General features: G+C 43.2%; 1 protein-coding gene across 1 annotated transcript; it reads right to left on the bottom strand.

Moving 5' to 3' along the window:
- Nucleotides 1-60,873: 60,873 nt before the first annotated feature.
- Nucleotides 60,874-138,611, bottom strand: MYCT1 (MYC target 1). The gene is made up of 2 exons (XM_040350886.1): nt 138,342-138,611; nt 60,874-61,777 (listed from the first exon to the last, which is right to left on the bottom strand). Exons 1-2 carry the CDS (start codon nt 138,430-138,432, stop codon nt 61,248-61,250), a joined length of 621 nt encoding a protein of 206 aa, XP_040206820.1. The 5' UTR covers nt 138,433-138,611; the 3' UTR covers nt 60,874-61,247.
- Nucleotides 138,612-144,179: the final 5,568 nt, after the last annotated feature.

Genomic DNA, 144,179 nt, shown 5'->3' with positions numbered 1-144,179 from the left:
GTGACCTCTTTGTACCAGTAAAGTCCAAATTAGAATTTCTGGATGTAGTACACCATTTACAGCCATATTTCTTATAATAAAAAGCTTACCTGTAGGCAAAATGAATATGTCTTGAACGTGCACCGTTTAGGAGATATTTGCTCTTTTGGCAGCCAGTGACATCATGCGCTTTGAAGGAACAGCATACCTGTGCCGTTCATTCAGAGCACTATGCTGTGGCCGTGACTCCCGTGCTCATGTTGCTGGAGGCCACGAATCCGGAATGAAGACAAAGACAAGACAAATGGATGGATTGAGCCAACAACACTGTAGTCCATTTAACAATTTATTGGTGACTGGTTACAAAGGAATGACTTTATTATAACCAGTCATAAGTAAATTGTTATACGGACTACAGTGTTGTCGGCTCAATCCATCCATTTATCTTGTTCTGATGTGTACGGAAACACTGAGCCGGAGCTGTGTGTAGATCTTTTAATCAGATTGGGTGTTCCTCGTTGTGTGTGCTGCTCCTCTCAGACTTCATAATAATAACATGCGTAAGCGATCAACATTTTCTATTAAACATTCATTTGGTATTTAACATGTTCTTGCTCCTTGGCCCATATAACTTTTTTTTTTCAGACATTTCACTTGTTTTTATTGCAACACTTTCCTTCTAAGTAATAAATCACCCTTACACAAACCAGAGAGAGTTTTTTTTCTAGGAAAACTAGCCTATAAAACTGGTATTAAAGGTATGTTGATGCTTTCTAAATGGGTTGGGGGTGGAAGGGTTTATGCGTAAGAATAATTGAATTTAGTACTATTTGCAGGAACAAAAACCCACAAAACACATTACAGTAGCTTGTGAAGTATATTGCTCTCAATAGGCAGAAGCTGATATGCAAGAATGCCTTTTTTGAACAGGTCCTTTAGAAATTCAGATCAGTTTTGTGCTAAAGCTTAATTAATAAAGGGGATGTCCGCCGAAAAAAAAAAAAAATTAAAAGCCAGCAGCTACAAATACTGCAGCTGCTGACTTTTAATATCAGCACACTTACCTGTCCTGGAGTCCAGCGCCGTCCGCAGCAGAGGACGAGCGATCGCTCGTCACTCTGCTGCTCCCGCCGCCATCCTCGGTGAGGGAACCAGGAAGTGAAGCGCTCCGGGCGTAGCGTATCTCATATGCACTATGCCGACGTAACATTGAGAGGCAAAAACAGTATTCACAAAGCACTCGCTCCCAACGTTGCGCCGGCGTAATGTAAATTGTCCGGCGTAAGCCTGCCTAATTCAAAGTAGGAAGGAAGTGGGCGTGATCCATTAAAATGAAGCTTGACCCCATGCAAATGATGGGCCAAACGAACGGCGCATGCGCGCACATGCTTAGAATCACGTCGAATTTACTCCCTAAGATACGACGGCTCAATGCCTACGACGTGAACGTAACCTACGCCCAGCCCCTTTCACATACGACTTACGTAAACGACGTAAAATACGACGGCTGTTCCGTCGTCCATACCTTTGCATGGGATGCGCCTCCTATAGGTGGAATTACTTTGCGCCGGACATACGCCTTACGTAAACGGCGTATACTACTGCGACGAGCGCAAGTACGTTCGTGAATCGGCGTATCTCGGTCATTTGCATATTCGATGCGTAAATCAATGAAAGCGCCCCTTGCGGCCAGCGTAAATATGCGCACAGGCTCCGACGGCGTAGGAAACTTACGTCGGTCCGATGAAGCCACATTTCACCGCATCAGTGCACTTACGCGGCGTATATAAAGATACGTCGGCGTAAGTGCTTTAAGAATCCGGGCCAATGAATTGAATTCAATCACAAAGGTCTTGAAAAGCAGGAGCGGTGTGTTTCCAACCGTTAGGTCATGTGGGGAGAATAAAATACTCTTACCAGCAGATGAGGACCCCACTAACCTTACAGTTGTGGGTCAACCAGGCTTGTATCCACCGGTAGTGGAACTCAAGATGTAAATCCTCCAGTGGTCGCCTCCTTCTGTTAGTTTGAACACCAAGGGGGACAGTAACTCCAGGGAGCAGGAAGCTCTTGAGAGCTGAACAATCCAATGACCAGACTTCACCAAGGAATGGATGATAAAAAACAAAAAAGGAGAGAGAGCCTCCACATAGTGTAAATCCCAATAATCCCAATGCCGTTTCGTCTACAAAGACTTCGACAGGGGTACCCCTGTTGAAGTCTTTGTAGACGAAACAGCATTGGGTTTACAAGCTAGCCCAGCTGCTCCACACTGCGCTTTTTTATTATTTGATTGCAATCCTTTTTTATATATTCATTGGTTTGAATATTTTATACGTTTTTTTGATTAAATACCCATATCTTATTGGGATTTACACATGTGGAGGCTCTCTGTCTCCAGGCGTTTCATTTCACATGTGCCAAATGTATTTTAAATAGGCTATTTAGGGCAAAGTGGAGGGCGTATCACTGCAGAGAATGAAAGAAAATGATAAAAATGTCATATAGGTACAGTGTTGCATGATCACACGATTGTCATTTAAAGTGCAACAGCACTGCAACAGTGCTGAAAGCTGAAAATTGGTCTGGGCAGGAAGGGAGTGAAAGTGCCCTGTATTGACGTGTTTCATACTCTCACCATAGTTAAAACAAAATACCTAATAGCCAATAGTACTGGATGTACAAAAATTTATGTCAGGTAACATTGCATGGATAATCTATATGCAAGAACCTCAAGCAAAGGTGAGAATCTGAATAAAACATACCATTTTAGTTCCTCATTTGAGTAAAAAAAAACAGTAATAATAACCATAAAAATAATGATAATACTATTGAAAAAAATGCATCCTAATTAAATTATGAATATAATATATCAGGAAATTATATCCAAAAATTGCCAGAACAGTCACTGAGGAAGTTGGAATACCAACAAAACTGGTTAGACGCTAGTCTCTCTCTCCCATTGATCCTGAAGTGGTGCTCCCTACATCTCTCTCTGATGGACAGATTTTTGCTTTTATACCTTAAATAAATTTCCTTCAACTTGAAGCCTCATTAAAGTGAATGGACTTTATTTTCTTTTATATGGTCATCTACTTCATTGGCTCATAGCAATATGTGTAACATCCAATCGATGCAAATGTAGCGCCCCTCTGGGTCTACTGGGAGCAAAGAGGTACCTCCAGAGGCAGGGAGCGAGCTTACATTCAGCCCAGGGCTGAGTCCATGGCTATAATGGGAAGTTAGAACAGAATTTGGGCGCCAGTCACTTTATATATTTTCAATGCTTTAATGGAGAACTTGAAAGAAGTAGTAGGAGAGAGGGTTAGGGGAGGTTTTAGATACCTTTTTGCAGATCACTCACAGACTCCTTGAATCCAAAGACAAAACAGCTTTCTGTCAAGTATGTACTCGCCGAGGCCGAGATGCCGAGAGCGGCTCAACTTTGCGACTTGGTGCACTCCCCCCTTGGAGGTGAGACAGAGGGAGGATGGCGCAAAGAGGCACCGGTTACCAGCAGAGAAGCTGATGCTTGCTAGCAGATCAGGTAATGCTGGATAGAGGACCAAGTTGGTGGGAGGTCGCTAAAGACAGGTCGTGGGTCAGGTACCAGAGACAGTTCAGTAAATCAGAGAGCAGGTTCAGGGGCTAAGATTGGAGACGGATCCGGGATACAAGCAGAAGGTCAAGGGCTGGAGAAGGTAGCAGGTCCTAGGTGAAAGCCAAAGGTCAGGGACTGGAGACAGCAGCAAATCCAAAGAAGCGAGCCAAGGGTCAGGTTCAGGAGAGAGAGCAGAGTCGTCAAGTCAATCCGGGTCAAAACGAGTTCAGGCATAGGTACAGGAAGTCTGGTAGGCAGGAGCTGACAACAAATCAGCAACCCGTCATGGGACTTGGGCTGGTTTAAATAGGCTGGTCAAATTTCTGATTGGTGCGCGTGTGTGTGGCCGTGCGCGCGGCTGCCGGACCGTGCATGCGTGCGCCGTTCGCGCACGGGCATGTGCCGTTCCACCGTGCATGTGCGCCATTTGGCGGCTGGTCATGTTGATTCTCTGACACTTTCTTTTAGAAGATCTTGGATACCTGGATAGCTCTCTCACACAGACCTAGCAACCGGTATGATTTCTGGATAAACCTCTCTCACAGGACTACTCTGGGCCTACTTGCAGAGCTTGCAGCAATGTGGCCTCATGCCAGGAATGAATAATGACTACAGCACATGGCATCTGTCCCATAAATATCCTCTTCCAGAATGCATAGTGGCCAGGAACCTCCTACTGGGCTGTTCCGGGAAAAATACTATTTATTATAGCTTAACCTTGTTGTAAATCTCATACTCGCCTGTGGTACCAGTAAGCATGTAAATGCTGGTCGCATCCACCGCAAACCAACACACTGCTACTTCCTTGCATCGCTCAAGCCCTCAGAAGAAGTCGTAAGGACAAAACGTCAGGGTGACCTTGCGGTATCAGGAAGTAATTGAGCGATGCTGTGCGTTCCAGGTGCGTTCCAGTCACAAGGAAGTAGCGGTGTGTTGGTTTGCGGTGGACACAACCAGCATTTACATGCTTACATACCTGTATGGATACTATGGACGGCACATCTGTTTAACACCTATTGTATAACAAGCGGCACTGTGTTAATTCTGTGGATGTCGTGAACGTTTTTAGAAATAAACACGAGAAACAGAATTACACTATTGTGAGTTTTACTCTCATCTATAAACCTGGAACATCCGAGGAGATCCAGAGAGCCAGTCTGGGAGATCGAGTGCAGTGCTGATATGGGAGAGGAGTGAATATACTGCTTGTCAGTGCCTACTAAACTCAGCCTTGTGGTGAGTAAAAACCCGAAAGGGTGTGTGATATACGATGGAAGCTGTTTGGATTGAAGAGCACCATATAGTGTAATAGCACTTCTGGGGACACTTGGAGATATTCCTTCAATTTTACACTTCTTATGAGCCATATTATGAGAAAAGATTGGTCACACTGAGTGGAGTAATAATTAGCGCTGCTTTAGTAAACCACATGACTTGAATAGACTTGTTATTTTGTCCATCCATAAATGGAAGCCTCCACAAGGGTATTAGAAGCAAAATCCAGCAGGAGCTACAGAGTATAAAAGAGAAGAGAAGAGAGGAGCCTCTAAGTGTAGCTATATGGTTACATTTAATGAAGGTACAACATTTAGCAACTCACATGGTTGATGATTAAAAGAGGCACATCTAAGTATGCAGGCACCCGGGGTAAAGCTGTCTGCAATCGTGAACGGGAGAACTACTATGCAGTAGAGCAATCTGAAAGCGAGGCTTGAAGCACTTGTGCAGCACAGCCTGGAGGGGACGACATCAATGGCAGTGAGGAGGATGGTCTATGTGGACATCTTTACCCCGGATACCTGCATACTTATATGTGCCTGTTTTAATAATCAACCATATGAGTTTCTAAATGCTGTACCTTCATTAGACGTAACTGTATTGTTACACTTAGAGGCACCTCTCTTCTATTTTATACTCAGTTGTGACATGACACTACTCTTATATCAAGACATCGCTTGTATATCAAGTCAAAAATTATTTAAAAATGTAGCCTGTCTTGCAAAACGCTCTCAAACCAAGTTACTCTCAAACCAAGGTTTTACTTGTATCATGAAGTTAATCTAATTTAATCTGATATAACTTAGAGGGGTTGTTAAGGTAAAAAAAAAAATCCCTAAATAGCTTCCTTTACCTTAGTGCAGTCCTCCTTCACTTACCTCATCCTTCGATTTTTGCTTTTAAATGTCCTTATTTCTTCTGAGAAATCCTCACTTATAGGCTGGCAACCGTCAGTATAAAAGAAAATCATGTTTTACTATTGGGAATAGTTGATAAAGGAGGGGGGCTTCTAAAATGCATTGTGCACGACCCTTTACTTCCCCATACCTGCTATCTTGGTCTAAGGCAGTGTTTCTCAATTCCAGTCCTCAGGCCCCCCCAACAGGTCAGGTTTTCAGGATTTCCATTATTTTGCACAGGTGATTTGATCAGTTTCACTGCCTTAGTAATCACCACAGCCTTTTCAGCTGAGGGAAATCCTGAAAACCTGACCTGTTGGGGGGGCCTGAGGACTGGAATTGAGAAACACTGGTCTAAGGAGTCTGCAGATGTCATAGTTACTTAGTTATATAGTGAGTAAGGCTGAAAAAAGACAATCGTCTATAGTGTTCGTGTACATGTGTCAGTGTCTATAATTATTTCCCATGTCCCTGTATATTGTGTTATTTAGGATATACATCCAAGAGTCTTTTAAAAATATCTATACTCCCCACAGTCACCACCAATTCTGGAAGAGAGTTCCAAATCCTTATTGCCCTGACAGTGAAAAAAAACCTGCGCAGTTTAAGGTTAAACCACTTCTCCTCCAGTCTCATTGTGTGACCCCATGGCCTCTTACACTCCTTGAGACAAAATTGTTTATTTCTTATGTTGGGATCCCCATTGAGGTTTTTGTAGATCGATATCATGCCCCTCTCAAGCTTTGCTTCTCCAGCAATAATAAATTTAGTGTTTGCAGTTGTTTTTCATAATTGAGGTCGTGGAGTACCCTTATTCATTTTATTGCCTTTCTTTGGACACTCTCTAACTCCAGCACATCCCCTCTGAGGACTTGAGGACTGGTGACCAGAACTGGACAGAATACTCCAGATGTGACTGGATTATAGTTTTATCCCTGGAGTATATCCCTTTTTTTCTTTTACAAAGGTTATATTGTCATATAAACCAACAGTACAGGTTCACAACAGTGTTATAGCATACAATGTACAAAGTAGATCTGTACCCGAGAGCCCACATCAGTATACAGGAAGCAAGATCTTATGCTATACTCTATTGAAAAGAGAGATGAAAAAGTCATTAGAACAAAATGGTCTAAAGTCCAGGCATCGCCCGGCTGCCTGTAAACCTGTAGAATGAGTGTGCAATTCACAACAACAACAAAAATAATCTGAAAGGTAGCATCCTCTAGAAAAAAGTACAAAGAGATAACAGCCAAGGAGTTGACTGTAAAGGAGTGGAGAAAGAGAGAAAAGTGGAGCAGAGTGAGAGGAAGAATAGAAGGTGAAGTGTGAGAGAAAAAAGAAGAGGGTAGAAGGTCCAGGGGTGCGTGCAAAAGGAGTCCTATATTGACAGTAATGCGGTGTCAAACCTAGAAGGGTGGTAGTATGTGATTCAAGGTTGCCAAACCCTGAGAAACTTGTTGTGCATATCAGAAAGGACAGCCGTCAGTTTCTCATTAACCATTACATCATTCAGGCGGTTTTTGACTGCCTCAAAGCTAAGTGTGGGCATCTTCCAAGCTCTCGCAATTGTCAACCGAGCTTCAGTAAAGAGATGCTGGGCTAGTTGTCTCTCAGGACGCAACAATTCCACGATAGGCTTACCAAGGAGTGCTACAAAAGGGTACCTTTTAATGTTAATCTGAAATAGATTACGAAGGAGAGTGTTTACTCTAATTCACAGTCTGCACGGCTGCGGGCAGGACCACCAAATATGTGCCATGGAGCCCTCCTGGGAGCACTCCCTAAAACAGAGCGGGGAATAATTTGGGATAAAGCGAGCCAACCTCGCCAGTGTGTAGTACCACCTATACAATACTTTATAGGCATTTTCCAAAATCAACACATTACGTGAGCACTTGGACAAGGTTAGTGTCATCACCCGCCAGTCCTCGGGGTCTAGCTGCTTCCCCAACTCCTTCTCCCATTGGAGGTTGTAAGGCCTCAGTGGGGGTCTCTTTGAGGATATCACAGCCAAATATATCAACGATATTAAGCCCGGAGAATGGGGTCTGGCTCTACAGAGGCCCTCAAAGGGGGTCAAAGTGAAAGGAGTAGGTTGAGTCTTAAGAAGACCCAAAAGAAAGTGGCGAAGTTGTAAATAGTGATAGTGCTCTCACAAGGGAATAGTGTGGGAAGAGCGTAAAGCTTCAAATGTCAAAATCCCAGTAGACCTCAACAGCGAGTGAACATCTGTGAACCCGTTCGCAGTCCACCAAGAGAATTGGGAGGGATTATGACGGCCTGGAGGAAATAGTGGGCAGCGTAAAAGTCGCAGGAGTGGAAGATGAGGAGAGACCAACCCGGCAGAATACTTTACAGAGTCCCACATTCGCAAGGAGTGGGCTAAACAGGGCCCCAATGCCACCGGACGATGCACAGGAGGAAGCCAGGGCAATGAGGAGATAGGAATAGGGTCGATGTCAACCAGGTCGAGCATAGCCCAGAGCGGAAGCTGATAGGTTTCATGAAGGCGTGAAAGTGGGGCTATGTTAGCTGCTATATAGTAGGGGACCGAAAGACCACCATCAATTCGCCTGGCAAACAAAACCTGTTTGCCGATTCGAGGACGGGACGAACCCCATATAATTGCATAATTTTACGTTGATGTATACAGAGGATGGGCGAGGGAACCGGAACAGGCAAGACACGAAAAAAATATAGTAGTTTCGGGAGATAGGACATACGGATGGCCGCTATTCTGCCAAATCAAGAGAGAGGCACATGAGACCAAGACGACAACATGTCCATAAGTCGTTTGAACAAAGGCGGAAAGTTAGCCTGGTATACTCCAGAATATGTAGGGGTAAGGTGGATTCCCAAATAGGGCAGCGAGGAGACCCAGTGAAAAGAGAACGCCGACTGAAGATGCCTCAACAAACCAGGAGAAAGGTTAATTCGATAATGCTTTTGACTTGGATGGATTAACCCGGAGCCCCGAAAGGGAAGCAAAGGTATCTAAAGTTTGTAAGTTTGTAAGTTTGGAAGGGAGGTTCTGGGAGAGGTCAAAGTGAGAAGGATATCATCGGCAAATAGGGAAATTTTATGGGGACAGTCCGCCATCTCCGTGTATATCTGGATGTGAACAAATCGCCTCCGCCAGGGGCTCCAGCGCCAAAACAAAAAGAAGAGGCGATAAGGGGCCTGACCCTGATGGGTGCCTCTCCTGATATTGAGGAGAGAAGATTCAAATACATAATACTTGATTGTTGCCCGAGGGGAGTCATATAGAACTGACATCCAGCGCATAAACGAAGACCCGAAACCATAATGCCGAAGAACTGACATAAGATAAGGCCACGACAGGGTGTCAAAGGCCTTGTTTACATCCAAAGACAAACGCATGGATTCCAGCGAACGAGTGTGAGCTATGTGTCGGAGTTGCAATATACGCCGAATGGCATCACCAGCCTGTCTCTGGGGTATAAAACCAACCTGGTCTTTCCCGATCAACCGTGGAAGAAAAGTATATCCCTTTTTTTATGCATGCTAATATTCTACCGGCTTTGGTAGCTGCAGCTTGATGCTGCATGCTATTGCTCAATCTGTTATCTACTGGGACCCCCGGATCCTTCTCCATCCTTGATTCCCCCAGAGGTTCTCCCCCTAGTGAGTAGTTTTGCATTTATGTTTTTTGCCCTCAAGTGCATTACTTTACATTTCTCTACAAACTTATTCAAGGATAGATTATGTCTTTGTATCTCAAAGTGCGCTGCAATGTATTAGGGAGACCTCCATAGGTTTATTTACGATCTCAGATCACGCACCATCTAATTGTGTGATAGAATGGGGGGAACCCGTTACCCGAGAATGGCAGTGGAAGATCAACGAAACCCTCCTGAAAGAACCAGAATGGGAGACACAGTTAGTACAGGAATTAGAATTGTTTTTCTTAACAAACAAATCAGGGGACGTGTCACCTTTCTGTATATGGGAAACACATAAATTCTATATAAGAGGTATACTTATATCAGCAGGAGCATATAGAAAACGTCAACAGGAGGCCCAATTAGAATCTTTGCTCGGAGATATTAAGAGGTTAGAGACTCTGCATAAGAAATCGCAGACACTCCAGAGAGATAAGGAACTAACCAGTTTGCGAGAGGAATTGAATGCGCGGGTAACAGATAAAGCTAAAGCAGCAATGACCCGGGGTAGACAATCTTTTTATGAATTCGGGAATAAGCCTTGCAGGTAGATGGCTAATGCACTAAAAGCGACAAGGACACAAAATTATATAGAACATATTAAAACGCAGGGAGATGCATTGGTAAATTCATCTCAGGCAATTGCGAAGGCGTTCCGAGATTATTATGTTGGCCTATATCAATTGAATGCGCCAGATCAGGGAGGCAGGGCATGTAAAGAAGAAGAGGCTGGGGCATATATAGAAGCCTCGGAGATTGAAGGACAAAGAAGCAGAAGACATTGACGGCCCAATAACCATTGAGGAATTTTTGGAGGCCTTGAAAACATTAAAATCTGGTAAAGCCCCAGGCCCAGATGGATTCACCCTGCTATACTATAAAACCTTTGCGGATAAACTGGCACCAAGGTTTGTGGAGGCTTTTAACTCGATAAGAAAAGGGCAAATAATACCAGTAGAAACGTTGATGGCCCATATAAGAGTGATACACAAAGAGGGGAAAGACCCAGCTCAAATGTGGATTTAAAGGGCCATATTCACAGTGAGTGTACGCCGGCGTATCTACTGATACACCGGCGTACTTTCAAATTTGCTGCGTCGTATCTTTAGTTTGAATCCTCAAACCAAGATACGACGGCTTCTGGCTTCGATCCGACAGGCGTACGGCTTCGTACTCCTTCGGATCGTAGGTGCAATACTTCGGCGCCCTCTGGGTGGAGTTCGCATAGTTTTCCGCGTTGGGTATGCTAATTATCTTTTTCCGGCGATCCACGAAGGTACGCGCGGCCGTCGCATTTTCTTACGTCATCGCTAGTCAGCTTTTCCCGGCGTATAGTTAAAGCTACTGTTTAATGGCGTATATATAGGCTTGCCATGTTAAAGTATGGCCGTCGTTCCCGCGTCGAATTTTAATTTTTTTTTTGGCGTAAGTCGTCCGTGAATAGGAAAGGACGTAACGTAATTTCGCGCAAAGCACGCCAGGAGATTTCAAAACGGAGCATGCGCAGTTCAAGCAGCGCGGGGACGCGCTTCATTTAAATGAATCACGCCCCCTACCCGCCCAATTTCAAAAACGCCGCCAGAAAAACACTACGCCGCCGTATCTTACGGAGCGAAATCGCTGTGGATTCGAAATTCTGCCAGGTAAGATACGGCGGCGTAGCGTATCACTGATACGCTGCGCCAGGGCAAATGTATCTGAATCTGGCCCCTAGATCCTTGCGAAAATACTCTCAACCAGATTATTACCATATATACCTACTTTAATACATTCTGATCAGGTAGTATTTACGCCAGAAAGGGAAGGTAGGGAGAATACGCAAAGAGTTATAAGTGCCATACATTACGCCCAATACCATCAAAAACCACTAGTATTAGTATCCACAGACACAGAAAAAGCGTTCGACAGAGTTGACTGGTCCTTCCTGAGAGCGACTATACAACATATAGGGCTGAAAAGGGTAATGCAGAACTGGGTTATGAGTCTATACTCCTCTCCCAAAGCTAGAATTAAGATAACAAAGTGGCCGCATTTGCGGATGACCTGTTGTTTTTTATAACCCACCCAGCTCTATCTTTGCTGTCATTAATGGCTGAAATGGATAAGTATGGAAGATTGTGTAATTTTAAGGTTAACTATAACAAATCAGAAGCAATGGGCATCGAGACGAGTACAGTATTACAACAACAGCTATCAAATTGTTTTGCTTTTAGATGGACACACTCTCATATAAGTTACCTCGGAACAAAAATACCCAAAGATTAAATAGGATATTTGAATTGAACTTTGTGCCCCTGGTCCGACAGATTAAATTAGATCTACAGAAATGGGATAAGGAGGAGTTTACGTGGTTTGGTAGAATCAACATAATCAAAATGAATGTAATGCCAAGATTGCTATACCTATTACAGACCTTGCCTATTAATGGAGTTGTAAAGGAAAAACATTTTTTTGCTGAAATGACTGTTTACAGGGTATAGAGACATAATAGTTAACTGATTGCTTTTAAAAATGATTAAAAATAGATAAAAATCAATCATATAATGCACCTGTAGTTTCAGTTTCATGTATGCATCTAGTTTCATGCTTCTGTGAAGTACAGAGACACAGAGCCAATAGATGGCAGTGATGGTTTGTAAAACGAAAGTGATTGGTTCTGAGGGGTTTAAGACACACAGTAATCACACCTCCTTGATTAGTGCCACAGAGAGAAAGCTCCCATGACTTTTTTCATCAGGAAACAGACTGTTCAGAACAGAGAAAGATTACAGCAACATCATAGCAAAAACGAACAATGAGGACATGAAAACAGGACTGCAGTAAGGTAAAGGAAGCTATTTAGCTAAAAAAAAAAATTACTTTAGTGACCCTTTAAGATCCCGGTGGGATACTTGAGAGAGTTGAGAGTAAAGCCTCGTACACACGATCAGTCCATCCGTTAACCGATAAAGCTGACTGATGGTCCATCGCGCCTACACACCATTGGTTAAAAAAACGATCGTGTCAGAACGCGGTGACGTAAAACAAAACGACGTGCTGAAAAAAACAAAGTTCAATGCTTCCAAGCATGCGTCGACTTGATTCTGAGCATGCGTGGATTTTTAACCGATGGTTGTGCCTACTAACAATCGTTTTTTTCCCATCGGTTAGGAATCCATCGGTTACATTTAAAGCAAGTTGGCTTTTTTTTAACCGATGGTTAAATAACCTATGGGGCCCACACACAATCAGTTTTGACCGATGAAAATGGTCCATCAGACTGTTGTCCTCTGGTTAACCTATCGTGTGTACGAGACCTAAGACTGGCAAGGTTTGTATGGGCTGGAAAACCCGCTAGAATTCGCCGAAATATTTTGATCTTACCAAAAGAAAAAGGCGGGGTAGGGATTCAGATCAATCTCTATGCGAACAAGAGAAATAACCATACCATCTAAAAACCTATGCTTGAAAGGACAGCCGGTGAAACATGCAATATCGACACTTTATACTATGGTGATCGAGTTGAAGACCCCACAGAACCTTGGTTTTATAGAGGCATGGGAAAGAGAGATGGTGATCACTTTTTCAGAAGCACAAAAAAATAAGATATTTAGGTTTACACATAAGGTCTCAATAGCAACTAGGTACCAAGAAGGAAGTTATAAGATTCTGAGCAGGTGGTACAGAACTCCAGAAGTACTGAAGCGGATATATCCACAGACCTCGAATCTCTATTGGCGGTGTCAAGAGACTGTGGGCACTATGATACATATTTTTTGGGTATGCTCAAAAGTAAGGAATTTCTGGCAAATGGTTTCAGAAACAATAGAAGAAATGATTGATGTGTCACCTGGAGATAATCCAGCTGCCTTCCTGCTCTTTGATATCACTCTAACGGCGGAAAAATAAAAAAATTCATTGCTGAGACATTTGTTGTCAACGGCAAAAGCATGCATTCTAGCTCTCTGGAAAAATAATGTTTCTCCAAGCAAAGCACAATGAATGGCAAAAATAGCGGAAGTCCAACTAATGGAAAACCTTACTATGAGTATGAAAGAGCAGGAGGACAAGCATCGGCAGATATGGGCTCCCTATTTCGCATACAGGGAGCGGGCAGGGTGAGGAGAGGAGAGCGGGTGGAGGGAGAGACCAACAAGAAGGGAAGAGCTAAGAAAGGGAAGAGAGGGGAGGAGACAGAGAGAGAGGGGGAGGGGTGGGGGAATTGTTTTTTCTTTTTTTTTCTTCTTGCTAATCTAAAGATTAAACCGATACTCTCGGTTTATTTCTTTCTTGGGGGGAGGGAAGTATGTAGTGGAAGGGTTAGAAGCATAGCCAAATCACAAGGATATAATTAAGGATAGAGTTAAAATAATATAAGTTTAACCACTTCCTTACTGGGCACATATACCCCTTCCTGACCAGGTGAAATTTCAGCTTGTGGCACTGCGTCACTTTAACTGACAATTGCGCGGTTGTGCGACGTGGCTCCCAAACAAAATTGACGTCCGTTTTTCCCCGCAAATAGAGCTTTCTTTTGGTGGTATTTGATCGCCTCTGCGGTTTTTATTTTTTGCGCTATAAACAAAAATAGAGCGACAATTTTGAAAAAAAAACAATATGTTTTACTTGTTGCTATAATAAATAGCCCAATTTTTTTTAAAAAACATTTTTTTTCTCAGTCTAGGCGATACGTATTCTTCTACATATTTTTGGGGGGAAAAAAATCGCAAGAAGCGTCTGGTTTGCGCAAAAGTTATTGCGCTTACAAAATAGGGGACAGAATTATTATTATTTTTTATATATTTTTTTTACTACTAATGGCGGCAATCAGCATTTTTTTCGTGACTGCGATATTATGGCGGACACATCGGACACTTTTGACACATTTTTGGCGCCATTCACATTTATACAGCGATCAGTGCTATAAATATGCACTAATTACTGTATAAATGTGACTGGCATTGAAGGGGTTAAGGGGTGAGGAAGGGGTTAAATGTGTACCCTAAATTGTGTTCTAACTGTAGGTGGAGGGGGGGTGACTGGGAGAGGTGACCCAATCTATGTCCCTATGTACAAGGGACACAGATCGGTCTCCTCTCTCCCCTGACAGGACAAGGATCTCTGTGTTTACACACAGTGCTCCACGTCTTGTCCCTGTAGCCGCCGATCCCGAGTCCCTGGTGGACATCACGGCCGGCAGGCACTCGCATCGGCATCTCAGCGATGCCGCCTTCGGACGCGCGTGCGCCCGCAGGCCGTGTTTTAATGGCCTGTTAGAGATTCAGAACCACCCCGCGGCCGTATAAAGTCGTCCCACCCCGGCCGTCGGGTAGTGGTTAAAGATAAAGTAGAAACAGGAGATAGGAGAAATTATATATGATTAAGAGTAAAATAAGCAGAACGTATGCATAAGATGGTTTGTTTGTAAAGATGTATTTGTATCTTTGTGGGAAAAAAAATTTAAAATTAAGAATTGAAAAAAATAAAATAAAAGTATATTTAATGAGAACTGCTATGTGACAGCGAACAGCATAGTGTAGGATTGGCATATGAAAATGTGGACTACAGGAAAAATGTTTTGCGGTTCATAGCAAACAATAAGATGCACAAAAATCATTTGGAAGGGGATAGGCATCTATGGGCAGCAGGAAGCATTCTTGCATGTTTTTGATTTGTAATCTATTCATACTTGAAGAAGGATTCCAATCTTACTGCAAAAGCTGCTGCCTTTGTAATACAATTGGACTTCTTCTTCAAGCACATATTGTTTTATAAGGGCTGTTGAGATTGTATAAAAACAAAGAAAAACGTTCAGCCTTTTTGTGACAATAACAAGACAGCTACCTTGACGGCCACTTGCTGACAGTCGTTTTCATACATGCTCACGTGACTAGGTCATCTTGGTTGTCAACATGGCTTATATTTAATATTGCTCTAGAAGAAGCTGGATTCAGGGGATTCAAGGACACATGGCAAAATACCTGTGTAGTGTGCACAGTTAAAGATACCTATACAATCAGTATTGTGTGCTGCCTCTTCTAAATCCTTTTATGAATAGAGGTCATTGAAGCCTTGATGACCAGACCAAACGTGGCAGTATGGGTTAGTTGTTGGTGTTACCTAAATCACTTTTACATTTTTTTAAGGCTTTTATTGGCATGCTATATTTTTAGTATAGGCCGACAAATACTACCGTATTTGTCGACATATAAGGCGACCGGGCGTATAAGACGACCCCCTAATTTTACAGTTTAAGATTTTTTGCCTGTACTCACCGTATAAGACGACCCCCATTCCGATGTTTCATATTTCTTTCTTCTGGAGCCATATTCTTCTTCATTCTTCCTGGAGCTGAAGTCAATCAAACATCATCAGCCCACGCCTCTCTGACTCTTAAAGCCAATCCGAGCAGGCTACTGTATGTAGGCACTCGGATTGGCAGAGGTTGTTATCCCAATTCGAGCAGGCTCTGTATTCATTTGAATACATCGCTCACCGGCATTGGGTAAGCGGTATATTACCGCACATCCAGCAGGCATCTGAGCAGCTGAACCGGCGTATAAGACGACCCCTGCTTTTTGGCCATTTTTTTTAAGTGTAAAAGGTAGTCTTATACGCCAGCAAATACAGTATATATGAAAATATGAAAATGCATTATGTATTTTTTTTAATAATATAACACGTTTTTGATTACAATTTTTTTATTTTATGTGAGAGCTGTAGGCTGCTAGTTCATTGGCTCTTGGTGAACACATAATAAGAAAACAAGTCACCATGGTTCCCTACTCTTTGTGTGAGACTGTTTTCATGCTTTAACCTATTCTTGATCAGACACAGAGGTAATACGTTTGTCTTAGCAGCATAATATGGGCTATGGGCCCCCAGGGATACTATCCCTATTCCCTCTTGCATATGGTGATACCTGTGGGGTGAGCCATTTTGCCTTAACTGTTACCTGTTGACAGTCCCCTGGCGACCAGCTTTAAACTTTACACCAACATACCACGCTTTGCCCCTTGGGCATAAGTTTCATTTCTATGAGACATCCTAATACCCATAGAGGTTCGGAGAAGGATGAGTCCACACCTGAAAAACGTGGCATTAGAGGTGGAACAAGAGGTCTGCTATCCTGCTACTCACTGGAAGCTTGTCCCACAGTCCAATATCCCCAAATAAGGTTGTGAATAGAACCATAATTTAAAGTTCTCTGTATTCCTTCCGAAGGTATACTACTTGATATAGGCTTCCATGTATGCTGGTCTGTGCTGTTGCACCCACAGGGAAAAGCAGTGGTCACTCTCCTCATGGCAACTAACACAGCATGATCTCTGCCTTCCTAATATACCCTTACCCAGGGTGCTCTCTCTTTGCAGGGGCAGGACTGGCACTGAACCTTAAAGAGGATGTAAAAGTCAGAAGGTTTTTTATCTTAATGCATTCTATGCATTAAGATTAAAAGCCTTTTGTGTGCAGCAGCCCCCCTTGGCCCCCCTAATGGCCCCCCTAATACCTACCGGAGCCCCATCTCTGTATAACAATGTCCACAAGTGTCTCAGCCATCCGGGACTCTCCCTCCTGATTGGCTTAGGCCCCGTACACACGACCGTTTCCAGCAGAGATTCCTCCTCCGGATTTGGATCCGATGGCGTGTACACACCATTGGCTCAAAATCCCTGCGGAATTCCTCCGCGGTGACGTGTCGCGCCGTCGCCGCGACGATGACGCGGCGACGTGCGCGACGCTGGAAGGTAAGTACTTCCACGCATGCGTCAAATCATTACGACGCATGCGAGGGAGGGGAGCGGACGGATTGATCCGGTGAGTCTGTACAGACCACCTGATCAATCCGCTGGTCCCTATTCATGTATCTCGAGATACGCCACATAAGTGTAAGTATGCGTCGGCGTAAAGTTATTCCCCATATAGGAGGCGCAATCCATGCAAAGGTATGGACCAGGGAACACAAGGCGTTGTATCTTTTGTCGTTTATGTTGTACGTGAATATGACTAGGCGTAGGTTACGTTCACGTCGTAGGCAGTGATCTGGCGTATCTTAGGGAGTAGTTCCGACATGATTCTGCGCATGCGCACTGGGATGCGGCCGTGGGACATTTTAAGTACTTCTATGGCGCTTGGCCCATCATTTGCATGGGGTCACGCCTCATTAGCATGGCTCACGCCCACTTCCACCTACGCTGGCTTACGCCGAGGAAACCCAGCATATCTTTAAGAGCGAGTGGGAGCAAGTGCTTTGTGCATCCAGTGCTTGCCTCTGTGTGCTGCTCCGGCGTAGCGTAAAAGAGATACGCTACGGCGGCATAAATATTCGCCGATGTATGTGAATCCGGGCCAATGTCTTTTCAGTATGAGGCGATGTACCGTGCAATATTAATATACAAAACACAAGTAGGGATAAGGTAGGCCTCAGGATGCTTACCAGTGCCTGTGTGCTGAAGCATATAATTCCTGGTACCTTCCAGTGCCCGGGAAGCTGCACATGTAGTGTACAGCCACAATATAAGTGAATGACTGTAGTCATAGTAACATAGTAGGTGAGGTTGAAAAAAGACACAATCCCATCAAGTCCAACCTAAGTGTGTGATTATATGTCAGTTTTACTTTGTAAATCCCTGTATGTTGTGGTCATTCAGGTGCTTATCTAATAGTTTCTTGAAACCATTGATGCCCCCCCGCTGAGACCACCGCCTGTGGAAGGGAATTCCACATCTTTGCTGCTCTTACAGTAAAGAACCCTTTACGTAGTTTAAGGTTAAACCTCTTTTCTTCTAATTTTAATGAGTGGCCACGTGTCTTGTTAAACTCCCTTCCGCAAAAAAAGTGTTATCACTCATCTTCAGTTTACGTGCACTTCTTTCTGGAAGCACCACTTTTGCATTTGGGGAGAAGGGCCATATACCAGCGCTCCCTGACCTTTTTGGTAAAAGGGACTGGTTTCCATGGGACCAGATGGGTTGTTTGGGGGAGGGGTAAATTCTCTCCTCAGCCCCCCCCCCCCTTACAGCACAGTCCCCCTTTACATTACAGTGCAATCCTCTTTTCATCACAGTGCCCCTATACATTATTGTAATGAGGACTGCTCTGTAAAGGGGGTACTGTAATGTAAAAGGGGGCTTGATGTAAAGTGAGTACTGTAATATGCCCCTAGCAATAACAGCCTCCTCCGTCAAAGTGCCCTTGCAGTCTGCCCCCCCCCCCCCTTTCCACTCTAACATGACACTTCACCACTCTAAACTCTGCCTCAACTGCACAGCACTCCGACCTTTGGCAGGGCAAAGGCTGTGCTTAGTCTGTGTGTCCTCTTTTGGCTCCCCTGCCCACCCGATGATGTCATCCTATCAGCGAATCAGGGGGTGGGAGGAGCTCTCCATTTGGATCTGGATGATATTTTCAGCCGGGTGGGCAGAGGATCCAGGAAAAGACACACAGGCATGGCCGCACACCAGGATATGAGCGACAACCGCGGTCTATGATAATTCTGAGCGGACTGCGAGCGCCACTCATCTCCTGCTGTGCGACCTGGTAATCAACAGGCCACGGACCCGCACCGGTCCATTGCCCGGGGGTTGGGGACTCCTACCGGACACACATGTGTGGGTCAACACTGATACAGAACTCATTATCATTTACCTGAGTACAGCCACATACAGTCATTCACTTGTTTTGGCAGATGTATCCGGAATGTGTGGATTCCCAGGTGCCAAGAAATATTGTGAATTTTACACCTTGGCACACAGCAGTTGGTAAATTTCTGTATGCATGAAGCCTTACACTTAATAATAAAGGTACAAGCATAGCTCCCAACTATCCCTGATTTCAAGGGACTGTCCCTGATTTGGAGCAATGTCCCTCTGTCCCTCATTCCTCCTCATTCCCCCTCATTTTGGCCTGATCAATATAGATGTATATAAAATACACTTTTCATCTTTCAAAAAGTGTTTTTCAGTGCTAAACCTTTCATCTAATTTCTAAATTGCTGCATTTGTAAATTCCAATAGCCAATATAAAGGAATAGTAGTGGTAAAAAAAAAAGCACTTGTGGGTTTAACCAATCTTGTTTTTTTGTACAATTGTCCCTTAAGGGGGCATGGCAAGGGGTGTGTCCTTGGCCTGCATACTTTTGCTGGTAGGTGTCTCAAAAAGTTGGGAGGTATGGGTACAAGTGATTTTTATAATTGAAAAAAACACAAATACAGTTTAATTTTCGATAGAATAGAAACAATCCCTTTGTAAACATTTATAAATTAGGCCTACTGTTCATTATCCATCCAAGATAGAGTATTTTATCATGAAAAGTATATGCTTATTAAAACTAGTAGGTTAGAGCTAGTTATTTGTCCTTTACTTGACCAGATTCTACAATGCACATACCGGTATATCTTACCTCACAAAAACTTGATGGGTAAAACCTACGTCACGCTATCATTCACTCAGTCAGCTTTACACACTTCAAGCAATTATTCCTGAGTCCACTGCTGCTGCTGATTTATAGAAAAGGATTAGGATGTAATGCCATGAACATCTAGTATAATGAGAACATTTGTTTCACCTTCTTGTATCTCAATTACTAAACCTGTACACATTATGACATCTAGACTGTTAAAGTCTGGCTAGCCAAAAGATGGTACTTCTAGCCATACAGTATAGATATACTTCAATTCAGAAGCAAGCTCTAGTGTTTGATGTGCCTAGTAGATAATGACAAAGCAGTATGCCTAGGTGCACCGATAAATCCTAGAGAAATTCCTATTTTTTTCTTTTAATTTAAAGATACGTGTACCTGTCTTCATTCGTTTTTGTTCAAGGTATAAATATCTGTAAACACTAATCATATTAAATTGTTAATTCATTTCTTGACCTGATGTCACCTTGCACAAGTATCTATCCCTTGTAAATTAACTGTTGTAAAATAGTCATCGGAGGAAATTTATTTTAAAACTAATCTTCAGGCAGATATATTTATTGCAGTTATGTAGTCACTAAAAAATCATTAAGGCTAGCTTTACACTTATATTGTCGTGCTTTTTTTTTATTGTGTTGGGTGGGTGCCTTTTGAAATAGACGTTCCCTGGCTCAATTCCAGGGCATATCCTAATCTGCCCCTGCATCAAATTCATGACAAAGTAAGTCTGTAGACTATAGACAATATTTTTCAGACCACAGACCTCCATGCCTTCCAACCCACAAAGAGGCCAAAATTTATTGGTATCACAGTTTTTTAGACAAAGTGACATAAGCAAGCATCATCATATGGGTGCATCTGATTGGCTCATTCATATAGTCTTCTCTCGTTACATCTCCTCCTTGCCACGAGGCTTTACACTCAGTCTCCATATTGCTTTGGTCGGTGGAAAGAGGGAGGAGGGGGTTGAACATCTGCTTTCAGTTTTCAATTCCGGGCTGAGATTTAACTCTATAATGACTTCATTCAAGGAAAACAATGTTTTCTCACAGAATACTGAAACACGCATACACATACATGTGTATATATATATATATATATACACACATTATATATATATATATATTGTGTAAGGGGTTAGCTCGGTAGCGGGGTGTGTGACCCCTTGGATGGGTTCACCACACACTGAATTTATACAGACTGGCAGTCGAAGACGGTTGAAAACAAAGTTTTTTGTTTATTTTTCCATCTTGCTGGAAAACAATTGCAAGCATCCAAACAGCATAAACAAAATCAAACATAAAACAAACCCTAGCCACTCTGGGCGTCTACCTTCCACACAGGAACCTATCTATGGAGTCTAGCTTAGCCTAGCGCTGGGCACACAGTGCTGGTCATACAGCACAAAACAATAGTCTTTTGATTTTTATCACACAGACAAATCACTCCTCCCCTCACCTACTCAGAAGACTTTCAGTGCTGCTCTTCTACTTACAAAGCCTTAGGAATGATGCAGCAAATTAGTGGTAATCCTTTGGACTACTTATAGAGGCCTTAATTGCCTCATTCTGAACAGCTGAAGTTTTTCAATGGCCTCAAACCTTTCCTGGCTACATTTTTCAGCCGACGCCTAATAACAATTAGTGTATTGTCTAACAAGGCAGAAATGTATGTCCATCTGTGACAACACCCACAGATTTACCTGACTTCCTGTCACAATACATACACATATATCAAGAAATAAAAGAAACAAAACAATATAAAAAAGGAAAGCAATATTTGAGTGGATAGGAGAAAGAGAACATAAACACAAAATAATCATTTTATCAACTCCATCACAGTCCCCCCTTAAAATGACTATTTTATCAGTACTGTCCCTATGCTGTTTGTCCCTATGCCTGGCCCCCTATCAGGATATTTTTTGCATTTCGTTTAGCGCTCAGACAGGGCTTATCCGTAGTCTTCACTAACGAAAAAGTCAGGGGGCAGTCAAGCACTATTCTTTCCCTCATCATTTGAGAATGTTGTATGTGTTTTTAACAGGTAAGGACTGTAATGGAGGATACGGTCCCTCTTCTTCCTCCTTCATTGGATCTCTAATATCACTCAAATTCAAAAAAGTAGGAGTTACCTCTTCAGCTGCCTTTCCTAACAGCTTCTTTATGCAGGGCAGAATACAGCAAACCATTATCGTAAATAATATAAGCAGAAACAAAACTGCTATACCTGAGTACAAATGTGTTATCACCAAAAATACTGGTCCCAAGTAACATTTTACATACACCCCCCTTCTTAGCCAAAATCATGTCTAGGGCCATACAATTTTATAAATTCATTTGTGAAGGGGCCTCTAGTTGTTCAGCTAAACCTTGGAGTGCATCCCTGTTTATAGTTAACGAACTTCTGTTGGTTATAGTATATATAATTAATCCAATCTACATTCTTATTTGAACCCTCTTTATCCCATGACTAAATACAATTTTGTAAAAGCAACGATCTTACCAGATTACTGTATTTCTTTCTTTTACTATACTTTCAATTATAACTGTTTTAACGGGAAACGAGCGGGGAGGACGCGAGGACGCCGCAGAAGGACGCCGGACCCGCCGAAGAGGACACCGGACCCGCCGCAGAAGGACACCCGAAGCCGCAGAAGGACACCCAAAGCCACAGAAGGACGCCGGACCCGCCGAAGAGGACACCCGAAGCCGCAGAAGGACGCCGGACCCGACGAGGCCGCCGATGGACGCCGCGCAAGACACCAAAACTGTAAGTACAAAAATAACTTTTTTTCCACAGGATTGTGGGCCACTTAAGGGGTGCACGTTATACGCGGGAGCGCGTTTTACCGCGATAAATACGGTAACTTGTGAGGAAGGGTACTGGAGGACCCAAACTTCAGCCTCAATTAAACACCATAATCACATGGACTCCATATACATTTGTGGGTACATTATGCTGGAAAATTTCACTGAAGTCTTCCATTATGCTGGAAGACAGACGCCTTGAAAAAGTATTCATACCCCTTAACATTTTCCACATTTTGTCATGTTGCAACCAAAAACGTAAATGTATTTTATTGGGATTGTATGTGATAGACCAGCACAAAGTGGCACATAATTGTGAAATGGAAGGAAAATTATAAATAGTTTTCATTTTTTTTTTACAAATAAATATGTGAAAAGTGTGGCGTGCATTTGTATTCAGCCCCCTGAGTCAATACTTTATAGAAACACTTTACACTGCAATTACAGCTGCAAGTCCTTTTGGGGATGTCTCTACCAGCTTTGCACATCTAGAGAGTGACTATTTTACCCATTGTTCTTTGCAAAATAGCTCAAGCTCAAGCTTGTCAAATTGGATGGAGAGCGTCTGAGAACAGCAATTCTTAAGTCTTGCCACAGATTCTCAATTGGATTTAGGTCTGACTTTGACTTGACCATTCTAACACATGAATATGCTTTGCTCTAAACCATTCCATTGTAGCTCTGTCTGTATGTTTAGAGTCATTGGGGCAGATTCATGTACAATGGCGCAGATTTGGACCGGCGTATCGCATCATTTTTAGACTACGCCGGCCCAGCGCGGAGAGGCAGTTAGGTCATTCATGAAATTTTTGCTGTGTAAGATGCCCCAGCGGGGCAGATTTTAGACGGCGTAAGGCGGGGTAAGGCCAAATGGGAGTCACCCTATGCAAATGAAGTGCCGACCGTGGTGCAGGGGTCATGCCGGGGTGCATCTTAGACCGCGCATGCGCAGTGACCTCCAGGGGGTAAATGCCCCAATCTGCACATGCTCAGAACTGCGCCCCGGCGTGAACCCTGAGCTCCGCCGGCCCACTGCCAACGCCCAGTCCATAAATCAGCCCAGACTTCCGCCCTACAGGTGCAAATGTACCCAAGCTTTTTTTTTCCTGCTAGGTCGTTTGCTAGTGTGTGCTGGGGCAGTTATGGCTGATGAAGATTCCTCAGGTGGGCGGATGACCAATTTCAGCCCAGAGGAGAGGGCTGTAATTATCGAGGGCCTCTCCCAACATGGGGACTGCCTCTATGGGCCACAGAGTGCCTACACTGGAAAGGCTGACAAAGCCAGAATTATTGCGGATATTACAACCCAGGTCAATGCTTTGGGGGTGTGCGGAGAGGGAGCCCAAGCACATTCGCAAGAAGATCAATGATCTGTGTAGATTAGTGAAAGAAAAATTGGTGGCCCAAAAAAAGCATGCCAGTGGAACAGGAGGAGGACCAGCCAGAAGGATCACCCTGACACCGGAGGACCTTGTCGTGGCCAGGTTCCTGGCTAGGGAGCTGGTGGAGGGCCTGGAAGGCTTTGATTCTGGGGATCAGCCCTTGAGGAGAGGTAAGTGTGTTTTATCTTCTTTCGAGTGTGTTGCATGTGTGTGTGTGTGTGGGGGGGGAGGGAACAAGTGTCAAGTGTGTGGGTCCACCAACATCTGAATGTTTTGTGTCCTCCACAGATGTGCAGGATGGAGCTGGGCCATCATCGGCTGCAGACCGACCCACCACATCCAGGGTGGAGACTTCCCCTACGTCTGTGCTGGAGGAAGTGGAGGAGGAGCAGGTCGTGGTAGAGGAGGAGACTCTTTATTTGTTGTTGGAGACCCCCATTCCTGGCCCCTCCCAGGGAGTTACCCCCTCAGGGCTCTCAATCCCTATCAGGGATTCCCCATCTAGGGACCCCAGCCCCTCACGGGACACCACCCCCTTTAGGGCCAGCCCCTCACGGGACACCAGCCCCTCCAGGGCCAGCCCCTCACGGGACACCAGCCCCTCCAGGGCCAGCCCCTCCAGCCGGCCTCAAGCCGCTCCTGCCCCGAGGAAGGCTTTAAAAAAAATGAGGGGAGTCCCTGCAGAGCTGGAGTTCAGTCTGGCAAGGGACCAAACCAGACAGACCCGCCACATTGGGACTGTTGCGGGGGATCTGACACAGGTCGCAGCTAGCCTGGCGTCCTCTGCCGAGAGCCAGGCTGCCTGCACTGTGGCAGTGAAGGAGGCCGTTACGCAGCAGGCTGGGCAGAGTCAGCTCCTAAACGAGAGCCTGCAGGACGTTGTGGGTAACGGGGCAGCCCTTCTGTCATGTCTGGGGGACCTGCAGGACACCACATCTGAGCTGGTTGCTGAGGTCCGGAGCCTGGCAGGTGCTGTCAGAGAGGAGGGGAGGCTGACACGGCGCCAGCAGCGCAGCACTACCATCCGCCGGCTGCGGATGCAGGCTGCCACCAATAGCTACCTCCACCGGCTAGCCGTGGCAATGGAGGGCAGGCAGGCAGCTATGGAGAGACTGGGGGAGGTTCCACCACCAGCCCCCCAGCTCCACCAGCCCCCCCAGCCCCGGCTCGCACCAGGCAACAGCGCCCCAAAACCCTAGGGACAAGAAAGAGCCCAAGACAGGGCCGTTGATTTTTTGGCCTATTTATTTTATACTCAGGTTATGAGTATTTTTTATTTATTTTATACTCAGGTTATGAGTATTTTTTATTTATTTTATACTCAGGTTATGAGTATTTTTTATTTATTTTATACTCAGATTATGATTATTTTTTTGGATATCCCTGCACACGGGGAGTAGTGCAGGCTTCAGTGTGAATGGTGTGTGAATGTGGGGGGGTGACACTCCTGCCATTAAGGTGTGTCACCCTCAGTCGTTGGGGAGAAGTGATCCCCACGACCCGTGTGAAAGGTGTATGAATGTACAGCAACATAATTGGAGCCTTGGCGGCAGCGTTGCTGCTCCCTAGTACCATGGGGGGTAGTTCGGTCTAATCCAATTCAATGTGGATGTGGGGTGTATGTGCTAGGGACCACAGTGGTGTGCATGCATGCATTCTCATTGTGCCATGTTTCATGTGTGTGTTTAATGTGAAAAGAAGCGTTCCACGAGGCATCTCCTGACTGCTCTTCCATCAGCAGACGGGGTAGCCCCTGGCAGGGGGGGATTGTGTGGTTGGGGGGTCAGGTCATCACGTATGTCAATCTCCAGGCCCCTTCTCACTGCGAAGTTGTGCAGCATGCAACATGCACCGATGATCTGGCACACAAAGTTTGGGGAATACAACAGGGTACCCCCAGACTTATCCAGGCATCGGAAATGTGACTTCAGGAGGCCAAATGTGCGTTCCACCACTCCACGGGTACGTGCGTGTGCTTCATTGTATCTTCTCTCTCCTGGGGTTTGGGGGTTCCGGAATGGAGTCAGGAGATGGGGTCCCAGTGCATATGCCGCGTCACCTGGAAGGGAAAAGACAGGAGGATGTTAGTCATGCATGTGCCCCTCGTGATGTCTGCATCATGGGGGGGGACAGTCATACCTGACACCCATGTCACTCACCAACCAGCCAGCTGTCCCCATACACGTTTTGTTCTAATTCTGTTGGGATGTTGCTTTGACGGTATATGAAGCTGTCATGGCAGGATCCTGGGTGTTTGGCACGGACGTGCCATATGAGGCATTGGGTATCGGCTATCACCTGTACATTGATGGAATGCCAATGCTTCCTATTGCAGTATATGTGCTCCATGTCACGGGGGGGCTGTAGTGCCACATGGGTGCAATCAATGGCCCCCACTGTGCGTGGGAATCTTGCAATTTGGTAGAAATCTGTAATTGTCTTCATCCGATGGACCTCCTGGGTGGGTTTTATGATTTGGTTGGCCATGCGTCTCAGGATTGCAGGGACAACCTGGTGCACACATCTGCTCATGGTGGATTGTGACATCCCAGCCACAGCTCCACTTGTTCTTTGAAAAGATCCAGTGGCCAGGAAATGCAGTGTTGCCAGTACCTTGACGAGTGGCTGCACTGCATGTGTGCGGTGTGTCTTGCTGGTGATGTCATCCTGCAGGATTCTGGTTAATTCCAGGATTGCCTCACGCCTGAATCTTTAGGTTCGATACACCTCCAATTCCCCCATGGCAAATTCGTCAATGCGCGTGCGGAATATCCTCTCCCGTACCCTCCTACGTGCCCGTCGACGCAATAGTGCAAGGACCACGGCTGCCCCTGGCGTGTTGGCACACAGATGTGTTGTCCAGCAAGTGTTGTTGCTCAGGTCGTCTGTAACGCTGCTGCTTTAGCTGCTCTCCAGCTGACCTGTGCAAGTCTGGTGCAAAGTTACCCCTGCTTTATGAGGGGTAACTTGGCGCCGGAATTTCCAGTTCCGCGCACCGGGAGTAGCCTGCGCCGGTCATTCGTAATTTGGTGAATTGGCCCAACAACCTAATTTGCATATTTAAAACACAAAAACCATGGCCGCGCCAGATCCGGCCAGCGTAAATCTGCGCCAACGCCGCGCCGGCGAAGAATGTTATATGTTACACCGAGGCGAAGAAGTCTATTTGGAGGCGTAATCTGGTTCTCTGGGTACGGCAAATCTGCACTTACGCCGCGCATCTAAAAAAAAAACGGTGTAAGTGCTACATGAATCTGGCCCATTGTCCTGCTGGAAGGTGAACCTTCACCTCAGTCTCAAGTCTTTTGCAGACTCTAAAGCCCCATACACAGAAGTTTTCTCTTCAGGTTTACCAAAACCATCTAATATAAGGTCAACCCTCAAGAGTTTCAATTTGTATGCAATCCGGCAGGCCCTTGCACTACATGGTTTTGGTAAACCTGAAGAGAAAACCTGCAGGAAAACTGATAGTGTGTATGGGGCTTAAGGCCTTGTACACACGACCAGACATGTCCGATGAAAACGGTCCGTGGACCGTTTTCATCGGACATGTCTGCTGGCAGAATTTGGTCTGATGTGTGTACACACCATCAGACCAAATTCCTCGCGGACATAATACGCGGTGACGTGGCAGCGACGATGACGCGGCGACGTGCGCGAACCCGGAAGTTCAATGCTTCCATGCATGCGTCAAATCACTTCAACGCCATGCTCGGGTTCTCGGGCCAGCGGACATGTCCGATGAGTCGTACTGACCATCGGACATGTCCGATGGACAGGCTTCCGGCGGACAAGTTTCTTAGCATGCTAAGAAACTTTTGTCCGCTGGAAACCTGTCCGCTAGGCCGGAAAATTGTCCGGTCGGCCCTACACACGGTCGGACAGCAGACATGTTCGGTCGTGTGTACAAGGCCTAACAGGTTTTCTTCTAAGATTGCCCTGTATTTGGCTTCATCCATCTTCCCATCAACTCTGACCAGCTCCCTTGTTCCTGCTGAAGAAAAGCATCCCCACAACATGATGCTGCCACCACCATGTTTCACGATGGGGATGGTGTGTTCAGAGTGATGTGGAGTGTTAGTTTTCTGCCACACATAGCATTTTGCTTTTAGGCCAAAAAGTTCATTTTGATTTCATCTGACCAGAGCACCTTCATCCACGTTTGCTGTGTACCCCACATGGCTGAAAACTAGACTTCTAATGGCTTTCTTTCAACAATTGCTTTCTTCTTGCCACTCTTCCATAAAGGCCAGATTTGTAGAGTTCACAACTAAGGCCCCATACACACCATAGAATCAATCCGCAGATAAATCCCAGCAAATGGGTTTCAGCGGATAGATCCTATGGTGTGTACACGCCAGCGGATCTTTTTCCGCGGATAAATCTCCCCTGGGATGGATTTCCAGCAGATGAATATTTGCTGACATGCACAACATATCCATCTGCTGAAGTCCATCCCAACGGATGGATCCGCTGGTCTGTACAGACTCACCGAATCCATCCATCCGAAGGGATCCCCCGCATGCGTCGCAATGATTCAACGCATGCGTGGAATTCCTTATATGACAGCGTCGCGCCCGTCGCCGCGTCATAATCGCGGCGACGGCGCGACACGTCATCGCCAGAGGATTTCGGCGCGGATTTCAATGCGATGGTGAGTACACTCCATCGCATTAAAATCTGCTGAAATCCTCGAGAGGATTTATCCGCGGAAACGGTCCGCTGGACCGTATCCGCGCATAAATCCTCCCGTGTGTATGGGGCCTAATAGTTGTCCTGTGGACAGATTCTCCCACCTGAGTTGTGGATCTCTGCAGCTCCTCCAGAGTTACCATGGGCCTCTTGGCCGCTTCTCTGATTAATGCTCTCCTTGCCCTGCCTGTCAGTTTAGATGGACAGCCATGTCTTGGTAGGTTTGCAGTTGAGCAATACGCTTTCCATTTTCCGATGATGGATTGAACAGTGCTTTGTGAGATGTTCAAAGCTTGGGATATTTTTTTTATAACCTAACCCTGCTTTAAACTTCTACACAACTTTATCCCTGACCTGTCTGGTGTGTTCCTTGGCCTTTATGATGCTGTTTGTTCACTAAGGTTCTCTAACAAAACTCTGAGGGCTTCACAAAACAGCTATATTTATACTGAGATTAAATTAAACACAGGTGGAATCTATTTACTAATTAGGCGATTCAGAAGGCAATTGGCCCCACTCAATTTTAGTTAAGGTATCAGTGTATATGGGGCTGAATACAAATGTTTGCCACACTTTTCACATATTTATTTGTAAAAAAAAAAATGAAAACCATTTTTAATTTTCCTTCCACTTCACAATAATGTGCCAATTTGTGTTGGTCTACCGCATAAAATCCCAATAAAATACATTTACGTTTTTTGAAATTTTTGACAAAATGTGGAAAATTTCAAGGGGTATGAATACATTTTTAGGGCACTGTATATAATAAGCAGTTGTAAATAAAGTTGTGCTAAACCACAAATGGAAAATTGTGAAAAAATTGACCAGCCAATTCGTGAAAATAACAGTCCCAATATGAAACATTAGATGATGAAAGTTGAATATTACTCCAACAGTGCAAATCATGAAAGTAAATATAAAAGAGTCCAAAGACTAAAAGGTCCTTTCAGTGGTAACGACATCATCCAACACCGCAAATGAAGTGACACCTACACTATAAGGAATGCCGGCTTACCAGCTGGTGTGGACCCCCTATCATGGGAGCTTTATTGCGCTTGTGGGTAATACCCAGCCAGGGCCGTTACTTTCACAAGGAGAAAGTGGCGATTCCACCATGTATCGACTTCTAGGGTAGCAGGTACAGCAACAATTGTGGCTCAATCACAGTGGGAAGCCCTTACGGATATCCTCCTGGTGGTCATGGAAGTTCCAATAAAAGATAAAGGCTTGGCATTTCTCCGTCGGAATTTCATACAGATGAACGGAATTTCCGAAATGTTCCGGAATGTTCTCTTTCTAAGTTCGTCAGAAATTTTCGACGGAAAAAGTCCGATGGGGCATACACACGTCAGACTTTTTTCATCGGAAATTCCGACCGTGTCTACGCGGCATAACATCATATTCACATAAACACACATTGAACCGAAAAGGGCTCAAAAAGAGAAGAACCAAGAACACCCTGTGTCCATGTTTTCAAACAAGACACAGGATTGTTCTGTGATCGACTACAGCTGATCAGCAGGTCCCAGTTGTCAATCATTCGCCAGGACCCGCTGACAAACTTGTGCCGTAGCCAATGACAGCGCAAGTCAGCAGGTGGCACGTGCATATGCCCCCGTAAGCGTGAAAATACCCGGTGACATACAGGTACGTTGCCAATCAGGGCTGTGCCACTCGTCCGCAGTAAAACTACCGTGAGCGGGCAACAACTACTTTGGATAAACCAAAAGTTATTTCCAGTTTTAAAACTATGAAAAAGGCATTCGTACTTTTATATTTTCTTCTTTTGCTTTATCTCATGATTGTACGATGCTACAAAGCAACAAGTGACCTGTCAGAGGGTTGTCATAATTTCTCAACTGAATATTGATTTCTATAGAATTTGAAAGTAGTTTTTTTAATTTGTGTTGCATTGATTTTACTGGTACCCTGTTAGCTTGAAGAAGTTTGCTATTTTCTCAGGTAAACTGCAGATGTGACATTGTGTAAGAAGAGCAGGTGGCAAAAAAATGAGCCTGCATATCAGCTTCGCTTTGTCGTGATCACTACTAGTCATACACTCTACTTCACTGACATTTTATTTCTATGACCTTTCATACTTTACTGCACTCAATTTACTTCTCTCACTGTTGATACTGTACTTTGATGGCAACTTGCATTCAAGTAATTGACCTTTCACTCCATAAGAAGATTACACTTGCACACTACACATTGATGAAACTGATTATCAGGGTTGTCATTTACACTTGTGCAAATTAATAGCCTGACATGAATAAAGTGTCTATAATATGTACTGAAAACATCGGAATTGTGTTGTATAGAAATTCCAGGTAGGCATAGTAACAGCACTAATTTATTGATTTTAAATGTGTTTAATCGCTTGTGGACCATATAATGTACATATACGGCAAGGTGGATCTCCTGTGCAGAATCACGCACCTGTACATGATTCTGCACTTCTGGGTCTGGCACATGCACGGCAGCCCCCTCTCGATGTGATTGGACACAGCGTGAGCCAATCAGCGGGTACCACGGACCTGATGTCCGCTGGAACCTGCCGATTGTTCCTAAGAGAAGCAGAATGGCGGTCTGCCTATGTAAACAAGGCAGACCGCTGTTCTCTGAGAAGAGGAGGTAGTGATCCTGTGTTTCTGCTAAGCAGGAACACAGATATCTGCCTTCTCACAGTACAAGCACATCCCCCACAGTTAGTAATCATCCCAAAAAAGTGTCACTTAGTGTCCAATTTGTCCTTTGCAATGTCACAGTCCTGCTATAAGCCACTGATTGCTGCAATTACTAGTACAATTAAACCTATCCCATAGTTTGTAGATGCTATAACATTTGTGCAAACCAATCAATATATGCTTATTGGGATTTTTTAACCAAAAATATGTAGCAGAATACATATTTGCCTAAATTCAATTTTTTTTATTGGATTTGTTTTATAGCAGAAAATAAAAAACATTGTTTATTTTTATTTTATTTTCAAAATTGACGGTCTTTTTTGGTTTACAGCGTAAAAAATTTAAATGCAGAAGGGATCAAATACCACCAAAAGAAAGCTCTATTTGTGGGGAAAAAAAGGACAAAGTATTTTTTTTTGGGCACAGAGTCGCACAACCATACAATTGTCAGTTAATTTTGCGCAGTGCCGTATCGCAAAAAAATTACCTGGTCGTGAAGGTGGGTAAACCTTCTGGAGCTCTAGGGCCAGATTCACAAAGAGATACGACGGTGTATCTCCAGATACACCGTCGTATCTCTGACTTACATTGGTCCTATCTATGCGTCTGATTCATAGAATCAGGTACGCATAGATATGGCTAAGATCCGACAGTGTTACACTGTGTTACACTGTCGGATCTTATTTTCAATTTAAAAATGGCGCCGGGGGCTTTCCCGCTGATTTACGTAGAATAATATGTAAATCAGCGAGATACGCAAATTCACGAACGTACGCGGACCCGACTCAGTCTTCTTACGACGTTTCCGTAGCGGCTTTCCCGACGTATACTTACCCCTGCTTCTATGAGGCGCAGCCGATGGTAAGTATAGCCGTCGTTCCCGCGTCGAGTTTGAATTTTCTTACGTCGTTTGCGTATGCCGATTCACAAACACGCGCGTCGCAAGTCATGCTCACGTCGAAACCACTGATGTCCTAGCGACGTCAGTGGGAGCAATGCACGCTGGGAAATCCCCCGGACGGCGCATGCGCATTTAAATCGGCGCGGGAACGCGCCTGATTTAAATAGTACACTCCCCCTAGCCGCGGAATTTGAATTCCGCTGGGGGTTTTACGATCCGCCGCCGCAAGTTTGGAGGTAAGTGGTTTGTGAATTAGCCACTTGCCTCCCAAACTTGCGGGAGCGGATCTTAAATCACGTAGATCGAGCGGATCTATAGATCCGCTGATCTACGTGAATCTGGCCCCTAGTGTTTAATCTGAAACAGTACAGTGGGTGTACTAATGCCTCGTACACATGGTTGGACTTTCCGAGAAAAAAAGTCAGACAGTGTGTAGTCTCCATGTGACTTTTTTTGTCGGAAGTCCAACGGACCTAAGATAGAGAACCTGTTCTCTTTCTTTCCGTCAGACTTCCGATGGACTCACGGCAGACTTTTGCACGGTCAACCCTTACTTTTTGTCACAATGGCAATGTTAGGCTGGCCATACATGGATGACCAGCAGGCTGATCAAAACAAAATGAACAGATTCTCCATGCGCTCAAGCAAGGTGGATGAAGGAATCCTCCTCACTGTGTCACTGTATTCTGACAGTGGGACTCCTCCACTATCAGAATACACTAATCAGCAGCGGAAGCAGGCTGGCTGCAAGCCGCTGATTGGCTGTAAGCTGCTGATTGGCTGCAAGCCGCTGATTGACAGAAGTATTCCAACATTTCTATTCAACAGAAGTACATTTTCTGTTAAGCAGGAATGGCCATAGATGGAACAAAATGTAGCTGGTCCCTGCTGAACCAGCTGAACTTTGATCTATCTATGGCCAACTTTACTCTGTTGGTGGGATTTCCCAGGATAGAATAAACTTGCTGTAATTGGCCTACAGTCTCACCCAAAACAGGCACTATTGCCACAATGTCTTCTGATTTTACTACTCTGAAAAAATGTACTGGTAAAAATGTATCTAGGATATGTTTTGGTGGCATTCCCCAGTTATATTCAAAGCATGCCATGAATGATAACTGTTAAAATTGCTTGTGCTCTCAACCAAACTGTTAATATAAAATACCTGCTTTCATAACTGATCACATGAGCAGCACCATTGCAGCTCATCGATTTCAAGAGTTTCCTAAAGATCCTGGTCCCATTGAAGCATATAGCTCAGTTTTGTCGAGACATATGTCAGGATAGTGTATATAGTGGAAATGTGACCTCTGACTTTATCATATTGCCTGCACAAACGCTCCATGGGAGTCATAGTTGCTAGATCACATTTACGAGCTACGGTTTGTAGAAAATGGTATGATTGAGTATACCTGAAGCGTTCTGTGACTGGCATTTGATATTTCTCTACTAAAGTTCGTTCCGATAACATCCATTTATGGTCACAAAGATCAGCTATTCGTATTAGGCCCTTGTTAGTCCACCATTCAAACACAGGGGGAGTGAGGCCTGGGGTGAAATCCCTATTTTTGTTTTAATAGAGGAGCTAGCGGACTGTGGGGGGATTTAAATTTCCGGGACCTTGAAAGTCTGTCCCAAATTTCCAGTGAAAAGGACAGAGTAAGGCAGAGTATGATCGGTCTCTCTTTCATAGGGAGCCACATAATATGAGAAATAGGTTCAGGACGACAGGAATATGATTCCATAGTCATCCAAATGGCGGTGGGTTTTTGGGAATGGAACCTTGTGAGTTGGGCCAGCTGGGCCGCATGGAAGTATTTTATCAGATTAGGCGGTCCCAAACCCCCTCTTTGCTTTGGAGTGTACAGTGTTCCCCTATTCCCCCTAGGCCTCTTATCACCCCATATAAACTGAAGAATTTTGTTTTGGAATGTTTGGAGGTCAGATCGAACTAGTGACACAGGCAAGGTACGAAATAAGTATAAAACCTTTGGTAAAATATTCATTTTTATTGAGTGCAATCTGCCGAACCACAACGGGGGGTGAATCTGCCACCTAGCTAGGTCTTCAGTCAGGCATTTGAACAAGGCAGGGTAGTTCCTTCTATATATTTTTTAAATAGATGAGGTCAAACTTATTCCAAGATAGAAAAGAGCTTCTGGCTCCAACCAAAATTGGTACGTTCGCTCAAGAGTCTCCTGGGTAGATTTCAGTAATGAGAGATTTAGTGCCCTGGACTTGTTATGATTAATTTGTAGACCCAAGATCTCAGAGAATGGACGTAAGATTGCGTATAAGTTGGGCAGAGAAGTAATAGGTGATGACAGTGCCAGTAAAAGGTCGTCAGCGAAGAGTAAGCACTTATGCTCGCCGTCTCCACAGACGATGCCCCTGACATCTGGGCTCATGCGGATCCTGATTGCCAACGGCTCTATTGCCAGAGCGAATAGCAGCGGGGATAATGGGCAACCCTGCCTAGTCCTCCTCCTAATAGCAAAAGGTGGGGATGAATATCCTCTAAACCTTAACGACGCTGAAGGAGAATCATACAGCATCCGTAGGAGAACCAGAAAGCGCTCGCCAAAACCAAAGCAACGTAGTACATCAAATAAATACTCCCAGGAGAGGGAATCGAACGCCTTCTGGATGTCCAGTGAAAGCAGCATTCCCTTACAGTCCCAGTCTGACTGGATTGCCGAAATTAAATTTATAATCCAGCAAGTCTGGTCAGAGGCCTGACGATTTGGAATGAAACCTGCCTGATCTGGATGAATGTAATTTGGAAGGAAGGTATTCAATCTAAAGGCCAACACTTTCGTCAATATTTTTAGATCTGTATTGATCAAGGAGATCAGGTGGTAGTTAGCACAATCTCCATGATCTTTTCCCGGTTTTGATATAACATGCAGATACGCCGCGTTTTTGTGGTCGGGAATTGCATTTCCCCTTCTCAGGTCGTTAAAATAGGAACATAAATGAGGTGCAAGAATCTCAGTGTATTTCCTATAATAATGGCCGGTGAAGCCATCTGTTCCCGGAGCTTTAGATGAATGGATAGTTTTTATGGTCATCTGAATTTCCAATTCCGTAAATTTCTTATCCATTAGTTCCATATGAGCCTGGGTAAGTTGGGGCAGTTGTATATCATGGAAAAACTGTTCCGCTTTAGACATTGCATAATTAGTTGGTGAGCTATAAAGTTTAGCGTAGAATTTTTGAAATTCCCAGAGAAAGGATCCAGGATTCTGAGTGGGGTGTCCAGTAGGCAGTCTCAATTTGGGTAGCGGTGATATGTATTGTCAGGGTACTAGTTTTCTAGCCAGCATAGTGGTGGGTTTGTCGCCCATTGTGTAGTATTTATGCTTGGACCAGCTAATATGCTTCTCCGCTTGGGTGGTCAGACTAAGATTTAGTGCCAGTCTCGCCTCATCAAAATTATATCAAATGTCGGTCTGGGGAGTTCTACTTTGTTCCTCAATTAGTTTGTCCAAGTCTGCCTCCAATTGCTTAACTGTTTGCTCACTACTCCTTTTTACTCTGGCAGCCAGTTGAATTAATTTACCCCATATCGTGACTTTGTGAGCCACCCAATTAATGGCCTGAGAGGTTTCTGAGGATTTGTTAGTCCTAAAGTATTCCTGTATATCCTTTTCAATCTCAGCATAGAGTAAAGGGTCATTCAATAAGCTTGCATTAAGTCTCCATGGAGAGGGGCTAGGTTTAGACCAAATTCCCTTTACAGATAGTTTAATCGGAGAATGGTCTGACCACGGGGTGGACAGTATTTTAACCAACGTTATGTACGGAAGTAAGGGGGCACGCACTAAGATGTGATCTATCCGGGAATAAGTGTGATGTACCTGTGAAAAATGTGTGTAGTCTCTGGCGGTGGGATTACTTTCCCTCCAGGCATCTATTAACCACTTAAGCCCCGGACCTTTAGGCAGCTAAATGCCCAGGCCAGGTTTTGCGATTCGGCACTGCGTCGCTTTAACAGACAATTGCGCGGTCGTGCGACGTGGCTCCCAAACAAAATTGATGTCCTTTTTTTACCACAAATAGAGCTTTCTTTTGGTGGTATTTGATCACCTCTGCGGTTTTTATTTTTTGCGCTATAAACAAAAATAGAGCGACAATTTTGAAAAAAATGCAATATTTTTTACTTTTTGCTATAATAAATATCCCCCAAAACATATATAAAAAAAATGTTTTTCTCAGTTTAGGCCGATACGTATTCTTCTACCTATTTTTGGTAAAAAAAATCGCAATAAGCGTTTATCGATTGGTTTGCGCAAAATTTATAGCGTTTACGAAATAGGACATAGTTTTATTATTTATTTATTTTTACTACTAATGATTTTTTTCGTGACTGCGACATTATGGCGGACACTTTGGACAATTTTGACACATTTTTGGGACCATTGTCATTTTCACAGCAAAAAATGCCTTTCAATTGCATTGTTTATTGTGAAAATGACAGTTGCAGTTTGGGAGTTAACCACAGGGGGCGCTGAAGGAGTTAGGGTTCACCTAGTGTGTGTTTACAACTGTAGGAGGGGTGGCTGTAGGTCTGACGTCATTGATCCAGTCTCCCTATAAAAGGGATGATTTGTCCATAACCCTATCTAATGGGATATTGCTATCTCCACCCAGGATCACCTGTCCCTGTACCTTGGGCATCAACACTCTAAGCATTTTGCTAAAGAATTCAATCTGTCCCGTATTTGGGGTATAGTATGATATAAAGGTATCTAAGGGCCGATGGCTTAGAAAAATGGGTCTCCTGTAATAGGAGGACATCTGCTTTTTGTTTTTGGTAAAATTGGAAAGCTTTGGTTCTTTTAATGGTTGAATTAAAACCATGCACATTATGAGTGATGATCGAATAGTCTGTGGGATAACCGCTAGCCATCATGGTAGGGCAGAGCACTCTTACCTTTTGTCAACCAGGGCGAGCATGAAGCAGCTGAAGCAAGCGACCTCAGCGTCATCGAGAACCAGGACCAGACAATCATAGTGGAGCACAGAGCCAAAACTCAGGGGCAGGGTGAAATCAGGAAGAAAAGGAAAAGAAAAAAACAGATAAACAAGAGAAAAATAAACATTCGGCCATAGGCCTGTAACACTACTCATAATTAACCTGAGACAGTTAGCAACATTGTGGGGAATGGCCCCAACCGGATACAATGCCCGGATTCGTATTTGCAAATGTACCCTCCTCTGTAGAGGAGAAGAAGTCTCGCAACTGGGTGGCATGAATAGCCGCCCGACCCAAATTATTAAAACCTCTAATGCAGGTCAGAAAGGAATAAACTTTACGGAATATAGTCCAATTTAAAAAACAAAAATATATATATAAAGGGGGCTAACACAGCATTATGCTTTCAGAGTTTTCCAGCCAGTCATGGGCAAGGACTAGCCTGAGAAGAATATAGGAAATATGTAAAAATAAAAAAATAAAAACGAAACCCAAAAAAAAAAACAAAGGCCTAGTAAACACGAGAGGAAACGGATAAATCCTCTGGGGGATTTTGATCTCATGGTTGTACTAACCATGAGATCAAAATCCCAGCGGAATTCCGTCCGCGGTGACGTGTCGCGCCGTCGCCGCGATGATGACGCGGCGACGTACGCGACGCTGTGATATAAGGACTTCCACGCATGCGTCGAATCATTACGACGCATGCAGGGGATGGATTCGGACGGATTGATCCGGTGAGTCTGTACAGACCAGCGGATCAATCCGTTGAAATGGATTCCAGAGGATAGATTTCTTAGCATGTTAAGAAATTTTGATCCGCTGGAAATCCATCCCCGGGGAAAAAAATCAGCGGAAAAATATCCGCTGGATTGTACACACCAGGGGATCTATCCGCTGAAACCGGTCCGCGGATCAATTTCAGCGGATCGATCGTCTCGTGTGTACGGGGCCTAAGGAACAACTATCGTTCAACTGATCTGGATGCGGTCAATCTCCATGTGGTGCATCTTAATGTCAGGAATCAGTTCCTTCATCAAGTCTCTCATGGCCCCCTCCAAATCAGTGTGGTTTTCAGGGAGGCCGCGTATGCGCACGTTATATCTGCGAGAGCGGTTCTCCAAATCCTCTATTTTAGTATAAGCTTCCTCCAACCTGACTTGAAGGTCAGTATTCATCTTAGAGTTTTGATTGACCTTTTTAACTGTACTGTCCACTTTTGTTTCAATCAGCTCAAATCTCTCACCCAAGCTGTGGATGTCCCTCCTAAGGTCAGTGGTGATTAACCTCCCTGGCGGTATGATTCTGTCAGAAAAAACATGCTAAAAGCGGTACCATTATTTGCAAGGAAATTTGGTGTTTTATATTGTAGGTCTGTAATTTTTAGAAATAACTCACTTAAATCTGACCAAACAAGATTCTAATAGGCATCCCAGGTATGACATTTTTTTAAAAACAAAATTATAAATTATAATATAATAAATAATTATAAATAATTATAACAAATAATAATATAATTATAATAAAAATTATTCAATAATGTAATCAAATCAAAATCACTGAAATTTGCTCAGTTGCAGAATTGTTGCTGTCATTATTTTTTTTTTTTTATGACGAATTTCCCCACAAATCGCTATCGCACAATTCTGCAAGTGATTATAATTTATTATCGCTGTTTTTTAGCTGATCTAAAACTATTTTTGACATAAAGGGACACTTTTGGTTGCTATGGACAATCTACAGTTTGCAGGGAGAAAGAAACGTTTTTATTATATAAAATGACATGCATGACACAGGACAGACCACTAGGGACAAGGGGGGTGTGTTTTTTTTACATACAGTACTGTAATCTATAAGATTACAGTATACTGTATGTAATGTGTTTGTTTACTTTTTTTAATTTGGCGCCGTTCTCCGTCCCCGTGCGTCGTAACGTCGCAGGGAACGGAGATCGGCGTCACACGGAGGCACTGTGTGAATCGAGCGAGGTCCCACTCGCTCACACAGCGCGGTGGCATCGCTGGATCCAGGGACAAGGTAAGTAACTTGTGCCTGTGGATCTAGCGAGGCAAGCCCGAGTCTGACTCGGGGTTTCCGCTCGCAGCAGGAAAATCTAACCCCGAGTCAGACTCGGGAAGACCGCCAGGCAGGTTAAGGTACAGGCTTTAGAAAGCTCTTGCTGCAACATAGCTGAGAAGAGGGCTAGCAACACTGCATCACCAGAGTAAGATGTTGGCTGAGGTGTTGTGACATCTGGACTGGGTTGGCTATACATGGCTTCGGTAAGCTCAGCCATATTCCTATCCATAGATGACATAGGAGAATCCCCTGCCTCCTACATGCCTCTGTATGTGGCAGGTGATGTGGGCTGTGAGAGAGACTCACCCTGCAGCTCTGCCTCTAAGTCTCCTGATGACTGCGAGGAAAAGGGATCTCGAGATGATCAGGCTGATCCTGCTCCTTGTCCCTCCGCTGGTGTTTTTGCGCCTTCGAGGCCCGGCTGTCTCGTAAATCCACACATCCCAGCCCCATCTTTAAATTCGGCCTGTGTCTGGGGGAGGGTCCCGCTCCTCCATGGGATTTAGCCTGTTGTTTCTGACCCTATTTAGGTTGGCCCCTCGCCCTCCTGTTCATACCCGCCTCGGGCTGTCAACCGGACGTTTCTCAGAAGCCGGATTCCCGCTGCCTGCGCTGTAGGTAGCTATATTTGGTCGGGGGCTGCGGAGCTTCTTCAGAGCATGTCTGACTCCAGGATCCCACACATGTGCACTGTTCACTTCTTAGGTTTAGTAAGTTGAACCACTTTGCCCCAGATAGACAATGTAAAGCATTTTTGCTGCAAGGGTCATGTGTAGATCTGGAATAGTTTTTTGTTGAGAGTGCGATAGTCAATGCACATTCTTAAAGACCCATTCTTCTTTTTTACCACCATGATAGGAGAGACATAAGGACCTCTAAACTCTCATATTATTCCTGCCCTTTTCAGCTCCACAATGTGTTCCCTGAGATCAGCAAAGTCTGCCAATGGGACCTTTCTTGAAAGGGCTTGTCATCTTGCAGACAGATGTGATGCTGAGCACATTTTTTTCACATCCCGTGTTGAATTAATTTCTAGAGAAAGCAGGGGCTTGGCCCATTCTCTCCATTCTGGTGGCAGAGAGGGGTTATCTGGGTAGAACCTATCTTCAGACAACTCTTCGGTTGTTTCTGGATTCACTTGCCCTATCTTCAGCTGAGGCCAAACTTTAGTGGGGAACTAATAGCGTTTCGTACACTGACTGGGATTTTGCCATAAGTCCTCTGTAGCGCCTTTAGAAAAACAATTTCTGGTATCAACTCCAATCCTGCATCTTTCTTTTGTGGATCACTCTCAAGATTGCTGTAAGGGCTAGGTTGGGTCTCATTCAACTTGACCGAGGCCCACAGGCACATCACTTTGCCTAGCTATAGAACTTTGTACATTGTATCTAGCTACTATACCTTCCTCAGCCTTCAGCTGGGGATTTCTGTTCTAGAGCCATGCACTGGTAAACTGTCCACAACATGGTATGTATGCTCTTAGGGCTGGCACTCACTCTCTGAGACGTGGGAGGTGCAGAGCCGTCAAACTAGATCTGTGTTGGTCTGCACTATCATGGAAGATTGATTGAATCTTGGAGGTTGGACACACAGAATTGCCGGAGGTTTGGAAGCTTCAGGTTTTCCTACCACTGATGGGCCAAATTCAAGTTAGACTCAGAGGTATTCGCCATAGGGGAGTTTCTCAGTCCTTATTCCTCAGATTTCTAAATCTTCCATTTTCTGTAAAGGCAAATGCTTTAGGTGCTTATCATAAATGTCATGGTGTATTAGGGTCACCTGAGACTCAGTGTCCACAAGGACTTTCATATAAACAACTACCACCTGCACAGACACTATCAGAGATCGGCCTATATACTTGGTGGGAAAGTTGCTTGGAGAAACAGCAGTGGTTTGTATAGTAGTTTGAACTAGAGCCCCTCTTTTGGTCGAGGGTTGTTTTTGTTGTGTTTGGGCTGACGATTGAAGCTTGGTGTGCATTGATTTCCTTTGAGCTGGGGTCTGAGTCTGATGGTAATTTGGGCAGCTTAATTGAGGCTTTAGACGTGGCTTGGTGTGAAGGGGGTATATGAAATAAACCATACTCTCAGCTTAATAGCATTGAATGAGTGATAAAGAAAATCTATGTGGTAAAGCATCCCATAACACGGCACTCCAACATTTTAAACCTCCTAATGATATAAATAAAATGCATATGTAAGAGGGACCGCAGATGGATGCTTACAAAAGAATGCTCTTATAAAAATGTAATAATTATAAATGCATACTAATAGGTCCTTTGATTAATGTTTGCTCATAATCTTGAGCATGCCAATTAAGCAATTTATACACATTTAGATTATATCAGTGGTCTCAGTTTGAGTTTTGTAAGCATATAGGGCCAGATTCAGAGAGATCGGCGTATCTTTAGAGCGGCGTAGTGCATCTGATATGCGCTACGCCGACGTAACATAGAGAGGCTCGTACTGTATTCACAAAGCACTTGCTCCCTTTCTTGCACCGGCGTAACGTAAAATGGTTGGCGTAAGCCCGTCTAATTCAAAGTAGCAAGGCAGTGGGCGTGTAGTATTATAATGAAGCGTGACCCCATGTAAATGCATGGCCGAACGAACGGCGCATGCGCGCGCATGCTCAGAATCACGTCGCAAATACTCCATAAGATACGACGGCTCAATGCGTATGACGTGAACGTAACTTACGCCCAGCCCCATTCACGTACGACTTTCGTAAACAACGTAAAATCCGACAGCAGTTCCGACGTCCATACCCTAAACGACTTAGACCAGCTTTTTGGTGGTTTAACTTTACGCCGGAAAAACGCCTTACGTAAACAACGTAGATTACAGCGACGAGCGTAAGTACGTTTGTGAATCTGCGTATCTTGCTCATTTACATATTCGACGTGTAAATCAACGAAAGTGACCCTAGCGGCAAGCGTAAATATGCACCCAAGATACGACAGCGTAGGAGACTTACGTTGGTCGTATCTTGGCAAAATTCAGGTGTATCTCATTTAAAGAATCAGCGCATAGATACAACGGTGCTCATTTGGACTTACAACGGCGTATCAGTAGATACGTTTGCGTAAGTTTTTGTGAATCCGGGCCATAGTTTGTATAAGCAAGAAGCAAATGTCTTTGGTAAGTTTTCTTTATAATTTTTTTGACCCTATAGAGATAGTGCTCCTTTTACTGAAATGGAATGGTGGACTAAAGCAATGGTAGTTTATTGCCTACTAAATATTATACTATAATATTATTGTTAATTGTGACATGTGACAGCAGAGTTATCAACAGGAAATCTGTTTGGATCCTATAGGCAACAGATTAGTCTTACCTTTTAGTCTTACCTTTGCCAGTTCCTTTTATATACTTTGCAGCAAAATCAATTGTAAATCTACGGTGGCCTCTAGTGGCAAAGGGAAATACTGGACACAGCAATGCTCTAACTAAATGATATCATAATAATTTTAGTAAAAAAAATAAAAAATTATCTTACATTTTGAATTATTCACACATCAAACCAAAGAAATAAATCGAAAGGCTTCCTAAAAGTGTCGAGACTAATGCCGCATACACACGGTCGGAATTTCCAACAACAAATGTTCGATGTGATCTTTTGGTCAGATATTACGCCTGTGTGTAGGCTCCATCGGACATTAGCTGTCGGAATTTCCGACAAGAAAAATTTGAGAGCTGGTTCTCAATTTTTCCGACAGCAAAAGTTCTTGATGGAATTTTCGATCATCTGTATGCAATTCTGACGCACAAAAATCCTACGCATGCTCGAAATCAATTTGACGCATGCTCGGAATCATTACAGTTCATTCGTCGTAGTGTTGCACGTCACTGCGTTCTTGACGTTCGGAATTTCCGACAAGATTTGTATGACCGTGTGTATGCAAGGTTTGAGCCAAAATACAGTCGGAAAAAATCCACAGTTTTGTTGTCGGAATTTGCGATCGTGTGTACGCGGAATTTGAGGGACATTTTGATGAATTTTTATTTAAATTAGAAGCTGTCAGAAATAATATAATTGTGTTTTTGCTATCTCAAGTGATTTTCTGTTATTCTTATTAACTTTCTAGTGTCTTTTACAAAAAATTTAAAATGTGTAATGTAAACATTTTATAGTAAAAATTATATTACCACATTGTAATAAAGTTAAACATTTACAGAATCTTCTGGCATATTTTCAACTTTATCAAATACCTAAATTAAAACAGTAATAAACTCAAAAGTAAACATGTATTGTATTGCAGCTTACCAGTCCTAATGCCGCGTAGAGACGGTCGTTTTTTGTGATGAAAAAAAATTTTGTTTTTAAAAACGTCATTTAAAATGACTGTGTGTGGGGAAAACGTAGTTTTATGTCTTCTGAAAAACGACAAAAAAAAAATTCGAGCATGCTTCAATTTTTTATGTCGTTTTTCAAAACGTCGTTTTTTGTGTCATAAAAAATCACTGAGGTAGATTCAAGTAGGGGAGCGCACTACTACGGCGGCGCAGCGTACTGTTTTTGCGCTATGCCTCTGTAAATTACTTGAGCTACGCTTTATTCACGAAGCATTTGCTCCGTAATTTGCAGCGGCGTTTCGTAAAAGTGGCCGACGTCTATACTTACCATTGGCTGCGCCTCCTAATAGCAGCCTTACGCTGAAAGCGATGAACGCAAACGACGTAAAACATGACCGCCGGGCGCGCGTACGTTTGTGAATCAGCGTGAGTATGCAATTTGCATACTCTACGCTGACAACTACGGGAACGCCACCTATCGGCCAGCGTCAGAATGCAGCTTAAGATACGACGGCATAAGAGCCTTATGCCAGTGGTATCTTAGGCTACAGTCGGCGTATCGAGCTTTCTGAATACAGAAAGTCGATACGCCGGCACTACTTAGCAATTACGCTGCGTATCTATGGATACGCAGGCGTAATTGCTTGCTGAATCCACCCCACTGTGTGTAGCTAAAACGATGTTTAAAACAACGTTTTTAAACCTGCGCATGCTCAGAAGCTATGATGCTAGCTTCAATGGAAAAGAGTACTGCTGAACGTAACCGCGCTCTGCTAGAGCATTTTGAAAAAACGATGGTGTGTAGGCAACGTTGTTTTTTAAAATGAAGTTTCAAAAACGTTGTTTTTTTTTCATTACAAAAAACAACGTTTTATTTCATCACAAAAAACTACCGTCTGTACACGGCATTAGATGTGATGGCTGCATCAGTTTTATTTTTTAGGCTTTCTTTCCTTTGTTTTCATTGGTTGATCTGGCCAGTAGGTATGTTGTTTTTTTCAACACAACAAGTCGCCCTGCAGATGTAGCAGTTGGAGGGTTCAGACAAACCATTTATTGCTAACATGGGTGCTTACAATAACCAGTTTTTATTTATTTATTTAAAAATAATGCAATAATGGATTATATTACATTTTTGGTTTGGGGTTTTATACCACATTGATTGCTGATTTGTGCATTTTTTGGAATGTTAAAGAAGGGTTTACTAAATGTATTTTCTATTCCTACATTGTTCACAAGATCAGTCTCTAGTCTATGCAGATCTCAGGCCCTGATTCTGAATGGATGTGGTCAGGTTTACTATGGGCTGTAAACAGGGCTGGTGCAAGGATTTTTGACACCCTAGGTTAAACCTCATTTTGCCTCCCCCTTGGCTCCACCCACTTTGCCCTGCCCATGTATACCCCACCTCACCAGTGCCCATCAAGTGCAACTTCACCAGCCCCCATCAAATGCAGCCTCACCAGTACCCATCAATGAATGTTTTATTGCTTCCATTCATTTGAGAGTTGGGACACACGCACAGTCCTCCGCCGCCGTTGCACCTCTGACACTATGTGCAAACGGGCGGTGGCTGCCTGTTGATGCGGAGACTTAGTTGCTTGCTGTAGAGAGAAGAGAGTAGGAACACCAGTGGCTGGGTGCACTAGGCGGCTGCCTAGTTTGCCTAGTGGTAGCAGCGGCCCTGGCTGTAAAGGTACATGAGATTAAAGAATGCTTCCTCCCACAACATAAAATGTCATTATGAGTGAAATGACTTACCTAAAATTCTAAATATTACCCATATTAGAGGCTGAAAAAGTCCTAAAAGAACTGTATATTGGATAAAGTGTAAAAGGTCTAGAAACTCTGCATACTTTACTGATGTCTTCATCTCCATTTGTTACAGGAGCAGTAGTTAGTAGGTAATTGAAAAAAACAGACTTTTGAGCTACCCAAACTAGGCAAAACTGTAATTTATAAGATCGGAAGTTTAATAATAACATCTACAACCACTTTAAAAGCACTTGTTCACAGTTCATGATATACAGCTTCAAATTATTCTTATCCCCACCCAACACCTACTGGTTACCAATACATATTTGCTCTATCCAGGGCTTTTTTTCAGCGGGAACGCGGGGGAACGCAGTTCCGGCACCTTCTGGACTGACTGTATGTAATGGCAAGGGGTGCTGGGGTGTGCTGCAGGGTATTGATGCTCACTGCTGGGGATCTATTTTTGCAGGGGGGTCTATTGTTGCTGGTGGGGGGTTTATGTTGCTGGTTGACAGTTGTTGCTGAAAGAGATCTACTGTTGGGGGAGGCGTCTATTGTTGATGGCAGCCAGAGAGTCTATTAATGCTGGCTGTTATTCCACTAAATGTGAGTGAAACTGACATTTTTTTATTAAATTAGCTTTGTTTGCAATACTGCTCTATGTCGATTCTTTTTTCCTTTTGGATATCTACATGGTGACTTGCTGAAGAGCGGTAATGTGAACATAAGGGGAAAGCTAGATTGCAAACTAAGAAGTGAGGACCCTTTGCTTGCTGGATCGATTGATTGCCATCTGGGCTGTAGAGCCACAAGCACATTTGATTCCTTATTATAGGGATCCATCCCATCCGGTAAGCAGGATATAGATAGGAGGTGGTGGCTTTCTCATCTATCCTGCTACTTGGACACTACTTTCAGCACCTTTCTTTCTGGCATTCATGTCCGCACAGAATATTGGAGTTTTGTTGAAATTTCTTTGGGACTTTGTTCAATACTGATTGCACTTTATTGTGTGCACTAAGTCACTTTATTTTCATTATTTGTACTTATATATGGTTATATCTCTAATTTTGTGTTACAATTGGGATAGAAACTGTATTTAAGCCATACTTTAGCAGCGCAGCTTAATTTTATTTTTATTTGCACTTGATGTTTATCCAACATTTTTTTGCTGCAGCAGCAATTATATATATTTGTTTATTTACATTGTGGTATTATTTAAATCAATTTAATTTCCACAAAATTTTTTAGACCAGCGCAGTATCACTTGAACACAGGTCATGTTTTCAGGCTTTCCATTATTTTGCACAGGTGATTTAATCAGTTACACTTCCTTGTAATTACCACAGCTGTTTCATTGGTGGGAAATCCTGAAAACATGACCTGTTGGGGCGCCTTGAGGACTGGAGTTGAGAAACACTGGGCTATAGGATAGAGCATTTTCTGTATGCATTTCAAGAATATGGATACTGCTTCATAAGGTATGTAATCAAGGTTATTCTGTGATGAACATATAACAAAACAGGTAAATAACATTCAAATTGTCCATATCTAAATGACATACAGTATACTGTTGTTTATATACAGTATCTCACAAAGTGAGTACACCCCTCACATTTTTGTAAATATTTTATTATATCTTTTCATGTGGCAACACTGAAGTAATGAAACTTTGCTACAATGTGAAGTAGTGAGTGTACAGCTTGTATAACAGGGTAAATTTGCTGTCCCCTCAAAATAACTCAACACACAGCCATTAATGTCTAAGCCTCTGGCAACAAAATTGAGTACACCCCTAAGTGAAAATGTCCAAATTGGACCCAAAATGTCAATATTTTGTGTGGGGAAAATATTCTGTCTAGCAGAATTAATAGCACGCACCTATGCCATTTAGGCCGGGTTCACACCGTCCCCGCATGCGGCTCACAGCAGGGGTCCAGTGTGTGCTGGTTCACCGGTTCAGGTCCGATTTCAGCCCATATTTTTGGCTGAAATAAAACCTGAAACGCACCAAAAAAGACACAAGTTTTTCCAGCACACCGCAGTGGACCCACTGCGGAGATATGTGAACTGTCTCCATAGAGCGCCAGTCACATTGTCCTGCTATGCAAATTGAATGCGCGCATTCAATTCGCATGGTTGTGAACCCGGCCTAAACGTTTACTTTATACCACTACTACTCAGATTAAACCCTCCAAAGCAGGTTTGAATTGAATTGGTGACTTCAAGCTACAAATATTTTGATACATCACACCTCTATGTGAATTATAGTAATACACATGCAGTAGTTGTGTTTTAGGCTGGGTTCACACATGTCTGGCTGCGGTTTGCAGTCCAAATTGTTGCCTGAATTCGCACCTGAAACAGATCCAAAAAAGCGCACCATGGCCACCCTGTACATGTGTGAACCGAAAGCTGGTTACATTCACATATTATGCAAATTGGTGCAGTGAAAAACGCATCCAATTTGCATAAATGTGAAGCCAGCTTGAGAGTCTATTTCCTGTATTAGAAACTTTTATAACAGGGGTTCTCAGGTAGTGAGGTGAACTGGTGTGCTGTGTGAGTGTTTCCTTTCAAAACTGAACCCTGTTTGTAGGCTACAGTGTAATAGCTGCCATAGATTGGTATATTGTTGGGTATCATAGGCATGCGCAGGGGGTGTGCCAGGTGTGCCTGGGCACACCCTAATCACTGGTGCCCATAAGCATATGGCTCTGTGAGCAGGTTCTCTTTCAGTACCCCCAAATTCACAGTCTGTGTTTGAGTGTCTAAAGATTTTTTTAATCACTTGTCCAAAATAATCAGTGTGGTATATGTAAGGCAGGGAACTTTTCCTTTGATTTGTGGAGGGATACAGCAGCTCAGAGCCGCAGAATTCGATAGTGCTTTCATAGTTCCGGCTGCAGGGGTCAGGGTTGCTACTTACATTGAATTGAGAAGTGTTCCTTCGTTCTTCTGCCACCATACCCATACACACACGTGTGTTTGAGTTTTGGGGTGCACACCCTAATGCAATAGACTACGCACACCTATGCTGGGTATGTGAGGGCAACGCTCAGTACAGTTTGTGAACTGATTGCACTTGGGGTCCAAATATAAGTTGATATTAATACCAATACATTGCCATTATTGCCCCACTAGGCTGCACAAAGTTTAATCACAGTACAAAAGACTGAGACTGGTCTTGTTTTTACTTTCAATGATGCTCTACATGCCACAGGAGCTGCATTTTCTATTATAACAAAACAACATAATGAAAGTTCTTGGCAATCTAAAGAAATTATGAGATTAAAATAAAATATGGTTATTATAATATATGAACACCAACATCAGATTTCAGAAACATAATGTCCTTATGCATAATTATATTAGTATATTATGACTTAAGCTCATTTTAATACATGTGTTAATTTCCAGATCTGTTTGTATTGCCTCATGTTTATTTTACTTATTTAATTTCCTTGTTAATAAGTTTTTTATTCTGTAACTTTGTTGATCTCAGTACAGGTCTGAGAGAAAACGTGAGTCCTTCAGAATGCATGTTTTATACAAAGTTCTCCACCTACATGCAGCTCCAAGGGCATGGCTGATGTATATACGGTATGTTACCTTGTTGGTAATTGACTTCCAATTCTATAATGCTCAACGTGACAAAAAAAAGTCAAGGTTAAATGGAGGAGGGTGTCCACAGGAACCTTTTTATAGAAAAATACTAATATAATACATACAATATAATATAATATATAGACACTGTATATATATAATATAATTCCACTCATTATTGCCCCTCAGCTCTTAAATAATGGGAGAGATAAATAACATTTGATGAAAGAGAAAGAGAAAGACAAATGGAGAGACAGTTGAGAGAGAAATGAAATGATGAAAGACAGAAGGACTAACAAAATAATTAACTATATGGGGAACAAGTAAACCAGCAGACCAGATTTGTCACCAAACTCAACAGAACTCTTCCAAGTAACTGATCCCAGTAAACTGTCCACAAACACGGTGTAAAAGCTGTAACTTTATGCAAAATGGTACCTTCTAACATATGGGCTTGCGTTGAGTATCAATTCAGAATGGCCTGAATACTGGACAAAGCAACATGAGAGGTTTCATGTGATTATAGTCTATGGGGCCTGAACAGAGAGGGTTGTATTTGTATAGAGAGCATGGTCCACATATGTGTCCGGCTCCCTTGAATTGGAAGCTGTTGAGGGAATACCATCATCAAAATACCAGGAGACCATTATGTGGCACTGCTCTCTGCACCATAACAGCCATTTTTTGTGCATGTTCAGGAAAGCCATAAATGCGCACATGTGCAAGAAAGCCATTTGGGACCCAAACTCATGTGGCACATCAGGGTGGGAGAAAGCTTGGGGGGTCTAGGCTAGGGTTGCCACCTGTCCAGGATTCACCCGAGCAGTCCGGGTATTAAATCATGTGTCCAGGTTTAGTCTTCCATTATTCAGACTGGGCTGTGGCTCCCCAAGTAAGCACAATCTGTTGCTGTCTGGGAGCTGTGGGCGGCTGTCTAGGGGCAGGTTGGGTATCACTGGGGGGCAGGGCGAGGATGTCAGCAAGAGCAATTTGGTCACACCCACTGTTCACTGTGGTATGCTATGCGTACCACATTACTATTCTCCTTGGGGCATCCAAAAGTTTCCAGGTCGCTAAACTGTTTGGGTTTCCCCTGAAGAAGTCACGTGGTGTGACGACACGCGTAGGGACCAATGAGCACTAGAGCGTACACGTCCAGACAGAGGGAGACAAGCTCGCTGCTCATATCGTATCTGATCTTGTGCCGGTTTTAAATGTGAGTTTACTTATTTTTATTAAAGCATCCCTGTTTTAACATTGCGGTACTGTGCTATGTGGTTTCCTTTCTCCTCTCATATCCATATCCACTGAGGTATACGTCCGTCCACGTTCGTTCACCAGGAGGAGGAGGGGATTTTAGGAACCCATACATGTGATTCATCAACTGTACTCATAGCATCCCACAGTATTATGCCATTATTGTTTTACTATTTTCCTCTATATGTCAATGAGATGCGGAGCCACTCAGCTTCAAGTTCTGCTGCATCTGCCTGAATATATACCTATGGTGTTTTGTTTTGGCTGTCCGTGCTATAGCCGTGAGGTGAGCAGATAAGAATCACAAGAGGTGTTTGCACTGAAGCTTGTTTTCATCAGCACTGGATTTTGGACTTTTTTTGGGAGCACTTTTGTAAAGACTTTTTTGTTACAATTTTAGTTATATTTTTTCTTTCATTTTTATCATTTTTGTCATATTTTATTTATTCGTCACTTTATCTATGGCTCTGCCATTTTGCTATTTCACTATTGCATTGTATTCTTTGGGAGTATTTACTTATTGGTGTACACTGTATTTTATACGCTTGTTTGAGCCCCTCTTTGCACGATCAGTTCATGTTGTATGTTAGTACATCTGTTTTCACCCATTTCACCATTTAGGCTTTGTAGACCCAGTGGTTTACTCACTGATTCTGTGAGTTTTTTTAACCTCTTTAGTTCACACAGCGCATATACCACAACCTTTATCATTATTCAGACTGGGCTGTGGCTCCCCAAGTAACCACAATCTATTGCTGTCTTGGAGCTGCGGGCGGCTGTCTAGGGGCAGGTTGGGTATCACTGGGGGGCAGGGCGAGGATGTCAGCAAGAGCAATTTGGTCACACCCACTGTTCACTGTGGTATGCTATGCGTACCGTATTACTATTCTCCTTGGGGCATCCAAAAGTTTCCAGGTCGCTAAACTGTTTGGGTTTGGCTTGAAGAAAAAATGGCATCCCTAGTCTAGGCTATAAATGTGGAAATGTTGTTAAAGCTGGCAGCGGTAATTATTGAATTCTGATGGCAGGGAAGCCTCCCGCTTTTTAGAATACCTTAGAGCAGCGGGAGAGATTCCCCCAACAGCACTGACTGTATTGATGGGGGAGTTGAGAAATTTTATTTTCTTCAACTCATGGCTGAAGTAAAGAAATTGCATAATCTATGGACAGCCGTAGTTTAGGGTGAATGTCTGCTTTAACTACTGAAATGTCATACTTATACTATTAGCTAACAGACTCATCTGTGGGTAAAGTGCACATTGCTGCATTTTCACATCTTGGCACCTGATGTTACTAAACCCAGGACCCTGCATTCAGTATATATAATGCAATTATTTTAGTAAATATAAACCGCTAAATACCTTTTCTCATCAGCAGTATACAGCAGTCTAGTTCCTTTTAAGCAGTGAGTCAGTACAAAGCATATTGCCCCGTGCATACTTACTTCACTGAAAATTCCCAAAATGGAATAGGTATGCCATGTAATTAGCAAATATGTAATATTAGAGAACAGAAGCAGGCTAATGTGCTGAACGGTATTATGTAACATGCCATTCTGGATTCCACTTTGGTATAACACTTTTATTGCATAGTGAGACAAAGCTTTAACCTGTTTTCAGGCAGTTTTAAATTTACTGTACTGGTCATCATCCTGTTGACCAAGAAGTTAAACTCAAAGACTGGCAAGAAATCATTTCCTAATTTGAACTGAAAACAGGAAACCTTTCTTCCTGAATGTAAGATAAAAAAAATGTCCTTATACTGCAATACGATATGAACACTGAAATCATTTGGTGACTGTCTACTCAATATCTGTGCTACATACAACGACCACAACATACAGGGATATACAAGGTAATACTGACATATAATCACACACATAGGTTGGACTTGATGGACTTGTGTCTTTTTTCAAACTCGCCTACTATGTAACTATGTATGTAATACACTACTATGTTTATCTCTATTATATTTACTTACTGTAGATTTCTTACCGTTGTAATAGGAGGCTCAAAGACTGTAACTACTATGCACTTTTTTATACAGTTGGGCTTATCAGATAAAGCAGTACAATGAACACACTTGAGAGTCATAACCCATAGCAACTAATGCCAAGTACATAAAATGAGAATGTCGGATAAAAAAAAAAAAGCATTCGGAGTGATATTCCTAACTATTCATTAGTACACAGCTTTTGAGAGCCGATCATGACAGTTCATGTGAAAATATCCAAAGAGACAAGCACGAAAACTTTTCTCGTAAGATAACAAACCAAACAATTTTTGTGTAATTAGTATAGTATTTGTATGAAAAAAATTGAGTGACCAAGACCACGCATGCGTTGAAAGGAATAAATACATTACAATACAATACATTACATTACATCACTTCCGAAGTTGTATTCTGTCTTATGAGAACTTTCATAACTTTAGTAACCTCTTCGTTTTCGATATGAGACTAGCATGCAAAATAAAAAACAGATCATACTTTCAATATTTTCTCATTGTGTGTACTAGGGTTATGCATCGTACAAACAATCGGAATTTCCGATGGAAAAAGTCACACAGACTTTTTCCATCGGAAATTCCGACCGTGTGTATGCCCCATCAGATTATTTTCAATCGGAAATTTATAGGAATTCCGTCGGAGTTTAGATAGAGAACATGTTCTCTTTTACTCAGATGGAATTTCGTTGTAATTCCGATGTGATTTTGGTCGGACAAAGGTCTGACCGTGTGTACGGGGCTTTAGGGATAGTAAACTGGGATATATCCCAGATCAAAAAAAATCTTATCAAAGAGATCAGTGAACTTTTAAGAGGCTTTTACATCAGAAATATGTCATTTAGCGCTGGTGTGCTTTGATAGACTTTTCCATGCTATCATTCATGCCCTCACATTTTTCTGTGTGCCTGCCTATCCACAGTCAATCAAGATGGGTTCCGTGAATGTATTTATTGCCAAATCACAGTACTTTTTAATACCTCTACTTAGTTAAAAAGGGATATTGCCATTTACATTGCCAGACACAAGCAAAGAAGCAAAAGGCTCTATGGCTGATTCTAAAGTCGCGTACACACGACCGTTTTTCATGTCATGGAACAAAACTATGTTTTTCTCGACGTGATTCTTGTCAAGCCTGCCTTGCATACACACGATCGTGAAAAAAAATGCTCAAGCAAAGCGCGGTGACATATAACGTGTACGACGGCACTATAAAGGGGAAGTTTTATTTGAATGGCGCCACCCTTTGGGCTGACTATGCAAATTTCCCTTCTCATAACTTTCTCCTGAGCATGTGCATTGTTTTCCCTGTCGTTAAAGCCTACACACGACCGTTTTTCACGACAATAAAAACAACAACAAAAAATAGAGCAGGTTCTAAATTTTTAATGCCCATTTTCACGTTGAGAAAAATGCTCTGGAGCCTACACACGATCGTTTTTAATGGTCAATTAAAAAAATTGCATTTTTCTCATCATGTAAAACGGTCGTGTGTACGCGGCATAAGAATTTCTGGAAAGTCTCAAGTGTCTATGTCAGTGAGGGACAGTCTGAACTATTCCTCATTAACATACAATTTTTAACAGTTTGTGAAGACAGACCGGGGTTGATCTACTAAAACTGTAGAGTGTAAAATCTGGTGCAGCTCTGCATAGAAAGCAATCAGCTTCCATTTTTTTCCCCGTCAAAGCTTAATTGAATAAGCTGAATTTACAAACTGATTAGCTGCCATGCACAACTGCATCAGATTTTGCACAGTTTTACTAAATCAACCCCACAGTGTTCAAGTGTAGTTTACAACTTATAATGAAGAGCTGTAAACATAGTACAGACAGAGCATTTAAGGATTTTTTAAGCAAGTAAAAGACCTTTAAAAAGGTAATCAGCAAGTTTTAAATATCCTTTTTAAGGTATGCTATGTTAACAGGAAACTATAACAAATATAAAGTAGGTGTTATCCCAATTTGGTTGCAAAAGTGGAAATTTAAACCACTTCTCTACTTTGGGTGTTTTTCAGATTTGGTGTTTACAAGACTAAAACAGTTTTTTTTGCTAGAAAATTACTCAAAACCCCCAAACATTATATATTTATTTTTTTCTAATACCCTAGAGAATAAAATGGCGATCATTGCAATACATTTTGTCACACCATATTTGCGCAGCGGTCCTACAAGCGCACTTTTTTGGAAAAAAAAACACTTTTTTGAATTAAAAAATAAGACCGCAATAAATTTGGCCCAATTTTTTTATGTATTGTGAAAGATAATGTTACGCCGAGTAAAATGATACCCAACATGTCACGCTTACAAATTGCGCCCGCTCGTGGCATGGCGTCAAACTTTTACCCTTAAAAATCTCGATAGGCGACGTTTAAAAAATTCTACAGGTTGCATTTTTTGAGTTAGGGCTAGAATTATTGCTCTCGCTCTAATGATCGCGGCGATACCTCACTTGTGTGATTTGAACACCGTTTTCATATGAAAAAATTAATAAAAAATTTGAAAATGTCATTTTTTCAAATGACAAAAAAAAAAAATGTTTCTTTAAGAGGCTGGGCGGGACTGACGTTTTGACTTCACTTCCGCCCAGCAGAGCTATGGGGACGGGCGAAGGAGATTTTTCCTTCACTCGTAACCCCGCTCAGCTGCCGAGCGGTCCCGATCTCCTCCGCCGCTACCGACGGCTCCGGTAAGCGGCGGAGGGCGCGGGAGAGCGGCGGGAGGGGGGGGCCCTCTCCCGCTGCCAAAAACGGCGATCTCGCGGCGAATCCGCCGCGGAGACCGCCGTTATCGTTAACAGAACCGCTGACACTAAAGATTGATACCCCGGTTGTGGCAGCAGCTGCTGCCGTTACCGAGATATCAATCTTTAAAGTGTGGACGCATATATGCGTACAGCGGTCTGGAAGTGGTTAAGGTTTCATTGATAAAAAATATTTCCCTAAGAATCTGGTTACAAACTTGTGATGCGCTGGTGTCATACCATTAAATCTTTACAATCTATTTACCCCTCAGTACCCGGTACCTGCTGGCGATGTAACTCTAGGACAGGTGATCTACTCCATTTTTTTCAGCTCATGCCCTGCACTCCAGACCTTTTGGACTGATGTGCATCGAATTATTCAGAAATGTACTGACCGATCTGTACCTAAAGATCCAACGTACTTCCTCCTGGATCATAACTAGCTCCACCCAAAATGCTATAATAAAAATGCCATAAAAGGTCATTATCTATCTAGTTCAACTAGTAAAATCATACAATCAGATGTACACAATCCTATACCCACAGTTGATTCAGAGGAAGGTAAAAAAAACAGCAAAGTATGAACCAATTTGATCCAGCAGGGGAGAACATCCTTCCTCATCCCCTGAGAGGCAATCAGATATTCCCTGGATCAATTTTACCTATGAATATTAATATCTAGTTATATTATGTAAATTTGGGGAAGACTCCAGGCCTTTTTAAAGCAATCTACTGAGCTGGCCAGATCCACCTCTGGAAGGAGTTTATTCCACATTTTCACGGCTCTTACTGTGAAGAAACTTTTCTGTATTTTTCTCTAGACGTAAAGAGTGCCCCCTTGTACTCTGTGATGATATTAAAGTGAATAACTCAATGCCAAGTTCACTATGTAACACCTGCCCCCCCCCCCCTTATTCTCCTCTTCTCAAGAGAGAATACATTAATTTCCTCTAATATTTCCTCATAGCTGAGCTCCTCCATGTCTCTTATCAGTTTGGTTGCCCTTCTCTGCACTTTCTCCAGTTCCCCCCGATATATTTTTTGAGAATTGATGCCCAAAACTGAACTGCATATTCCAGATGAGGTCTTACTAATTATTTGGACAGAATACTTTTTCCTACAAGTACATGGTACAACAGGCACATATCAGGAATATGAAATTCTGGACTAACAAGAAGCACTTTAACACAAGAAAGGACTTGTTTTGGAAACTGCAGCTTGGCATTGCATGCTATTATTAAGCCCATGATCTATCAAAATACCCAGAACCCTCTCCACCATTGATTCCCCCAGTTGTACTCCTAGTATGTAAGATGCATGCATTTTCTTAGCCCCCAAGTGCATAACTTTAAATTTTTCAACATTAAAGGGGTTGTAAAGACAAAAATATTTTCCTCTTAAATTAAAGTCTGTCAGTAGCTGATAAAGTAAAAAGTAAAGTTTTGCATTATAACTAGTTTGATACCTGTTGAAATCGAGATTTTTTATTCACCTCCGTCACTCCTGAATCATTATTCTCACTGACTTCCTGGTTTGCGGTGCGCATTCATTCTTGCTACATCACAGCCTAATGAGAACTACAGTTCCCATTAGGCTTAGCCTCCATGCCTGTGAGGGATAAGAGAGCATCTTCACGCAGGGCTGTAGTCATAGGGAGGGGGTGAGCACATCCTGCTTTCCACCATGCAAAACGGCTCAGATGCTGGTAGAAAGCAAGAAGAGGAGTGACAGGAAATGGTATTTTCAAACCTGGATTACTGTATTTTGGAGGTCAAAAGGAAAAACAAAGTAAGTGATATTTAAATGCTCTAGCTTACAGCAATCAATTGATCTAATAAAAAACGAACATCTAGTGTTCCTTTAAACCTCATCTGCCACATAGTTGCCCAATTAGACAGTGCATTGAGGTTGGCTTGTAAGTTGGAGACATCCTGTAAGAATGTTATTCCACTGCATAGCTTGGTGTCATCTGCAAAGACTGAAATTTTACTTTTAATCCCAGACTCTGTATCATTCCTATGGCTAAGGTTTTACTTACCTCCTCATAAAAAGAAATCAGATTTGTTTGACAACTTCTGTCTTTCATGAATCCATGCTGTCTGTTGCTTAAAATATCCACCTACCTAACAAATAATGCAATGGCTGCACCGAGATGATGGACAAGGTTAACATTTAGGAACACTTGGTAATATTGGTTGGAGTTTTCCTGTACTGACGATTTTGAACAGCTGCTTTCTGAGTTAGGATTGTCACCCATCGAGTAACTCCCCATTATGACAGAAGCAGACTGAACCGAGAATAGAGCATGTTTTCTTTGCTTTTCCCCAAAAAAATAAACTAAGGTTGATATTCCTGTTGCAAAAAATAAAAATACAGAGAAAAATTAGGTAAATTGTAAGATCGGTGTGTTCCAAGGAAGTACATTTATCCTTCCATATTAGCATCAGAATAATTATTATATCAAATATATTATGTCTTATTTATAAAACTGCCCAAAGAAAAAGCTGTCTCAAACAACTTAGATTCCAATCGTCACAGGAAAATTAGAAAAGCATTTTATTTCTCATCCATACGTTTACATAACAAAATACATTTCCATTACTCTTATACATTTATATAACAAAAAATATACACTTGTTTTTAAAAAATCTGATCATTCATATAAGGGTATTTGTCATTCTTTTTTTCCCACAAAATTCCACTATAATTATGGCATTACATAAAAAATGTACATACATGCACCCAAAATTTTTGTACTGGTTATTGGTCTGCCAATTTTCTATAGCTGAAAACATATTCAGTATAACAAAGTTTTAACATATAAAAGTAGACAGAATGTTTGTATTAATGAAAACAACTTCTATAAAACATATAATTGTAATCAAAAGTTTGTTTACTCTTTTATTCTTTAGTAAGAAGAGCATGTGGAATAAAACCCAATATATTTATCAAAGCAAGAGACCACTATAGAGGAACACCGGGCAACAATGAAAAATAAATTAGCAAGCATACTAAGTCCAAAAAATAGCTATGCTAAAAATCACATACTTTAGTATAGCCACATTTATATGGTGCTAGCCCAGCACTGCTGTACAAACCTTTACATCACACTGCATGTGGGTTCCACTGCACAAATCACTGGCTAATAGCACAGGTGGCTGGGAAATCCACACAGTAGGGTGGGTTTTAGAGAAGTCCAAAGGATGTGCATGCAGAAGCAGTGTCCAAAATGCAAATAAAGAGCAGAATGGAACTAGGCTGTCTGTGGAATGTATCAGGGATAGCATCATTGGTTTAACAGTGCACTGTCAAGATCAACCATTCTCAACCAGGATTCTATGGAACCCTCGGGTTCCCCCCAAGTATGGCTAGTAGTTATTTGAGCTGTGGCTAACTGACCTGTTGATGCCTGCATGGTTCTGGGTCTAACGTCACTTGGTAGAGTCAGAGGCATGACTGCAAGGGTGTAATTTTGGCCAACCCTGTAAAGATGGGGGTATACTTCCCACTTACCAACACCGATGTAAGGGGCATTTTTCCAATGAACCACAATGGACCAGAATTTTTTTTTTAGAGTTCCTCTGGAGTAAGGGTTGAGAAAGGCTGGTCTCAATTTTTTTATATAATGTAGGGAAGGGTTAGAAACGTTTCAGAATATTTTTCTGCAGGCTGTATATCATTGGGGAGAGTTCCCTTCATTTTCTGTGCCAGGGACACGAGAAGAAGTGAGAGTAAATCCCTCCAAAGTAAGGAGAAGTCTCTTCTTAGAATACAGATTTGTAACATTTACCTTAAAGTGGTTGTAAGCCCTTAAATAAAACCAGTGAGGAGATTGTCCCCAAGTGATGAACAGAGATTAAACATATCTTCCTATATAAGTTGCAACTGTTTAGCTCAGGTCTTCTCTTCTCCATATCCATCAGGGGTGGCCCCTCCATTAAAGGCTCACGGGTGCCGCCCCCCCATCCATGGCTGCCCCTATCCATGGGTCCAGCCCCTTTCAGGACACCTGATGCATGCATTGCAATGGGTGGTGGGTGTTTTTTTTTTAAGCACCTGATTAGAGCCAGAAAATAGGCTGAGCTTAGGGCGCAGAGAATGCAAACGAAGCCCATCTAGGTGTGTTACAATAGCGAATGAATATTCACAATTGTAACACTGATCCTCCTCATGGCCAATCAGGAAGTGGGTTTTGAGACCTGCCACCCAATTGGCTGAAAGGATAGGTAATCCTATTGGACGCCTAGGAGGAGGGGAGGAGATGCACGGCTGCCGTAATGGAGGAAAGGGCACAGGAGCCGCTGCCCACTTCCGATGCCTGCTGCCGATTGCCAATGCCCACTGCCAATGCCCAAAGCTGATGCCGGATGCCTGCTGACAATCACCTGCCTAGATGGGGTAAGTGCCAGACTGACTGGCAGGCAGTGAGCAGGCGGGGGGGGGGGGGGGGTTGTGTGCCCCACCCAAAAAAAACACCAGCCGCCACTGAAATCTGTTAAAAGTGTAAAATGTATAAATCGTGTCGAGTGGAGAGCTGAAATTACACTCTACAGAGTTTAGTGTGGAGAGTTCGGAGACCTGTTTGGAGGGAAGGAACAACCCACCCCCCTTTTTTAACAGAGCACACAGGAACAGAGCCAAGACTGTCAATGAGTTGGAGATCACTCTCCCGTCACCATTTTTCTCTTGGCATCAGGAAAACTTGTCAGGGGTGATTCAAGCTGATATACAACTATAACATTTTGTATTTACCATTACTTTGTGTCCCAGTGGCACAACAAATTGAGAGCACAAATCTATCTAGCTGGGACATTAACAGCAATAAAAACTTGCCAGGGGTACCAATCCTCCCCTACTCTACCCAAAACTGAAAACAAAGGGCCAGATTCACAGAAAAAGTACCTGTATCTGCTGATACTCCGGCGTACTTTCAAATTTGCCGCGTTGTATCTTTATTTTGAATTCTCAAACAAAGATACAACGGCATTTGGCTAAGATCCGACAGGCGTATGGCTTCGTACGCCTTCGGATCTTAGGATGCAATACTTCGGTCGCCCGCTGGGTGGAGTTTGCGCCGTTTTCCGCGTTGGGTATGCTAATTAGCTGTTTACAGCGATCCACGACGGTACGCGCGGTCATCGCATTCTCTTACGTCGTCGCTAGTCGGCTTTTCCCGTCGTAAAGTTGCGAGTGCTATTTCAAAGGCTTATATTTAGACTAGCCATGTTAAAGTATGTCCGTCGTTCCCGGGTCGAATTTTAATTTTTTTTTTTTTGCGTAAGTTGTCCGGGAATAGGAAAGGACGTAACGCACGTCGACGTTCAAAAAATTACGTCGCAAAGCACGGCGGGAAATTTCAAAACGGAGCATGCGCAGTACGTTCGGCGCGGGAACGCGCCTAATTTAAGTGATACATGTCCCATTTGAATTAGGCGGGCTTGCGCCTGACGGCTTTACGCTACGCCGCCGCAAGTTTACAGACAAGTGCTTTGTGAATCAAGCACTTGCGCTGAAAACTTGCGGCGGTGTAACGTAAATGGGATACGTTACGCCGCCGGATTTGTACATGAATCTGGCCCAAAGTTTTTTCTTTACATACACTTCACATTAAAATGATGGGCACTTAAGTATATATATGTTTATCATTTAACCCCCAAAAAAATGCAAAAAAGCATTCATTACCACACAAACATAAGAAACATTTAGCTAATACAATATGCAGGAGCAGGAGTAGAATCTAGCATATCAGTGAATATTTGACATAGTAAGTATACACTGAATAATTGCTATAGAGAATAAAATATTGACAACAATTCTAATGCAAGCACAAAGACTCAAAGGCATCTGAACTAAAGAAGTAATTTTCCTTGTTTATTTGGAACACTAATCATATTTAGAGGAATAAAAAAATGGGAGCTTCCCCTGTACAGGACGGTCTATATGAACACAGGCTAAGGATATTACCCCTTTATTAAATTAGTCAGGATTTTAAAAGTTATTGACCTTTGGATGTTTCCACTTGTCCTAGTGCCAGGAAATCAAAAGACTGGATACACAATTATATTTAGAAAATTAATAGCTCCCTCAATGCAGCTATAGTCAGATAGTTCTTCTTTAAGAAAGCACAAAAGTAGTCAACTGGCACCCTTTTGTATGCTCCATCAATGTTGCAATTTCCACTGGATAATAAGCTGTTCAATCCAACAATTCAGACATTGTTTTCAAGAATCCGGGAAAGCCTTAATAATGCTTTCATAGGCAGGTGGAGGAGTATGAGTGGAGTGGCCAAGACGCAAGCTGTTGTTTGACCAATGGAATTCAGGACGGCCAAGATTACTAGAATTGTTAAGTGTTGGTGATGTGCTGTTGGATCTGGGAAGTGTAACCATTTGACATTCGGCTTCAACAGGTAGTGGAGGTGACTGTAGGAATGGATGGAATGTGGATGCTCTGAAGCTAGGTTTCCGATTAAATTGGTCATTTTGCTCTTGTGATGTCTGTCTTTGAAAAGTCAGACTAGCCAAACTAAGGTTGCTCCTGCGTTCACAGCCACTGTTGCGGTAAAACCCAGATCTATTTAAAGCATGGTTTTGAGATGAGGTTCTAGGACGGCGACTAGCTGAATTTGTCATTCTTGGGGATATAGCTGCACTGGCTCGACGACGGGACATGCATGTCACTAGAAGCCATATTATACCACCAATTATCAATCCAATGACAACAGAGACGGTGAACGATAATATCAAACCATCTACAAGGGGAAAAAAACAAGTTTGAATTAGAAATGCATTTGAAAATAAAATAAAACATTTATTAAAAAATAAATGAAAAAAAAAGTTTCCTTTTAGCAATTTGGTATTGTGACTTTTCACTGGGCAAGAGACCTAATATTTTTTTCCGACAGCAAAAGGCATTTTCTTATTACACCTCTCATGATGTAAATTGGTGCAAGATTCTTTATGACTTTAAATGCTTGTATTTTGGGCCCAACAATTGTGAGAATTACCTGAACTCCCTACAAAGAAAATTTGGGGTTTTCAGAGACTTCTGTTAGCATAGTCTGTACTAAATTTGTCGAATTTGCTAGTCCTGGATGAATTAGAAGTAGAAGTTGGTTGAAATCTATGCAACTAGTTATTTTCTCATACAGTGGAATGATTAATTATTAGTCAGTTAGTGATCTTTTTAAAATCCCCTACCAGACTAGGAATCAACGACTATTTTTCTGAGAGCATTAGAGAGCTCAACTGATCTTAGTATAATAACACCACACATATCAATAGCAAAAAGACCACCAGACCCTAGATCTCTGAGGTCTAAAGTGGTTATAAAGCCTAAACATTTTTTACCTTAATGTATGCCTAGCACCTAGCAAAAGTATCCCCCTCACCCAGTGGCGTACTAAGTGGGGGGCGGGCCGCACCAGGGTGCCACACACTGGGGATGTCAGGCCGGCACCCCCCCCCCCCCTCTGTGACTGAAGCGGTGACATCGTCGCGGAGTGACTTTAGGCAGCTGCAGGGAGACTGGAGGCAGCTACTGTGGTGATCCCGCGATACAAAGAGGGGGGGGGTTGCGGGGTGACATCCCCTCCTCTCACGGCCGTGGGCTGTCTGAGCATCTCGGTCAGCTGTGTTCGGAATCTGCACTTCTCATACAACAGGTGATGTGAGTGTGACACAGGCACATCCGACCGAGTGAAGCCTCCTCCCCCTCCTATCTGTTTATGTGTACAGAGGGGGAGGGGACCTTCCATGCCTGTGCCATCACTGCACTGATTTGCAGCATCTGAGGTACTGAATGGGGAGGGGGTCTCTGCACTGAGGGGGTGTCTGAACTGGGGGGGTTCTCTGCACTTGGGGGGGGTTCTCTGCACTGGGGGTGTCTCTGCATTAAGGGGGGTGTCTGCACTGGGGGGGTTTCTGCACTGGGGGGGTCTCTGCACTGAGGGGGGTCTCTGCACTGAGGGGGGTCTCTGCACTGGGGGGTCTCTGCACTGGGGGTGTCTCTGCACTGGGGGGGTGTCTCTGCACTGGGGAGGGTTATGCACTGGGGGGGGTTTCTGTACTGAGGGGGGTCTCTGCACTGAGTGGGGTCTCTGCACTGAAGGGGGTCTCTGCACTGAGGCGGGTCGCTGCACTGAGGTTCTGTAAAAGAGGCAGGGGATGGGAGTGGCATGGAGTGTATGTGGGAGTTCTGGGATCAGTATTCTACCAAGTTTCAGTTAGTACAAATGTCCTTCTGCATCGCAAAGTGATCTCAAGTAGTGTGCTGGAGGAGTGTGGAGCCTTAGAGGCTGTCAATATAGTTTCAACCATCTTTGTTCATACAAGCAAGATTCATTATTTGCGTATCTCATGTCCCTTTTCCCCATCTAAGTTTAATCCCCTAATACAAACAACAAAAACAAACTAAAGGACTGTTTATTGACTGACAAAGTGTGTCTGAAGTGAATGCCTGGCCAAGCAGGGTAACGTGTGGAACTACTACACGCAGCAACCCCACAGAGGCACTGATATATATATATATATATATATATATATATATATACAATATATATATATATATATATATATATATATATATATATATATATTTATATATATATATATATATATATACAGTATATACCGGTATATATTAAAAAAAAAAAAATATATATATATATATATACACACAGGTGAAACTCGAAAATATTTATATATGAGATAGACTCATTACATGCAAAGCAAGATAGTTCAAGCCACGATTTGTCATCATTGTGATGATTTACAGCTCATGCAAACCCCAAATCCACAATCTCAGAAAATTAGACTTTTGTAAAAAGGTATATTCTAGGCTCAAAGGGCCAAATCTTCAAAGGAGATACGCAGGCGGAACTGCTGTTCAGCCTGCGTATCCCTGGACCAAATCTTCAAAGGAGATACGCAGGCGGAACTGCTGTTCAGCCTGCGTATCCCTGTGCCTATCTTTGGAAACGATCCTCAGAAGGATTTTTCCAAAGATAGGCATAAGATCCGACATCTGTAATAGACTTACACTGTCGGATCTTAGGATGCAGTACCGCATCCGCCGCTGGGGGCATTTCGAGTCGAAATGCCGCTTTGCGTATGCAAATGAGTACTTAGGCAGATCCACAAAGCTTTTTAGCTTTGTGTTTTCTGCGTAAGTTACGTTTTGCATGCGTAAAATTAGGGATGCTTTTACAAGGCCTAAACTGTTTAGACCTTGTAAAAACAAACTTTTTTTTCGATCGCCGCGTTTTTTTTTAAATTTCGAATTTTTTTTCCCGGCGCGTATTTTTTTTTTTACCCGACGCAACTTTATTGTCCCGTCGCGATCCACAAAGCCCGGCGTAAAGTACGTTCGCGCGATGCACGTCAGGAAAAATGACGTCACACGCATGCGCCGAACGTCCGGCGCGGGAGCGCGTCTCATTTAAATAGGAATCGCCCCCTCGATCAGACGACCGCCTTGCGACGGAGGCACTTAAGTTACACGGCGTGTAATTTCTAGGTAAGTGCTTTGTGGATCAGGCACTTAGGTAGAAATTTAACGCCTGTGTAACTTAACTGCTGAAAGTTAAGTTAGGCAGGTTTTTTGAGGATTTGGCCCAAAGTGTCCCACTCTAATCGGCTAATTAAGCCATAACACCTGCAAAGGGTTCCTGAGCCTTTAAATGGTCTCTCAGTCTGGTTCAGTAGGAATCACAATCATGGGAAAGACTGCTCATCTGACAGTTGTGCAGAAAACCATTATTGACACCTTCCATAAGGAGGAAAATCCTTAACCACTTGCTTACTGGGCACATAAACCCCCTTCGTTCCCAGGCGAAATCTCAGCGTCCGGCACTGCGTCGCTTTAACTGACAATTGCGCGGTCGTGCGACGTGGCTCCCAAACAAAATTGGCGTCCTTTTTTCCCCACAAATAGAGCTTTCTTTTGGTGGTATTTGATCACCTCTGCGGTTTTTATTTTTTGCGCTATAAACAAAAAAAGAGCAACAATTTAAAAAAAATATATATTTTTTTTACTTGTTGCTATAATAAATATCCCAATTTTTTTTTAAAAAACTATTTTTTTTCTCAGTTAAGGCCGATACGTATTTTTCGACGTATTTTTGTAAAAAAAAAAAAAATCACAATAAGCGACTGGTTTGCGCAAAAGTTATAGCGCCTACAAAATGGGGAACAGAATTATGATTTTTTTTATTATTTTTTTTTTTACTAGTAATGGCGGCGATCTGCGATTTTTATTGGGACTGCGATATTGCGGCGGACGTATCGGACACTTTTGACACAAATTTGGCGCCATTCACATTTATACGGCGATCAGTGATATAAAAATGCACTAATTACTGTATAAATGTGACTGGCAGTGAAGGGGTTAACACTAGGGGGTGAGGAAGGGGTTAACTGTGTAGCCTGGGTGTGTTATAACTGTGTGGGGGGAGGGGGGTGACTGGGGGAGGGGACCGATGCTGTGTCCCTATGTACAAGAGACACAGATCGGTCTCCTCTCCTCTCACAGCACGTGGAGCTCTGTGTTTACACACAGAGCTCCACGTTCCTGCTGTCACCTACCGTGTCACCGACGATCGCGTGTACCCGGCGGACATCGCGGCCGCCAGGTACACGCATCGGGTCTTCGGCGATGCGTCGGGACAGTTTTTACCCGCCGCGCGCCACCCAGTGGCGCGCGCGGGTAATGCACATAAAGGCCGTTTTTAAACGGCCACTTGGCACTTGAGAGCCGCGCTGCGGACGTATTTCGTCTATAGCGCGGATCTCAAGTGGTTAAAAGGTAATTGCAAAAGAAGTTGGATGTTCCCAAATTGCTGTATCAAAGTACATTATTAGAAAGTTATGTGGAAGGTAAAAGCATGGAAGAAAGCACAAGCAGCAGGGATGACCGCAGCCTGGAGAAGATTTTCAGGAAAAGGCCATTCAAAAGTGTTGGGGACTTTTACAAGGAGTGGACTGAAGCTGGAGTCAGTGCATCAAGAGCTACCACACACAGACGGATCCTGGACATGGGCTTCAAATGTTGTATTCCTCTTGTCAAGCCACTCCTGAACAACAAACAACATCAGAAGCGTCTTACCTGGGCTAAAGAAAAACAGACCTGGTTCAGTAGTCCAAAGTCCTCTTTTCTGATGAGAGCAAATTTTGCATCTCATTTGGAAACCAAGGACCCAGAGTATGGAGGAAGAATGGAGAGGCACAGACTGCAAGATGCTTGAAGTCCAGTGTGAAGTTTCCACAGTCTGTGTTGATTTGGGGAGCCATGTCATCTGCTGGTGTTGGTCCACTGTGCTTCATTAAGTCCAGGGTCAACGCAGCCGTCTACCAGGAGATTTTGGAGCACTTCATGCTTCCTTCCACAGACAAGCTCTATGGGGAAGCTGACTTAATTTTCCAGCAGAACTTGGCACCTGCCCACACTGCCAAAAGCACCATAACCTGGTTCAATGACCGTGGGATTACTGTGCTTGATTGGCCAGCAAACTCGCCTGACCTGAACCCCATAGAGAATCTATGGGGCATTGACAAGAGAAAGATGAGAGACATGAGACCGAACAATGCAGAAAAGCTGAAGGCCGCTATTGAAGTATCCTGGTCTTCCATAACACCTCAGCAGTGCCACAGGCTGATAGCTGAAAAAGAGGCCCAAACCAAGTACTGAGTACATATGCATGCTTCTACTTTTTTAGAGGTCCGATATTGTTCTATGTACAATCCTTGTTTTATTGATTACATGTAATATTCAAATTTTCTGAGATTGTGGATTTGGGGTTTTCATGAGCTGTAAGACATATTCATCACAATTATGACAAATCACAGCTTGAACTATCTCGATTTGCATGTAATGAGTCTATCTCATATATCAGTTTCACCTTTTAAGTTGCATTAGTGAAATAAATGAACTTTTGCACGATATTCACATTTTTGGAGTTTCACCTGTATAGTGGGGATCAAAAGTTTGGGCACCCCAGGTAAAAATTTGTATTAATGTGCATAACGAAGCCAAGGAAAGATGGAAAAATCTCCAAAAGGCATCAAATTACAGATTAGACATTCTTATAATATGTCAAAAAAAGATAGATTTTATTTCCATCATTTACACTTTCAAAATTACAGAAAACAAAAAAATGGCGTCTGCAAAAGTTTGGGCACCCTGCAGAATTTATAGCATGCACTGCCCTCTTTGCAAAGCTGAGACCTGCCAGTGTCATGGATTGATCTCAATCACTGTCTGGGAAGACCAGGTGATGTCAATCTCAAAGGTTTTAAATGCTCAGACTCATCTGACCTTGCCCCAACAATCAGCACCATGGGTTCTTCTAAGCAGTTGTCTAGAAAACTGAAACTGAAAATAGTTGACGCTCACAAAGCTGGAGAAGGCTATAAGAAGATAGCAATGCGTTTTCAGATGTAATTAAGAAACGGCAGTCATCAGGAACAGTGGAAGTTAAAGCAAGATCTGGAAGACCAAGAAAAATATCAGACAGAACCGCTTGCATGATTGTGAGAAAAGCAATTCAAAACCCACGTTTGACTGCACGATGCCTCCAGAAAGATCTGGCAGACACTGGAGTTGTGGTACACTATTCCACTATAAAGAGATACTTGTACAAATATGGTCTTCATGGAAGAGTCTTCAGAAGAAAACCTCTTCTACGTCCTCACCACAAAAATCAGTGTTTGAACTTTACAAATGAACATATAGACAAGCCTGATGTATTTTGGAAACAAGTTCTGTGGGCCGATGAGTTTAAAATATAACTTTTTGGCCGGAATGAGCAAAGGTACGTTTGGAGAAGAAAGGGCACAGAATTTAATGAAAAGAACCTCTGTCCAACTGTTAAGCATGGGGGTGGATCAATCATGCTTTGGGGTTGTATTGCAGCCATTGGCACAGGGAACATTTCACAAGTAGAAGGAAAAATGGATTCAATAAAATTTCAGCAAATTTTGGATGGTAACTTGATGCCATCTGTGAAAAAGCTGAAGTTAAAGAGAGGATGGCTTCTACAAATAGATAATGATCCTAAACACACCTCAAAATCCACGGGGGATTACATCAAGAGGCGTAAACTGAAGGTTTTGCCATGGCCTTCACAATCTCCTGACCTCAACATAATTGAAAATCTATGGATAGACCTTAAAAGAGCAGTGCGTGATATACAGCCCAGAAATCTCAAAGAACTGGAAGACTTTTGTAAGGAAGAATGGGCAAAGATACCTCAAACAAGAATTGAAAGACTCATGGCTGGCTACAAAAAGCGTTTACAAGCTGTGATACTTGCCAAAGGGGGCAGTACAAGATATTAACTGTGCAGGGTGCCCCAACTTTCTGTAATTTTGAAAGTGTAAATGATGGAAATAAAATCTAACTTTTTTTGACATATTATAAGAGTGTCTAATCTGTAATTTGATGCCTTTTGGAGATTTTTCCATCTTTCCTTGGCTTCATTATGCACATTAATAAAATTTTTACCTGGGGTGCCAAAACTTTTGATCCCCACTGTATATATATATATATATATACATACATTCATTTGTGTCTTTTTATCAACACAGAGTTCTGCAGCATATACTTATCCTTCTGTTGCTAACCTTTTTTTTTAATTATGGCGCAGGGTTCCCCTTAAAATCCATACCAGACCTGAAGGGTCTGGTATGGATTTTTGGGGGGAACCCCATGCCATTTTTTTTATTTTGGTGTAGGGTTATCCTTAATACCCATACCAGACCTGAAGGGCCTTTTATAACCGAGGGCGGGGGCCACCCGTGATGTGGACAGGTGACCCAGCCCCTCTGATGCAACGGGGGTTTCCCGTGATGCACCAGAGGGGGCAGGGTCACACGTCATGGATGGCCCTGCCCTCGGTTATAAAATGAGCTGTCAAAGAGCTTGAACGTCATTCGGCCGGGTGCCTCCGGTCAAGGCGGTATTGTGCTTCGTTCCTCTCTGGAGAGAGCTTCATTGGAAAATTAATCATCGCTGGACATCGAGACTGACATCACTAAAATCGTTTTTCTTTTATTATCATTTTTTTTAATAAAGAATTTGTTCCAAGCCTTCTCCTGTCGTTTTAAAAATGTTCACACTTTTTTTGTGAAATGGTAGGGGTACAATGTACCCCTTACCAATTCACATAGGGGGGGCCGGGATCTAGAGTTCCCCTTTGTTTAAGGGGCCTTCCAGATTCCGATAAGCCCCCGCCTACAGACCCCCACAACATCCAGACAAGGGTTGTTGGGATGAGGCCCTTGTCCCCATCAACATGGGGACATCCTCCCCATGTTGAGGGCATGTGGCCTGGTACGGTTAAGGAGGGGGGGCGCTCTCTCGCCCCCCCTCTTTTCCTGTGGCCTGCCAGGTTGTGTGCTTGGATAAGGGTCTGGTATGGATTTTTGGGGGGGACCCCACACCATTTTTTTTTATTATGGTGCAGGGCTCCCCTTAAAATCCATACCAGACCTGAAGGGTGCAGTACTTTACAGGCATACTATAGACACCCACCAGGTACGAAATTTAAAGAAAAAATATTTTGCTTTTATTGTTTCACTTTAAGCATTATCAAAATCACTGCTCCTGAAAAAACTTTAGTTTTTAAAACTTTTTTTGCATTGATACATGTCCCTTGGGGCAGGACCCAGGTCCCCAAATATTTTTTCTGACAATAACTTGCATATTAACCTTTAAAATTAGCACTTTTTCATGTTTGTGTCCCATAGACTTTAACGGTGTTCGCGTGTTCAAACAAATGTTTTTGCCTGTTCGCATGTTCTGCTGCGAACCGAACAGGGGGGTGTTCGGCTCATTCCTACCTGTAGGTAAAAATGTGAAAGTTGGGTATACAACCGCTTTAATATGTCCTAAATCTTTTTCTTTAGAGTAGTATTAAATACTTTTTATTGGTGTCTTCTCCCCAACCAGGCCCGGACTGCCCATAGGGCACAGCGGGCATGTGCCTGGGATGACCCGGGACGGCCCTTCTAGAATTTATCCATAGGCCTAAAGCTTATGTCCAGTCAAAACCTTTATTTTTATTTTTGGATAGAGTTTGGAATGATCAGAACAGTTCTGTTAAGGACAGGCCCGGACTGGGACAAAAAATAGGCCTGGGCATTTTAGACTGAGCAGCCCGGTTACATTACATAGCACCGCACCTCTGGACCCCTTTACATTACACAGACACCACCCTAACAGTTCTGGACCCCCTGAACTGGGGGGAGACATGACCTGCGGATGTTATGTCTCCCCCCAGTGCAGGGGGTCCAGAACTGTTAGGGTGGTGTCTGTGTAATATAAAGGGGTCCAGAGGTGCGGTGCTATGTAATGTAACCGGGCTGCTCAGTCTAAAATGCCCAGGCCTATTTTTTGTCCCAGTCCGGGCCTGTCCTTAACAGAACTGTTCTGATCATTCCAAACTATCTATCCAAAAATAAAAATAAAGGTTTTGACTGGACATACGCTTTAGGCCTATGGATAAATTCTAGAAGGCTTTTAACAAAACACAAAGTCAAATTTTTTGTTTTGTTTCAGACTTGTTTGACTAACAAGTCAGCTTCTTGTGTAGGTTTTTTAAGCATAAACACTGCAAGAAAATTGAATTTAATTCTATTTAGCAAGTCATTGAACCCAAGACTGCACAGCGCTATCACAGACTGTTCTGCCTATGAAATGTACTTTGTTCTGTGACATGCAATAAGCTTTTTATGTTTCTGAAAGAAATGTGCAGTGCAAACACAAGACAAGCTTTGAGTTTCTTCTGCATGCATAATGCATAATTAGTCTACTGCTGTTTCTGGGCTTAACGTCAAGTAGGGGACTTAAGAGAAAATACAGAATAATATTTTCAAGTTTTTTTTTCAAACACATTTTGATCTTTTTAGCAAATACGTGTAAAGAGAAGATAATGTACTGTACATCATACTACAACTTTTGTAAATGTTTCTTAAAGTCACAAGACACAAATAGGAGCTACAATCCCTGACCAGTCCTAAAATTACTAGTTGCCCGGCAGTCATGGGGATTTTCCGACTTCAATACTTTCAGTCAATGACCCAGAACAAAGATTTAGATAAGGGCATTTGACTCTACAATAATTTTCTACATATTTGTACACAGTGATGAAAACCTAGTAAAGCTTGGAGGTCACCTGGTATTGCTTGGTTAGCAATTGTAGCCCCCAGATTTTGTAATAACAAATTTCCTTTTTCTTTATTTTTTTTTACTTTATATATATATTTTTTTACTTTTGTATATTCTTTGTTGCATAGTCCTTTATATGTTATTACATTTTGATTATCTATCCTTGGTGTAAAGGCTGGACTGGGACAAAAATGCACTTTATCCAGACTTTATCCAGACTGGCCCACTTTAATTTTGCAAACACGCACAAAACAGTAGATAAATTAGACACGGTACAGGAGATGGCCAGGGACTGCGGACATAATACAGAAGAAGATCAGAGACTGTGGACATACTACAGGAGATGATCCGACTGTGGACATACTACAGGAGATGATCAGACTGTGGACATACTACAGGAGATGATCAGAGACTGTGGACATACTTAAGGAGATGATCAGACTGTGGACATACTACAGGAGATGATCAGAGACTGCGGACATTCTACAGGAGATGACACAAGACAGCATCCAATTTCCAAAATACAAATTGTCTTACGAACAGTGAACTGGTCCGGATTAGTGGAGGACAAATCACATAAACCATGCAATTAAATTAAATAGAAGAGGAAAGTGGCACTGCCTTCCAGCTAACATAAATAAATAAAAATCTCTGTCCAACTATTGGTATAGTGCAAGTGCCAGTGGCATATGTGTGTGTCCAAAGACTCCTATGCCAAGCCTACAAGTGTTAATAAACTTGAAATTAGTGTGAAAATAAAAAAGTATTTACAGACTATGGCCAGTACATTGGTCCCTTAGGTTACTTGCTATGTGGCCCTTTAAGACCCTGATAGTGGGACTGGGAGCATTGATTTGCAAAAGATGCATAAATGGCAATGATCTCTAGCAGTCTCGTCCTTTGGTGCTTTCAGGGGCCACAGTTAAGGCATCCTACGCCTCATATGTTGAAAACCTATGATCTAACGAATGTGTCTAACCTATGCGGCTAGTTCAACCATCACTGTCTGCAGGATTTATGGATGTTTAAAGTGGTTGTAAACCCTTACAGACCACTTATACCTACAGGTAAGCCTAGATTAAGGCTTACCTATAGGTGCAACAAATATCTCCTAAACCTACACGGTTTAGGAGATATTTCCAAAAAAGTCAGCACCAATGTCTATGGAGCTTGCGTGCCATAGACAACGGCGCAGGCGCACTGAGCGTGCTGTCAGTGAATGGGGTCATACAGTTAGGGGCGGCTCCCACGCGCATGCGCGGCAGTGACGTCATCGCGGCTCCAGCCAGTCACAGCGCTGAAGCCGTGATACCCAGAAGTCCCTGCAGGAGACATGGCTGCGACGGAGGAGGCGAACAAGGGCGGCTGAGGGACTTCAATCTCAGGTAAGTACTTCATAATGAGCTAGTATGCTATGCATACTAGCTCATTATGCCTTTGTCTTACAGGGTGTATTTTTTTTTTTTAAGAAGGCTTTACTTCCTTTTTAAAGGTACACATATAGAATTATTGTCAAGGAAATATGTCTATTGATCTTGTTTAATGATAAGTGGCATGCGTACAGTTGTTTGTTTTGTTTGATTTTTGAAAAAGTGTTTGTGCAAGTCTTTCAACTGGTTCAGTTGTTTTACAGCCCGCATACTATATTTGTATATATGTATACTTTTTTTTATTTAAAACTCTTTAACCACTTCTCGCCCAGCCTAATCGTTCTGGGTCAAAATCATATGACGTCCTCCCTGAATGTGTCTTGCCTGCCCCATGGGCTACGCTGTGGTGCAAGCTGTTACCGGCTGTGTCCACCCACTTGTACTGCCGGTACCATATGATCGCTGTGACCAATCACAGGAGATCACATGACAATTGTGCACAATGGCTGGATTCTTTCATGTCAATCATTGTGTACCATTAGGTTGCTAGCTGTGATTGGTCACATAGCAGAGAAGAAGGTGCTTCTAAGTGCAGTAATAAAACACTTTAATGACAAGAAAGGGTTAAAAAAACTTACAAGATGGAAGTGAAAAACAGGCATATCAATGAATCTATAACAGGATGGTTCCTGGGAGTAAACACAGCTGCAGGTGGAAGTTCCAGCTGACCATCTGTGGTAAACACTGTGGGGCAGATTCACAGACAATTGGACAGGCGCAGCGTATCAGAGATATGCTAAGCCGCCGTATCTTACCTGGCGTAAATTCGTATCCAGGAAGAATTTGCGCCGTAAGTTACGGCGGCGTAGTGTTTTTCTGGCGGCGTATTTGAAATTGGGCGGGTTGGGGGCGGGTTTCATTTAAATGAAGCGCGTCCCCGCGCCGAATGAAATGCGCATGCGTCGTTCCTAAATTTCCCGCCATGCATTGCGCTAAATGACGTCGCAACAACGTCATTTTTTTAACTTAGACGTGACTTATCTTACCTTCATCTCTTTTTGACCGACACTTTTTTGCAGTTCATTGTCGACCAGACAAATTTGTATGCCCAGCAGTATATTGCGAACAACCTCCAATCATCTTATGCCCATCCATTTGAGTGGAGAGATCTAAATTTGGAGGAGTTTAAATTGTTTATTGGCCTCACCATAAACATGGGGCTTAACAAAAAAAATCTAGGACATTCCTATTGGTCCACCAAACCCATCTACCACATGCCCATTTATTCTGCCACAATGCCCAGGTCCCGATATGAGATGATAATGAGATTCTTTCATTTTAATGACAACACCCAGTGCCCTCCCCTTAATCATCCAGATTCCGATAAGCTGTACAAGATTCGCCCACTGATAAATTTCCTTTCCAATCCATTTGCAGAACTCTATGTCCCGGAGAAGCATATTTGTGTGGATGAGTCCCTGGTACCCTTTTCAGGCCGTCTAGGAATAAAACAATATATTCCTAGTAAAAAAGCCAAATATGGAGTAAAATTTTACAAGCTCTGTGAGAGAGTCACGGGATACCTTTATGCGTTCTGCATATATGAAGGAAGAGATTCCCAGCTCCAGCCCCCTGAGTGCCCGGCCTACATAGGCACAGCTGGAAAAATTGTATGAGACCTGGCTTACCCACTCCTGAAAAAAGGATATCAACTATACCTTGATAACTTTTATACCAGCCTGCCCCTTTTCCGACACTTATATATCGAAAAAACCCTGGCCTGCGGAACCTCCACAAAAAATAGGAAGGGCTTCCCACAATTTATAGTCCACAAAAAGCTGCGAAGGGGGGAAAGAGCAACACTGAGATGCAATAAAGTACTGGCCTTGAGGTGGAAGGATAACAGAGATGTGCACATGATGTCCACCATTCACAACGACACTGCAGTTGTAGTTCAGCGAAGACGAGGTCCCCCTTGAAAAGCCGACATGTGTCCAAGATTATAATCTGTACATGGGGGGGGGGGGGTGGATTTCAATGACCAAATGATTCAGCCCTATTTGTCAATAAGGAGGTCCCAATTCTGGTATAAGAAGGTAGCAGTTTATCTCATCCATTTGGCCATTTATAATTCCTACGTAGTCTACTCCTAATCCACAGAAAACCCTGCCCCCTTCCTACAATTCACAGAAGAAATAGTCACGACCCTCATCTATCCACAAAGACCCCACTCAGAAACACTTCGCTCTGATGCCGTTAGCCGACTTCATGAACGCCACTTCCCGTACAACATCCCACCATCCGAAGGAGGCCGAAGACGGCAAAAAAGATGTTGCGTGTGCAGCAAAGGAGGATGTCGAAAAGATACCAGCTACCATTGTCCCCGGGGGTCCCTCCCAACCTGGCCTTTGCATTGGTGAATGCTTCAAATTTTATCATACATCCCTAAAATATTAGCCCATATTTTTAACCATTTCCCCATCTGACCATTTTCTGACCATTTTCATGCTACTGCCTTCCACGTGAACTGACCCTGGCCTGCTTTTTCACTATGCCTCTGCCTACCGTTTGGACTACTTCCACGTAAATTGACCCTGGACTGTTTTATGGACTATGCTTTTGCCTACTGTTTGGACTGCTTCCACATGAACTGACCCTGGCCTGTTTTATGGACTATGCTTTTGCCTACCGCTTGGACTGATCTGTTGCCCTGCTATTGTAGTACACAGGGGTCTCACATAAGTGAGGGGCTCCAGAATAGTTTATCCGGATGGAGAAAACATTTTTTTTGTTTTCTCCGGGTTTCGTAATTTCCGGATTAGGATCTGGAGTCCGGTGGCTTCATAGAGATTTGGGTGGGTCGAAGCCTCTACCCCTGTGCCCCTGTGCACAGGTCTTACCCAGGAGCGGACTGACCATTCAAGCTCTCGGGCACTGCCCGAGGGCCCCATTCCACTAGGGGGCCCCATCAGGGCTGCCAGGCTCAGTAAAACCAGGGACAGTATGTAAAAATCTGTGTTGCTTTTTTTACATCTGTCCCTGATATGTCTGATACTGACATGCTTTTGATGTGAAAATCTCAAGATTTTAGTTGCCCCTCCTCTGCACTGCCTCCTGGCGTGGTGGCCATCTGTATGCCGGGGGGCCCCATAATCTTCTATTGCCCGGGGGCCCTATAAGTTGTCAGTCTGCCCCTGGTCTTACCCGATTGTGGCCCTTGGCCTGCTGTTGACTTACTGCCATCATGCCTGCTATCATCTTTGCCTGCCGCATGAACAGGCCACACCACTGCCTGCTACCTGGACTATGCAAATATGCTGCCTGGAGAATTACTATTGCTGTCGCTAAGCACATCCCTGACTGCTGCCTGGACCAGTGCCCTCTTCTGTGGACACTACTAAAAGCACAGGTAATACTTTTTTTTACCTTTTCCGTAATAGAATTTATTTTGGATTGTAATTCTTGGTATGTACTGTACGTGCTATGTGTTAGAAATATGAAGGGCCTTCAAAAATGATAGGTTGCCAGGAAATTATATATGTAATGTATGCTCCTAGAACGCCTGATGGTGCTACTTGGATGTTGGACCTCTGTATGTGGCCAAGCTGTGTAAAAGTCTCACACATGTGGTATCCCCATACTCAGGAGGAGTAGCAGAATGTATTTTGGGGTGTCATTTTTGCTATGTGCATGCTATGTGTTGGAAATATCTTATAAATGGACAACTTTGTGTAAAAAAAATGCGGTTTCATTTTTTTTCCACATTTTTTAAAAACGTCTGGAAAAAAAATAACCGCTCAAAAGATTCACTATGCCTCATAGATTATACGTTGGGGTGTTTGCTTTCCAAAATGGGGTAATTTTGTGGGCAATTCCATTGTCCTGGTGCTCCAGGGCCTTTGTATGTGGCCAGGCTGTGTAAAAGTCCCACACATGTGGTATCCCCATACTCAGGTGGAGTAGCAGAATGTATTTTGGGGTCAAATTTTTGCTACGTATTTGCTATGTGTTCGAAATATTTTATAAATGGACAACTTTGTGTAAATAAATGTGTTTTAATTTTTTTTCCACGTTTTTTTAAAAGATTATACGTTGGGGTGTTTGCTTTCCAAAATGGGGTCATTTTGTGGGCAATTCCATTGTCCTGGTGCTTCAGGGCCTTCAAAAGTGTAATAGGTGGTTGAGAAATTAGGGCCCAGATTCTCATACAATTACGTTGCTCCTTGGCAGCGTAACGTATGTGATTTACGTTACACCGCCGCAGGTTTACAGCGTTAGTGCCTGATTCTCAGAACACTTACCTGTAAACTTGCGGCGGTGTATCGTAAAAGCGCTCGGCGCAAGCCCGCCCAATTCAAATGGGGCGGGCACCATTTAAATTAGGCGCGCTCCCGCGCCGAGTGTACTGCGCATGCTCCGTCGGGTAAATTACCCGACGTGCATTGCGCTAAATGACGTCGCCCCGACGTCATTTGCTTAGACGTTAACGTAAATGGCGTCCAGCGCCATTCACGGATTCACGGACATCTTACACAAACTACGTAATTGTTTTAAATTTCGACGCGGGAACGACGGCCATACTTAACATTGGTTGCCCCTCATAATAGCAGGGGCAACTTTACGCATCGCTTAAGCTACGGAAACGTCGTAAATTCTCAGCGTCAACCGCGCGTATGTTCGGGAATCTCGCGTAATTACCTAATTTGCATAGACGACGGGGAAAACGACGATGCGACACCTAGCAGCGGGAAAAAAAATTCCAGTTAAGATCTGACAGCGTAAGAGCCTTACGCCTGTCAGATCTAATGGGTATCTATGCGTAACCGATTCTAAGAATCAGTCGCATAGGTACCCGGGGCCAGATTAGGACTTACGACGGCGCAAATGGTGTTGCGGCATCGTAACGCCATTGAGAATCTGGGCCCCTATGTGCAATTTATGTTCGTAGATGGCCTATGGTGCTACTTCAATGCTGGGCCTTTGTATGTGGCCAGGCTGTATAAAAGTCCCACACATTTGGTATCCCCATACTCAGGAGCAGTAGCAGAATGTATTCTGGGGTGTAATTTGTTGTATGCATATGCTCTGTGAGAGAAATAACCAGTTAATATGACAATTTTGTAAAAAAAAAAATATATAAATTTTGCAAAGAATTGTGGGAAAAAATTACAACTTAAAAAAAAACTCGCCATGCTACTTATTTAATACATTGGAATGTCTACTTTCTAAAAAGGGGTCATTTGGGGGGTATTTGTACCTTTCTGACTTGTTAGAATCTCAAGAAATTAGATAGGCCGTCAGTACTTCAAGTGTGATCAGATTGATCAATTTTCATTGATTGGCACCATAGTTTTTAGACTCTATAACTTTCACAAAGACCTCTTAATATACACCAATTTGGGTTATTTTTACAAAAGATATGTAGCAGTATGAATTTTGGCCAAAATCTATGAAGAAAAATTACTAATTTGCTAAATTTTATGACAGAAACAAAGAAAAGGGCAATTTTTCACGAAATTGACGGTCTTTTTTTATTTATAGCGGAAAAAAAAAAAAAACATGAGTGATTAAATACCACCAAAAGAAAGCTCTATTTGTGTGAAAAAAGGATGAAAATTTTATTTGGGTACAGTGTTGCATGACTGAGTAATTGTCATTTAAATTGTGAGAGCACCGAAAGCTGAAAATTGGTCTGGGGGTTTAAGTGCCCTGTATTGAAGTGGTTAAAGGAATCTGAAATAACTAAACAAAATACATCAGTGGTGCAAACCAGTGCCAATCAATTCTCTCAATCAGTGCCTAACAGTGCCACCTTTCAGTGCTGCCTATCGGTGCCCGTCAGTGCCGCCTCATTGCCCTTTAGCGCCACCTATCAGTGCTCCCTTTTACTGCTCATCAGTGCCACTTATCAGTGCCCATCAGTGCTGCCTATCAGTGCCACATATCGGTGCAGTCTCATTAAGGCCTCCTCATCAGTGCCAATCATTGCAGCCTATCAGGAATGCCTATCAGTGCCCATCAGTGCTGTTTCATTAGTGCTGTCTCATCAATGCTGCCTCATCAGTGTCCATCACTGCTGCCTATTAGTGCCCATCAGTGCAGCCTCATCAGCACATATCAATTTTTTTGTCTACTTTCATTTGTTTAGGCGGAAAAAAACAGTGGTGATTAAATACCACCAAAAGCTCTAATTGTGTGAAAAAAATTATAAAAATGTCATTTGGGTACAGTGTTGCATGACTGCGCAATCGTCATTCAAGGTGCAACAGCGCTGAAAGCTGAAAACTGTTCTGGGCAGGAAGGGGGTAAAAGTGCCCAATAGGCAAGTGGTTAAAGGTGATTGTGGCTATAGTAGCACACTATTGCAGCAACATAGTTGAGTACACTCTGTGATAAAAAAAATTATTTGCACTAACAGATTGATTTTTGAGGACAAGTTTTCAGGTCCTACCTCCTTCTCCTAAGGCAGTGGTTCTCAACCTGGGGGTCGGGACCCCCTCGGGGGTCAAATGGCAATTTGCCAGGGGTCACCGAATCCTAAATGTCAATTGGTTATCGGCGCAAATTACTTGGCCTGCCTTGGGTGCTGACAACCCACGGTACGATTTTTTTTTTTGCTGTTAGGGGTCCCCACAACTTTGGAAAATGTATCAAGGGGTCACGGCACTAGCACGGTTGAGAACCACTGTCCTAAGGTCTTAGCAGGACTAATACACAAAGGTTTTAAAAAAACGTTAGGAAGAAATCTGCAAAACAACAATCTCTGAGAAAATAATAGATGCAAGCAAAAGTAATATATTGAAAAAAGTTGGTCAGATATAGTTTAGATTTCTGTTTTATGTCTATTGATAACCTCAGCTATCACGGGTGGGAGTATTTTTCACCTTGGAATTTGATATGTAAAAGCAAACTTCTATGGCTGTATATGACCACAGGTCAGGTTAGCTCATATACTGTACAGTGCACAACATGTATTGATGGCATCATGCATCTCTAAACTCTGAAGTTTGATATACTAAAAGCAAATGCAAGGGAAGTTGCACTTTGGTGAGGATCTGTTGATTTCAATCATCCAATAATTTGCATACAAAATGTTTTGAAACGCAACAAATTCTCTGAAACGCCTTTGGAGGTGGCTTATGGTAGTGAAATGAACAATCAATTCAAGGGCAACAGCTCTGGTGGACATTCCTGCAGTCAGCATGCAAATTGCATGCTCCCTCATACCTTGCGTCAGCCAATCAGGTTCACCGGGTCTGGTTACTGGTAACCTGATTGGCTGAAGAGAAATCGGGGGCGGGACTCGGGAGAAGACATCGAGGGAGAATGGCTGACCCGAGAAAGGTAAGTGCTGGGGGATGGGGGCAGCAATCTGGTGGTTTTTGAGGGGGCAAACTGGCGGCAATTGATGGGCACAGTGGTGACAATTGATGGGCACAGTGGCGACAATTGATGAGCACAGTGGCGACAATTGATGGGCACAGTGGTGACAATTAATGGCACCGTGGCTGCGTTTGATGGCATGGCACAGTGGCGACAATTGATGGCACAGTGGCGACAATTGATGGCATGACACAGTGGCGACAGTTGATGGCACAGTGGTGACAATTGATGGGCACAGTGGTGACAATTGATGGCACTGTGGCTACGTTTGATCGCATGGCACAGTGGCTGCGTTTTTTGAGCACCAGCCGCCACTGGCCAGCACTAATTATTTTCATGTAATTACATGGTCTTTTTATCTTTTATCTTGATTTCACTTTTAAAACTCAGCTGCTTTGTATTCACTAGATATGTGCACACTGAAATATTTAGTTTCAGAATTTCGGTTTCGTCCGAAAAATAAATGTTTTTTAGTTACTCCCGAAATTCGTTTTTATTAATTTTGTTAAAAAATGAATTCGTCCAAAAATCCGAACTTAATTAAGGTCGAATCTGTCAATTGAAGGCTTATAGTGTCTGTCGGATGTTCTAAGAAGATTCGACGAAGCCGCTAAACTGTACGACACCGCGATCGTACATTTCCAGTCGAATGCTCCGCCCACAAGCTATGGTAGAATTATAATGTTGTTTGACTAGTAATAATTATTCATTATTATTAATTATTATTGCTAGTCAAACAACATTAGAATTCTTCTATAGCCTATGGGCGGAGCATTTGACCATAAATGACCACTCGTATGTTTTTAGCTGCTTCATCGAATCTTCATGTCTCTATAATGTTGAATCTTTTCTCTCTATGTCGAATAATCTTGAACTTTTAGGCCCCGTACACACGGCCGAGGAACTCGACGTGCCAAACACATCGAGTTCCTCGGCCAGTTCAGCCCTGAAGCCGCCGAGGAGCTCGGCGGGCCGAGAGCTCCCATAGAACAACGAGGAAATAGAGAACATGTTCTCTATTTCCTCGTCGAGCTCCTCGTCGGCTTCCTCGGCGAAATTGTACACACGGCCGGGTTTCTCGGCAGAATTCAGCCAGAAACTCGGTCGGAAGCTGAATTCTGCCGAGGAAACTGGTCGTGTGTACGGGGCCTCAGAGTTCGATAGGCACAGATCACTATTGTCACCATCATGTCAAATCTTCTATCTATCTATATCGAATTGTTGTCGCAACAATACAAAAATATAATGAAAATGAAAATAAAGCATTTTTTATTTCGGATCTTTCAGATTTCGGATTCTGCACGTTCGTTATTGTTTGTTAAAACAAACACAAAAATCCACGAAATTTGGACAAAAATACATTCAGACGATAACAAATGCATATGTCTAGTAATCACAGAGGTATTTCAAGAGATCACAGACAGCCCTCCTTCTTCTACTGAAATCTTAGATGTTCTCAGAGGAAAATGTTCTCCTCTGTTCTCCTTCTGACAACAAATGTTCTCCACTTCATAAACAGGGTGCCAGAGGAGAAGATTTTCCTCTGAGAACTGAAATGGGATAAAGTTTGATAAACGTACACCGTAGTGAACAGCTCATTTGTCGAAAGTAATTCAACCCCAATGACTCACAGTATATATTTAAACTACACTACTAGATAAAATAAATGATCTATAAATATACAATAATTGCAACACAAGTCATTTCGAAATGTAAGGTTATTAAAAAATATGGGCCATATTCAGAGAAGAAGTACGCCGGAGTATCTGCTGATCCTCCGGCGTACTTTCAAATTTGCCGCGTCGTATCTTTATTTGTAATTCACAAACAAAGATACAACGGCATTTGGCTAAGATCCGACAGGCGTACGGCTTCGTACGCCTTCGGATCTTAGGATGCAATACTTTGGCGGCCGCTGGGTGGAGATTGCGTCGTTTTCCGCGTCGGGTATGCTAATTAGCTGTTTACGGCGATCCACGAAGGTACGCGCGTTCGTCGCAATCTCTTACGTCGTCGCTAGTCGGCTTTTCGCGTCGCAAAGTTACGGCTGCTATTTAGGTGGTGTAACAATAGACAGCCCGTGTTAAAGTATGGCCGTCGTTCACGCGTTGAATTTCAAATTTTTTTTTTTTGCGTAAGTCGTCCGGGAATACGAAAGTACGTAACGCACGTAACCGTTCAAAACATTACGTCGGGGCGACGTCATTTCGCGCAAAGCACGGCGGGAAATTTCAAAACGGGGCATGCGCAGTACGTCCGGCGCGGGAACGCGCCTAATTTAAATGGTACACGCCCCATTTGAATTAGGCGGGCTTGTGCCGGACGGCTTTACGATACGCCGCCGCAAGTTTACACGCAAGTGCTTTGTGAATCAAGCACTTACGATGAAAACTTGCGGCGGTGTAACGTAAAGGGGATACGTTACGCCGCAGCGCAAGTACGTGAATCTGGCCCTATTTTTCCATTTCAACTGCAGTCAGCTGTGATTTACTAAAACTGCCAAATATGTAAATGTTGCTCCTTTGTAGTAATGGCAGCCTTATAAACACTGTGCGTTTTAACTCTCCCTAAAATGTTATATGATTTGTTCACCTATTGTGTATGTTTAACTGGGACCGGTTATGTATTTAACCGCTTGCTGACCGCCGCACGACTATTTACGTCAACAGAATGGCACGGGCAGGCAGATTGGCGTACAGATACGTCCCTTTAAATCTTCCGCCCAGCAGGCGCACGCCTGCCGCGTGCCTTGTGAGTGCAGCCGCGGGTCACCGGGAGTCCCACGATTGTGGTCGGCAAGGGCAGAACAGGGGAAGGCCTTTGTAAACAAGGCATTCCCCTATTCTGCCTAGTGACACTGTCACTGATGACCGTTCCCCGTTATCGGGAACGGTCATCAGTGACATGTCACGTGTAGCCACGCCCCCTAACAGTAAGAATCACTTCCTAGGGAACACTTAGCCCCTGCAGTACCACCTAATGGTTAACCCCTTCACTGCCAGTGTCATTTTTACAGTAATCAGTGCATTTTTATAGCACTGAGCGCTTTACAATGGTCCCAAAATGGTGTCAAAAGTGTCCGATGTGTCTGCCATAATGTTGCAGTCCTGATAAAAATCGCTGATCGTTGTCATAACTAGTAAAAAAAAATATTAATAAAAATGCCATAAAGCAGTCCCTTATTTTGTAGACGCTATAACTTTTGCGCAAACCAATCAATAAACGCTTATTGCGTTTTTTTTTTACCAAAAATATGTAGAAGAGTACGTATTGACCTAAACTGTGGAAAAAATATGTTTTTTTAATATATTTTTGGGGGATATTTATTATAGCAAAAATATTTTTGTTCATAGCGCAAAAAAATTTAATTGCAGAGGTGATCAAATACCACCAAAAGAAAGCTCTATTTGTGGGGAAAAAGGGACGTAAATTTTGTTTGGGAGACACGTCGCACAACTGCGCAATTGTCAGTTAAAGCGACGCAGTGCCGAATCGCAAAAAGTGGCCTATTCTTTGACCACCAAAAAAAAACCGGGGCTGAAGCGGTTAAAGTAGGCAGACCCTTTCATTGAGCACTAGGGAAGCAGGTATGTGGTTGTGGTTTTCCCAGCAATTGTGAAGTTATACTGTAAGTAATATCTTAAAGCGGATGTGCCACTAAAACAATATATTAAAAGCTAGCAGCTACAAATACTGCAGCTGCTGACTTTTAATATAAGGACACTTACCTGTCCTGGAGTCCAGCGGTGATCGCAGCAGAGGATGAGCCGATCGCTCGTCACCCTGCTGCTCCCCCCTCCATCCACGGTGAGGGAACCAGGAAGTGAAGCGCTGCGGCTTCACTGCCCGGTTCCCTACGGCGCATGCGCGAGTCGCGCTGCGCCCGCCGATTGGCTCACACGCTGTGTGCTGGGAGCCGAGTGTTCCCAGCACACAACGGGCGACAGACGGGATGTGACGGAATGCCCGTCTTTCGCCCGTAGCGTGTGGCCGGAAGTGGGTGCAAATACCTGTCTTTAGACAGGTGTCTGCACCCCCCTCCCCCCTGAAAGGTGTCAAATGTGACACCGGAGGGGGGGAGGGTTCCGATCAGCGGGACTCCACTTTAGGGTGGAGGACCGCTTTAAATGCTCTGGCATGTTGTCCAAACAAATGGGTGTATTGTAAGATGTAAAGGAAATACTTGTTGATGTAATCTTGGCAAACCTGAAAAGAAGTTTAGAACAACTTAGTAAACAGGAAAATCTCTTAAAATGGGATTGTATGAAATGGAAAAACTGTGAGCTGTGAGACAGCTGAAAAGGAAAGGACATTTACTAACATCTGGATAGGTAATATTAAAGTCCTAGGCAACAACTAGTTGTTACATACTTACATAGTAGGTGAAGTTGAAAAAGTCCATCAATTTGCTATGTGTGTGGTTATATGTCAGTATTACATTGTATATCCCTGTATGTTGTGGTCGTTCAGGTGCTTATGTAATAGTTTTTTTAAACTATCTAAGACCACCTACTGTGGAAGGGAATTCCACATCCATGCCGCTTTTACAGTAAAGAACCCTCTACATAGTTTAAGGTTAAACCTCTTTTCCTCTCTTTTTAATGAGTAGCCATGTGTCTTGTTAACCACTTAAGCCCCGCACCATTATGCAGGTTAAGGACCTTGCCCCTTTTTGCGATTCCGCACTGCGCCGCTTTAACCAACAATTGTGCGGTCGTCCGATCGCACCCCGTGAATTATAAATATGTCCAGCGATCTGCTAATGCTGGAAATAGTGACTTTATGCTTCAAACGTGATAAAAATAAACCATTAACACTTCTATTTCTGAAAGCATTCTTAATTTACAAAATGTTTTCATACATGCCTAAACTTTTGTTAGTAGTGTATAGATATCACAGTAGGGTGTATCACTCTTTACAAGACCCCTAATATATATATAGTAATAACAAAAATGGGATTGCAGCACTTAGTCTTCTTTTTGCATTATGATATCGGGTTGTAAAGACAAAAATATTTTCCTCTTAAATTAAAGTCTGACAGTAGCTGATAAAGTAAAAAGTAATGTTTGGCATTGTAACTAGTTTGATACCTGTTGAAATCAAGCTGTTTTATTCAACTCCGTCACTCCTGAATCATTATTCTCACTGACTTCCTGGTTTGCGGTACGCATTCATTCTTGCTACATAACGGCCTAATGGGAACTACAGTTCCCATTAGGCTTAGCCTCCATGCCTGTGAGGGATAAGAGAGCATCTTCACGCAGGGCTGTAGTCATAGGGAGGGGGTGAGCACATTCTGCTTTCCACCATGCAAAACGGCTCAGATGCTGGTGGAAAGCAAGAAGAGGAGAGACAGGAAATGGAATTTTCAAACCTGGATTACTGTATTTTGGAGGTCAAAAGGAAAAACGAGGTAAGTGATATTTAAATGCTCTTGCTTACAGCAATCAATTGATCTAATAAAAAACGAACCTTTAGTGTTCCAATGTATCCACAAAATGGATACAAGTTATATAGAGTTGACAGTCTTTCACAGATACAAGATTTGTCCAGAGCATACATTTCTGTATGACCCACAACTTTTTCACCCACAATTTGCCAATTAGACTGAAGAGGTGCTCAATAAGAAGAAAGCTTCAGTCAGGTCACATACATGTTTTCCAACAGACCCTCAATTAAATATAACATATTAAAAAAATGATAGATAAAGTTTTGAAACCTTTATGGTCTGTTCAAGCCATAGTGTATTGTTGTAATTCTCACCCCTGACGAAGTATGATTATGTATGAAACGGATGAGGTTTATCTGCATTTTCTTGCTTTATTTGCTGTTTCTAATAAATAATGAATTTACAGTGCATCAATTCTCTGATTTGTGAAATTCTTAGCTGTATAATAAGTTCTGGTTTCCTTTTTATGCCTTATTGTTGGCACTCTCTTAGACTGGCACACGTACAAGAAATATAAAAACGTACTCTCAATTTCTCAGTTTCAATTAGCGAAAGTACTGTATCACTGTACTGTTTATATTATTAAATTTAACATAGTGCTTATCATTCATTGAGATGAGTGAACTGTTAGGAATAAAAGTCCATGAAAGAACTAAAAACAGAATAAGTGACTATGGTGGTAAAAGAAAGAATGTAAACCCTTTCAGTGCCCAAAAGAAATAAATAATCTAATACAACTTAGAATAAACTATCATGTTTCGGCTCTGTAGAAAGGCTGGAACCTTAAGTATCTTTATCAAAATAATTAAAAAATTCATTATATCTGAAATCTGTATCTGTAAGACAGAATCTGTAAGATCAGAAAGTTTTATGGCAAAAGGGGATTTATCATAGATATCTAAATAATTTTTTAGTAATTATTACTCAATTAAAGAGGTTATAAAAAAAATAGAAAAAACATGTAAGGCAAAGGCATATTGAGCTATTATCAGGGGCGGACTGACCATTGGCACTCTCGGGCACTGCCCGAGGGCCCCATGCCACTAGGGGGCCCCATCAGGGTTGCCAGGCTCAATAAAACCAGGGACAGTATGTCAAAATCTGTGGGTTTTTTTTGCATCTGTCCCTGATATGTCCAAAATCAACATGCTTTTGATGTGAAAATCCTGAGATTTTAGCTGCCCTGCCTATGCAATGCCTCCTGGCGTGGTGGCCATCTGTAAGCCCGGGGGCCCCATAATCTTCTATTGACCGGGGGCCCCATGAGTTGTCAGTCCACCCCTGGCTATTATGCATTGCATACTAGCTCATAATGTAATACCTTAGAACAAAGACTTCCAGCGGAGACAGCTGACATCTTTTCTGGAGTTACTTCCCAGTTCGTGAGCTCTGGTGCTGTGAGTGGTCGGAGCTGCGATGACATCACTCCCGTGCATGGGCGGAGCTGAAGTTCACGGCACAGGGCTTGTGGAATGAACAGCACCTGTGGCAGTTCCTTCAGAGCGCATGCACCACTGATGTCTGCCTGCATGTAATGCACATATCTCCTAAACAGGAGATATTTACACTACCTATAGGTAAGCCTTATCATAGGCCTACCTAGAGGTAAATGTCAGCAGAGGAAGTTTACTTCCTCTTAAAACATTTGTATTTAAGAAGTTCTGCAACTACATTTTGGTTCATATATTAAAGCTAACTCCAATCAAATAGTTAAAGTGCAATTCTAGTCAAATTCTAAACCCAAATCTACTCCTATCTCCATTCTAAGACTATTCTATCTTCCCCAGTAAAATGAAAAGATGCCTATACTTACCTATTCTGAAGCCACTCTGGTCCAATCACATGATCGGGTGCCAGCGCAGGCTTCATTTTAGAGAAGCGGCAGTGAACATGGCTGCAGAGCCTGTGTGATGACATCACCCTTAGACTTACCATTGGACATCCATTGTCGGCTGTCCCTCTTCTACACTGAAGCTGGTGCTGAGACCAATCATGTGACTGGACTGAAGCAGCTTCAGAATAGGTAAGTATAGTCAGCTTTTCTTTTACAGTGTAGATAGAATGGTATATATATATATATATATATATATATATATATATATATATATATATATATATATATATATAATGCTTTATTGTGCAATAAGTTTGTATTTCTGTTGTGATCCAGTCCTCATATTTACACACAACATCCAAGAGGTACGGGGACTTTGATGTGAGTCTATACAAAGTAGTGAAAGGACAAGAACTCACTAGCTCAGATTAGGCTGCTCACAAAAAACATTCATCAATGAAAGGAGCACTAGACCGATTAATAAAAAAAGTTAAATTAATTTGTAGATTTACACAAAAAAATTGTCAACTCATTTTAGGGGCTATAAGAAATAATTGTATTATCCTGACGGCTCATACAGATTCTGATGGCTAGAAATTTCCTAATCCAACAATTAGCCTTTGCAGTTCCCCATGTCCAACAGTGGGTGTCTCCCAGCAGCCAGTAATCTCCAGTAATCAGTGTCAACTTGTTGCTGGTTGCTGGGAAAGTATTTAGGTCCTCCCCTTTGGTGCCTGTTGCTTCAGTGTTTTGCTGCTGCCAGATCTGCTTGCCAGTAATCCTGATCATGTTCCTGCTCTGTTTGTGTTCTGCTACCTGCACCCACAGTTTTCCCAGCTTTTCTGCATTCTCTATATATTGTATATTGTTAGTTATTAACTAAGGCTTCTGTTTGTTAGGTTTAATAGTCAGGTATTCTGTCTGTTTTTTTGGTTTACTTACATTTTTATGTTAGCTGTGTGTTGGGATGTGTTTGGATTTTCTTTCACTGTAAATAAAGCTCCCTTAACCACTTGCCATCCGAGCCAATTCTATCACTCCGCTCCTACAGTACATGTAAAAATCATAATTTTCTTTGCTAGCAAATTACTCAGAACCCCCAAACATAATATATATATATTTTTTAGCAGAGACCCTAGGGAATAAAATGGTGGTCATTGCAACTTTTTATGTCACATGTTATTTGCGCAGCAATTTTTCAAACAGGTTTTCTTTGGAAAAAAAAAACAAAGCACTAAAGTTAGCCCAATTTTTCTATATAATGTGAAAGATAATGTTACACCTAGTAAATAGATACCTAACATGTCAAATGGCGCCAAACTTTGGTACTTAAAAATCTCCATAGGCAAATCTCCATAGGCAACACTTAGGTTACCTGTTTAGCGTTACAGACAATGCCTTGGGATAGAATTGTTGGTCTCACTCTAACATTCATGGCAATACCTTACAAGTGTGGATTGAATGCCGTTTACATATGTGGGCTTGACGTATGTATGCGTTTGCTTCTCCGTTCGAGAATGCGGGGATGGGGGCACTTTAAGGGAAAAAAAATTATTGTTTATTTTATTTTTAAACTTTCCCACTTTTTTTAATTACTTTTATTCCTTTTACAAGGAGTGTAAACATCCCTTGTAATAGGAATAGGGCATGACAGGTCCTCACGCCGTCTGTAAGAACAATCAAGTCTCTGATTGTTCTTACAGTGCAGGGAATCGCTGGCTGAAAAGAACAATACTTGGATGATGCCTGTAAGTGCAGACACCATCCCGGTATAAGCACAGAAACAGGGGGACGTCCATGTATGCCCTCCTGGTGGGAAGTGGTTAAGCATATATAGTATGGTTTCAGTTTCAGTGTAGCAACAGAGAACTGGTCATCTCTACTGCCGAATCCTGACAAATTAGCTTATCTGTTTGTCACTCTGCTTTTCCTTCTTGTCAGAATATTCCTTGTTAGCACATAAGCACTGACAAACTAAAGGTTCCTAACTCGAATTCATACACATACTAGGGTCAATTTAGACAGAAGCCAATTAACCTACCACCATGTCTTTGGAGAGTGGGAGGAAACCAGAGTACCCGGAGGAAACCCACAAAGGCACAGGGAGAACATGCAGACTCCAGGCAGGTAGTGCCACGGTTGGGATATAAACTGATGACCCTAGCCACTTAGCCACTGTGCTACCCAGCTGTAAACAGACTAGAGGAGCTCCATAGACCTGTGTACTGGCTGCATTGAAATGTGGAAGTTGAAGTCCTGAAATAGATCCATGATGTGAAAACTTATGGACCATTGAACTGTGATACATTCAAGTAGACAGTGAGAGGGAGGAGAAAAGAGTCTATTTCCCAAGCTGCAAAAATCGGAAGTGCTTTAAGAATATATTAAATAATGGCATTAGCCAGTGTATTCCAATGGGCAACACATACAAAAGAGCTAAGGTTATATCTGTGTGGCTAAACTTTAGCGTAAAAAGGTAAATAAAAAATAAAAATAATGCAAGGCTGAGGGTTCATTGTCTGCATTCCAGCACTAAAAGGAATGCAATAAGAAATGTAGGAGTGCAATCAGGGCAGCTAAATTAGAGACACATAGTGAAGGAGAGTAAAACATTTTTTTTAAATATATTAATAGTAAGAAAGCAAAGTCAATGTATATTGGCCCCATAAAAGATGCTCAGAGGGAGTTGGTAAAATAACAAGGAGAAAGCAACTGTAATAAATGCAGAATGTACCCTAACAGAAGCCAATGTCCAAAAAAAGACTCAAAATAAATAAATAACGTAAATCACCAAGATCCAGATGGCTTACATCCTCAAAAAACTTAGCCAGGTTATAGCCAGACCATTATTCCCAATTTTTAAAAAGGGCCAAGGTATATTTGGAAACTACAGTCCACTCAGTCTAACATCAATAGTATGTAAATAGTAATAGTTAGTATGTATTGGAGGGGGTGATAAGGGGCTATATACAAGACATTTCTTATTAAAACATTATTGTTAGTGGTAATCAGCATGGATTTATAAAATATTGTTCTTACAAGACCAATCTGTTAACATTCTATAAGGAAATGAGCTGTCATCTAGCAAGAGAAAGGCCTGTGGACATGGATTTTGCCAAAGCATTTGATACAGTTGTCAATAAACGCTTAATTGAAAAATGTAGGTCTGTTGGCATGGACCTAGATAGAAAACTGGCAACAGGAGTGGTGATGAATAGTGTGTACTCAGAATGGCCTTGAGTTGTAATTGGGCACCCAATTCATAAATGATATATAGATTGGTATAAATAGCTCAATCTCAGTGTTTGTTGATAATACAAAGCTAAGCAGGACTTACAAACTTTACAAGAAGATCTCAAAAAAGTAAAGTGATGAGCTACTACATGGCAACTAAGGTTTATTGTTTATTGTTGAAAAATGTAAAGTAATGCACTTGGGGGCTAAAAATATGAATGCAAGTTATTTGCTAGGGGTTGAACCTTTGGGGGACTTCAGAATGGAAAAAGATCTGGAAATCCTAGTTGAACGCTGGTTTAGCAACAGCATGCGATGCCAAGCTGAGACAAGCAAATCTAGCAGAATATAAGCATTTATTAAAAAGGGTATTTACACAAGATATAAGACTATAATTCTACCACTTTACAAAAGTATGGTCTGGTCATATCTTGAGTATGCTGTTCATATCTGGTCACCAGTCCTCATGGACTAAGTGCTGGAGCTGGAGAGAGTCCAGAGAAGTTCAACAAAGCTAATAAGAGGGCTGGTGGGCCTGGGTTACAAAGAACTAGTACAAGCAATAAATGTATTCTCCATGAACACACACACACACACACACACCCAGTTTGAACTGGATGGACTGGTGTCTTTATTCAACCTTACCAACTATATAACCATGACTGGACATTTGACTAGCAGCCTTTACCACTACATGGAGACTTTACTGGGACTGTATATATGTGCACCACTGTAAAGATTTAGGCCCCAATGCTAGACGGCTGAAGAACCATGGCAAAGGACTGTCTCTTTAGATAAGCTGCTCTGCAGGGACTTCATTTTCTTTCTATAGATAGGGGTGCCATTGCAGTAGACCTGGGTCTTGGCATAGTCAGTCCTAGAGTGCACTCTAGTAGTATAGTACATTGGTTGTAGAAAAGTTATATTACCCATTACTGCAGTTAATGTTACCTGTGCCTTTGCTGATTAGTAGGTAACTAGGTATAGAGCAATTTGAATATATTGCGTTCCACACCAAACTCGTGACCATACTGTCTAGTAGACTTGTGCATTCGTTTTCATCCAAATGCATTTTCGTTTGAATTCCAGGTATTTTCGTTATCGTTTTAACAAACGAAAACGAACGCACAGAATACGAAAACCGAAAGATCCGACATAAACAAATGCTTTATTTTCGTTTTTGTTGGTCGAATGTGCCTAACCTTAACTCTATTAGTCCAAGATTATTCTACATAGAGAGGAAAGATTCGACATTATAGAGAGAAAAGATTCGACATAGAGAGAAAAGATTCGATATAGAGAGAAAAGATCACTGCTGGAATTGGGAGGGGGAAGTAAAATAAAAATAATGATGATGAATGTTATTGGCTGATTGTAACCAAAGAGGAGGAGCAGTAAAATAGCTAGAACTAACTTGATAATTCAACGTGAACGACGAAGATTCGACGAAGCATCGAAAAACATACAAACGTCGAATCTGTCATTGAAGGCTTATGGGGCCAAATCCTCAAAAATCCGATGACAATTTAAATGAGGCGCGCTCTCGCGCCGGCCGTACTGCGCATGCTCGTGACGTCATTTTCCCGACAGGCAGCGCGCAAAATTACGTTACGTCGGGCTTTGTGGATTGCGACGGGACAATAAAGTTGCGTCGGGTAAAAAAAAAGTTACGCGGCGAAAAAAAAAAATCAAAATGTAAAAAAAAATGCGGCGATCGAAAAAAAGATCTGTTTTTACAAGGTGTTACTAGTTTACACTTTGTAAAAGCAGAACTAATTTTACGTATGCAAATGTAAACTTACGCAGAAAACACAAAGCTGAAAAGCTTTGTGGATCTCCGTAAGTCCTCATTTGCATACGCAAAGCGGCATTTCAATGAAAAATGCCCCCAGCGACGGATGCGGTACTGCATCCTAAGATCTGACAGTGTAAGTGTCTTACAGATGTCAGATCTTCTGCCTATCTTTGGAAAACTGCTTCTGAGGATCAGTTCCAAAGATAGGCACAGGGATACGCAGGCTGAACAGCAGTTCCGCCTGCGTATCCCTTTTGAGGATTTGGCCCATGGTGTCTGTTTATAGTTCTAAGATTCGACAGAGCAGCTAAACTGTACAACGCCGCAATCATACATTTCCGGTCAAATGCTCGGCCCATAGGCTATAGAAAAATTCTATTGTTGGTTGACTAGTAATAATAATAAATATAATTATTACTAGTCATACAACATTAGAATTCTACTATAGCTTGTAGGCGGAACATTCGACCGGAAAAGTATGATTACAGTGTCGTACAGTTTCGCTGCTCTGTCAAATATTCTGTGAACATTCGTCAGACACCATGAGCTTTCAATGACAGATTCAACCTTAATTAGTTCATATTTTCGGACGAATGCAATTTCCAACGAAAAACAAAATAAATAAAAACGAATTTCGAGAATAACTAAATAAAATAAAAATTCGGACGAAAATGAAATTCCGAAACAAAATATTTCAGGGTGCAAATGTCTACTGTCTAGTGAATTGTGGTTGATATAATTCTCAATTTGCTCATATTTGAATATTTTGCTATTGACTTTAACCTTGACAGAGTACTAAGTTCTGTTTTCATTAATCAGTTTGGGGTCTTATTCCTGATTTTGAGTTATAGTTGTATGCAAAGCATCTATCTTTATACTCTTAACAGAATTGCAAACTCTATCTGCTTAAAGCGGGAGTTCACCCATAAAACAATTTTTTCAAACAATCCCCTTAGATGGATGCTCATTTTGTCTAGGGGAATCGGCTAGTTGTTTTAAAATATGATCCGTACTTACCGTTTTTGAGATGCATCTTCTTCCGTCGCTTCCGGGTATGGGTCTTCGGGAGCGGGCGTTCCTTCTTGATTGACAGTCTTCCGAGAGGCTTCCGACGGTCGCATACATCGCGTCACTAGTAGCCGAAAGAAGCCGAACGTCGGTGCGGCTCTATACTGCGCCTGCGCACCGACATTCGGCTTCTTTCGGAAAATCGTGACGCGATGGATGTGACCGTCGGAAGCCTCTCGGAAGACTGTCAATCAAAATAGGAACGCCCAGTCCCGCAGCCCATACCCAAAGATGCATCTCGTAAACGGTAAGTACAGCTCATTTTTTAAAACAACTAGCCGATTCCCCTAGACAAAATGAGCATCCATCTAAGGGGAAAAAGTGTCATGTACGGGTGAACCCCCGCTTAAAGCTATTGTGTCAGTGAGGCCGAGGTTGTCTACAGAGTCAAGGTAAAAGAACAGAGAACTCAAACCATCAAATAACACCTGCGGAGGTAGCATTACATATCTTTTATCTTAGAGGATTAACATAAGGTACATAGTAAATGTACAATGCATAATGTACAGAGTAAGTTTGTGGACTGGTTCATTTGGTCTGTTTTGTAGTTGCTGGGTGCTATTTAATTGAAAGCTCTAATTTTGAACCATCTTTGGGGTTAAAATTTCAAACACACACAGTGACATATAGGCCTTGTTTTGCTTTGCCTGCCAGGTGCTTCCTTTCTAAATCTGCTGATCCAACTCTTGCTCTAAAATGTTGTCACCAGGTGCATGAGTAGTACAGTTAAAGTGGAACAGCAGTCTTTTTAATAGATTTTAGATGTGCCTTCGAAGGTGATTAGCTCTAAGTGAAAGAGACCAGTTGTATATAAATAAACATATTACTAAGTTTGTATGAAGACCTTCCATAGTTAAATAGTTAGCCAGGTTGAAAAAACACAAGTCCATCTAGTTCAATCAAAAAACAAAATATCATACGATCCCATATACACAATACTTCAGCCACAGTTGATCCAGAGTGTGGATATCGAGTTCTGTCCTTACAAAGACAAAAAACCTTAGCAAAGCATGATCCAATTTTCTACAGCAGGGGAAAAAAATATCCTTCTGATCCCCCGAGAGGCAATTGGATTTTCCCTGGATGCACACTGGGTGTTATAATAACGTTTATTAGTGCTGGATTTGGGCAATGTAAAGGAGTATAACAGACACTCAGAGCTTAAACAATTACAGCCAGCAACCCTGCTGGGAAGCCATAGTCCATTCTGAATAATATGTCCGGGTTTCAGGCAGTCTGAAACCTGGACCCATGATTCCAAACCCAAACTGTCCGGGTGAATCCCGGACAGGTGGCAACCCTAGGTGGGACCAGTATCGGGACAAGGTCATCCGATGCCCAAAGCGAAGTTGGCAAACGGTGCCCCCTCCCTGGGTGCAAAGAAAGTCAGTTTCATTTCAAAACAAGAAAATACTTAAAGCAATACAAATTAAATTAGGATTAATTCGATTGGAAAAAACATGAACATTTTGATAAAAATATATATTTTTTTAACTTTTTTACTTTCTGCTATAAAACATATCCAATGAAATAATAATAAAAATAAATACAGTTTTCATAAATATTGAACAAAATGTATTCTGATACATGTCTTTATTAAAAAAAATAAGTGTATATTAACCACTTAAGGACCCCTCACTGTATATATACATAATTTTTTTAAAGATGGATATCTCTGTAACGGCAGCAGCTGCTGCCACAACCGAGATATCCATCTTTTCAGTGAGCAGTCCTTTCAACGATAACCGTGGTCTCCGCGGCGGATTCCCTGCAAGATCACCGTTATCGGCGCTTACCGGAGCCATCGGCAGCGGTGGAGGCGATCGGGTCCTCTCTTTTGCTCGGCTGGGATACGAGTGAGGGCAAGATGGCCCCCACCCATCCCCATAGCATAGCAGGGCGGAAGCGACGTCAAAACGTCACTTCCGCCTATGCTTCTTACAGCAATATTTTCTTGTTGTCATTTTTTCAAATGACAATTTTTTTTTTTTTGCATTTTAGTCTAAATATGAGATCTGAGGTCTTTTTGACCCCAGATCTCATATTTAAGAGGACCTTTCATGCTTTTTTCTATTACAAGGGAACGATTCCAGCTGAGCAAGCGGAGGTTCATGGGGCGGATCATCACTTATCCGCCCCGTGTGAAAGGGCCCTAAGTTGGAGCGACTTGCGTCGCTCCTATTAGAACAGTTCCATTAAATAGAGCGGACCGGGATTGTCAGGCGGCTGAGTCGCCTGACAGGTCGCCCCTGTGTGAACCAGGCTCTAAATGTGCTTTATTATACCAAATCAAAAATAATTACATGAGCACATAAAAACAATTGAATAAGCACACCAAATGTTACAACAGAATAGGAAGAAACAGGAAGAAACAAGGATTTTGTTTGTTATCTAATAAGTGTTCCATTTCAGAATTTATCAATTTTATTTTTAGATGCTGAGCTAACTACTGTAGGTGCATTATTTAAATTCAAATTTGGTGACTTAATTTTATTTTATCCGTGTTTTTTCAACAATAGAAAAAAAAGTCCTGTCACTAATAGGAAAATCAAAGCAGAATATAGATAAGGTGTTGGAAACTGTTGGGAATTTTCAGTAATCTTACTTTTAAGTAGGCAACTTTTTTCTGTAGATAGTTTAATCAGCAAAATTTGGGTGTTTGTTTTCCAAACAGGAAATGATTAAAAAAACATGATTCGATTATGTAAAGGAATTCAGATGTGATATCACTGTTCACCAAATATAGCATGGGTTTCCAGACATGCCCTTTCCTGCAGCTTACAACTACTAAACAGCTGAAATATCTATACTATATATAGCACAGACACACAGAGCCATATTACAGCATTAACTAATTACAATCTTGCCTATTCACATATGCTTACAGTGGTCTGAATTTTATTATTTTACATAGCAATATACTGAATCAATGATAGAATTTGGAAGTGACATTTGACTTTTAGACTATCTCATTAAATAGTATCTACTTTACTTATCCAAGGTGAGCATTCAATTCTAGGCAGATGCCATAAATGTTGTCCTAGACCAGGGGTCTCCAAACATTCTAAACAAAGGGCCGGTTTATTGTCCTTCAGACTCTTGGAGGGCCGGACTTTGGCCAGCGTGAGTGGAAATTTTCCTGGCATTATTGTTAGTAAACATCTGGTATTAGGGGGAGGAATAGTGCCCCATTGCTGGTATCATAGGGAGGAATAGTGCTCTTTTAGTTGTGTCAGTGGGAGAAATGGTGGTCCATTGTCGGTGTCAGATGGCAGAATAGTGTCTCGTATCAGTGGGAGGGATAGTGCCCCAAGCGCCGGATAAAGGCAAGCAAAGGGCCACATCCAGCCCTCGGGCCGCAGTTTGGAGACCACTGTCCTAGACCAAGGCAGCAGGCAGAGTGTGGGAGGACAACAATCGGTAAGATTAAGCTCAACAAAAACCAAAACTTTTTAAAGACGAGTGGTTTGGCAAATGCGTGTCATGATTAAATAAACATTATACTGTGTTGGCATGCTCAATAGAAATGGGTACCAAAGGTTTGGAGAAGGATACTTTGATGGAAATCCATGTGTAGTACCCCCTTACTTTCAGTATGGGCACTACGCTAAAGTTAGTAGGGAATGGGAGAGTTAGTTTGCTCCCATTCACAATTTACTAAATTGGGACTTTCTGTCATTCCAGAAATGTCCACTGGGTCAGCCTGTACGTCAGGGATGTGGTGCCATCCCTGGCCAGAGGGGTTCTGGCAGAGCAAGTTTTCCCCAGCAGCCAATTAGAGGAGTTTTTTCCTAGCGGGGCATGCTGGGGTCATGTGCTAAAAAGTCTTCGTGGGGTCCCGGTTCCAGGTGCGGCATCCACCTTCAGGGTGCGCACATCCATGGACCCCGCCAGCGCGGCCCACCTGGCCAAAATTGCAAGCTACACAGAACCTCATTCGGAGGTAAAAGGGGACTCCAGTGACTTACTTGATCCCCAGTTCTATTGAACTGGGGATCGCCTGGGGGAACTGGGGTCGCCTTGAGGAGAACCCGGAGGCAGGTTGTCCAACAGGGCTTGAACGAACCAATCGGGGATCTGGTGACCGGAATGCTGACAGGTACGTTTTGCTGTCATCCGGTGACTTTTGTTGAAATCTACTGGGAGGATTCCCTCCATTCATCTATTCAGTTCACTTAAAATAATAGGCCTGTGGCAGAGGCCCTAGAGCCAGGCCTGTGAGAGAGATCTGTTCCTCCCAGTAATCTAAAGTAACACCTTGGCTGCCAGGCTTACAATAGGGGTCTGTCCAGGGGCACTTCACCCATTCTGGCTAGAGTGGCGACAAACAATAATTTGATACTACTGCAAGCAGGATTGCTTGGTTCATATCCAGGCCTGATACTGCAAAGTTTTCTCCCTCTCTTCATTAACCTTTCTCTTCCAATTGAAGTTGATGTTGGCCGTGTTGGCCTGGAAATAAAGCATTGGAAAACCTCTATTCACTGTCTGAACCTTCGCTCACTACTTTGTTCTCCAACTACACCCCTAGACCACACCAAGGTAACTTAATATGCCGATCCCAACAACAAATCAGCGGCTCCTTCGGGGGTAGCGCTACACATGTATGGATTAAAGGGACACTAAAGGTTCAGGCTTAAAAAAATAAAAACATATCATACTTACTTCCACTGTGCAGTTAGTTTTGCACAGAGTGGCCCCGAATGTCCTCTACTGGGGTCCCATGGCAGCTGTCTCGGCTGCTCCCCACAAGAGCTAACCCCTCTGGGATGCTCTCTTCCGAGGGGGTTACCTTGCAGGTGTGCTCCTGTGTTATACACTCGGTGTGCATAGCCGCCGAGTGTATGACTCTGCCCCGCCCCCCCGGCGGCCACGTCACTGGATTTGATTGACAGAAGCGGGAGCCAATGGCTGCACTGCTATCAATCTATGAGGAGCCAATCAGCCATAGAGAGAACAACGCGTGATCACGCCCACGGAGATTCAGGGCTCAAGTATGTAAAATGGGGGCTCAAGGGGGCCAGAGAGTGCAAGGTGTTTTTTCACCTAATGCATAAGGATGCATTAAGGTAAAAAAACAAGAAGCTTTACAACCCCTTTTAACTCTATGAGGTACCAGGGATAGAAAACCAAAAAGCAAATCACATGCTGAGTGTTACTCATAAGACTATCAACCCTATGGCAAAAAGATATGTTAAAGATCTAAAAAACAAAGAAGGAGACTTATAGTGAAGGGAAGAAAAAAGGCCAACATGACTGATACAATATATATATATATATATATATATATATATATATATATATATATAACATGGGAGGATCTTTCCCTCTGTGATAGATGCTATTTTCCAGCGAGTCCATGGGGCGGTCAGTTATCAGTTTTAAGAGCGTGGCAACCCGTTTTTATTAAAAGGAACAAACAAAGGTTTATACACAGGATTTCCTGCAAAGGGGTTTTTCTCCAGCAAATCCAACAATGAAAAAATGCCAAGCCGCCTGGCTCTTAAGCTTACTCTGCCTCAGTTTGCAACTTCTTGCTGTCCAGGCCTACTCCTGGCCTTAACTGGATTTGCCAGCCCCCTGGCTTTGCTCACTGTCTTCAAGACTTCAGGACTTCCTTTAGCCCCCTTGGACTAGCTAGCTGCCTCAGCTATCCCAGTCTCCCAGACCCTCCTCTGGTCTCCTAGGCCCTTGCAGCCGTCCCGACCTTCCCAGTCCTTCAGACAAGAAGTCCCCCCTCACGGGGGCAGACAGTTTTCATGACAGGGGTCTGTCTTTGCACAGCAGCAACAAGCTGCTCACACTCCACCTTCTACCTCCTACTGCTCTCACCAAACATTTGTTATATGGGCTGTGTGCACCAGGACACACACCCTGCTGGCTGTCCACAACACCCGGACACAGGGTTTGAGATCCCGTCTCACCCAAGACTCTTAAGCCTCGTACAAGCGGTACGATTGTTGGCCAACTGAGCGTCTGATTTTTGTCAAAAGGGCGTGTGCCAAAATCTTGTCTTGCATACTAACACGAACGTAGTGACGTACTACTAGGAATTTCAGCTCTTGAGCGCCACCCTTTGGGCCCCTTCTGCTAATTTTGTGTCTGGTGAGCATCGATTCTGTGCATGCGTGTATGTGCTTTTGACTTTGTGTAACGGATTTGTGTACTGACCATACGAAAATCTGACGTCAAACCGTTGTCCGTCGAAAATTTACTAGCCTGTCATTTGTTAGCCGAAAGTTGGACAACAATTGTCAAAAGGAGCGCACTAACGGTAAGATTTTAGGACAACAGTCTGTCAACAGACAATCCCCTGCCAACAATCATACCGTGTGTACAAGGCTTTAGGCTGCTTTCACACTGGGGCAGGCATTGACGGTAAAACACCGCTAGTTCTAGCGGCGCTATTCGGCTGCTAGCGGGGAGCTTTTAACCCCCGCTAGCGGTGAATAAAGGGTTAAATGCGCCCATGTAGCACCGCTGCTGAAGCGCTTTGCAGGCGCTTCGGCAGCGGTGCCCATTCATTTCAATGGGCAGGAGCGATGGATACTCCGCTCCTCCACCGCCTGAAAGATGCTGCTTGCAGGACTTTTTTTAACTCGGGATTCCACATTGGGGATGCAGGGGAGGCATTTTCAGGCGCTTTACAGGTGCTATTTTTACCCCAGAAGCGCATGAAAAATGCACCAGTGTGAAAAGGGTCTTAACCACTTGGTAACCGCCCTATAGCCAAAATACGGCTACAGAGCGGTTCCTTAACTCTAGGAGGGCGTCAATGTACGTCCTCCCAGAGAGTGAGTTGTGCGCGCCCGAGCGGGCGCGCACACGCGATCGCCGGTGCTCGCCGGGTCTACGGGACCCGCAGCAACAGCAGTCGCAGTAAGGAGCCAATGGAATTGTAAACAAACCCTGCGGCTGGGTCACCTGCAGGTCATCTCTCTCCTCTCCTCACACCGTTGCAGCGTGAGAGAAGAGGAGAGAGATTTTTGTGAATAAAAGTAAGTGCCAGCAGTGCCCAGCAGTGCCCAGCAGTGCCCCATATGTTCCCCAGCAGTGCCATCTGTACCCCAGGCAGTGCCATCTGTACCCCACTAGTGCCATCTGTACCCCACTAGTGCCATCTGTGCCCCACTAGTGCCATCTGTGCCCCACTAGTGCCATCTGTGCCACCTGTGCCCCACCAGTGCCACCTGTCCTACACCAGTGCACACCAGTGCCACAACAGTGCCACAACACTGCCACATCAGTGCCACAACACTGCCACATCAGTGCCACCTGTGCCCATAAGTGCCACCTGTGCCCATAAGTGCCACCTGTGCCCATAAGTGCCAATCAGTGCCGCCTGTGCCCACGAGTGCCGCCTGTGCCCACGAGTGCTGCCTGTGCCCACGAGTGCCGCCTGTACCAAACCAGTGCCGCCTGTACCAAACCAGTGCCGCACCAGTGTCATCTGAGCCACACCAGTGCCACACCAGTGTCATCTGAGCCACATCATTGCCGCCTGTGCCCATCAGTGCCACCTGTGCCCATCAGTGCCGCCTGTGCCCATCAGTGCCACCTGTGCCACACCAGTGCCGCCTGTACCAAACCAGTGCCGCCTGTACCAAACCAGTGCCGCACCAGTGTCATCTGAGCCACACCAGTGCCACACCAGTGTCATCTGAGCCACATCAGTGCCGCCTGTGCCCATCAGTGCCACCTGTGCCCATCAGTGCCGCCTGTGCCCATCAGTGCCACCTGTGCCCATCAGTGCTCATCTGCACCCCACCAGTGCTGCCTGTGCCCCACCAGTGCCATCTGTGTCCCACCAGTGCCATCTGTGCCCCACCAGTGCCATCTGTGCCCCACCAGTGCCATCTGTGCCCACCAGTGCCACACCAGTTCCACTTGCACCACTGCAGTGACGCCTGTGCCCACCAGTGCCGCCTGCTAATCAGTGACCCCAGAGCCACAGCAGTGCAACCAGAGCCACACCAGTGCCACATTTGCCCATCAGTTACACCTGCGCCACTGCAGTGCCACTAGTGCCCACCAGTGTTCTGCAGTCCAGCCTCACTAGCCACCAGTATGGCAAAAAAAAATTACCACCGAGCAGGCCTTCCAGAAACTATGGGCGTCTGATGACAGCTGCGAGGAGTCTCTGTCCGATTCCGATTCGGCCTATGAGCCCGTAACAGGAAGCGGGTCTGATACGGATTCAGAGGAGGAACCTGTGCCCGTTAAAAGAAGGCGTTCTGGCGTGGAGCAGCCTACTACTAGTGCAGTGCCGTCCACCTCGCGAGCAGTGCCGTCCACCTCGCGAGCAGTGCCGTCCACCCCGCAAGCAGTGCCGTCCACCCCGCAAGCAGTGCCGTCCACCCCGCAAGCAGTGCCGTCCACCCCGCAAGCAGTGCAACAAAGGTCAGGCACCAGTAGGGTGTCCTCTCTGCCCCAAAGGGATAGGGGCCATGGCAGCCTTCCCTATGGCCTTCAAAACCCCCTGTGGCTGCCTTCGAATTCTGGAGCATCAAGTATCCCCCCTTTCACCGCCCAACCAGGTGTACAAGTGAACACCGATAATTTTGACATGATTGATTTTTTTCATTTAGTTTTTACAGAAGAATTATTGTCATCTATTGTGGCCCAGTGCAACCTCTACGCTCAGCAATTTATTGTAAGCAACCCCGATTCCAGCTATGCCCGCCCCTTTGCGTGGAGAGACCTGACCGTAGAGGAGTTTAAAATATTCTTAGGCCTGACCTTCAATATGGGTCTCTCAAAACAAAACAAAGGGTACTCCTATTGGTCTACCAAAGCCATCCACCACATGCCAGTCTTCTCATCCCGTATGCCCAGATCCCGATACTTTATTATTCTACGATTCCTCCACTTTAATGACAACACCCAGTGCCCTCCCCGAAATGACCCTGCTTTTGACAAATTATTTAAAATTCGGCCACTTCTAAAAAAAAATTCTGAAAAATTCCCCCAGTTATATACCCCTCAACAAAATATATCAATAGATGAGTCCCTTGTGAAATTCCACGGCAGGCTGGGCATCAAACAATTCATCCCCAGCAAAAGGGCCCGATATGGGGTGAAGATGTACAAACTGTGTGACCGAGACACAGGGTACATCTACTCCTTCATTGTATACGAAGGGAAGGACTCCCAACTACATCCCCCCGAATGCCCCGAATACATCGGAACAAGTGGAAAAGTCGTCTGGGAGCTCATCTATCCACTACTTGGAAAGGGATACCACCTTTACGTAGACAATTTTTATACCAGCTTGCCCCTGTTTAGAAATCTTTACCGGAGAGACACCCCAGCATGTGGCACAGTGAGAATAAACAGAAAGGGCTTCCCCCAAAAATTGTTGAATCAGAAGCTGAGACGAGGAGAGACGACGTCTTTACGGAACCAGGAGCTATTGGCTGTCAAGTGGAGGGACAGACGAGATGTCCACATGCTCACCACCATCCACAATGACACCTACGTGGAAGTCCCCAAAAGAAGCGGCCCAGTGCAGAAACCATCTTGTGTCTACGACTACAATTTATTTATGGGTGGCGTAGACTTCAATGACCAGAAGATAGCTTCCCTCCCGAAAATCCCGTCATTGGTATAAAAAAGTGTCCATTTACTTTTTCAGTTTGGCCTTCTATAACTCTTATGTTATCTACAAAAAAGCAACACAGAATCCCGTTCCATATCTACTCTACCAAGAAGACGTTATCACCGCCCTTTTGTTCCTTGAAATGCCACCAGACATTCTTCGCACTGATTGCGTGAGCAGACTTCACGAACGGCACTTTCCTGACAAAATCCCCCCCCGTCGAACAGGTGCAGCCCGTCAGAAGAAATACCGGGTGTGCGCCAGAGGAGGAGTCAGAAGAGACACAACAGTTTATTGTCCCGATTGTCCCTCCCAACCAGGCCTCTGTTTAGGTGCATGTTTCCGCCGTTACCACACTACTGAAAATTATTAGGTAAACAAAATTCAAATTCCCTGTCATTTTCCTCCACACCCCTTATGCCACTGCACTCTACATACCTCTGCCTTCTCCGGAACCGACCCTGGACTGTTATACGACCACGATTTTGCCTAATGCTAAAAATACCTCTGCTTTCTCTGGAACTGACCCTGGCTTGTTATACGACCACGCTTCTGCCTAACGCTTAACTGTACCTACCTCTGCCTGCTCTGGAATTGACCCTGGACTGTTTGACCACGTTTTTTGCCTGCCCCTTGGATTGATCTTTTACCCTGCTATGCTAGTGGGAACACAGGGGTCTCACACATGTGAGGGGCTCCAGAATTGTTTTTCTGGATGAAAAAAATAATTTTTTAGTTTTCTCATTCCCAGATTAGGGTCTGGTTGCCCGGAGGCTTCAAAGAGATTTGGGTGGGAGAAGCCTCTACCCCTGTCCCCATTCTTTCCTGGCCTTACTACCAGGACCAATATTTTGGCACTGCTGGATATGTACCGACTATGAACAATATTCCTGCCTGCTGCCTGGACAATTCCATTCATTGTCGCTGACCACGTCCCTGCCTGCTGCCTGGATCAGGGCTCTCCTCCTGTGGACAATTGCACTACTAAAAACACAGGTAATCCTTTTTTTTTTTTACCCATTACTCAGCAGAATGTATTTTAGGGTGTAACTCTTGGTATGTACATGCTGTGTTAGAAATATGAAGGGCCTTCAAAAATGTGATAGATTGTAAGGAAATTGGATGTGTAATTTGTGTCCCTACAACACCTGATGGTGCTTCTTGGATGTTGGGTCTCTATGTGGCCAGGCTGTGTAAAAGTCTCACACATGTGGTATCGCCATACTCAGGAGGAGCAGCAGAATATATTTTGGGGTGTAATTTTTGCTATGTACATGCTATGTGTTGGAAATATCCTATAAATGGACAACTTTGTGTAAAAAAAATGCGTTTTCATTTTTTTTCCACATTTTCCAAAAACATCTGCAAAAAAATGAACTGTTCAAAAGACTCATTATGCCTCATAGATTATACGTTGGGGTGTTAGCTTTCCAAAATGGGGTCACTTTGTGGGCGTTTCCATTGTCCTGGTGCTCCAGGGCCTTCAAAAGTGTAATAGGTGGTTGAGAGATTAGATGTGTAATTTATGCTCCTAGAATGCTTGAAGTTGCTACTTCGGTGTTGGGCCTCTGTATGTGGCCACGCTGTGTACAAGTCTCACACATGTGGTATCGCCATACTCAGGAGGAGCAGCAGAATATATTTTGGGGTGTAATTTTTGCTATGTACATGCTATGTGTTGTAAATATCCTATAAATGGACAACTTTGTGTAAAAATAATGCGTTTTAATTTTTTTTCCACATTTTCCAAAAACATCTGCAAAAAAATGAACTGTTCAAAAGACTCATTATGCCTCATAGATTATACGTTGGGGTGTTAGCTTTCCAAAATGGGGTCACTTTGTGGGCGTTTCCATTGTCCTGGTGCTCCAGGGCCTTCAAAAGTGTAATAGGTGGTTGAGAGATTAGATGTGTAATTTATGCTCCTAGAATGCTTGAAGTTGCTACTTCGGTGTTGGGCCTCTGTATGTGGCCACGCTGTGTAAAAGTCTCACACATGTGGTATCGCCATACTCAGGAGGAGCAGCAGAATATATTTTGGGGTGTAATTTTTGCTATGTACATGCTATGTGTTGGAAATATCCTATAAATGGACAACTTTGTGTAAAAAAAATGCGTTTTCATTTTTTTTCCACATTTTCCAAAAACATCTGCAAAAAAATGAACTGTTCAAAAGACTCATTATGCCTCATAGATTATACGTTGGGGTGTTAGCTTTCCAAAATGGGGTCACTTTGTGGGCGTTTCCATTGTCCTGGTGCTCCAGGGCCTTCAAAAGTGTAATAGGTGGTTGAGAGATTAGATGTGTAATTTATGCTCCTAGAATGCTTGATTAAGAAAAATCTTAATTTTGCAAAGAATTGTGGGAACAAATGACAACTTCAAAAAACTAACTATGACTCTTACTAACTACCTTGGAATATCTACTTTCCAAAAAGGGGTCATTTGGGGGGTATTTGTACTTTATTGGCTTGTTAGGGTCTCAAGAAATGAGAGAAGCTGTCAGTACTTCAGGTGTGATCAAATTGTTAAATTTTCAGAAATTGGTACCATAGCTTGTAGACCCTATAACTTTCACCCAGACTAAATAATATCCAAATTTTTATTTATTTTTTACCAAAAATATGTAGCAGTATGCATTTTAGGTCAAATGTATGAGGAAAATTACTTTTTTACAAAATGATATGATAGAAATGAAGAAAAATTCATTTTTTTTACAAAATTTTCGTTCTTTTTTCATTAATAGCGGGGAAAAAAAAACGCAGAGGTGATCAAATACCACCAAAAGAAAGCTCTATTTGTGGGAAAAAAAGGAAAAAAATTTCATTTGGTTACAGTGTTGTATGACTGAGTTATTGTCATTCAAAACGTGAGAGCACCGAAAGCTGAAAATTGGTCTGGTTATTAAGGGTGTTTAAGTGCCCAGTTGTCAAGTGGTTAAGGATCTAGGAGATAGTAAAATCCAGAGAAAGCTGCCAGAGCAGATTTTTCTTTTTAAAATAATTGCTCTGTAGCCCTGCAGTCAGCCTCGTTCTGTCACATTATATAGTGCCATACATTGAGAGAAAACTCTTCAAGATATGTGCTCATTCCCAGATACAGTACAGTGATTGAGCATTTTCATCCTAAGGCAGAATCTGTTCCTGCAAGTGAAAATAAAGGAAAATAAAAATCTGAGCAAGAAAACCAATGCAGTCGTCATTCATATCTAAGGACTAGTGTAGCGCTTACCCCCGAAGGAGCGGCTAATTGTTTTGGGCCTGCACTCTGCTTTATTACCCCCCCCAGTATTCTGGGTCTCACTCCCCTGGTCACAGCTGTGGTGCAAACTGACACAATAGTTTATGAGCGACAAAGGAACCGTTTAGACACAAGTTAAACTTAAATAATCATTGACTTTACTAAAACAGTTGTTGTAATACACAATCGGAACATAAGTGGTGCACATTCAGTATTGCGAATTTCTTTACACCCCCCCTACGGCCGCAGGTATTTTGGTGTCTCCAAGTGGGACTAGCGCGCAGGCCTTACTTCAAGCTGCGCGCCTTCCCACTTCCAGTACACAACCACACAGTATGCGCCACGCAACACCCAACAGAATAAAACACAACCGTAACGGGTAATCACTCAGTAACTTCCCTATGACAGTATCTGTCTAACAGTAACAGCGCTGCAAGGCCTTGCCAATAAAATGTAGTAGTATTAGTCCTTGATCTTCTTTCTTCGCTAGCAATGTGAACTCAATTTGTAATCCACAGGTATTTTAATAGTAGTTTGATGCAAACAGGGACTGCGGATTAAACGTGGAGGGTGACTGCGCACTCTTTCCTGGTTAATACACAATATTCAATGGCCGGCCATCAAGCAGTTGATTAAGGCTTTCAGGTCCTGGCACATGTGGCTTAGGGAAACACACTGGCAGCGTGGAACTAACGGTCCCAGCAGCACTCCCCGGCAGTCTAAGTGTGTGTGTGTGTAAACAGTACAAAGCTTTGGGCCCGAGCCCTCTCACCACACGAGGCCCAGATGACTGGATGCTCTCACCACACACGGCCTCCACCTGGTCTCTGCACTCGTCTGGTTGTCCAGTTCCCACTTTCAAAGACGATCGGGAACCCTCCAACACTTGCCTGGATACCGATGGCTTGCTTCCGCACGAGGTAGGCCAGAACTCCACCAAACACACTGTGAAAGGGTTCCTCCAGGATGTGGGTCCCGAGGCCGAGAGAGCTAAAAATGGCCACACAAGGTCTTTTATCTCTTCCCAGCATGCCTTGCAGCCCTGAGTGTCCCTGGGTAATTATTCATATCCCTTCTGGATGTTCTGAAAAAAACAAACCTTGAACACGCCGTTCCATTTCTTCGCCAGTAGATGGCATCAGACGCTTATTTACATTATAAGACTATCAATTCTACCACTTCAGATCTGAGCATTCTTAATAGCAAAAATTGCCCCCGCTACATACTCCCCCCACTTTGAATCTTTGGTCCCCAAAGACATTTTTAACTCTACTGCACATTTTTGCCTCTATGCGGCTGCTCAATACAGACAGAGGAGCCTCCCACCACTTTTCATAAGATGGGAGGCTGTTCTGTGCACTCTCAGGTGACACCGCAGTGTCTGGTACAGATGTGTCCAGGGGTGAGTTGGGGTTCTCTCCTTCTAGGTTTACAGTAAGGAGACCAGGCATATCAGGAATTCTTTTGGGGGCAAGCCAGGCCTGTTCAGAACATTCGCCCAGAATATCATAAGTCAGTTTCTTAGGCGCATGAACTTCCCTCTTGACTCTTTGTCTTTTAGGAGTAGGCGCTGTCTCTTCTTCTGCCTCACACTCTTGCACCTCAGTGTCAGCGGGTGAGTGATCCTCAGAATGCCCACTTTGCGGCACAAATTCCGGGGCCTCAGGTCTCAAAGTCACAGTGTCTGTCTCCTGCTCATGAGGTAAGCAATTAGTATCAGTTTCCGGCATCTCAGGCGACCACAACCAGCTTATCTCCATCCCATCCTCTTTCTCACTACCTTCTGTGGCCAGGGATCCCGACTGAGACCTAGTTACAGGTCGAGGCTCAGCCATAGGCGATAGTTCCCGTCGTGGAGTTTTCCTGACTGCTTCTGTTAAGGGCAGAAGGTGATTCCGATGCCATACCTTCAGTGGTCCAGTACTCCCTTCTGGTCTGATTTCGTATACCGGTAATCCCGGGAGGCGCCTGCATATGATGAATGGCTGTGACTTCCAGCGATCAGCCAACTTGTGTTTTCCTGGTACACCCAGATTTCTCAATAGCACTCGGTCTCCAGGCTGCAGGTCTTGGATCCGCACTCTGAGGTCAAAGTTCCTCTTATTCCTGCGTCCCCTCGCATTTGAGGTGGCCCGAACTTTCTCATATGCGGCCTTCAAACTCTTCCGTAATCTGCCCACATATCCTCGATGAGAGGCCTCCGAAGTGTGGTCTAAAGAAGTACCAAACGCCAGATCCACCGGCAAACGAGCTTCCCGACCAAACATTAGGCGATAGGGTGAATATCCTGTGGCATCACTCACGGTGCTGTTATAAGCATGTACCATGGCTGCAATGTGTTTACTCCACTGTTGTTTCTGCTCCGAGGCCAGTGTTCCTAACATGTTGAGGAGAGTTCTATTGAATCTTTCGGGTTGTGGATCCCCTTGTGGGTGATAGGGGGTAGTCCTAGATTTTTTTATATCCAGCAAGTCCAGTAGCTGCCTAATGAGGGTGCTCTCAAAATCCCTTCCTTGATCTGAATGGATCCGCTGAGGCAGGCCGTAATGGATGAAGAATTTCTCCACCAAGATCTTTGCCACAGTAGGCGCTTGTTGATCCCTGGCTGGAAAGGCCTGAGCATATCTGGTGAAATGGTCCGTGACTACCAAAATATTTCCTTGCCCACTGAGATCGGATTCCACACACAAGAAGTCTATACATACTAGATCCATGGGTCCGTGGCTTTCCATATGGCCCATTGGGGCGGCTCTCTGAGGTAAAGACTTCCTTTGTATGCACCTGAGACAAGAGCGACAGTAATTCTCCACTTCAGATCGCATGTATGGCCAGTAAAACCTGTCTCTCACTAATTGAAGGGTCCTTTCCGATCCCAAGTGGCCATGGTGGTCATGCAGAGCAATCAGAACTCTTTCCCTATGTTTCTCCGGCAGGAACAACTGCCACTTCTCCTCAAGATCTTCAGAGGGGGCCCTCCTGTACACCACTCCTTGTTTCAGCTGTAACCGACTCCACTCCTTGCATAACAGGCGAGCTTCCTTCTTGGCGCTCTGTAGGAGTAGATCAGAATGTTGAGTCTCCAAGGCCTCCGACACAAGGCTACAGAGGGGATCTTCTTGCTGATCTCTTCGGAGGTCCTTCCTGGACAGTTTAGGCAAACCCTCATCCACCACTTGAGTGACATTACAGTAGCCCCTAGGCACTCCCACAGCGGACACTCCTACCTCCTCAGCCCTGGCTCCACCCTTCGCTGGTTGTTCTGCTCCTTCACAAAGAGCCCTCACACCTTCAGGGGTAAGTTGGGTCCAACCTTCCGGCGAGTTCCAATCGTAGTGGGGCCTTCTGGATAATGCATCAGCGTCCCGATTTCCGACCCCTGGACGGTATTTTAGACTGAAGGTGAATCCAGAGAGTGCAGCCAGCCACCTATGCCCTGTAGCATCTAATTTTGCTGTGGTGAGTAGGTAGGTGAGAGGATTGTTATCTGTCTTGATCACAAATTCTGCGCCATATAGGTAGTCTCTCAGTTTGTCCACTACTGCCCACTTCAAAGCCAGGAACTCAAGTTTGTGAGTTGGGTAATTCCTTTTAGCGGGTGTCAAACTTCGGCTCACATAGGCAATGGGTCGTAGGTGCCCGTCATACTCCTGGTAGAGTACTCCACCCAGTCCATCTCGACTGGCGTCCACATGCAGTTCATAAGGCCTGGCAGGGTCTGCGTAGGCCAAAACCGGGGCAGTAGTGAGGCTCCGCTTCAACTGTACAAAGGCCTCTTCACACTGAGTGGTCCATTGGTCTTCAATCGACTCTTTCTTCTTCCTGGGACCCTCCTTAGGCTTCCCAGGTCCATCAGGGTCCGACCCAGCCCCCTCTTGGTTCTTTAATAGTTCAGTGAGTGGGTGAGCTATCTTGGCGAACCCTTCAACAAATCTGCGATAGTAGGAGCAGAATCCCAGAAAAGACCTGAGTTCAGTCACATTTGTTGGCCGGGGCCATGAGGTGACAGCATCCAGCTTCTGCGGGTCCGTGGCCACTCCTTCCACGGACACTATGTGACCCAGATAACTCACTGATGACTGGTAAAATTTGCACTTTTCCATCGAAAGCTTCAGGCCCTCTTCATGGAGTCTACTCAAGACTTTCTCCAGGCGCTCTTCGTGCTCTTCCAGTGTTCTGCCGAACACTATCACATCATCCAGGTATACCAGCACTTCAATTAAATTCATATCACCTACAGTCTTCTCCATCAACCTCTGGAAGGTGGCCGGGGCCCCCGACAAGCCTTGTGGCATGCGGTTAAATTCAAAAAACCCCACCGGGGTAATGAAAGCTGTCTTCTCCCTATCTTCAGGGTGCATGGGAATCTGGTAGTACCCACTCTTCAGGTCCAGCACACTGAACCACTTCGCCCCCGACAAGCTCTGTAAGGCATCTTCTATTCTGGGGGTGGTGTATTGGTCGGGAATAGTCCTCCGATTCAGTGTCCTGTAGTCAATGCACAGCCGTAACGACCCATTCTTCTTTCTCACTACCACTATCGGGGAGGCATAGGGGCTCCGAGACTCCCGGATGATGCCTGTTCTCTTCAGCTCAGCCAGTTGCTCTCGCAAATCTTCCAGGTCTCCCAGTGGAATCCGCCTGACCCTTTCCCGGAAAGGTTTGTCCTCTTCCAGCCGGATCTTGTGTTCAGCACTTTTGGCCAGCCCCACATCGAACTCGTTTTTTGAGAAAGCCATCCTCCATTTTAGTAGCTGGGTCTTTGCTCTCTCCATCCATTCGGGTGACAGGGGGGTGTTTTTTGGGAAGAATTCTCCCAGAGGGATCTCCTCTCCTTGTTCTTTCAGCATTTCATACGGAGGAACTGGGGTTGCTGGCTGCACTTCCCCTAACAACACTCTAGCCGGCATCTTCACTGGGGATGTTGTGGTGTTCCGGACGCTGACGGAGACTTTCCCTCTTTTTCTCTTCAGTAATTTAGTTGGTAGCAATTCGGGGACTATCTCCAACTCGTTGTTCCCCTGTTTTCTGTCCGTCTCAAGGACGATGAAAGGTCCTGGTTGTTCCCAAGTGAGCTTGACAGAAGCTCGCAGGCAGACCACTTCACCAGGCTGTATCACCTTTTCTCGTCTATCCAAACGCCAGACTCTTCCCACTCCTTCGGCTGGGGCCCTCTGCTCATGCAGTAAGTTCTGATACACCTGGGTCAGTATGGGTTGTATTTTTATGGCTGAAGTGTCCTGCTTCTGCATAAGTGGTGTCAAGAGTCTCCGGACTAGGTTGGTGTTGGTCCCAATAATGATGGAACTCTTGTCCGCCCCTGGTGGGCGGGGGCATACTACTGCCAGAGCATCGAAGACTTCAGCCTCCCCGGCCACGCTTGGGTCGAAGGTGAGCTTAATAGGCAGGAAACCGTCATATGGGAAATTCTGAGTTCCTAGACCCCATATCTCCAGTTCCTCCAGCTTCTGGAGAGACAGGTGCCTGAGGTGCTTCTCATAGAAGTCCCTGTAAAGGAGAGTTACTTGAGCTCCAGTATCCAGCAGGGCTTTGGTATAGATTCCTTCCACTTGGATAGGGACAATGGGAGAGGGCCCCACTAATTCAGGGGGGAATCCACGTGGGGTGGCAAGGTTAGTCTGTTTGGTGGTTCGTACCTTTACACCCTTCTTCCGGGGGTGTTTTTCCAACTTCGACCCCCGGGGGTCACTAGGGACCGGGACGGTGTATGGTTGTTTGGAGTTTACTATTGTGACCGGGCGCCCAGCTGACTCCTTCACTGGGGCCCTCTGGAGTTTTCCGCCGGCTTCTGGGCCCTTGCTTCTGTCTTCGGCGGGCTTGGACACACTTGGCGGTAATGTCCCACTCCTCCACAGTTGAAACAGGTCTTTGACCTCACCGGTCTCTCAATTTGAGTGACTGCGGGGTACGGTGGGGCCTTCTGCCTCTGTGGGCCCTCTGGCCTAGCGGTCAACAAAGTCATCATCTCCAGTATTTCCTTCTGCACTTGAAATAGCTTTCCTAGTTCAGAACGGGGCATATCATCAGCGGTTGCTGTCAAAACACTAGTCTCCGGGGAGCTCTGTGAGACATCAGCGTTATGCCATCTGATCCTTGCGGTGATACTGGACTGAGCTTTCCCTTGCTTCTTCTCTCCCTCTGTTTCCATCCGGGCCGCCTCATTGGTCTCTTCAATGAGCACCTCATCTGAGGTGGAAGGATCATCCAGGTACTGTCGCAACTGGAATTTAACATAGTCACTCCTCAGTCCTGTAGCCACAGACCTCAAGAACTTCTTCTGGATGACTTCTGGCCCAAGATGTCCATCCGAGTCTTCTTCTCGGGAGGCGGACAACAAGCGATCCTTCAGAGCGATGGCCCTGAACAGGAAATTCTGCGGGGTCTCCTGGGTGTCTTGTGCCATATTTATTAGTTGATGATACAATTCCGCAGCATCTTCCTCCTTATAGTAACTTTTTAATATCCTCCTGAGCTGTGTCAGAGTTAACCCATTCTTCATCTCCAACATCCTTCTGATGCTCAGATCCGGGCTAATGGCGTTGACTACGGCCTCTGTGATCTCAGATTCATGATAGCCCTTCTGAAGTCCCAGCTCCACCTGATGTAAGAGATTTGTATAGGACAGGCTTCCCCCTTGGTCTTTTTCCCCTATCCGTCCTTCGATTTTAAAATCCTTCCGGATCGTCACTTCAGGTAGGCGATTTTTGGTACGTCTCGAGGGAACTGAGGCAGACCTCGAGCTTAGCTTACTGTTATTTGAATCTTTGCACGAGACACTTAGCTCTTCAATGTGTCCTGCGATCACACCAGAGGCCTCCTTGAACCTTTCCTGTATGGTGCGGCACTGCCGTTTCAGGTCAGATAGCTGCTGCTCTGACTGAGAACCTCCCCTGTACTTTCCATATACAGGTTTTACCTTCCCTTGAGGGGGTCTTGAACTGGTATGGGCTGGGGTTGTTTTCTGATCAAATCCCAGCGCCGTTGGCTTTACAAGGCTAGAGTTGGCAGTGCTCTGACCAGACCCTTCTGAATGTGTCAGGTATAACTTGGTTCCTCCAGCTAGCTGTACACTCGGACCCCTGAAGTTCTCCGGAACTTCCGTCCTCCACTCCAATAGGGCATAGGTGTGGGAGGTTTCACAGTCTGGTCTGATGGCGATCACCCAGGCCTTTCTATTTGGGGACAGTGCCTTCACAATCTTTTTGATCTGCTCACTATCCCAGGTTTCTCCCGGGAGGGCGATGGCTACGCTCGCTTCGGAACGGGCGCCTTCAGTTCCACACCACCGAGCCACTGTAATAGGATCCATGCTGATACCAGGGATGGGTTTTATTTGCAGAGGTACAGGATCCCGGACGAGCCCCCACGTGTAGCGCTTACCCCCGAAGGAGCGGCTAATTGTTTTGGGCCTGCACTCTGCTTTATTACCCCCCCCAGTATTCTGGGTCTCACTCCCCTGGTCACAGCTGTGGTGCAAACTGACACAATAGTTTATGAGCGACAAAGGAACCGTTTAGACACAAGTTAAACTTAAATAATCATTGACTTTACTAAAACAGTTGTTGTAATACACAATCGGAACATAAGTGGTGCACATTCAGTATTGCGAAAGGCTGTGCGCAACAATTTCTTTACACCCCCCCTACGGCCGCAGGTATTTTGGTGTCTCCAAGTGGGACTAGCGCGCAGGCCTTACTTCAAGCTGCGCGCCTTCCCACTTCCAGTACACAACCACACAGTATGCGCCACGCAACACCCAACAGAATAAAACACAACCGTAACGGGTAATCACTCAGTAACTTCCCTATGACAGTATCTGTCTAACAGTAACAGCGCTGCAAGGCCTTGCCAATAAAATGTAGTAGTATTAGTCCTTGATCTTCTTTCTTCGCTAGCAATGTGAACTCAATTTGTAATCCACAGGTATTTTAATAGTAGTTTGATGCAAACAGGGACTGCGGATTAAACGTGGAGGGTGACTGCGCACTCTTTCCTGGTTAATACACAATATTCAATGGCCGGCCATCAAGCAGTTGATTAAGGCTTTCAGGTCCTGGCACATGTGGCTTAGGGAAACACACTGGCAGCGTGGAACTAACGGTCCCAGCAGCACTCCCCGGCAGTCTAAGTGTGTGTGTGTGTAAACAGTACAAAGCTTTGGGCCCGAGCCCTCTCACCACACGAGGCCCAGATGACTGGATGCTCTCACCACACACGGCCTCCACCTGGTCTCTGCACTCGTCTGGTTGTCCAGTTCCCACTTTCAAAGACGATCGGGAACCCTCCAACACTTGCCTGGATACCGATGGCTTGCTTCCGCACGAGGTAGGCCAGAACTCCACCAAACACACTGTGAAAGGGTTCCTCCAGGATGTGGGTCCCGAGGCCGAGAGAGCTAAAAATGGCCACACAAGGTCTTTTATCTCTTCGCAGCATGCCTTGCAGCCCTGAGTGTCCCTGGGTAATTATTCATATCCCTTCTGGATGTTCTGAAAAAAACAAACCTTGAACACGCCGTTCCATTTCTTCGCCAGTAGATGGCATCAGACGCTTATTTACATTATAAGACTATCAATTCTACCACTTCAGATCTGAGCATTCTTAATAGCAAAAATTGCCCCTGCTACACTAGTAATCGCCATTATTATTACAGTTTATCTTGGGTTTTTATTAAATCAAATAAATAAAAGCTACACTGTGATTGGTTGTTAATGGACTTGATTGTTTCTTATTTGTAAAAGCTGGTTAACTTGAGGTTTGTGAAAAAAAAATGAACTGTTTTTCCAAACGAATTATGTATAGAGCTGTTGATCCTCTCAGCTAGAAGTGCATATATAAATAGATATTGCATCTTACCTACTGTATATATTGTTAGCCCGCAGTACCAACAAGCATTCACATGATGTACAGTAGATTGCTTATTTAAATGCATGCAAATACCCCTCCTATCATGAGTTTATGTACTGAATTGTTCTGCCTGTTGTTGTATATTTAAATGGCCTCCAGCTAAACGTCAGCATGGAGCCAGTAGATGATAATGGTAATAGATGCAGGCTCATGCAGGTTGCATGTCAATGCAAATGATGTAATGCTAAATATGAATGAGGGAGTAACATGATTTTACTCATACCAGTAGTTAAATATGGGCACAGCTGTATGTCCTTCCTTTAAACTGAATTATGTGGTTGGTATAATACATATGAATAGAAATTACTTTTAAATACTTGCAAACATGTAGGAGTATTGAAAAGGCAGCACAGAGAGTAAAGACAAAGTGTAATATGAAGTAAACAAAAAATCCCCAAAAACATCATGTAGCTCCTAGGTTATGTGTAAGCTCCAGGACCCAAGCAGGGCTGCATTAGCCAACAACAAAATGCTTAGAATGTGCTTAGGGCCAGGGTCTCAAACTGGTGGCCCTCCAGCTGTTGCAAAATTCCCATCATGCCTCTGCCTGTGGGAGTCATGCTTGTGTAGCACTACCTATGTAGGAGCTGCTGGTTAGTTTTGGGTCTGCACGTTACCTCGTTCCTCGTAGTCTAGGGGTTGAGAGTCTGTGAAAAAGTTCAATGTCCACAAGTTATAGCTCCTTTTCTTTCTCTTTTTTCTCAAACAACTTGTAGAAGTAGAGGGATGAAGGATCAGGGGAAGGTTCAGGCGCACAAGGCAGATCACTGCGGAATTGCTAAACTTCAAAGTCACACTCACCACTTTCCCTCAAGTGGGTATTGCTCATTGGGATAGGCCCCTCTCATCTGGCCTAGCATCCAGGATAATGCACAGACAAGAATAATCTCAGTCTCTGCCACAGACTGGTTGCAAGTTCAGATGAGGGATTCCGGAATCCTCTGACACAGGATTTGGTACCCGGAGAGCCTTTAAGCCAACCCAGCACACTGTAAGGTATTGTAGGCTATGGTGCATCCTTCAAGTTATCAGGCCTCTCCCAAAGTACCAGCCTTCAGCTCGGTCCTTTACGGGACAGGTCCTCCCCTGGTTTCCTCCATTGAGGGGGTTCCTCCCGCAGGACAGGCAGCACAGGATCACCTCCAAAGCGTAGGCCCCAGTCAGGACAACTGGGCCTACCAGGCAGAAATTCAGCCTCGGGTCAGCATAGTCCCGAGGCTAAAAATCACACAACACATTCCTCGCGCCAGGAGGGCAATGAGGCGAAAGGGCCACGTAAAATGGTGTCTGCCCCTTAAGTATCCTTCCCCAGCATGCCCAGCGGGGAGACCACTCCCACTGGGCTGTTCCTGAGGAAAGACACTCAATATACCATGGCTTGCCTTAGTTCCAACATTGGCATGTGGTGATATCGCCACCTACAGGAAAACAAAGGGAAATCCCTCCAGCACAGCCATAGCCGGAACAGAGGCTGATTTAGCCTTAATTAACAAAGTCTGAGCCAAACTATCGACAAAGAGGGAGAGATTTTCCGCGACAAAAATTGATTAATGAGTTAATTAGTGTTGTGAAAAAAACTTGTGATTAAACTTAAATATAAATAAATACCAAATTAAGTGTATTTACTTTTTACGCTGCTCCCCTGGGAAAATGGAGTGTATACCTCCTATTTAGTGAATGGTTGGATGAAATAAAAAGTGACTTTAAAGTGGTAAGTATAACATATGTTCGCTGGTTCTCAAACAAATATATGGCAAAAACAATAGGTGAATTAAAATAATAATAACAATTATTAAAAATAAATACTATTGATAAAGTGAATCGTTGACAGATGCACAATCACTATGCAGACAATACCATGTCTACAAAGAAAAGTCCAAAAGAAAAGTGATGACTTGTAGCCGTGATGAAACAACATAAAGGTATTATGTCACAATTCTATTAGTTGAATGCCAATGTGAATATTCCAAGATAATACAGACAAAATCTTCTCATTCAATATGTGCCTCTGAGTGCTCCTTCACCATAGACAATGATCAACACCCAAAACGTGCTCATTAGTGGTAATGCAATTACGAGAATTGTTGGACCTTTTTACTAAAAAAGATGGTCAAATTCGCTTATGCAGGATAATGCCTGCATACATATCGTGCGTCACAAATTAGTACGCAAACACCTTGTCCTCCAGAAGTTTACAGATGAGACATGGAACAGAAAAAAACTTCCAAAGTGCAACCGGTTTTTATTTTAAAAAGAAAAGTTAAAAGCATGGGCCAAGTGGCCACTTACATTAAAAAGTGCCCATCCCGGCACTGGGTCTGCAGGCCTGTCAGTATAGCACGGACTCCTTCACCTCCGCGTCGGCGTGGTTGCGTGCGTTCCACCGTCAGCTGCTCACCTGCTACAGGAAGCCGGATGGTTGGGCAATCGAAACAGCGTGACCAGGCTACGCCGCCGACGTACGTTTCGTAATGATTACGTCTTTAGGGGGCGTGCCTGGTCACAATGGTCACATGTTTCTAGCTGTAGAAAGACGGAAGTGTACTTTTGATTGTCAGCAGTCTCGGCCAATTGCAGCGCAGTCCCAGTGATGGGTTGAGCATTACATCAGACGGGCTTACAACTAAATGCAGGATAATTAAATCTCGCATAATTGCAGTACACCAATACCCTAGTTCGGGCAATCAAAAAGTATATTCCCTTTGGAAAAAAATATAAAATCTAAATCGCTATCACACCCGGGGGAGGTTTTAGAATGGGATACTAAATACTTGGGAAAAATATCTAATTTGGTCACTAGATGGCGTAATGAGCTGAATCGAACTGAGAACTATATATAGAACTATACCATGCTTGCCCTTCTTGAAGGAAAGCACAAGGGTATTTAAAATGTGTTTAAAAAAATTATGTTACCATAACTTTAATAAAATAATACTAGCATTAAAGATAGCATTAGTGTCTCATCCTTCCAATGGTAAACTAGGTAAAATTGGATAGTTTATGGAAAAAATATTTCTCCCTTCCATGCGAAAAGAAAAAAATGTATTTAAATTTGGAGGCTTATTCTATACATCCTATGCCTCACTAGGTTTGGGAAGGGGAAAACCATATAAGATATATTAAATGACTCCAAGTGGAAGAAGGAATAATATATTGTTAGGTGGAAATGTAAATGTGTATTAAACATATATGAAGCTGACCATATACTGGATGAGATTTCTCATAATTTGAACTCTCAGTAACGGTAACCCAGGAATTTATTTAATCGTTGGACAAATAGCAGTTGAGGTCTAACTCTATGTTTAGGCCATGCGGCTGCATGCTTTTAAGTTTGTACAGCCACATGGTCTCATTTTGGGAGATGGCTCTTCTCATGTGGGTACCTCTCCAATGGTTTGAAATGTTGTCTATCCCATAAAAATTGCACAAGCTTGGATCACTTTGATGGAATTTTTTAAAGTGTCTCGACACAATATGGTTTGAAAACCCTTTTTTAATATTTGCAAGGTTTTCATTAATTCTCACTCTAAGTTTTCTTGTGATTCGACCCACGTATTGGAGTGAGCAAGGACACTCCAAGACGTAGGTCACATGGTCAGAATTACATGGGATCAAAGGTTTAATCTTGAATTGTTCCTTAGTCACATTAGACTGAAAATGTATATACACTAAACTTGGTGATTAGGAATTGCAGAGTCTTCTTATCATTTACAGCATTTTAGTCCCTTTTGTTGTTTGAGAATTCCAAAAAACAAAGCCTCTGTGCTGCATAAAACTCTCCATATTAGAAACACTTTCTTTATAAGATATTTATCAACTTTACTAATTTCTGGAGTCCCAGTAGAGGAACTTGCATTAAAATAAAAAAACAGTTTTGCAGTTTTAAATCACTGGCACTAACCCTTCCAAGTATATGCTTGAGCATATATATACAAAGCTTCGCTATGTTGGTTTCCATACTTCCTTCAATAGAAATCCACTTCAAATAAAACATCCTGTCAATGCTGAGTTGAGAATGGCTATTTTAAAGGTTAAGAATGTTATATAAGAATACAAACAATGCAAGGGTACACAAAGGTAGAATATTTTATAATTACATGCCGCTACACATTTAGGTGATGCACTTTTGCTGACTCCTAAGGCCAAAGGCATCCCAACTTAGACTTTTTAAAAAGTCAGTGCAAACTGAAAAAATCATGGTGTATTTAAGGCCTCGTACACACGACCGAGGAACTTGTCGGAAAAGACACATCGTTTTCCTCGACGAGTTCCTTGTTAGCCTTGTCAAGAAACTCGACAGGCTTTCTTTGCGTGCACACGGTCAAGACCAAATCTCCTCGTTCTCAAACGCGGTGATGTAAAACACGTACGACGGCACTATAAAGGGAAGGTTTGATTCCACTGGCACTACCCTTCTGAGCATGTGCGGGTTTCTAAGCATACACACGATCGTGTTTCTCGTCGAAAACCACCCGACGAGGAACACGACGAGGAAATTGAGACTCCCGTCGAGGAAAAAGAGAACTTGTTTTCTTTTTTTCTCATCGAGTTCCTCGACAGTTTTCTCGATGAAAACCATACACACGATCATTTTCTTTGGCAAAAAAGCTCTGCCACCAAGTTTCTTGATGGATTCTGTCGAAGAAAACGGTTGTGTGTACGAGGCCGAAGCCATTACATTTTTAGGCATTACTAAATACTTACATTGGCTTAATGCACTGTATTGAATTGCCATATTAAATAAACAAGTTTTAGTCTACAAAATATACATTGAATAAGAAATGATGGCAATTGTTTTTTTTTTTTACACATACAAGTCGGCTAATGAGTGCTTTGTTACACATAATGCTTATCATGTAGTTGTATTTATGGGAGTATTTTCTTTGTGAAATAGGTATATTTGGCTACATTAAAGTGACACCAGACAGTACTTTTTAAATTTGGGATGGTAAAAAGTTAGAATCTTGTACCTGTCAATGTTGAATTTATTAAGAAGTGGGGCATGTTCCTTTTCCAAAATAAATCTTCAAGAGGCTTAAATGAGGAGGTAATATCCACATTTTTGATTTTTTGCTCACCTGTGATTGGATAACTGAAGTCAGCGTAGCATTAACTCATTTTTTTTAGAAGTAAAAATATACTCAGCTTAGTGAATAAAGTGAAACTGTACTGACTTCAATCTTCCAATCACCTGCAAACACAAATCCCTTTTATTATTTTGTGCGTTGTGGAGTGTTCTTTGCAAAGTAAATTTTCACTTTGCTTAAAGTGAAAACTCAATTTACAAATAGAACATGTTTTAATCTTTCAATAAATCAAACCTACTGTCTCTCTTGGATAAGCAATGAGCACCCACAAGCACACAAAGAATAACAAAAAACACCTTTCTAAGGCCCGGTACACACGACCGAGTTTCTCGGCAGAATTCAGCCAGAAACTCGATCGGAGCCGTATTCTGCCGAGAAACCCGGCCGTGTGTACACTTTCGGCCGAGGAAGCCGACGAGGAACTCGTCGAGCCAAATAGAGAACATGAGGAACAATGAGGAAAGTTGGCTCGCCAAGTTCCTCGGCGGCTTCACAAGGAACTCGATGAGCAAAATGATGAGTTTTGCCCGTCGAGTTCCTCGGACATGTGTACGAGGCCTAACGCTATCAAGAGCTATAAGTTTTGGCTAGAATTTTACATTGATGGGCATTTTCATTACAGCACTGATATTGGTGTGTATTTGTCATATGGCAATGTTGTATGTTAACTTTTGATTATTTTTTTTTGGCATATTCCAAAACAAATGTTATCATAAAGATGCATCAAGCTTTTCCACAAAGGCTATAGCTGCTTAAAAAGAAAACCAAGACTTTAAACACCTATTGTTTTAATACACCAGGAATGTATTTAGCTTATTTAAACTAAGAGGTCAATTGGATTGTAATGGTTCTGAACTTTTGATTCCTTTCCACATCACTGGCAGCCCTTGTACCAACATTTCTCTAGCTGAATTTACCCAGAGATGTCCACAGTTGACCAGAGGAAGAAACATAAGTTAAAATGTATCACAATTTGTATATTTTGAGGCTTAGTGCCATTTCAAATCTATTTTAATACTACCAGCAGTGGTGGTATGTTCATAGAGGGCGCAGGAGCGCCGCCCCCTCTCGCTCCCGCACCGCCACTGAATACAATACACAGATTCATGCATTGCATGAATATATGTATTGTTGCTGCCCCCCACTATTCAGATGGCTGGCCCCCTGGTGAGCGTCGGCCATCTGAATAACGGCAGCTGGTTGGCTTTGGAAGTGCCTATAAGCTCTGATAGGCTCTGATAGGCTTTCTGATTACAGCCTGAGGGCTGTAATCAGCTTCCAAATAGTTAACCAGGGAACGCACAGGGGGTGCGTTCCCTGGCTAACACTGACAGGCGTCTCAGCCAATCAGGTTCACCGGTAACCTGATTGGCTGAATCATCATCGAGGGCGGGAGAAGACATCGAGGGACCATGGAAGGAGGATGGCTGACCCCAGAAAGGTAAGTGCCGGGCGGGGGGGGGGGCAATCTGGCAGCATTTACAGGGCACAGTGGCTACAAATGATAGGCACAGTGGCGACAATTGATAGGCACAGTGGTGACAGTTGATGGGCACAGTGGTGACAGATGTTGCGCACAGTAGCGACAATTGATGGACACAGTGGTGACAATTGATGGACACAGTGGTGACAATTGATGGGCACAGTGGCGACAATTGATGGGCACAGTGGCGACAATTTATGGGCACAGTGGCGACAATTGATGGGCACAGTGGTGACAATTGATGGCACAGTGGTAACAACTGATGGCACAGTGGCTGCGTTTGATGGCATGGCACAGTGGCTGCTTTTGTTTTAAATTTGTTTTAAATTATTTGCGCCCCCCCCAAAAAATTTGAAGCACCAGCCGCCACTGACTACTAGGAACTGGTACCATTGTGGAACTACAACCCTGCCTTCATGTAATGTATTTTCATAATTTTCAATAAAGTGCTGTGTATGTATGACAACCTCTACCCACTATAATGAGTCAATCAGAGCACTGAGCACATCAAGTTGCATCAGGTGATGTGTCGCATTTTAAACACTTAACCCCCGGACCATATTGCTGGTCAAAGACCAGGCCACTTTTTGAGCACTGCGTAGCTTTAACTGACAATTGCACGGTCGTGCAACGTGGCTCCCAAACATATTTTTTTCCCCACAAATAGAGCTTTCTTTTAGTGGTATTTGATTCCCTCTGCGGTTTTTGCGCTATAAACAAAAATAGAGCGACAATTTTGAAAAAAATAAATATTTTTTACTTTTTGCTGTAATAAATATCCCCCAAAAATATATAAAAAAAATATTTTCCTCAGTTTAGGCCGATATGTATTCTTCTACATATTTTTCGGAAAAAAAATCGCAATGAGCGTTTATTGATTGGTTTGCGCAAAAATTATAGCGTTTACAAAATAGGGCATAGTTTTATGGCATTTTTTATTAATAATTTTTTTTTTAATAGTAATGGCGGCAATCAGCGATTTTTATCGGTACTGCGACATTATGGCTGACACTTCGGACACTTTTGACACATTTTTGGGACCATTGGCATTTTTATAGCGATCGATGCTATAAAAATGCATCGATTACTATAAAAATGCCACTGGCAGGGAAGGGGTTAACACTAGGGTGCGAGGAAGGGGTTAAGTATGTTCCCTGGGTGTGTTCTAACTGAAGGGGGGTGGACTGACTTGGGGAAATGACAAATCGCTGTTCATACATTGTACGAACAGGCGATAGGTCATTTCCCCCCCCCCCCCCCTGACAGGACCCGGAGCGCCCCTATTGGCTGCTTGGCGTGATGACGTAATATTACGTGATCTCGCCCAGCAGAGTCAACCTGCCGCCGTAAAACTGTGGCGGCTGGTCGGCAAGCGGTTAAATATGCTCACTCAGCCAGTATATTTTTCGACGAGTAATCTACACCAATGTTTCTCAACCTCAGTGCTCAAGTACCCCCAACAAGCCATGTTTTGGGAACTTTCCTTAGATAAAATAGCTTTTATCATTACTATATCATTGATGTATAGCAGCTGTGCAAAGTAAAGGAAAACCTGAAAATATGGCCCATGGGGGGTACTTGAGGACTGATGTTGAGTACCACTGATCTAAACATTCATTCCCAGATCACAGTGTGCCCTATTTTTGGGTGTCATCAAAGCCAGCAGTACGTTTTAAGTCATTTATTGTAGCCAAATTGTTTTTACACTTTTATTTATTTTTTGCTTCAAAGTGCTAGTAAACCGCAAAAAAAAAAACTGGGACCCTACAACATAATGTCATAGGCCCGGATTCAGAAAGACTTACGACGGGCGTATCTGTAGATACGCCGTCGTAAGTCCGAATCCGCGCCGTCGCAACTTTAAGCGTATGCTCAAACTGAGATACGCTTAAATGTTGCTAAGATACAACCGGCGTAAGTCTCCTACGCCGTCGTATCTTAACTGCATATTTACGCTAGGGGCGTGTATGCTGATTTACGCCTAGAATATGTAAATCAGCTATATACGCCTATTCACGAACGTACGCCCGGCCGTCGCAGTACAGATACGCCGTTTACGTATGGCTTTTTCCGGCGTAAAGTTACCCCTGCTATATGAGGCGCAGCCAATGTTAAGTATGGACGTCGGGCCAGCGTTGAATTTTCCGTCCATTACGCTGTTTGCGTAAGTCGTTCGCGAATAGGGCTGGGCGTAATTTACGTTCACGTCGAAAGCATTGGCTTTTTGCGGGTTAATTTGGAGCATGCGCACTGGGATACTTTCACGGACGGCACATGCGCCGTTCGTAAAAAGCATAATTTACGCGGGGTCACGATGATTTTGAATACAACACGCCCACATCTTACAGATTTGAATTAGGCGGGCTTACTGCACTTGCCTGTCAAAGTTGCGGAGGCTTAGCGTAAATAGGATACGTTACGCCCGCACACAAATACGCGCTCCCTACCTGAATCTACCCCATAATGTGTAAGTAATGCAAATAAGACTTACATTAAAACAAAGCCCTCCAGTGGCACGTTGTTACCGCTAACAGGGCTTTTATATTAATTCAGTCTTCCTTCTTGGCGGGTTTGAATAGCTGAGACACAGTGACCTCACTCTCGTGCATGTGCGGGATTCAGGGCCACGGCACCACTGTCTCAATGTACAGCATGCCATCCATTGAGTGCACAGTCTGTTGCTGCCAGTGATATCATCGACTGCTACTAAAATAAATATCTCCTAAATGGTGCATGTTTAATAGATATTTATTATACCTACGTGTAAGCCTTATTATAGGCTTGCCTGTAGGTTTAGATCACAATCTGTACTTAGTACCACTTGAAGTGCAATTACATTTTTTTAATATTACCATTTAACATAAAAATATTAACTCCTATGGCAAATATCAACCATGAATTTGTATTCAAAATGTGTTTAACCACTTAAGCCCCGGACCAATATGCAGCTAAATGCCCAGGGGTGTTTTTACAATTTGGCACTGCGCTGCTTTAACTGGTAATTGCGCGGTCATGCAATGTTGTACCGAAACGAAATTTGCGTCCTTTTCTTCCCACAAATAGAGCTTTCTTTTGGTGGTATTTGATCACCTCTGCGGTTTTTATTTTTTGTGCTATAAACAAAAATAGAGCGACCATTTTGAAAAAAATTCTATATTTTTTACTTTTTTCTATAATAAGTATCCCCCAAAAATATATTAAAAAAAACATTTTTTTTCCTCAGTTTAGGCCGATACGTATTCTTCTACATATTTTTGGTAAAAAAAAATCGCAATAAGCATTTATCGGTTCGTTTGCGCAAAATTGATAGCGTTTACAAAATAGGGGATAGTTTTATTGCATTTTTATTAATTTTTTTACTACTAATGGCGGCGATCAGCGATTTTTTTCGTGACTGCGACATTATGGCGGACACTTCGGACAATTTTGACACATTTTTGGGACCATTGTCATTTTCACAGCAAAAAATGCATTTAAATTGCATTGTTTATTGTGAAAATGACAGTTGCAGTTTGGGAGTTAACCACAGGGGGCGCTGAAGGAGTTATGTTTCACCTAGTGTGTGTTTACAACTGTAGGGGGGTGTGGCTGTAGGTCTGACATCATCGATTGTGTCTCCCTATAAAAGGGATGACACAATTGATGCAGCCGCCACAGTGAAGCACGGGGAAGCCGTGTTTACATATGGCTCTCCCCGTTCTTCAGCTCCGGGGAGCGCTCGCGAGGGGGTGGCTAGAAACAAATAGCCGCGCCCTCATCCCGGATCGCTCCCAGAGGCTTACCAACCGCCGTATGTACCGGGGGGGGTCCCGATCGGACCCCCGACCCACATCTAGGCAGCGACCTGCGGGCACGTCGTTCTGCCTGTCCGTGCCATTCTGCCGACGTGTATGTACATGCGTCGGTCTTTAAAGCGGAGGTTCACCCATAGCGAACACATTTTCCCCTTAGCTTAATGCTCGTTTTGTCTAGGGAAATCGGCTATTTGTTTTAAAATATGACCCGTACTTACCCGTTTACGAGATGCATCTTCTCCGCCGCTTCCGGGTATGGGCTGCGGGACTGGGCGTTCCTTCTTGATTGACAGTCTTCCGAGAGGCTTCCGACGGTCGCATCCATCGCGTCACGATTTTCCGAAAGAAGCCGAACGTCGGTGCGCAGGCGCAGTATAGAGCCGCACCGACGTTCGGCTTCTTTCGGCTACGAGTGACGCGATGGATGCGACCGTCGGAAGCCTCTCGGAAGACTGTCAATCAAGAAGGAACGCCCGCTCCCGAAGACCCATACCCGGAAGCGACGGAGAAGATGCATCTCGAAAACGGGTAAGTACGGCTCATATTTTAAAACAAATAACCGATTCCCCTAGACAAAACGAGCATGAAGCTAAGGGGAAAATAGAAAAAAAAAACGAATTGGGTGAACTCCCGCTTTAAGCGGTTAAAATGAAATATATTCTACAGTACTCATGTCTGCAGAAGACTGAAATGTTCTTGCGGTGTCATAAACATCTCATCCAACAGAAAACATGTTGGAATATATTTTTTAGCCATGAAAGCTCCTATTCAACTACTGATGAGTGGAGTTCTCCTCAGATTACGCTAAATAAAAGAAGCCTGTCACAAGAGACACATAGGGGATGATTTACTCAACCTGGAAAGTGCAAAATTTGGTCCTCTCTCTGCATGGTAGCCAATCAGGTTCTAACTTCATCTTGTTCAATTGAGCCAGAAGCTGATTGGTTTCTATGCAGAGCTGCACCAAATTTTGCACTCTTCACTTTTAGTAAATCAGTCCCATGGAGGCAGACAACTAGACGCCTGGCTGTCATGCTTATCCTCTTGTTTCTGGAATCGCTGCCCTGAAACAAGTATGCAGATAATGGACTTTCCTGGTCTTCATACTTCCTGTACTTCCATGGTTGAACTGTTCTAATGTTAGTGTAAAAAAAAACAGTGAGTCAGCATAACAACCAGACAACTGAGATTGTCAGTAATGGTAAACCTCCATATTTCCCTCATGGCAAGCATACTTTAAATTATTTAATTAAATGTTATAATTTTATTTACAAAAGTAAAGCTGATGCAGCATCTGACAGGGCTGTGTTATCTGGAATTGTAACCCCTTTACATGTCAATAACTTATTTATTCCTTTGATTTAATAAGGTCCCATAAATTAATTAAGTGGTCCCAACAGGCCACAAGGGTTTTTATGAAGTAGCCTAGTGTAGATTTATTTTCCTATCTAGGTTTGATTTAGTGAAAATGAGGGGAAGTGCAGCGTGAAGTGCAGTACATCCAGTCATATGCAAGATTAATTAATTAAAAAAATCTTATTTAAAATGATTGAATGTTTAATAAAGTCAAACTTTCATCAGCCAGTGCACTCCACTTGAGCGCCTTTCAATCTGGTTTGCAGAGGTTATTACAGGCATACCCCACTTTTAAGTACACAATGGGGTTTATTTACTAAAGCTGGAAAGCTCGAAATCAGGGTCACTTCTGCATAAAAACCAATGAGCTTCCAGGTTTTATTACCAAAGCTTAATGCCGCATACACACGATCGGTCAAACCGATGAGAACGGTCTGATGGACCGTTTTCATCGGACCAAACAGATCGTGTGTGGGCCCCATCGGTTATTTATCCATAGGTTAAAAAAAAGCAATCTTGTTTTAAATTTAACCGATGGATTCCTAACCGATAGAAAAAAAAACGATCGTTTGTAGGCACGTCCATCGGTTAAAAATCCACGCATGCTCAGAATCAAGTCGACGCATGCTTGGAAGCATTGAACTTCGTTTTTTTCAGCACGTCGTTGTGTTTTATGTCACCGTGTTCTGACACGATCGTTTTTTTAACCTATGGTGTGTAGGCACGACTGACCATCAGTCAGCTTCATCGGTTAACTGATGAAAACGGTCCATCAGGCCGTTCTCATCGGTTTGACCGATCGTGTGTACGCGGCATAATTGAACAAGCTGGGGTTAGAAGCAAGCCTGATTTTGTGCTTTCCAGCTTTAGTAAATAAACCCCACTGTGTACTTAAAAGTGGGGTATGCCTGTACTGACTAGTGGTCATTACAAATCCAAATTTTGCTATGTCAGCTCTTGAAAAAGAGTCTTTACTCACTATATATATATATATAGAGAGAGAGAGAGATATATATATATAGATATATAGATAGATAGATAGATAGATAGATAGATAGATAGATAGATAGATAGATAGATAGATAGATAGGTTTGGGAAGGGGAAAACCATATAAGATATATTAAATGACTCCAAGTGGAAGAAGGAATAATATATTGTTAGGTGGAAATGTAAATGTGTATTAAACATATATGAAGCTGACCATATACTGGATGAGATTTCTCATAATTTGAACTCTCAGTAACGGTAACCCAGGAATTTATTTAATCGTTGGACAAATAGCAGTTGAGGTCTAACTCTATGTTTAGGCCATGCGGCTGCATGCTTTTAAGTTTGTACAGCCACATGGTCTCATTTTGGGAGATGGCTCTTCTCATGTGGGTACCTCTCCAATGGTTTGAAATGTTGTCTATCCCATAAAAATTGCACAAGCTTGGATCACTTTGATGGAATTTTTTAAAGTGTCTCGACACAATATGGTTTGAAAACCCTTTTTTAATATTTGCAAGGTTTTCATTAATTCTCACTCTAAGTTTTCTTGTGATTCGACCCACGTATTGGAGTGAGCAAGGACACTCCAAGACGTAGGTCACATGGTCAGAATTACATGGGATCAAAGGTTTAATCTTGAATTGTTCCTTAGTCACATTAGACTGAAAATGTATATACACTAAACTTGGTGATTAGGAATTGCAGAGTCTTCTTATCATTTACAGCATTTTAGTCCCTTTTGTTGTTTGAGAATTCCAAAAAACAAAGCCTCTGTGCTGCATAAAACTCTCCATATTAGAAACACTTTCTTTATAAGATATTTATCAACTTTACTCATTTCTGGAGTCCCAGTAGAGGAACTTGCATTAAAATAAAAAAACAGTTTTGCAGTTTTAAATCACTGGCACTAACCCTTCCAAGTATATGCTTGAGCATATATATACAAAGCTTCGCTATGTTGGTTTCCATACTTCCTTCAATAGAAATCCACTTCAAATAAAACATCCTGTCAATGCTGAGTTGAGAATGGCTATTTTAAAGGTTAAGAATGTTATATAAGAATACAAACAATGCAAGGGTACACAAAGGTAGAATATTTTATAATTACATGCCGCTACACATTTAGGTGATGCACTTTTGCTGACTCCTAAGGCCAAAGGCATCCCAACTTAGACTTTTTAAAAAGTCAGTGCAAACTGAAAAAATCATGGTGTATTTAAGGCCTCGTACACACGACCGAGGAACTTGTCGGAAAAGACACATCGTTTTCCTCGACGAGTTCCTTGTTAGCCTTGTCAAGAAACTCGACAGGCTTTCTTTGCGTGCACACGGTCAAGACCAAATCTCCTCGTTCTCAAACGCGGTGATGTAAAACACGTACGACGGCACTATAAAGGGAAGGTTTGATTCCACTGGCACTACCCTTCTGAGCATGTGCGGGTTTCTAAGCATACACACGATCGTGTTTCTCGTCGAAAACCACCCGACGAGGAACACGACGAGGAAATTGAGACTCCCGTCGAGGAAAAAGAGAACTTGTTTTCTTTTTTTCTCATCGAGTTCCTCGACAGTTTTCTCGATGAAAACCATACACACGATCATTTTCTTTGGCAAAAAAGCTCTGCCACCAAGTTTCTTGATGGATTCTGTCGAAGAAAACGGTTGTGTGTACGAGGCCGAAGCCATTACATTTTTAGGCATTACTAAATACTTACATTGGCTTAATGCACTGTATTGAATTGCCATATTAAATAAACAAGTTTTAGTCTACAAAATATACATTGAATAAGAAATGATGGCAATTGTTTTTTTTTTTTACACATACAAGTCGGCTAATGAGTGCTTTGTTACACATAATGCTTATCATGTAGTTGTATTTATGGGAGTATTTTCTTTGTGAAATAGGTATATTTGGCTACATTAAAGTGACACCAGACAGTACTTTTTAAATTTGGGATGGTAAAAAGTTAGAATCTTGTACCTGTCAATGTTGAATTTATTAAGAAGTGGGGCATGTTCCTTTTCCAAAATAAATCTTCAAGAGGCTTAAATGAGGAGGTAATATCCACATTTTTGATTTTTTGCTCACCTGTGATTGGATAACTGAAGTCAGCGTAGCATTAACTCATTTTTTTTAGAAGTAAAAATATACTCAGCTTAGTGAATAAAGTGAAACTGTACTGACTTCAATCTTCCAATCACCTGCAAACACAAATCCCTTTTATTATTTTGTGCGTTGTGGAGTGTTCTTTGCAAAGTAAATTTTCACTTTGCTTAAAGTGAAAACTCAATTTACAAATAGAACATGTTTTAATCTTTCAATAAATCAAACCTACTGTCTCTCTTGGATAAGCAATGAGCACCCACAAGCACACAAAGAATAACAAAAAACACCTTTCTAAGGCCCGGTACACACGACCGAGTTTCTCGGCAGAATTCAGCCAGAAACTCGATCGGAGCCGTATTCTGCCGAGAAACCCGGCCGTGTGTACACTTTCGGCCGAGGAAGCCGACGAGGAACTCGTCGAGCCAAATAGAGAACATGAGGAACAATGAGGAAAGTTGGCTCGCCAAGTTCCTCGGCGGCTTCACAAGGAACTCGATGAGCAAAATGATGAGTTTTGCCCGTCGAGTTCCTCGGACATGTGTACGAGGCCTAACGCTATCAAGAGCTATAAGTTTTGGCTAGAATTTTACATTGATGGGCATTTTCATTACAGCACTGATATTGGTGTGTATTTGTCATATGGCAATGTTGTATGTTAACTTTTGATTATTTTTTTTTGGCATATTCCAAAACAAATGTTATCATAAAGATGCATCAAGCTTTTCCACAAAGGCTATAGCTGCTTAAAAAGAAAACCAAGACTTTAAACACCTATTGTTTTAATACACCAGGAATGTATTTAGCTTATTTAAACTAAGAGGTCAATTGGATTGTAATGGTTCTGAACTTTTGATTCCTTTCCACATCACTGGCAGCCCTTGTACCAACATTTCTCTAGCTGAATTTACCCAGAGATGTCCACAGTTGACCAGAGGAAGAAACATAAGTTAAAATGTATCACAATTTGTATATTTTGAGGCTTAGTGCCATTTCAAATCTATTTTAATACTACCAGCAGTGGTGGTATGTTCATAGAGGGCGCAGGAGCGCCGCCCCCTCTCGCTCCCGCACCGCCACTGAATACAATACACAGATTCATGCATTGCATGAATATATGTATTGTTGCTGCCCCCCACTATTCAGATGGCTGGCCCCCTGGTGAGCGTCGGCCATCTGAATAACGGCAGCTGGTTGGCTTTGGAAGTGCCTATAAGCTCTGATAGGCTCTGATAGGCTTTCTGATTACAGCCTGAGGGCTGTAATCAGCTTCCAAATAGTTAACCAGGGAACGCACAGGGGGTGCGTTCCCTGGCTAACACTGACAGGCGTCTCAGCCAATCAGGTTCACCGGTAACCTGATTGGCTGAATCATCATCGAGGGCGGGAGAAGACATCGAGGGACCATGGAAGGAGGATGGCTGACCCCAGAAAGGTAAGTGCCGGGCGGGGGGGGGGGCAATCTGGCAGCATTTACAGGGCACAGTGGCTACAAATGATAGGCACAGTGGCGACAATTGATAGGCACAGTGGTGACAGTTGATGGGCACAGTGGTGACAGATGTTGCGCACAGTAGCGACAATTGATGGACACAGTGGTGACAATTGATGGACACAGTGGTGACAATTGATGGGCACAGTGGCGACAATTGATGGGCACAGTGGCGACAATTTATGGGCACAGTGGCGACAATTGATGGGCACAGTGGTGACAATTGATGGCACAGTGGTAACAACTGATGGCACAGTGGCTGCGTTTGATGGCATGGCACAGTGGCTGCTTTTGTTTTAAATTTGTTTTAAATTATTTGCGCCCCCCCCAAAAAATTTGAAGCACCAGCCGCCACTGACTACTAGGAACTGGTACCATTGTGGAACTACAACCCTGCCTTCATGTAATGTATTTTCATAATTTTCAATAAAGTGCTGTGTATGTATGACAACCTCTACCCACTATAATGAGTCAATCAGAGCACTGAGCACATCAAGTTGCATCAGGTGATGTGTCGCATTTTAAACACTTAACCCCCGGACCATATTGCTGGTCAAAGACCAGGCCACTTTTTGAGCACTGCGTAGCTTTAACTGACAATTGCACGGTCGTGCAACGTGGCTCCCAAACATATTTTTTTCCCCACAAATAGAGCTTTCTTTTAGTGGTATTTGATTCCCTCTGCGGTTTTTGCGCTATAAACAAAAATAGAGCGACAATTTTGAAAAAAATAAATATTTTTTACTTTTTGCTGTAATAAATATCCCCCAAAAATATATAAAAAAAATATTTTCCTCAGTTTAGGCCGATATGTATTCTTCTACATATTTTTCGGAAAAAAAATCGCAATGAGCGTTTATTGATTGGTTTGCGCAAAAATTATAGCGTTTACAAAATAGGGCATAGTTTTATGGCATTTTTTATTAATAATTTTTTTTTTTAATAGTAATGGCGGCAATCAGCGATTTTTATCGGTACTGCGACATTATGGCTGACACTTCGGACACTTTTGACACATTTTTGGGACCATTGGCATTTTTATAGCGATCGATGCTATAAAAATGCATCGATTACTATAAAAATGCCACTGGCAGGGAAGGGGTTAACACTAGGGTGCGAGGAAGGGGTTAAGTATGTTCCCTGGGTGTGTTCTAACTGAAGGGGGGTGGACTGACTTGGGGAAATGACAAATCGCTGTTCATACATTGTACGAACAGGCGATAGGTCATTTCCCCCCCCCCCCCTGACAGGACCCGGAGCGCCCCTATTGGCTGCTTGGCGTGATGACGTAATATTACGTGATCTCGCCCAGCAGAGTCAACCTGCCGCCGTAAAACTGTGGCGGCTGGTCGGCAAGCGGTTAAATATGCTCACTCAGCCAGTATATTTTTCGACGAGTAATCTACACCAATGTTTCTCAACCTCAGTGCTCAAGTACCCCCAACAAGCCATGTTTTGGGAACTTTCCTTAGATAAAATAGCTTTTATCATTACTATATCATTGATGTATAGCAGCTGTGCAAAGTAAAGGAAAACCTGAAAATATGGCCCATGGGGGGTACTTGAGGACTGATGTTGAGTACCACTGATCTAAACATTCATTCCCAGATCACAGTGTGCCCTATTTTTGGGTGTCATCAAAGCCAGCAGTACGTTTTAAGTCATTTATTGTAGCCAAATTGTTTTTACACTTTTATTTATTTTTTGCTTCAAAGTGCTAGTAAACCGCAAAAAAAAAAAACTGGGACCCTACAACATAATGTCATAGGCCCGGATTCAGAAAGACTTACGACGGGCGTATCTGTAGATACGCCGTCGTAAGTCCGAATCCGCGCCGTCGCAACTTTAAGCGTATGCTCAAACTGAGATACGCTTAAATGTTGCTAAGATACAACCGGCGTAAGTCTCCTACGCCGTCGTATCTTAACTGCATATTTACGCTAGGGGCGTGTATGCTGATTTACGCCTAGAATATGTAAATCAGCTATATACGCCTATTCACGAACGTACGCCCGGCCGTCGCAGTACAGATACGCCGTTTACGTATGGCTTTTTCCGGCGTAAAGTTACCCCTGCTATATGAGGCGCAGCCAATGTTAAGTATGGACGTCGGGCCAGCGTTGAATTTTCCGTCCATTACGCTGTTTGCGTAAGTCGTTCGCGAATAGGGCTGGGCGTAATTTACGTTCACGTCGAAAGCATTAGCTTTTTGCGGGTTAATTTGGAGCATGCGCACTGGGATACTTTCACGGACGGCACATGCGCCGTTCGTAAAAAGCATAATTTACGCGGGGTCACGATGATTTTGAATACAACACGCCCACATCTTACAGATTTGAATTAGGCGGGCTTACTGCACTTGCCTGTCAAAGTTGCGGAGGCTTAGCGTAAATAGGATACGTTACGCCCGCACACAAATACGCGCTCCCTACCTGAATCTACCCCATAATGTGTAAGTAATGCAAATAAGACTTACATTAAAACAAAGCCCTCCAGTGGCACGTTGTTACCGCTAACAGGGCTTTTATATTAATTCAGTCTTCCTTCTTGGCGGGTTTGAATAGCTGAGACACAGTGACCTCACTCTCGTGCATGTGCGGGATTCAGGGCCACGGCACCGCTGTCTCAATGTACAGCATGCCATCCATTGAGTGCACAGTCTGTTGCTGCCAGTGATATCATCGACTGCTACTAAAATAAATATCTCCTAAATGGTGCATGTTTAATAGATATTTATTATACCTACGTGTAAGCCTTATTATAGGCTTGCCTGTAGGTTTAGATCACAATCTGTACTTAGTACCACTTGAAGTGCAATTACATTTTTTTAATATTACCATTTAACATAAAAATATTAACTCCTATGGCAAATATCAACCATGAATTTGTATTCAAAATGTGTTTAACCACTTAAGCCCCGGACCAATATGCAGCTAAATGCCCAGGGGTGTTTTTACAATTTGGCACTGCGCTGCTTTAACTGGTAATTGCGCGGTCATGCAATGTTGTACCGAAACGAAATTTGCGTCCTTTTCTTCCCACAAATAGAGCTTTCTTTTGGTGGTATTTGATCACCTCTGCGGTTTTTATTTTTTGTGCTATAAACAAAAATAGAGCGACCATTTTGAAAAAAATTCTATATTTTTTACTTTTTTCTATAATAAGTATCCCCCAAAAATATATTAAAAAAAACATTTTTTTTCCTCAGTTTAGGCCGATACGTATTCTTCTACATATTTTTGGTAAAAAAAAATCGCAATAAGCATTTATCGGTTCGTTTGCGCAAAATTGATAGCGTTTACAAAATAGGGGATAGTTTTATTGCATTTTTATTAATTTTTTTACTACTAATGGCGGCGATCAGCGATTTTTTTCGTGACTGCGACATTATGGCGGACACTTCGGACAATTTTGACACATTTTTGGGACCATTGTCATTTTCACAGCAAAAAATGCATTTAAATTGCATTGTTTATTGTGAAAATGACAGTTGCAGTTTGGGAGTTAACCACAGGGGGCGCTGAAGGAGTTATGTTTCACCTAGTGTGTGTTTACAACTGTAGGGGGGTGTGGCTGTAGGTCTGACATCATCGATTGTGTCTCCCTATAAAAGGGATGACACAATTGATGCAGCCGCCACAGTGAAGCACGGGGAAGCCGTGTTTACATATGGCTCTCCCCGTTCTTCAGCTCCGGGGAGCGCTCGCGAGGGGGTGGCTAGAAACAAATAGCCGCGCCCTCATCCCGGATCGCTCCCAGAGGCTTACCAACCGCCGTATGTACCGGGGGGGGGTCCCGATCGGACCCCCGACCCACATCTAGGCAGCGACCTGCGGGCACGTCGTTCTGCCTGTCCGTGCCATTCTGCCGACGTGTATGTACATGCGTCGGTCTTTAAAGCGGAGGTTCACCCATAGCGAACACATTTTCCCCTTAGCTTAATGCTCGTTTTGTCTAGGGAAATCGGCTATTTGTTTTAAAATATGACCCGTACTTACCCGTTTACGAGATGCATCTTCTCCGCCGCTTCCGGGTATGGGCTGCGGGACTGGGCGTTCCTTCTTGATTGACAGTCTTCCGAGAGGCTTCCGACGGTCGCATCCATCGCGTCACGATTTTCCGAAAGAAGCCGAACGTCGGTGCGCAGGCGCAGTATAGAGCCGCACCGACGTTCGGCTTCTTTCGGCTACGAGTGACGCGATGGATGCGACCGTCGGAAGCCTCTCGGAAGACTGTCAATCAAGAAGGAACGCCCGCTCCCGAAGACCCATACCCGGAAGCGACGGAGAAGATGCATCTCGAAAACGGGTAAGTACGGCTCATATTTTAAAACAAATAACCGATTCCCCTAGACAAAACGAGCATGAAGCTAAGGGGAAAATAGAAAAAAAAAACGAATTGGGTGAACTCCCGCTTTAAGCGGTTAAAATGAAATATATTCTACAGTACTCATGTCTGCAGAAGACTGAAATGTTCTTGCGGTGTCATAAACATCTCATCCAACAGAAAACATGTTGGAATATATTTTTTAGCCATGAAAGCTCCTATTCAACTACTGATGAGTGGAGTTCTCCTCAGATTACGCTAAATAAAAGAAGCCTGTCACAAGAGACACATAGGGGATGATTTACTCAACCTGGAAAGTGCAAAATTTGGTCCTCTCTCTGCATGGTAGCCAATCAGGTTCTAACTTCATCTTGTTCAATTGAGCCAGAAGCTGATTGGTTTCTATGCAGAGCTGCACCAAATTTTGCACTCTTCACTTTTAGTAAATCAGTCCCATGGAGGCAGACAACTAGACGCCTGGCTGTCATGCTTATCCTCTTGTTTCTGGAATCGCTGCCCTGAAACAAGTATGCAGATAATGGACTTTCCTGGTCTTCATACTTCCTGTACTTCCATGGTTGAACTGTTCTAATGTTAGTGTAAAAAAAAAACAGTGAGTCAGCATAACAACCAGACAACTGAGATTGTCAGTAATGGTAAACCTCCATATTTCCCTCATGGCAAGCATACTTTAAATTATTTAATTAAATGTTATAATTTTATTTACAAAAGTAAAGCTGATGCAGCATCTGACAGGGCTGTGTTATCTGGAATTGTAACCCCTTTACATGTCAATAACTTATTTATTCCTTTGATTTAATAAGGTCCCATAAATTAATTAAGTGGTCCCAACAGGCCACAAGGGTTTTTATGAAGTAGCCTAGTGTAGATTTATTTTCCTATCTAGGTTTGATTTAGTGAAAATGAGGGGAAGTGCAGCGTGAAGTGCAGTACATCCAGTCATATGCAAGATTAATTAATTAAAAAAATCTTATTTAAAATGATTGAATGTTTAATAAAGTCAAACTTTCATCAGCCAGTGCACTCCACTTGAGCGCCTTTCAATCTGGTTTGCAGAGGTTATTACAGGCATACCCCACTTTTAAGTACACAATGGGGTTTATTTACTAAAGCTGGAAAGCTCGAAATCAGGGTCACTTCTGCATAAAAACCAATGAGCTTCCAGGTTTTATTACCAAAGCTTAATGCCGCATACACACGATCGGTCAAACCGATGAGAACGGTCTGATGGACCGTTTTCATCGGACCAAACAGATCGTGTGTGGGCCCCATCGGTTATTTATCCATAGGTTAAAAAAAAGCAATCTTGTTTTAAATTTAACCGATGGATTCCTAACCGATAGAAAAAAAAACGATCGTTTGTAGGCACGTCCATCGGTTAAAAATCCACGCATGCTCAGAATCAAGTCGACGCATGCTTGGAAGCATTGAACTTCGTTTTTTTCAGCACGTCGTTGTGTTTTATGTCACCGTGTTCTGACACGATCGTTTTTTTAACCTATGGTGTGTAGGCACGACTGACCATCAGTCAGCTTCATCGGTTAACTGATGAAAACGGTCCATCAGGCCGTTCTCATCGGTTTGACCGATCGTGTGTACGCGGCATAATTGAACAAGCTGGGGTTAGAAGCAAGCCTGATTTTGTGCTTTCCAGCTTTAGTAAATAAACCCCACTGTGTACTTAAAAGTGGGGTATGCCTGTACTGACTAGTGGTCATTACAAATCCAAATTTTGCTATGTCAGCTCTTGAAAAAGAGTCTTTACTCACTATATATATATATATAGAGAGAGAGAGAGATATATATATATAGATATATAGATAGATAGATAGATAGATAGATAGATAGATAGATAGATAGATAGATAGATAGATAGATAGATAGATAGATAGATATCTCTCTCTATATATATATATATATATATATAGAGAGAGAGAGAGAGAGAGAGAGAGAGAGAGATAGCTAGATAGATAGATAGATAGATAGATATTATATATATAGATATAGATATATTATCTATATATATATATATATATATATATATATATATATATATATATATATATACATATACTCACATACAAGTTACACTAGGACTTTACCTATCCCTATGTATCATAAATTAAGTTAAACTGATTTTTAAAAAAAGGTAGAACCATATGTCTAATTTATACAACCAAAGCTTTATTACGTAATGCATTTCCTCCATGTGTTACAAGGAGAGATTGGGACTGAGAGACAAAGAAAGTGATTTAATCTCTTAAATTCTCCCAAAATGGTCCTTAAGTCCCATGTATGAATTCGATTTAGACCTCTAATCAGTAAGGTTCCTTTTCTGGATGATACAATACATTTTATTGGCATTGGCAGCAAGTCTTATTTTTACTGGCCTGGGTCAAAAAAAGTCATGGGCAGCCTGTGAAGTCGTCCAACGATATTATCAACTTAGAAATATAAATAATATGCAATGTCATTTATTCAAATGTATATGTAAAAATGATATCACAATATAACTATAGCACACCAAACAAGCAGGACATTACTATGAAGTCTTAACAATCATTTACATAATCTAAAATGTAAAAGTATGATTTTTCTTACCTAGAAAAGGTTTCGAAAACGTTGTTTGGCAGGTGATGTTCTTCAGCTCGTTAATGCATGTAATGTTGTGATAAACTGCGATGTTACCCATATCCAATGTGGATATCTAATACAAGTACATCCAGTAGAGTCATACAAGAGCTTTGAATGTATGTGAATTTAGGTGGCAGTGTGACTATAGATGGTCTACATCCCTAATGCTCTCTCTCTCTCTCTACTTGTGTCAAAGGAAACATGACTGGAGCACACTTCCTGCATTTCTACTCACAACGAACAAGTCACTTCTTATCTGTGGGCTGCACACAGTTCCTGAGACATGGAATAATTTCCTTCTCGTCATTTCCCATTTGAACTGAATTGACTCTAAACAATGCACAATTCCATGGCCTTTCTTGATATGCTCTGGTTATATTTACTTCTATCACTAACTCATAAGTTTCACCCTCCTGAGTTCCATGTGGCAGTAGAACGGTTGTTTGTCTTTGTCTTAATAAATGTGCTTTGCCTTCCATTGATGTTGCATACAGTATTATGATGTGAAGAACAGTAAGGAGCGTGAAAGTTTGCAATAGAGTGTTCACTGCATTATCTAAATAAATAACTTCCTTAGTTTACATCCTGGTGTTCCTAGAAAACGTTTCACCCAATGGTCATTTATTAGACTACGCCATAACACTTTTCTGCATATACTATTTTTTAAACTTGCCAAGAGTATTGTTTAAAGTATATTTTTTATGCCTGTAGATAGCTAGTAGTTGTGGCATTTATATGGACCACTTCTTCAGTTTTGAGTGTCTCAAAACATACCCCAGCATTTATATCCACATAGCTAGCATAGGGTGACCACATGGCCCGGAACATGCTCTCTTTTTGGCTCGTCGAGTTTCTCGACAGTTTCCTCGACGAAAATGTACACACAACCGGTTTCCTCGGCAAAAAATATCTCCCAGCAAGTTTCTTGCTGGTTTTTGCAGAGAAACTCGGTCGTGTGTACGAGGCCTAAGGCCCCGTACACACGACCAAACATGTCTGCTGAAACTGGTCCGCGGACCAGTTTCAGCAGACATGTTCGGTCGTGTGTACGGCTGACAGGCTGACAGGTTTCCAGCGGACATTTGTTCAGCCGACCGTTTTCCAGCGGACAAATGTTTCTTAGCATGCTAAGAAACATGTCCGCTGGAAGCCTGTCCGTCGGACATGTTCGGTCGTCTGTACAGACTCCCTGTTCATGTCCGATCGGCCGCCATCCCTCGCATGCGTCGAAGTGATTCGACGCATGCATGGAAGCATTGAACTTCCAGGGCCGCGCACGTCGCCGCGTTATCGTCGCGGCGACAGCGTGGCCACGTCACCGCGTATCGTGTACGCGCCGATTTCTGTCTGATGGTGTGTACAACCATCAGACAGAAATCTCCGGGCGGACATGTCCGCTGAAAACGGTCCGGCGGACCGTTTTCAGCGGACAGTCCGTCCGTGTGTACGAGGCCTAACAGTAAAACAGACGACAATAAAACAGGGGTTCTGGCCTTTCCATACATAAAGAGGAACTGCAATCTGCTCACATAATTTGTAATAAAAACATCTTTGCTATTCTGAAAGCTTCCCTCCAACCACTTTGCATATTATTTTATATATACTGTGATTCTGTACTTGCCAAATATGCTGCAAAAATATCCCTCCACTGAGTCTGGCTGCAGCCATTTTATCTGTGGACACTTTCACTTAGGGGTGTACTCACTTTTGTTGCCAGTGGCTTAGACATTAATGGCTGTGTGTTGAGTTATTTTGAGGGGACAGCAAATTTACACTGTAATACAAGCTGTGCACTTACATTACATTGTAGCAACGTGTAATTTCTTTAGTGTTGTCACATGAAAAGATATAATAAAATATTTACAAAAATGTGAGAGGTGTACTCACTTTAGTGTATTCCTCCTAAGACTCAGTGGGAGCCCTCTAGCCCCCTAGGGACAAGGGGGTAGATCCACGTACAACGGCGCATTAGTGCGCCGGGCGTAGCGTATCTAAGATACACTACGCCGCTGTAACTTACTTGTTTTTGTTTTGAATCCTCAACGAATTCGCGCCGTAAATTACGGCGGCGTAGTGTATCTCTTGCGGCGTAAGGGCGCGGAATTCAAATGGATGTAATGGGGGCGTGTTTTATGTAAATACGTCGTGACCCGACGTAAACTACGTTTTTTTTTTAACTGCGCATGCGCCGTCCCTGGGGGTATCCCAGTGCGCATGCTCGAAATTTAACCGGAACAAGCCAGTGATGTCATTCTACGCAAATTCCTATTCGCGAACGACTTACGCAAACGACGTAAAAAAATCTAAATTGTACGCGGGAACGACGGCCATACTTAACATTGAGTACGCCACCATATAGCACCTTTAACTTTACGCCGGAAAAAGCCGAACGCAAACGACTTAAAAAATGCGCCGGGCCGACGTACGTTTGTGGATCGCCGTAACTAGCTAATTTGCATACTCGACGCGGATTTCGACGGGAACGCCACCTAGTGGCCGCCGAAAAATTGCAGCTTAGATCCGACGGCGTACTAAGACGTATGCCTGTCGGATCGAGCCCAGATGCCGTTGTATCTTGTTTTGTGGATACAAAACAAAGATACGACGCGGGAAATTTAAAATTACACCGGTGTATCAGTAGATACGCCGGCGTAATCCTTTTGTGGATCTGCCCCAAGGTGTGTAGAAGATGTGGCAGTGACTAGGGTGCTATGGTTGGTCACTAAGAACCCCACATTCATTTTCACATCCATTGCTTTGGAAAAGGGGGAGATGGCAGCAATAGGTGGCTGAAAGATCACCCCCATTGCTCCATGAAACATAGCAGATTGCCTCTCTTGTAGTACACAGGATTACATTAGCAACACAAAAAAATAATTTTTCATATTGGGCAGCACACTTGGTTCTTAGGGTGGGTCTCCAACACAGTCTCCACTTTGCCAATAAATATTTTGCTATGGATTACTGCTGCCCAAATCTCATGCCAGTCACTTTCAAATAGCGCTATGTGAATCCTGGTCGATGCTCCCATGTGGCACACTTGCACAGGGCCGTCTTAATAGCATCATGGGCCCCTGGGCAAAGTAATGCTCTGGGGCCCCTACAATGGAGACAGGTAAACGCATATCAAGTAGGTAGGAGGCACCTTTTGGGTGGACCTCCGCATTAACTACATGAACAATGAATCTGTGCAGCAAAGAAACAGTGGTAAAATACTACATACATTAAGTAACAAAGCTGTCCTGAGCATATAATATATCTGCTAGATTAATGCCCCCCCAGCTCAAGAACCAGCTGTTTTGGGGAAAGTGCAGGGGCCCCCCATGCAGCTGGGGCCCCTGGGCAGTGCCCAGGTGTGCCCTCTCATTAGGACAGCCCTGCACTTGCATCTGTAGGAACTGCTGGAAAATAACGGTCTCTCCTGCTTTTCCTCATGGTGACCCACCCTGTAGCTGCACTCAAAAATACACTAACTTACCTAATGGCAACCATCAGGCTTCAGTCACTCTAGTCTAGCTGCAAACACACTAAATTGACTTATTTACCTAATATTGAACTGAAAACAAAAGTCTATTGCAAAGGGCCCTTTCACACGGGGCAGTGGAGGTTGCGGTGGCGGTATAGTGGCTCGATATTTAGTGCCGCTATATCAACGTATTTACCGCGATATTCGGCCGCTAGCGGTGCGGTTTTAACCCCCACTAGCGGCCGAAAAAGGGTTACTACCGCCGGCAATGCCCCGTTGCAGAAGCGCATTGCCGGCGGTATTACCGCGGTTTCCCATTGATTTCAATGGGAAGGAGCGGTAAACACACCGCTAGCACACCGCTTCAGTGTGAAAGCCTTTGGGCTTTCACACTGAAGACTGCACTACAAGTTTAAAATTAGTATCCAGAAAATAAAGTTCAAAATGGATTATGTGTTAAATTGATGTTAAAACATTTATTGTAAAAAGGTATAAGTGCTACGGCCCAAGTAAGCTTCTATGAACTCTGCTACATTTGCAGTGACTATAAGCTCTGGTAGTTGCCATACAATTTGATTTGTTTTTCCAGCACACAATATTGAATACTGGTATATTTGACTATTGCTTTCACAGAATATAATGTATAACATCTACTGTATGCCAATTAGATCATCCATGCTTAACTAAACTTTTAAAATAAAAGAAACATGCTTAACCACTTAAGGACCGAGCCTTATTCTGAGATTTGGTGTTTACAAGTGTAGTACCCTCCTCCCAATGACTGGGGCGCTATTCTAAATTTAGAGGGTGTCTGAGCCAATAGTGGGCTCAGACTTTGTTTGAATTTCATTGAAATTTAGCCTCTGTTCTGCCTATGGTTGTGCTTGACAGGATTTTCCCTTGTTGCCTGTAAATGGCGTTACCACCTCAGGCCGATGTTGGAACAACAAGCGAACCATGGTGTGTTAAGTGATCATTCTCGGTAGCAGCCCAGTGTGAGTGGTGCCCCGCTGTGCATGCTGGGAAGGGATACTTAAGGGGCAGACACCGTTTTTCGGGGGTTTCTTCGCCTCGTGGCCCTCCTGACGCAATGCACGTGTGTGTGATCTTAACCTTGGGACCACGTTGGCCCAAGGTCGCAACTCAATGGAGTAGGCCCAGTTATGTTAGCTGGGGCCTGCGATTCAAAAGGGGTTCTCAAGCTGTCCATCCAAGTGGGGGAAGCTGCTTAATGAAGGAAACCGAGGGAGGACCTGCCCTGGAGGAGACCAAGCAACGCAAGCTAATGTCTCAGGATAGGCCTGGTGACTTTGTTATAAAGGGATCCACTACTCTATATGTCTTATAGTCCGCCGGCATCGGCTTAAAGGCTCTTTTACTGTAATGCTTAAATCTTGTGGCAGAGGATCCCTGGCTATCCAACCTCGTACCCAGACGGTCTGTGGCAGAAACTGTTCTCATACTGTTCGTGCATCATCCCGGCTGCTAGGCCATGTGAGAGGGGTCTATCCGGGTAAAAATACCCTTTTAAGAGAGAGTGGTGAATACTGGAACTTTAGACATTTTTTGTGTGCTCTGTACCATGTACCTGAACCTTTCCCCTTCTCTCCTTCTACCTTCTACTTTCTCCACAAGTTTTACTGCAGCAAAAATAAAACCTAGAAGTTGAAGGTTTTACATCTTGTGTGGACATTGCAATTTCTACAAACTTTCTTGACCTGACAACGAACTTAGAGGTAACGTGCAAAACCCAAATCTAAACCAGCAGCTCCTACGAGGGTAGTGCTACACAAGTTAAAACATTTTTTTTTGCTAGAAAATGACTTGGAACATTATATTTTTTTTCTAACACCCTACAGAATAAAATAGAGGTTGTTGCAATACTTTTTGTCAAACTGTATATTTGCGCAGTGGTCTTACAAGCGCAGTTTTTTGGGAAATAAATCACTTTTTTTAATTAAAAAATAAGACAGCAGTAAAGTTAGCCCAATTTTTTTTTTATTGTGAAATATAATGTTATGCCGAGTAAATTGATACCCAACATGTCACGCTTCAATGTTTTGCCCGCTCGATTCTACAGGTTGCATGTTTTGAGTTACAGAGGAGGTCTAGAATTATTGCACTCGCTCTAACGATCGCGGCAATACCTCGAATGCGTGGTTTGAACACCTGCTCTCGTATGCGTTTGCTTCTGCCCGCGAGCTCGTCGGGACAGGGCGCTTGAAATTTTTTATAATTTTTTTTTTATTTATTTTACTTTCATTTTTTTATTTTAACACTGTTTTTTTTTTAAAAAAAATTGGTAATTTTTATTCCTGTTACAAGGAATGTAAACATCC

The sequence above is a fragment of the Rana temporaria genome, chromosome 4 (genome assembly GCF_905171775.1).
Source record: "Rana temporaria chromosome 4, aRanTem1.1, whole genome shotgun sequence".
Lineage (NCBI taxonomy): Eukaryota > Metazoa > Chordata > Amphibia > Anura > Ranidae > Rana > Rana temporaria.
This window is presented reverse-complemented; position numbering and strand designations above follow the sequence as displayed.

Coding starts and splice junctions, on each gene's coding strand:
- MYCT1 (XM_040350886.1), bottom strand. CDS start 138,432: ATGGGTAACATCGCAGTTTATCACAACATTACATGCATTAACGAGCTG. Junction 61,778..138,341: donor GTTTTCGAAACCTTTTCTAG/GTAAGAAAAATC, acceptor TTCCCCTTGTAG/ATGGTTTGATATTATCGTTC.